Raw genomic sequence first — 141,962 nt, forward strand, 5'->3', positions numbered from 1 at the left:
TTGCATCCAAAGAACACCATACCTACTGTGAAGCATGGGGGTGGAAACATCATGCTTTGGGCTGTTTTTCTGCAAAGGGACCAGGACGACTGATCCGTGTAAAGGAAAGAATGAATGGGGCCATGTATCGTGAGATTTTGAGTGAAAACCTCCTTCCATCAGCAAGGGCATTGAAAATTAAACGTGGCTGGGTCTTTCAGCATGACAATTATCCCAAACACACTGCCCGGGCAACGAAGGAGTGGCTTCGTAAGAAGCATTTCAAGGTCCTGGAGTGGACTAGCCAGTCTCCAGACCCCATAGAAAATCTTTGGAGGGAGTTGAAAGTCCGTGTTGCCCAGCAACAGCCCCAAAACTTCACTGCTCTGGAGGAGATCTGCATGGAGGAATGGGCCAAAATACCAGCAACAGTGTGTGAAAACCTTGTGAAGACTTACAGAAAACGTTTGACCTCTGTCATTGCCAACAAAGGGTGTATAACAAAGTATTGAGATAAAATGTTGTTATTGACCAAATACTTATTTTCCACCATAATTTGCAAATAAATTCATTAAAAATCCTACAATGTGATTTTCTGGATTTTTTTTCTTCTCATTTGGTCTGTCATAGTTGAAGTGTACCTATGATGAAATTTACAGGCCTCATCTTTTTAAGTGGGAGAACTTGCACAATTGGTGGCTGACTAAATACTTTTTTGCCCCACTGTATGTATATGTATATATGTATACTCTGTATATATGTATACTGTACTATACAGGACAACACACACAAAATAAAACTCCCTACTTTGTCTCCTGTGATGATTTCAGAGTCACACACACCCGCCACCATTGTGCACTTATGCAGTGGATTTTCGACTGCCTCACAGCCACGCCTGTGTCAGTTCTGTTCCTCGTTGGGCGAGGCGTACAGGCTGGCAGACTGAGATGGACAGGCAGGTGGAAGGTCAGGGCTGAGGTGGGAGCCAGTGCCCACTGCGGAGGAACTGACCTCTGTAAGTGTAGTCATTCACAATGTGGTGCCCATGTTTTCAAATCAAATCTAATTTTATTTGTCACATACACATAGTTAGTAGATGTTAATGCGAGTGTAGCGAAATGCTTGTGCTTCTAGTTCCGACAATGCAGTAATAACCAACGAGTAATCTAACCTAACAATTCCACAACTACTACCTTATACACACAAGTGAAAAGGGATGAAGAATATGTACATAAAGATATATGAATGAGTGATGGTACAGAACGGCATAGGCAAGATGCAGTAGATGGTATCGAGTACAGTATATACATATGAGATGAGTACTGTAGGGTATGTAAACATTATATTAAGTGGCATTGTTTAAAGTGGCCAGTCATACATTTTTTTACATACATTTTTCCACTATTAAAGTGGCTGGAGTTGAGTCAGTATTTTGGCAGCAGCCACTCATTGTTAGTGGAGGCTGTTTAACAATCTGATGGCCTTGAGATAGAAGCTGTTTTTCAGTCTCTCAGTCCCTGCTTTGATGCAACTGTACTGACCTCGCCTTCTGGATGATAGCGGGGTGAACATGCAGTGGCTCGGGTGGTTGTTGTCCTTGATGATCTTTATGGCCTTCCTGTGACATCGAGTGGTGTAGGTGTCCTGGAGGGCAGGTAGTTTGCCCCCGGTGATGCGTTGTGCAGACCTCAGTACCCTCTGGAGAGCCTTACGGTTGTGGGTGGAGCAGTTGCTGTACCAGGCGGTGATACAGCCCGACAGGATGCTTTCGATTGTGCATCTGTAAAAGTTTGTGAGTGCTTTTGGTGACAAGCTGAATTTCTTCAGCCTCCTGAGGTTGAAGAGGCACTTCTGTGCCTTCTTCACCACGCTGTCTGTGTGAGTGGACCAATTCAGTTTGCCCGTGATGTGTACGCCGAGGAACTTAAAACTTACTACCCTCTCCATTACTCGATGTCCCGTCGATGTGGATAGGAGGGTGCTCCCTCTGCTGTTTCCTGAAGTCCACGATCATCTCCTTTGTTTTGTTGACGTTGAGTGTGAGGTTATTTTCCTGACACCACACTCCGAGGGCCCTCACCTCCACCCTGTAGGCAGTCTCGTCATTGTTGGTAATCAAGCCTACCACTGTAGTCTTGTCTGCAAACTTGATGATTGAGTTGGAGGCTTGCATGGCCACGCAGTCGTGGGTGAACAGGGAGTACAGGAGAGGGCTCAGAACGCACCCTTGTGGGGCCCCAGTGTTGAGGATCAGTGGGGTGGAGATGTTGTTACCTACCCTCACCACCTGGGGGCAGCCTGTCAGGAAATCCAGTACCCAGTTGCACAGGGCGGGGTCGAGACCCAGGGTCTCAAGCTTGATGACGAGTTTGGAGGGTACTATGCTGTTAAATGCTGAGCTGTAGTCGATGAACACCATTCTCACGTAGGTATTCCTCTTGTCCAGATGGGTTGGGGCAGAGTACAGTGTGGTTGCGATTGTGTCATCTGTGGACCTATTGGGGCAGTAAGCAAATTGGAGTGGGTCTAGGGTGTCAGGTAGGGTGGAGGTGATATGGTCCTTGACTTGTCTCTCAAAGCACTTCATGATGACGGAAGTCGTTTAGCTCGGTTACCTTCGCTTTCTTAGGAGCAGGAACAATGGTGGCCCTATTGAAGCATGTGGAAACAGCAGACTGGGATAAGGATTGATTGAATATGTCAGTAAACACACCAGCCAGCTGATCTGCGATTGCTCGGAGGACGCGGCTGGGGATGCCGTCTGGGCCTGCAGCCTTGCGAGGTTTACCACGTTTAAATGTTTTACTCACGTCGGCTGCAGTGAAGGAGAGGCCGCAGGATTTGGTAGCGGGCCATGTCAGTGGCACTATGTTGTCCTCAAAGCGAGCAATAAGTTGTTGAGTCTGTCTGGGAGCAAGACATCCTGGTCCACGACGGGGCTGGTTTTCTTTTTGTAATCCGTGATTGACTGTAGACCCTGCCACATACCTCTTGTGTCTGAGCCGTTGAATTGCGACTCTACTTTGTCTCTATACTGACGCTTAGCTTGTTTGATTGCCTTGCGGAGGGAATAGCTACACTGTTTGTATTCGGTCATGTTTCTGGTCACCTTGCCCTAGTTAAAAGCAGTGGTTCTTGCTTTCAGTTTCGCTCGAATGCTGCCATCAATCCACGGTTTCTGGTTTGGGAATGTTTTAATAGTTGCTGTGGGTACGACATCACCGATGCACTTTCTAATGAACTCGCTCACCGAATCAGCATATTCGTCAATGTTGTTGTTTGACGCAATGCGGAACGTATCCCAATCCACGTGATCGAAGCAATCTTTTCATAGGCTTAATGCTTTGTAGTAACTTTACACAATTTGTTGTGTGTGTGTGTGTGTGTGTGTGTGTGTGTGTGTGTGTGTGTGTGTGTGTGTGTGTGTGTGTGTGTGTGTGTGTGTGTGTGTGTGTGTGTGTGTGTGTGTGTGTGTGTGTGTGTGTGTGTGTGTGTGTGTGTGTGTGTGTGTGTGTGTGTGTGTGTGTGTGTGTGTGTGTGTGTGTGTGCGTGTGTGCGTGCGTGTGTGCGTGCGTGCGTGCGTGCGTATCACTCAGGAGTGCACATGGTTCCGGAGTATACACAGGAGGCATTGCTCGAGTGATGATGACCTCACTAGATGATTTCACTCACCTTTAAATATTTAAATAGTTATTTAGAAGTCAAGGGCATGCGCTGTATGTAGCCTAGTTTATGCCTCTTCATTATGACAATGGATGTTTCACATAGCAAGCTAAAAGTGGGCAATATTCTTTCTGCTTATATGGTACTATGAAAATTATTAACCATAGTGAGATATTATTTAACGCCAAAATAATTAAGACATTAATCAGAGAAAATCTGTAATCTGATCATTTGAAAAGAAAAATACACTGATGGCTAGTTGAGCATTTTAAATCCAATTAGGAACACAGTGTCCAATCCTCACATGGAATCATTTCAGTGGATCTTGTATATAGTGACCAATTAGGGAAAATTGGGTCGTAGTTGCAGAATAGTTAGTCCAGATTACAACAGGTCTATTTGCTGAAATTGTGGCATTTTGTTTCTGGATATCATCAGAACACCTTCAATTCGTTGGGACATGGACTCCACAAAGTGTCGAAAGCGTTCCACAGGGATGCTGGCCCATGTTGACTCCAATGCTTCCCACAGTTGTGTCAAGTTGGCTGGATGTCCTTTGAGTGGTGGACCATTCTTGATACACATGGGAAACTGTTGTGTGTGAAAAACCCAGCAGCCATATCCTGTTCAAAGGCACTTAAATATTTTGTATTGCCCATTCACCCTCTGGATGGCACACACACACACTCCATGTCTCAATTGTCTCAATGCTTCAAAATAATGATTTAACCTGTCTCCTCCCCTTCATCTACACTGACTGAAGTGGCTTTAACAAATTACATCAATAAGGGATCATAGCTGGTAGTGTTTATAAGGTTACCTCATCAGCATAACATACAGGTATTTATATGTATATGGTGGTGTCTAACAATACCTCTTAAGAATAGCAGGTATTTATTTGGTAGTGTTTATAATGCTACCTCATCAGCTTAACAGGTATGTGACCTCGTCACTGCATGGTAGTGTTATTAATGTGACCTCGTCAGTTTAGCGCCACATCTCTCCTCCTTCACTAATAGCAAGCGTGCAAAATGTCACTCACCTATTAACTTCAGCCTATAAGCATGGCACACTAAGGCAAGCTTCCTGAATAATCAAACCAATAATCACTTTCCGTTCTTTCAACCAATGGGCATAAATCTCGGGGAGTACGTATATGTCATCTCACCCCTTGTGTTTCTCATTTGCTGTTTTGCGGCAACAGTCTTCCGACGATGTCAGCTGCCCAGCATAGGGCAACCTGTCATCACATTCTGGCGCCGAGGAGTGGAGAGGAAGCCTACCTTTCAAATTATATATAATATAAACAACTTTGAAAGCACCAGCTACAAGTATTGTTTAAAAATAGCCCATATTGTGCCATTTTCATTAGGATGTTGGAAGCTTAGCCAAATAATTCCAAGTAGTGGGGCCAGCTATGTTTTGTGATTGTACGGTTGCTAATAGGGGCACCACATTTCACACATACAGCAACTTTAAGATACGCTATTGGAGCTGGAATTACCGCGGCTGCTGGCACCAGACTTGCCCTCCAATGGATCCTCGTTAAAGGATTTAAAGTGATAAGAGTGTTTAAAAATATTTTTTTTAGATAGATGGCCATTACATGATTTATGTCTAAACTCCACATACGCCTGTATCCAATATGGCCACCAAACAACTCAAGGCGTCTTATTGGAATAAATTCGCATGACCATACTTAAAAATATATATTTATATATTTCACCTTTATTTAACAAGGTAGGCCGGTTGAGAACAAGTTATCATGTACAACTACGAACTGGCCAAGATAAAGCAAAGCAGTTTGACAAATACAACTGTCATGCCCTGGCCATAGAGAGGCTTTTATTCTCTATTTTGGGTAGGCCAAGGTGTGACTAGGGTGGGCATTCTAGTTTCTTTATTTCTATGTTTTCTGTTTCTATGTTTTGGCCGGGTATGGTTCTCAATCAGGGACAGCTGTCTATCGTTGTCTCTGATTGAGAATCATACTTCGGCAACCTTTTTTCCCTTTGTATTTTGTGGGTAGTTGACTTTGTTAGTGGCACAATAGCCCTTGCAAGCTTCACGGTCGTTTCTTTGTTTCTTATTTTGTTGGCGACATTTATATTAAATAAAGGAAAATGTACGCTCACCACGCTGCACCTTGGTCCGGTCATTTCCAGGAAGACGCCCGTGACAACAACACAGAGACAAACATGGGATAAACAAACGTACAGTCGATAACACAATAGAAAAAGTCCATATACAGTGTATGCAAATGCCGTGAGGTAAGGCAATAAATAGGTCATAGTGGCGAAATAATTACAATTTATTATTGACATTGAAGTGATAGATGTGCAGATGATGATGTGCAAGTAGGGATACTGGGGTGCAAAAGAGCAAAAATAAATAACAATATGGGGATGAGGTAGTTGGGTGGGCTATTTACAGATGGGCTGTGTACAGGTGCAGTGATCGGTAAACTGCTCTGACAGCTGATGCTTAAAGTTAGTGAGGGAGATATGTCTCCATAACTGTACGATATATAATTATAGTATGCCCAATAATATCTGAAAATGTTCATAGTGATGTTCATAGTGATGTAGAATACACAACAAAATGAGCTAGGTGGGCCAGATATAAATATATTTAAAATTGTGTTAAGATTGTGCCCAAAAAGGTGTCTGAATCCTAATTTAATGGGTATACATGAACAATAACGTGTTGTTTACTGACATTATTTGTCATTGAGTAAAATCCCTATGGGAAAAACGAACGGGATGGAGGGATTAAATAAATAAAATTTTCTAGGGACATATTCCTTCAAGACAATCACTGTGAGACATCGTAAGCTCAAGTAGACGCGAGCGACGACCTGGCTCATGGACTATATAGGCCTATGTTGCTGTCATCTGCTTCATCAGGGGTGTGAAACAAAACACTTGTATTTAGCAAGAGGATTAGGTTACTCGAGATTTGTTGTTTAATTAATCATCAATATTTTCTGGAACTAGAATAAAGTAAGCCGACGCATTTACCTTATAGTATGCCCGCTCACATTTTCCTATTTATCTCCTCTGAAAAGTTGAACTTATCATTGTTATCTTATACTAAACCTATTGAAAAATAATAGCAAACCATTTTTTTATGGGACATTTTTTTAAAAGTAATTGAATCATATGATTTGTTGCCCACAAGAGTTGGTTAAAAACAAATGACTGATTTTATATAACGACCATATATATATATACATTTTATTGTTCGGCCTATCCACACCAAAATCAATAGTTAATGTCAAAGCGAATAATCTAATTACATTTTAGATGTCAGTATGCATGTATTATTATTATTATCCCATTAATATTATATAAGCTGTTTCTCTGCAAAACTTTCGACTTCCATTGTCTTATCTCTTTTACATTCATTTCAGTGAATCTAGCACTAATCGATGTGAAAATAAACGTGATATTTTTTACATTAAAGCTATCCACAGCAAAAGGGGTTGTATATTTCCGCTATGGAACGTGTCTCTTTCTCCCTTCCAGAAATGTCCAGACAATACCCCTGAAGTTCACTGTAAATAAATGAATAAAATGCTCGGGTTTGTTTGGGAACGCGCTCACAAGCCCTTCTTCAGCCTATAACGGCGGAGAATAATGAACAGATGCCACTGAATTAGGAAAGAAATACTCTCCCCTCCCAAAGTACCAGTTTGGCCGGTGATTTGGCTGGCACGTATTGCAGCTGGCAGCGCAGTGACGGGTTCCTCTTGTACTCAGGCCTACTCGTGCTGAGACATTTAGCGTTTTGCCAGCGGTCAAACAATGTACGTGATTTGATTGCTATGAAATTCGTCGATAGGATTTAAGCATTTCAAATAACATTATAACACTTTCCTCGTGTGTCCTTTATGGCATGTCCTTCACCCTCGACTGTGGAAAGATGTTTTTTTATTCGAGCTTAAAAATCACTGAATTCCAAATAAAGAAAATACGATAGCCTATGTTTGTTAGAGGCTAGCCCCAGGCCTATAGGTTATTTTATCTATCGAAATTCTATTTTAGTTCAGCATTAGCCCATAGACCTCAAGTTTAGACAAAAATGGGAATGGCCTCGATCCCAGTTGCGATGTTTTTTTGCGTCCAGGCTTCTGTAATTTTGTGCCTCAAGATTTTCATGCAAATATTCAAAAATCCGCATAAAAAGAATATGCGTTTTTTTTCCACCAGAGCTGTGTTTGCATCAAACAGGCTTGTTGCAGATAAAAGGCTGTGCGTGATGACGTAGGGTTTTTATTTGACATTTTATTCATTGCTTTTGGGAAACCGGGCTCAGCTGCAACGTTATTGTAGTTCATCACAGTTTTGTATTCTTTTTTTTACTTCATAGGCTACAAGTGCACGTTGGGGAATTTATAAAGATAACACCAAACTTTATTTTAGATATTGAAATCATACACACGCATTCGCGAATTGCGATGTAATCAGCTGTCTTGTGTAAACTTTCTCACTTGTTGACGTTCAATTAATTCTTTAATATAATAATAATTATAATTATTATTATAATAATTGTTATTATTATAGTAATAAGACTATTAATGTATTACATTTGTAAAGCGCTTTTCATTATACGGAATAATCTTAAAGTGCATAAAATGTAAATAAAAGCCAAATAGGCTAGAAATACACTTGACACTACTCCACAGGGCAACTGACATAAAGTACACAGCTGGCGCTACGAAGAACAAGGACACCAAGGAGCACAGATATTAACAGATCGCTTTCCTAAAGGGAAAGGTACAACATTGTGACAAGGTGTACAGCAAATCGACGACGACTAAGCCTGGAAATGCGGTTATTTGTCCCATGAAGTAAATATTAATTCATCTAATTGAATTCCTATTGATATCTGTTGGTGGGAGAGCAATATTTTAGTTTTGGTTGAGACACGTTTAGGCCTACATTTGAGGACCTGCCAAGTTGTAGCCTAGCAAGCTGTTATCTTAATGTGGTGGGCCTCTTGCCTCGCCAAAGTGCCCATGACCGCTTTGATGTTAAAACGCTTAAATATAAGTAAGGCCTATATGGCACGATAAAAAACACTAACATTTTATTTCAGGCAAATATCATTTTCAATCGGAACCACCAATAAAGGTAGACCGCGTACCGTTTCACACATAGGCTAGGAAGGCTGTTAAGTCTCACAAATAGGCTGTTATCGTTTATTGGCCACTGACTATTGTCTGAATAGGCCCACATATGCGTGTTATTTTAGGCCCATTATTTTAGCATAAATCACCACAGTTTTTATGCATATTCTGAGCCATCTGACCATTGTATTTGATACCATATGAAAACCATTAGGCGTTAACTTCTGAACAGAAAATAAATTGGTAAGAAATATATCTGTGCAGCACAATATACTAGGCTAATTATTCCCTTTTTGTTTGGGGACAGGCCTTGATTGGCCAGACCCTTCTTCGTGCACCCCAGTGCCCGCTGTTGCTCATACCATGGACAGACGGTGGGTCATATGGGTCCCGGGGCAGCGGTCCAAAGTGAGGAGTCCTTTCATTAAGCTACCATGTGACACTATTAAATCCATCATGCTTATAAAAGACTAACACTCTACAAACACGTATGGTTCGATGCTATAAAATGAGAATATTGGAAGCAACATTATATAATTCACATTGGCCACATTTCTGAAGATACACATGTGGTTATGAATGCCGCGTGCACTTGTTATTTGCTAACGCTATCTCGGGGAGAATGCAATGTTATTCGAATCTGTTACATGGGTCAATGCATGGTGGTTCATTTTGTTCAAATGAAATGATTCGTTGCATCTGGTTAACATACATAGTGGATAACAGGTGAGACAGTTTCAAATAAGTTTGTTTCATATATATTAAACATTTGATGTATGGGCTATGTAAAAAAAAAACCTTAAACAAAAATAGTAGCGGAAAGGCATATTCAAATGTGTCAAACTCTGGTGTACATTTTCTACATCTATATGCTTAAAGCAATTTGCGATCGGCCTATAAGCAGCTGATAAAGTATGCTAATAATATACCTTTTGACCAATAAATGAAGTGGAGCCAAAACCTCATTACCGAGTTAAGCATTAAGCATATTGTTGACATTGTTAGCCTACGAACAAATAGGCTATTATCGGTATGCCCCGTTTAAATGATTGACTCACCATTTACTGTATCAAGATTTAGAAATAGATATTGGGTTGAGTTTGTTTTGCAGTGTGCTACAATTTATCAGTGTAACAGCTATACCCGTTGTAACAATGTCCACGCTTCATTGTAACTACAGTATGACATTTAGCTTATAATTTGATTTCTGCATTATTCCCTTCTTTTAATGGCGCCAACATCTCCGATTGTCACCCCATCATAGCCTGGTCCCAGATCTGTTTGTGCTTGTCCTTACTCCATTGTCATTGTCACTCCATCATAGCCTGGTCCCAGATCTGTTTGTGCTAGTCCTTACTCCATTGTCATTGTCACCCCATCATAGCCTGGTCCCAGATCTGTTTGTGCTTGTCCTTACTCCATTGTCATTGTCACCCCATCATAGCCTGGTCCCAGATCTGTTTGTGCTTGTCCTTACTCCATTGTCATTGTCACTCCATCATAGCCTGGTCCCAGATCTGTTTGTGCTTGTCCTTACTCCATTGTAATTGTCACCCCATCAGATCCTGGTCCCAGATCTGTTTGTGCTTGTCCTTACTCCATTGTCATTGTCACCCCATCATAGCTTGGTCCCAGATCTGTTTGTGCTTGTCCTTACTCCATTGTCATTGTCACTCCATCATAGCCTGGTCCCAGATCTGTTTGTGCTTGTCCTTACTCCATTGTAATTGTCACCCCATCAGATCCTAGTCCCAGATCTGTTTGTGCTTGTCCTTACTCCATTGTCATTGTCACCCCATCATAGCTTGGTCCCAGATCTGTTTGTGCTTGTCCTTGCTCCATTGTCATTGTCACCCCATCATAGCCTGGTCCCAGATCTGTTTGTGCTTGTCCTTACTCCATTGTCATTGTCACCCCATCATAGCCTGGTCCCAGATCTGTTTGTGCTTGTCCTTACTCCATTGTCATTGTCACTCCATCATAGCCTGGTCCCAGATCTGTTTGTGCTTGTCCTTACTCCATTGTCATTGTCAAGCAAAACAGGACGGCATGACAATTCCATAAGGAGTTGGCAAGATGCATAAACAGAAAAAAAAATCTATCAATCGATAAATCAATCAAATATTCCAAATGGTGACATTTGTGCGATCTGTTTTCTATCGTTCGTATGCACGTAATGTCAATGATATCATGTCACCGTGTGACCTTGTCGGAGTGGGCGCCCTGATTCTAGTTTGTGAGCTAGGCAGGCTACTGCCTGGGAAGGTCTCCCACTCAGAAGTACGAGATGGGGAGTTGACCTCAGGTCTTCCCATCTATTAGAATCTATCTAATAGCGCACCTCTAACTTTGTACAGTACTAATGCAATTAGTAATGCAATTAGTTGTGAAATTGAGTTTGTGTTTCTTGTTTGAAGTGCAATAGTATAATAATCAGGTTATCTTCTTTATAAGTGTGTTATTCTATCTGTGTATTTGTGTGTTATAGGATTTGTGAAATGTATTTGTGTTTTTTAGCAATAGGGTAATAGTGTAGTAATTAAATTATATTTTTTATTAGTATTTATATCTACAAATCTACAATTTGTTTCTATTGGTCTTTTTTACTTATTTTTGACATGTTTGAGTCTTTATTTGTGTATATATATTTACATAGTTTTAAAGGTTATGACTATATATTTCCAAATGTCTGAATAAAAATGACAGTTAATGCAGAATGGTGTTTTTTGTTTTTGATGGGGAGGGGAGTGCTGAAGGGGGGCTTCGCCCAAGGAGCCATACAAGCTAGAACCGCCACTTTCTATAGGCCAATCAGACATTTTTCTTGCTCAACTCAATCGGTATTCGATTAACCTTCATCTTCATCAATGAGCAAAAAATGGTATTGTTGTATATATTCTTTCATCATAAATGTGTGTCGTTCGTTTTTTTTTATAGGCTATCATTTCTATCGCATATCACTGTGTAGCCCATATGAATTCTAAAATAATCACGGTGGCTGGCGCTCAAAGACTAAATTAGCATATATCACATTTACATCTGTCAACATATGAGTAGCCTGTATCGTTTCTCTAGAGCTGGTGTTTCCAAACTGGGGTATGCACAATGCCGTGGGGGGTATGCCAAATAAAAATGTGATTAAAACAACATCAAATTGATCAGAAATACAGTGTAGACATTGTTAGGAACCTCTAAAGGTGCCTCCAGAAATGTTTTGTTTTTAGAGCTATAGCCCTGTTTTCATCTTGTTTTGTTGTTTTTCATCTGCTTTTCCCCCCTCAAGTTTAATGAACGAGAGATTGACCCAACCCTTCAAATCAAATCAAATTGTATTTGTCACATGCTTCGTAAACAACAGAAGTAGACTATCCGTGAAATGCTGACTTACAGGCCCTTCCCAACAATGCAGAGAAAAAAGAGAACACAATTACACAATGAGTAATGATTACTTGACTATATACACGGGGTACCAGTACCGGGTCGATGTGCAGTGATACGAGGTAATTGAGGTAGATGTGTACATATACTGTAGGTAGGGATAAAGTGACTAGCCAATAGGATAGATAATAAACGATAACTTAAAGGGGTCAATGCAGATAGTCAGGGTAGCTATTGGGTAACTATTGAACTAACTACTTAGCAATCACATGGCTTGGGGTTGAAGCTGTTCAGGGTCCTGCCAGTTCCAGACTTGGTGCATCGGTTGCCATGTGGTAGAAGAGAGAACAGTCTATGACTTGGGTGGCTGGAGTGTATAGAGGTCCATCCAGGACCTATATACATTGCCTGGAATAGAGGTCTTGGATGACAGGGAGCTTGCCCCAATGATGTACTGGGCCATATACATTACCCTCTGTAGCACCTTTCAGGAACACAGAGGAACTTGAAGCTCTCGACCTGCTCCACTACAGCCCCGTCGATATGGGTGGGGGTGTGCTCGGCTCTCCGTTTGTTGTAGTCTAAGATCAGCTCCTTTGTCTTGCTGACGTTGAGGGAAAGGCTGAGAGGGATTAATCAGATGGCATTGAGGAGTTTATCATATCAGTCACCGGCTTCATGAATAAGTGCATTGACAACGTTGTCCCTACAGTGACCTATCACTGGTACTTCCTGTTTGAGTTTTTGCTTGTAAGAAGGAATCAGGAGGATAGAGTTATCGTCAGAGTTGCCAAATGGACGGTGAGGGAGAGCTTTATATGCATCTCTGTGTGTGGAGTAAAGGTGAGCTAGAGTTTTTTTCGCCTCTAGTTGCACCGATGACATGCTGGTAGAAATTAGGTAAAATGGATTTCAGTTTTCCTGCATTCAAGTCACCGGCCACTATTTAGTTAGATAAACAAAATGTAGTGTCTGTAACTTCATCTTTTGGACATTCATTTGATCACGTCCAAGTAATTAAGATTAAAATAACTTTATTTGTCAATTGTACACAAGGTCCGACCGAATTTTGACTTCCGCTTTGTCCTAACTCCCGAACGACACACAAACAGGTTGGATAGGGACAAGGTGCTCAGGCTGCCACACGGGGCGCCCATGGAGCAGTTGTTGTGGGGGATTAAGTGCCTTGCTCAAGGTCACAACGGCAGGCAGCGTCATCTAGGATTTTAAACTAGCAACCCTTCAAACATTCAACCTCCAGCTGCATACCCCCTCTTGGACCAGGGTCAGCGCGCTCTCAAATGTTTTTTTTTGCCATCATTGTAAGCCTGCCACACATACACTATACATTTATTAAACATAAGAATGAGTGTGAGTTTTTGTCACAACACAGCTCATGGGAAGTGACAAAGAGCTCTTATACGACCAAGGGCACAAATAATAATATAATAATAATCAATAATTTTGCTCTTTATTTAACCATCTTACAAATAAAACCGTATTTGTTCATTGAAACTGTTAAAATTATGTCTGTGAGTATAACAGAACTGATATTGCAGGCAAAACCCTGAGGACAATCCATCCCCCCAAAAAATAATTTCAGCCCACCACTGTTTTCAATGGTTGTCACTTCTATTATAAGGCGAAATCCTCCCAGAATGCAGATCCTAGGGCTTCCACTAGATGTCAACAGTCTTTAGAAAGAGTTTCATGCTGGTTTTTGGAAAAATGAGCCAGAAATTTTAGTTTTTCTAGGTGGCTCCCATTTTGGCTGTAATGTTTCCAAGCGCTTGGAGAGAGTGCGTTCTTTGGTAAAGACAACAATGATTCTCTGTCTTAAATTTGATCATTTATTTACGTATTTGGGTACCTAAGGTTTGATTATAAACGTTGTTTGACTTGTTTGGAAAACTTTATTATTAACGTTTGGGATTCATTTGGTATGCATTTTGATGGAGGGTAACTGGGTGGATTATTGACTGAAGCGCGCCAGCTAAACTGAGTTTCTATGGATATAAAGAAGGACATTATCGAACAAAAGGACCATTTGTGATGTATCTGGGACCTTTTGGAGTGCCAACAGAAGAAGATCATCAAAGGTAAGGCATTTATATATCGCTATTTCTGACTTTCGTGGCGCACCTGCCTGGTTGAAATATGTTATGTTATTTTGATATTTCAACATGTTATTTTGATGTATTACACTTGTGATTTCATGAAAGTTAAATATTTATAATTCTGTAGTTTGAATTTCGCATCCTGCAATTTCACCGGATGTTGACCAGGTGGGACGCTACTGTCCCACCTGCCCATAAGAAGTTAAGTTAAGCTCGTCTCTATATTTTTTTAAACGGCACTGCCCATATCATTGCATAGTGCAGAAAAAACAGGAGTGTTCAGGGGCCTTGATTTAACAAAGTTAACTGTTTTCACTGTAGTGTCTAAAATGTATTTCAAGTTGTTAGGCACTCCTTTGGAAGAAAGAGCCTCTCGGTGGATGCTGCAGTGTACCCAAGTGGCATTAGAAACAACTGCTTGCACGTGTGTTACCACTCCACTATGTCTCCCTGACATGGCTTTTGCGCCATCAGCTACCTTTGGCTACATACAGACCGTGGAATTCCCGCGAGAGAGTAACGGTTAATGTGATTGGATGTAAATTATTTGACTAGGCTACCTGTATTTGACATTGTGTTGTTATTTCACTGAACACTAGATGGTTGAATTTTATTTTTGTCAGTTAAATGAGGCTACTCAGGAGAGAAAAAAACCTCCCCCAAATGTATAGCCCCTTTGGAAAATATCAATGGTCTGTTTGAAAATGTAAAGTCTTTCCGATTTGGTCCTGCCGTACATACCTACACGTACGCTACAGTCACAAGACGCAGGCCTCCTAATTGCCCCTAGAATTTCTAAGCAAACAGCTGGAGGCAGGGCTTTCTCCTATAGAGCTCCATTTTTATGGAATGGTCTGCCTACCCATGTGAGAGACGCAGACTCGGTCTCAACCTTTAAATCTTTACTGAAGACTCATCTCTTCAGTAGGTCATATGATTGAGTGTAGCCTGGCCCAGGAGTGTGAAGGTGAACGGAAAGGCTCTGGAGCAACTAACTGCCCTTGCTGTCTCTGCCTGGCCAGTTCTCCTCTCTCCACTGGGATTCTCTGCCTCTAACTCTATTACAGGGGCTGAGTCACTGGCTTACTGGTGCTCTTCCATGCCGTCCCTAGGAGGGGTGCGTCACTTGAGTGGGTTGAGTCACTGATATGTTCTTCCTGTCCAGGTTAGCGCACCCCCTTGGGTTGTGCTGTGGCAGAAATCTTTGTGGGCTATACTCAGCCTTGTCTCAGGATGGTAAATTGGTGGTTAAAGATGTCCCTCTATTGGGTTGAGTGCTGTGCTTTGGCAAAGTGGGTGGGGTTATATCCTGCCTGTTTGGCCCTGTCCGGGGGTCTCATCGGATGGGTCCACAGTGTCTCCTGACCCCTCCTGTCTCAACCTCCAGTATTTATGCTGCAGTAGTTGATGTGCCGGGGGGCTAGGGTCAATCTGTTATATCTGGAGTACTTCTCCTGTCTTATGTCCTGTGTCCTGTGTGAATTTAGGTATGCTCTCTCTAATTATCTTTCTCTCTTTCTTTCCTTCTCTCTCTCGGAAGACCTGAGCCCTCGGACCATGCCTCAGGGCTACCTGGCATGATGACTCCTTGCTGTCCCCAGTCCACCTAGCCGTGTGCTGTTCCAGTTTCAACTGTTCTGCCTGCGGCTATGGAGCCGACCTGTTCACCGGACGTGCTACCTGTCCCAGACCTGCTGTTTTCAACTCTCTAGAGACAGCAGGAGCGGTAGAGATACTCTCAATGATCGGCTATGAAAAGCCAACTGTCATTTACTCCTGAGGTGCTGACTTGTTGCAAGGCCATCAGACTGTTAAACAGCCACCACTAACATTGAGTGGCTGCTGCCAACACACTGACACTGACTCAACTCCAGCCACTTTAATAATGGGAATTGATGGGAAATTATGTAAAATATATCACTAGCCACTTTAAACAATGCTACCTAATATAATGTTTACATAACCTACATTATTCATCTCATATGTATACGTATATACTGTACTCTATATCATCTACTGCATCTTTATGTAATACATGTATCACTAGCCACTTTAACTATGCCACTTTGTTTACATACTCATCTCATATTTTTATACTGTACTCGATACCATCTACTGTATCTTGCCTATGCCGCTCTGTACCATCAATCATTCATATATCTTTATGTACATATTCTTTATAGTTTTACCACATCGACTATTTTCAACACATTGCACACACTTTTTTTTGTTGTGATTTACATCTGACTCCAGCAGGGTAGGGTGCACTATTTTAAATGATTAATTTACATTTTTGAATTTCTCCGTAGTTCTTTGGTCATACTGACTTCAAACACGGTTCAGAATGTCCACTCACTGGGCCTACACATTGCACCACCTTCAGTTTGTCCATTTCCACCTCACAAGATTTTGCATTCATTTTTCAAACTTTAAAATGTCAATAGCACCTTTGTCATGTGACCTACTGACTTCAAAAAAGATTCAGAATGTCCACTGACTGCCCTTATAGTCAGTGGACTATAGTTATTCCATTGTACTGGATGTAATACATATTAGTATTTCACATACATTCATAAGTGCAATACTTTTTTATGACATACTGTGAAAAAGTCTCTTGGCTGCAGGCTCTGTCACATTCAGACATGCGCAGAGCAGACTGAAAGGGGAAGGGTAGCTCTTAACTTGAACTACAGGGGTTCTCTGTAAAGAGAGAGTAATCCTAAAGGCACAGCCACACCCCTTGCCTTTCAATTGGCACCCTGGTATTGGTATTCTCTCCTGATTGGCCTCCGTGGTGCTTAGTCAATGGGAACTGTGTTGCCAGCCCCATCATGAAGTTGTTACACAGTCTGGCAGTCTGACTAAAGTGCCAGAGGTATGAGGACAGACATCCTCCTCTGTATTTATGGGAATAAATATTTTCTAACACTTTGCATCCTATTCTAGTTAGAAGACACAATGCATCAATGCAAAAATAAAATAAAAATAAAAAAAGAATTACTGTCCGTGAGTAATCTCAACCTTGTGGGTCTGTGGGTGTTTGGGCCAATAAAGTGCCAACTCAATTCTACCACTGACTAGTCTCTCATGCCCCTATGAACGGGGACACAGGGCAAGTTTTTAATCTAAACCAGGCCTTCTTTACTGGAGTTCACTAACCCCTAATCGGGGCTCTTTTCTTGACACACAGTAGCAGTTTACCAGATAAGAAGTGAAGAAGATCAAAAAGTAGATTGTAAGGGTGTATTACATCCTGTGCTGGCCCCATTGTCATATCCATTCTGGACTCTGAGTAGTAAAATCATAGCTGAAAAATACCTCTATGTGTTTACTGTATGTGGGAATGTCTTATGTCCGTCCTACATGTAGTGTTGGTATATGGAATATTCCTCATCTATATATATCATAAATTGCTATTGCAAATAGAAGTATTATGTTCAACAACTGACATGTTCATATATTAGTTTGACAAACACACTTTAACACACTTTGGCGGTTACAATTAATTATCTTATGTCATAGACTGTCATCTGTGATAGCACTTTCTTTAAGCACGTACTGATGAAACTGTCACTTAATATTTTTTTCTTAAAGTCTAAACGCTCTACAGGGTTGGATACTATATGCTACTTTTATATTTTTTATACTAAACATGTCTGGTAATGACATTTAATTCAAAGTAAATGTAAATTCTTTATTTTGATGTAGTTGTGTGGGACAGCCATATGTTCAGTTCATGCCTATGATTTCAGAGGTCAACAAAGCCAACAACTGCTTAATTTTTGTCTCTGATAAAGAACCTGGATGTGGCCCAAAGACTGACTGGGTTAGTAACTTTATTTAACATGTTTATAATCTTTTGACAATTTATGATATAACACAATGTATGGCTAATTCGTCATACTGCGTTGATATTTTATATGATATATAACGTGTTACGCTTTGTTTTGCTAACAGTGGTTCCATGTGCTGTGCCTAGGAATGAAGACAAGAGTTCATGAAGACAACAGAGCACAAACTGGAAGGGCAGTCTTTGTTGTTGAAAATATATGCTGTACCCCATCCACACTGAAGAGGCTCTGACATGTACATCAACCAGGGATAAAGAGAAAGTTAACACAGTGAAATGTTGTGTCTGTTGACATGTTGGAAAAGATGAAAGGTCTACAATTTCTGTTTAATTTGTCCAATATTCCATTTTTATTCATTGATTTACTGGGCACCATTACTATGGTTACATGTTCAGTATATGTATTGACCAGCAAACCTACTGCAGCCCACCTTACGAGCTCACTCTCCATCCCTGCTTTGGACAATTAATAGCATGACTCTCGTACTCTGCCCTTTTCCTGTTTGGTTGATATTAACGACGAAAGGAGATATTATCTGTCTCTCTCCTATTCTGTACCGCTGTTAAATAACGTGGGAAAAAAACAAAAAAAATATGGAAAATAAGTACTTAGAACTACCAATTATTGTAGATAAATATTAATGAAAAGGGTAAACTGGACAAACTAAATGACAAACTTAAGGATGTGCAATGTGTAGGCCCACTGATTGGACATTCTGGACCTTGTTTGAAGTCAGTAGGTCACATGACTAGGGAGCTAATGAAAAGTTTAAGTTTGAAAAATTAATCTAAAAACATGTGAGATGAAAATGGACAAATTAAAGGGTGTGCCCCGTGTAGGCCCAGTGACTGTACCTTCGGAACCTTGTTTGAGTCCTCCTTTTCTGCAGCAACCAGTGATCCGGGTCAACAGCACCAATGTAACAGTTTTGCTTCTGTCCCTCTCCTTGTCCCTACCTGGGCTCGAACCAGGGACCCTCTGCACACGTCAACAACTGACACCCTCGAAGCATCGTTACCTATCGCTCAACAAAAGCCACAGCCCTTGCAGAGCAAGGGGAACAACTATAGTACTTCAAGGTCTCAGAGCGAGTGCCATCACCGATTGAAACGCTAACTAGCTGGCACACCGCTAACTCGCTGGCCATTTCACACTGGTTACACTAGCATGTCAGTCCAACAATGATCATTTGAATATATTTTTAAGTTGTTGATTGTTACTTAGAAATATTTGTTCAAATTTAGCAGCATATTACCTTGGATTTTCAACACACAAATTAAGTATTATATAAACAAAAAAGTGAAGTAAAACCAGAAACCTTTTATTTGAAGTCAAAATCATTGATTTTCTTTTGCAATATTTACTAAGCCCGTGGGTCATTTTTTACAGTGATGATGGTCTTGTTAAGCTGCTGAAAATGTGACGGAATAAACAATGTAAGAACAAAATATCCAAGCCAGCATCATGGTCTGCGTAGGCACAGTGGTGTAAAAAGTTTTAGTGTGTGAATTAATATGAGGAGTAAATTTGAAGAATTCTTATACATCCCTTCAATGTCTGGTCTCTCAACGAGGAGTACTTTTGAAAGAGTGTACACACACCCATGTTATGGCGGGTATTGGGATACCTAAAACATAAGAGAAACATACAAGATAACATGTAGACTAACAATTACTTTTGTAATAACAATGGCATTGATTATGGGTGTTGATTATCATCAATTAAAGTTGAGTATGTGCTATGCAATCAGCTGCAGTGATAATTACAAGACAGTATGGAGGACAAAAACAGGGTAACAGAACACACAATAATCCCACTGTAAATTCATTCACTATTCAGTTAGTATTGGAAAGACAAAGAAATGGCACAGAACGCTATAATCACACTGCAATTACATCCAGAGACTTTATAGAGGCGAACCTTTTTGTAGATCCATAGAGGGCCTTACACATCGTCTTGATTTCGTCTGAAATACAGAGGACAGAACAGGCTGCCCCAATATACCAGCCTTAAATACATAAATTAGACACAAACACAACATAAAAAACATGAGCATTCATGACACTCTCGCTGTTTGTGTGTGCCTTACCTGTTTGTGGAGGTTGCTACATTTCTCTATTACAGCACCTAAACTCTCCACCACTTAACTGTCCAGGGTAAGACAGGGACCAAAGGGAGAAAGATGGAAAGAGATGTTGAAAGAGTGTATCATGGGTTGAACTATTTTTGTCAGGTTTTTACAACCCAGTTTCCTGGGTTGCAAGCTAAACATAACTTAGATGAAGTATTCTGAGGTTGATTTTCTCTATCAAAGCAGTCCGCCACAACACATCAGCCTGAAATACATCAATTAGACACATTCAACATGGGTAGTTGATAGACGTAACATCTGAATGTTTTCATTTTTACACGTTTAACATAACCTCGATTGCGTCCTCTCTCTGTGTGTGTTTTACCTTGTTTGTGGAGGCTGAGTTTCTCACAGCACCCAAACTATCTACAACTTAACTGGACAGGGGCAGGATAAACATTCAACGTTACTATGCTAAACAAAAAAAGTGGCAGGTAGCTTGCTAGCAGAGATGCAATGATGAGAGACAAGAACTACAATAAATAATGATTGAATAAATATCCAATAGGCCTACATAGGCATGAACTATTATGGTTGGCGAGTCCGAGCTAACCAAGGTAGTTGGTGATGCCTAGTTATATAAAAGGATAAGTACTTAAAAAAAAATAGTGACGTTTCCGTTGATGGCACACGACTGGAAGAACTGTCCATGGTCCTGGCTCTGGTTGGCGACGGCTAGTGCTCGCGTCTTTTTTTGCTGGCATGAAAGAGATCACATTTGTAAAATGATACACGCACTAGCGCCATTTACTCAGGAGTGCACTGCTGGTTCCAAAACCCCTCTTTTGAACAGGGTTATTCAAGGCATCCCTTATGTCTACAACGTTTAAAAAACGAACTGATAGCAGATTATGGGTTCTTAAATTAAATGTAAGGTTCCCTTAACCTGGATCCTACAGGAATCTAAAGGTTGATTACTTTAAATTATCCCGAAGGATTTTCACGGAAACGTTTATTTTTTAGGGTGTACAGTATACTAGGCTATAGACCTATTCCTAAAACGCCCATTAAGCGTTTGGTCAGTTTAATGATGTCTTTCGTTTCAATATTGTCTTTCGTTTCAATATTGGATTTGGAAACGAACCTAATGCAGAAAGTGGTTCTTGTCACTTAGATAGTTATGTACTCAAATAATGTATTTGTGATTCCATGGTGGAGCTCTTGCCCTTCAGCATACAGTGAGATTGACTAAATTTCTCAAGTCAGAAATAATTTACTTGTTCAACCACCTCATGTCAGATAATTATAAAATATTGTTTTATTTTTTGTTTTATAAGATGTTTCGTTTATGTAACACATTTTATTTTGAGTGCACTCCGCATTATGCATACACGGCGACATTTGATTGGAAATATTGATTTCTGACATACCTTCAAATGTGCATAACGACAATTCAGGAACGACATCAATAAAACAGAGAACCAACATTGAGAATATTGGTATTTCTCTCTCAATTCCTGCCACCACACCTTCCGTTTTCTAAAAACCGCATCCAGTGTCAAAATGGATAGGCTATTATAGCCTAACGTTACGATTTTTAGTTGGGTATTTAGGGGTCCGGTGGGTTGTTAGGGTTTTGGTGAATTCAGTTGTGGTAAAGGACGTTAAGATCCTCGTACACGGGCGTCCTGTCATGGTGTAATAAGTGCATGTCATGAAATGGCGGCGGCACGTTTTCAGAGTGCGCGGAACCGCTGCGCGCTCCCGATGTGCCGAACGCTAGTCCGTGGACAGCAGTAGCGCGCGAAGCAGACAGTCCAGAGTAGTGCATAGCATAGTGATAGTTCATGTCTGTGTCCGGCGACCCACACTCCTGTTGACTCACGGAAAAGTTGCCGTTGACGCACACAGGCGAGCTGTGATGGCCCCCATAGTCTGGGCTGTCGTACTCTGGGGAGATTGTCCCTGGGTAGACCGCGTCGCCGTAGCCGTAGTTATGGGTCCTCATATGCCGACTGGAGCCGGGTTGGCACTGAGGGCTAGACAGACGGGGACACTGGTAGGAGTAAGGGTGCACGGAGAAAGAGGAGTTGGGGACATGGAACCGGGCCCCGTCAGGACACTGCTCTGTCAAGAAGTTCCGAGAGTTTAGCTGCAGACAACCAGCTACTAGATTTGTGGTGGGCTGGGACAGGCCCTTGCACAGTGTCTGCACGTAGGATACTACATCTGGCCTTTTCCCATTGCGCAAGATCTCCCCGAGCGCCCAAATGTAATTCTTGGCCAGTCTCAGCGTCTCTATCTTTGAGAGCTTTTGCGTTTTGGAATAACAGGGGACTACTTTGCGCAAATTGTCCAGCGCAGAGTTCAAATCGTGCATACGCGTTCTCTCTCGTGCGTTGGCTTTTTGACGTCGCATCTTGGAGCGCTCAATTCGTGCTGGCGTCATCTTGCGTTTCTTTGGCCCGGGCTTTTCGGCTGTGTCTTCCCCCTCGTTCTCATCACCACAGTCCTCATCGTCGACGTCATCCCCAGCCATCTCGGACTGATCCCGGCTGCTTCCCTCTCTGGCGTGGCCGTCATCCAAGTCGTCGTCTTGCACGGGACCCATGTCTGCCTCCTTGGTTTTGGAGTCCTCGCCCTCGCTGTTCTCCACCCAACCCGAGAGCTTCTGGACATCCGGCAGAACCTCGCTGAATAGCCTTGTCAACATGGTGGCACTGGAAAACACATCACAAGACAGATGAGAACTCGAAGCAGTTTCAGACAGTGCATGGTCTTGGTGATAGGCGATGTCTTATCCAAAATGAGATGTATACCTATGTGTGCACTTCAGCCACGTTCCATAGGCCTCTAATAGAATAGGCGAATGTTCCTATAAGAACTTTAGACATCGTGTTAATTCATGAGTCTAAAATGACTTTGATTAGGCTATTCGTCAAGATAACAGGCTATTATTAAATATATGTTTTATCTTAGTAGGTGGTTGCTACAGAGGGGCGACAGACGGGACCATCTAAGCGCTTCCCTCAATTCTCCGTGCACGTGCCTTGGCGTGCAGTCTCACAGCAGGTTTTTCGGTGCTGGCCCTATGGGCTGGCTGATCATAAGGTCCCATGGGGCACATTGTGCGGAGAGTAGACTCCCCCCACACACACACCATTTCTGGCCACATTCCAACACAGGCATAATAAATTGTGGACTAATTTTAGAATATACCCTACCCATAAATTAAAAGAAATGTCTGATAATATTCACAATTTACTTCGTTATTTGCATCGAATAATAACCGATTCTACGCATGTGTGAATGGCCTAAATGGTTATGCCAATTTGACATGACAGATTTGCTGTCTTTTCCTCCCTTTCCCCTTCAACAATTAGCAGGCAGCCACAGCAGAACTAAGTCTTCAGTCTATATTTTTGTAGGTTATCTGGATTTGGAAAAAGAGGATAAAATCATCCCTGGACAACTATGTTTACAGTAACATGCTGACCAGAACGCTCTCGCGCGTGCATCATCATCATCATCATCATCATCATCATCATGCGCATGTTGATTGTGTCCTTCTACACCAGACAGGATTAGGACACACAGGTTTAAATATCAAAACGAACTCTGAACAAACTATATTAATTTGGGGACAGGTCAAGAAGCAAACATTTATGGAAATTTAGCTCGCTATCTTGCTGTTGCTAGCTAATTTGTCCTGGGATATAAACATTAGGTTGTTATTTTACCTGAAATGCACAAGGTCCTCTACTCCGACAATTAATCCACAGATAAAAGGGTAAACCGAGTTTGTTTCTAGTAATCTCTCCTCCTTCAGGCTTCTTCATTGGACGTTATATGGCAGTGTTGTTTTCCTGGGGCCCAGAGTTTTTCCTGATCTGGTAGTTTACCTAACCAACTTTGGACCCTCATTGAGACATTTGATTTACTTCCATATAAACAGCTCCTCCCGGTGTTATAGCCTACCGACGTTTTCAGTCACAATTACCACATGTAATGATTTGCATGGTATTGTTCAAAATTAACCCTGGTTTGTTGTAATGTTGGCCTACTGTAGCTTACTTTAATATTGTATGACAGGGTTAATCTTTCATTTCGGATAGGCTAACGTTACTTAATGACATGCTGTTATAGCAAGTCTGTATTTGGTCTTGAAGCTCAAATGTAATGCGTGTAGCCTACAGACAAGAATATAAAACCAATAATTGTCTGCTTGTGAATTGTTGCATTATTCAAGAGTTGTATATGGTTCGGTTGTAATATACAAGAGTTTAATATGTTTATAAGAAACGTTTGTCATTGAATAGTTTGTGCTTTCTGGCTAGTGGTATTTACTGTCATATTCATGGTCAATTTGAGCTACTGACCAAGAATGTCGCGTTGCCAGCCACAACGAAGGTAAGGCAAGGATGTAATGTGAATTGAAAAGTAGAATTCTCTTCCGCTACCACTCATTCTCCTTCATATCTTGTAGGGCCATAATGCTCTGACACAAAGACACATTTACCGTATCCCATGTGCTGCTTAGTACGATTTCCTTTTGATTTGATTTTAGGTTCAGTCAAATGAAGTCTGTCCCTTAAATGGCTCCATTTCAAAAGGAGATACGATTTCAGGGTCTTTTAAAATAAAGTCCCAACCCTCTCTCAAAGGAAACGACTAAGCTCCATCGATAAGCCTCCGATATGAATAGAATAATGCATGTGGATTTTTTAGTGGACCTCTAATGCATGTCAAATTGATCGTTAAAGGCTTTCTTATTAAATGTAGTTGTCCGCGCTGTGCATGGAATCAATCCCTTCCCGTGTTCGCGACACATGATAGCGCGGATAAAGAGCGTGGAGCAGGATTCAATTATGTCTTTGACTCTGTCACTCTTGATATGCGATAAAACAACGAGGGTTGAACAATATCATTTCATTCATGCGCAATATACGCTGTAGCCTAGTTTCTCTAAAGAGCAATCTTGTGAAATAACACATGTTCCATTCAACCTTTGTATAAATTCTCTCGTTGGTGTTAGTTCCATAAATTCGTTGAGGGCCACCCAAAAAATGTAAACCTACCGCCGTCTTGGAGCTGGGTGAGAGGCGAAAGCGCATTTGTTTAGACCATCTCCGGGTGGCCAGTCCAAGTCCACACCGCTCCTGCATGGACACTTCAATTGGTGCGGCTGAAGTCAAGCTCGCTGCGCTATCCCTACCCCAACTACGCAGATACAGTAGTGCGGTATACTCTACCAGGGCTGGGTGGGTTACATACAAGCTATGATGCAAGGCCATATGGCTGACACATCATTGGCAAGAGTCATGACATGAGCGCGGGTGATTGACATGCGCCCGCATTCACAGAGAGTGCCTTCTGGAGGGAAGAGGGACTCGCCATCTGTTACAGCCAGCCAGTAAGAGAGAGAAAGAGAGTAACAAAAACGGAGAGAGAACGAAATGTTCTCGTTTGATGTCGTTTTTATGACAAATTTCACTCCTATCAGAGCATAGGCCTAACAATGGACACCCATTTATGAATCTTTTTAGGCCTAGCTAGGTCATTCCTATTGTCTGGTGCTTTTTGGACCTCTTAACTTTTGAAAAATAAAGTATGTTTTTTGTTTTTGTATTCTATCAGAAAAAGGACACGTTTGATTTTCCGAAAAACAGTCAAGCTCAGGTGCATTTTCCAACCTGTTAGTGTATACTTCTAACAGGGTGGACATTTGGAGCCTAAACTAGCCATAGCGCTTGTGAGTGAGCCAGATTGAGCTAGAATAATGGGGACCACTTGAACAGGATTTTAACTTCTCTATCAAATATATTTTACCATTTAGTAATTGGGTTCATTTTCTTCATAATTTAGCTTAACAGGGTGGAAATATGAGTGGAGCACACAGACTACCATGAAACATTGTAAAATAAATACAACTGAGTGTATATATTTATGTTGCTTTGTACCGTTGTTTTCCCACCAAAGAAATTGTGACACTTCCTGAATGTGGTGTCATTGCAGGACTGCGTTGTTTTCTTAACGGAGAATTACAACAAAAGACATTGGTGGAAAGTTATTTCAGGGGCACACAGAACATCTAAAATAAAATAATAATAATAATAAATACAATAATTGTGAAAAACATGTCAATGAGAGAATTTTAACTATAAAATAATGGAGACAGATTTTAAATATTGTATTATGTTATGGCTTATATTATATTTCTCATGGAAGTTGATGAATAACATCTGGGGGACATGGCAAAAACACCTACATTACATCACATTTAAGTCATTTAGCAGACGCTCTTATCCAGACCTACATCCAGTGAATTGTTTTTTTGAAAATGTATCGACTTCCCTTCCAATATCCATATTTTTGTGTTTTTTTTAAGGACACCTGACCTTATAATTAAAGCCTAATTTTCTATTTAACACTAAATAAGTGATATTTCCCGGGAACAGAAAAGTCACATCACTACAGGAATGACCCAGCTATATATTTAGGCTATATTAACATAGATGTTATAAACTACATTACCAAAAGAATGTGGACATCGAACATCTCATTCCAAAATCATTCAAATGAATATGGGTTGGTCCCCCCGTTGCTGCTATAACAGCCTCCACTCTTCTGGGAAGTCTATACACTAGATGTTGCAACAATGCTGCGGGGACTTGCTTCCATTTAGGCACAAGAGCATTAGTGAGGTCAGGCAATGATGCTGGGCGATTAGGCCTGGTTCACAGTCGGCGTTCCAATTCACCCCAAAGTTGTTTGATGAGGTTGGGGTCAGGGCTCTGTGCAGGCCAGTCAAGTTCTTCCACATCGATCTCAACAAACCAAACAAACAAATTTCTGTGTGGACTTGGCTTTGTTGCCACAAAGTTGGAAGCACAGAATCATCTAGAATGTCATTGTATGCTGTAGCATTAAGATTTCCCGTCACTGGAACTAAGGGGCTTAGCAAGAACCATAAAAACAGCCCCAGACCATTATTCCTCCTCCTCCAAACTGTACAGTTGGCACTATGCATTGGGGCAGGTAGCGTTCTCCTGGCATCCGCCAAACCCAGATTAGTTCTTCGGAATGCCAGAAGGTGAAGCATAACTCCAGATAGCCTTGGATAGCCATAGTCTCTGATCCACCTCTATGCAGACGACACCATTCTGTATACTTCTGGCCCTTCTTTGGACACTTAACAACAACCCTCCAGGCAAGCTTCAATGCCATACAACTCTCCTTCCGTGGCCTCCAATTGCTCTTAAATACAAGTAAAACTAAATGCATGGTCTTCAACCGATCGCTGCCTGCACCTGCCCGCCTGTCCAACATCACTACTCTGGACGGCTCTGACTTAGAATACGTGGACAACTACAAATACCTAGGTGTCTGGTTAGACTGTAAACTCTCCTTCCAGACCCACATCAAACATCTCTAATCCAAAGTTAAATCTAGAATTTGCTTCCTATTTCACAACAAAGCATCCTTCTCTCATGCTGCCAAATATACCCTCGTAAAACTGAACAACCTACCGATCCTCGACTTCATCGATGTCATTTACAAAATAGCCTCCAATACCCTACTCAACAAATTGGATGCAGTCTATCACAGTGCAATCCGTTTTGTCACCAAAGCCCCATATACTACCCACCATTGTGACCTGTACGCTCTTGTTGGCTGGCCCTCGCTTCATACTCGTCGCCAAACCCACTGGCTCCATGTCATCTACAAGACCCTGCTAGGTAAAGTCCCCCCTTATCTCAGCTCGCTGGTCACCATAGCATCACCCACCTGTAGCACACGCTCCAGCAGGTAAATCTCTGGTCACCCCCAAAACCGATTCTTTCTTTGGCCGCCTCTCCTTCCAGTTCTCTGCTGCCAATGACTGGAATGAACTACAAAAATCTCTGAAACTCGAAACACTTATCTCCCTCACTAGCTTTAAGCACCAACTGTCAAAGCAGCTCACAGATTACTGCACCTGTACATAGCCCACCTATAATTTAGCCCAAACAACTACCTCTTTCCCTACTGTATTTATTTTATTTATCTCCTTTTCACCCCATTATTTTTCTTTCTACTTTGCACATTCTTCCACTGCAAATCTACCATTCCAGTGTTTTACTTGCTATATTGTATTTACTTTGCCACCATGGCCTTTTTTTGCCTTTACCTCCCTTATCTCACCTCACTTGCTCACATCGTATATAGACTTATTTTTCTACTGTATTATTGACTGTATGTTTGTTTTACTCCATGTGTAACTGTGTCGTTTTATGTGTCAAACTGCTTTGCTTTATCTTGGCCAGGTCGCAATTGTAAATGAGAACTTGTTCTCAACTTGCCTACCTGGTTAAATAAAGGTTAAATAAATAAATTAAATTAAAAAACGCGTTTCCACTGCTCCAGAGTCCAATGGAGGCGAGCTTTACACCACGCCAGCCGAGACCATGGAAACCCATTTCACGAAGCTCCCGACGAACAGTTATTGTGCTGACATTGCTTCCAGAAGCAGTTTGGAACTCGGAGGTGAGTGTTGCATTCGAGGACAGATTATTTTTACTCACTACGAGCTTCAGCACACAGCAGTCCCGTTCTGTGTGATTGTGTGGCCTACCACTTCGTGGCTGAGCCGTTGTTGTTCCTAGACGTTTCCATTTCAAAATAACAGCACTTATAGTTGACCGAATTTGACGAACTGACTTGTTGGAAAGGTGGCATCCTATGATGGTGCCACGTTAAAAATCACTGAGCTCTTCAGTAAGGCTATTCGGCTACTGCTAATGTTTATCTATGGAGATTACATGGCTGATTTTATACAGTTGTCAGCAACGGGTGTGGCTGAAATAGCCAAATCCACTAATTTGAAGGGGTGTCCACATACTTTTGTATATATAGTGTATATCACTTTCTTAGAGAAAATATATAATCAATGTGAATTCCACACCAAACCACAAAGCTAAGCACAAAGACTGCCAAGGTAAATTTGGCTAAATGAGTCATTTGAACAGAGATAATCAGGGCTGTGCTCTGAGAGAGCCTCCTAGATTAGAGATGCCCACATGCCTGGCAGGGCTAGTGGGCAGGATACTGATGGGTGGCAGGACAATGTGGAATCAGAGGGGCAAAAGAAGAGATAGAGAGGCACATGTTAAGGAATATGTATTGCGAATAAGCTTCAATAGCCACATTCTTAATACTTGTCCAAACCCTGAATTTCGGCAGGAAATGGAAATGGGGAGACCCAGGTGCCCAATATGTGCCAGCATGAATATGGGTCGTGAGTTTCATGTCATTGAATATAAATGTCACAAGCTGAATCAAATTATATTTTGGTTGTTAATTTGATTGATATAAACTGTATTTGATTAGGCAAGTCAATTAAGAACAAATTCTTTTTTTCAATGACAGCCTACCTAGGAACAGTGGGTTAACTGCCTTGTTCAGGGGCAGAACAACAGATTTTTACCTTGTCAGCTCGGGGCGTTCGATCTAGCAACCTTACAGCCACTAGGCTACCCATCGCCCTCTATTTAGTTTAGCAAATAAGTATTTGGAAATTGACAAGTGATTAAAATATGCATTTGTTTAAGATATTAAGACCTATATTGGCGCATTCGTCCGTTGCCATGGATTTGCATAATGCATTGTTGCATCCAACCAATCTGTGACCGTCGAGGCGTCAGATCTCGCCAACTAGCTAGCTAAAAAGAGATCTGGGGCCTTGTATCTGCTGGAACACATTTCTGTAGCCTAATACAAGCTTGTGTTCATCATGGTAGAAACAATTTGCTTAAATCATTAGTAAACTATATTGAAAAGCAATATACTTTGTACATGTTCGACTTGGGAAAGCAGTTAGCGATTGCCCTTACTGATTAAGATTTTACGCACAGGAGGGGGGGCCCAGACTATGCTTCGCACCCATGGGGGTGAAAGCTAAGCTCTGCCCCTGGACTGAATGCAACAATAGCTGTATTTAAATGGTATAATATTAGCTGGACCATATGGTAATAGCCATGGCCTATATACCTTTGATGATAGTATGATACAGAGCATGAGACAGAAGAAGCGTCAGTGCAGGACACTCAGGTATGCTTATATTGATTGACATTAAACCTTTTCAAAGGAAATAATAAGAATGACAAAACTATCTGGCCTAAAGCAATTGACAGTCTCAGATACAGGGTTTCAGGTCCACAACACTGCTGGTTTTCAATCTTCTCCTCTATTCTGGGACTAATACAGGGCTAAATGGGGAAACCTGGGCTGCGTTCAGTACATTTTTACGTTCTGGAACCTTTAATTGAATGGAAACGGTGCTTTACTGAACGACCAGTTGAAAAACAGGGAGGGGGTTGGGGTTGTGGAACGCTGTCAGCCCACTGCCCTTTAAATATGTCACTCTTTGCTTCAAGAAACACCTCGCACACACCCACCAAACGGTGGCAAACGTACCTCAAAATCTGTTCAAGAACTTTTTGGGGAAACGTGTTGTTCAGTACAAACCGTTCTGCAACTTAGCAAACGTTCAAGCGAACGGAACGCACCTCAGGTGAGTGGGCTCTCCCAGCCAATCAATGACATTCAATCAATTAAGAAAACCAGCAATACTGCAGACCGCAAGGCTCGCAGGCAAAAAAAGGAAGAGAAAAACCTGTGCACAGCAGTGTGTCTAGATCCAGTTGCTGGTTTTGGCATTATTGTGAAATTATTTTTGCTATACATTACAGGCAAGATGGAAGCATTTTAGATAGCTTTTAATTTAAGGTACTAGCAATAACAAAGTTGTGGGTTCAACTCCCACCCATGCTATTTCTGCTGGTTGTTGTTGCGGGGGAAAAGTGGCTGCCCAAAAGCGGATTACTCTGCGGCTGCCGGCTATAGGATACTCTTTCTTGGAATAGATACTTTATTGTGCATTTGAGGAACAGAAATGTGTCTTCTGCCTAACTCATACACACATGGAATGGCAAAGGGTCAGCCATGGAGCACAGTGCCACGGGATGGAGAGCAGTTTTATAGGGCTTAAGTGTCTTGCTCCAGGCCACGACAGCAGGTACCTGGGATCAGAGACCAGCAGCCATCAGGTTCCCACAGTTCCGTTTTTATGCCCTGCCCGAGCTCGAAACAGCAACATTCCATCTACCAATCTGCACCTCTTGGCAAGTGGTTCTTAATATTTTCATTTTCCAAGGTCCTTCTAAAATGCTTTCAGAAAATCTACATCAGAGATAACATGTATATATGCAAATTGTGATTGATATTCATTGTCAACACTCAAAATATGAAAATTAACATTGTTTTAAATATTTTAATTCCAGATAAACAGTACTCTCTTATTAAATGTAAGATATTTTGTCCTTACTGCAGCTATTTTCTGTTTGTATGTTTTCTTCCTAAAAGCTCTGAGGCCCTCCTGGGTTCCTAGCCCCACTGGTTGAGAACCTCACCTGCTACCCCATTATCAACAACCCTAAATTAAGATATGTTGTCCTATGTGCCCTTACAGCGTGTGGCTCTGTTTCTGTTCCCTCATAAGGGGTTGAAGTTGGTTAAATACATTAAAGTGTGTTTTACAAGGTGGAATGTGCCAGTGAGTCTATCAATCAGCACCTTTGAGCACTACTCTGTATGATGCATGGCTGACATCTAGTGGTCGTGAATAGGTACTGTAGTAGTATGCCAACACCTAAATCATTTCGAGTCTCTTTTTTTCAACTGCAATAAGACTGTTTGATACGACCACCATTGGCAATTTTAGCTTATAAATCTTGGTGGGGCAAACTCCACCAATGTTTTTTTAGATGCATGCATCTAAACAATACATTAAATGCAATTTAACAGCAACAAACGGTGTCTACAAACTGTTATGGCCTCCATGACGCTGTCCCGACAGCAGAGCTTCCCTTTCAGCAGCATGGAGGGAAAACTTACCAGTTAAGTTGACTGAGAACACATTCTCATTTACAGCAACGACCTGGGGAATAGTTACAGGGGAGAGGAGGGGGATGAATGAGCCAATTGTAAACTGGGGATTATTAGGTGACCATGATGGCTTGAGGGCCAGATTGGGAATTTAGCCAGGACACTGGGGTTAACACCCCTACTCTTACAATAACTGCCATGGGATCTTTAATGACCTCAGAGAGTCAGGACTCCCATTTAACATCCCACCCCAAAGATGGCATCCTACACAGGGCAGTGTGACTTGGGTCAAAAGTTTCAGGTAGCCTTCCACAAGCTTCCCACAATAAGTTGGGTGAATTCTGGCCCATTCCTCCTGACAGAGCTGGTGTAACTGAAGCAGGTTTGCGGGCCTCCTTGCTCGCACACGCTTTTTAGTTCTGCCCTTAAATTTTCTATAGGAGGTCAGGGCTTTGTGATGGCCACTCCAATACCTTGACTTTGTTGTCCTTAAGCCATTTTGCCACAACTTTGGAAGTATTCTTGGGGTCATTGTCCATTTGGAAGACCCATTTGCAACCAAGCTTTAACTTCCTGACTGATATCTTGATATGTTGCTTCAATATCTCTACATAATTTTCCTAAATGATGCCATCTATTTTGTGAAGTCCCCCAGTGCACCAGTCCCTCCTGCAGCAAAGCACCCCCATAACATGATTCTGCCACCTCCGTGCTTCACGGTTGGGATGGTGTTCTTCGGCTTGCAAGCATTCCCCTTTTTCCTCCAAACATAACGATGGTCATTATGGCGAAACAGTTCTATTTTTGTTTCATCAGACCAGAGGACATTTCTCCAAAAAGTACGATCTTTGTCCCCATGTGTAGTTGCAAACCGTTGACAGGCTTTTTTATGGCGGTTTTGGAGCAGTGGCTTCTTCCTTGCTGAGAGGCCTTTCGGGTTATTATTGGGGCGGCAGGGTAGCTTAGTGGTTAGAGCGTTGGACTAGTAACCAGAAGGTTGCAAGTTCAAACCCCCTTTCTGCCCCTGAGCAGGCAGTTAACCCACTGTTCCTAGGCCGTCATTGAAAATAAGAATTTGTTCTGACTTGCCTGATTAAAAAAATATGTCGATATAGTACTCATCTTACTGTGGATAAAGATACTTTTGTACCCGTTTCCTCCAGCATCTCCACGAGGTCCTTTGCTGTTGTTCTAGGATTGATTTGTACTTTTCGCACCAACGTACATTCATCTCTAGGAGACAGAACGCATCTCCTTCCTGAGTGGTATGACGGCTACGTGGTCCCATGGTGTTTATACTTGCGTACTATTGTTTGTACAGATGAACATGGTACTTTCTGGCATTTGGAAATTGCTCCCAAGGATGAACCAGACTTGTGGAGGTCAACTATTTTTTGCCTGATTTCTTTTGATTTTCCCATGTCAAGCAAAGAGGCACTGAGTTTGAAGTACATTCACAGGTACACCTCCAATTGACTCATATGATGTCAATTCGCCTATCAGAAGCTTCTAAAACTATGACATAATTTTCTGGAATTTTCCAAGCTGTTTAAAGGCAGTCAATTTAGTGTATGTAAACTTCTTACTCACTGGAATTGTGATACAGTGAATTAGTGAAATAATCTGTCTGTAAACACTTGTTGGAAAAATTACATGTGTCATGCACAAAGTAGATGTCCTAACCGACTTGCCAAAACTATAGTTTGTTAACAAGAAATGTGTGGAGTGGTTGAAAAACAAGTTTTTATGACTCCAACCTAAGTGTATGAAAACGTCCGACTTCAACAGTAGCTAGAAATGGCAAACAAGTTAGCATATTTCATACTAAGATAATGGTTCTAAAACATGTTCTTGGGTTCAAAATAACCCTACTGAAAATGTCAGATGAAGTTTGTGAGTGAATTAAACATGAGCTTATTCTCTCACCGAGTTTAATACAAGAGTTTAGCCATCTTGGAATTAAGAACAAATCCAATAACATAATTTTCAAGAATCTAATTCCTTCCCAACTTTATGCTGAATGGGAAATATAATAAATTGCACAATAACATTTCCAATAACCTTTTTGAGTTAAAAAAAACTTCTTCCCAAGACAGTTAAGAAATGTCTTCTTAAGGTTTTGATGAATCTCGGCCCTTTCATTTAATCCATATGTTGGTCACATCACATTTGTATTGCCTCATTAACCTACAGTATAGGTAACATAAATCACTGACTTCCATGTGCACGAACATACATAGTCTTGTCTGACCGACATATTTTTCAGCATAACATCCTATTTGTCCCAAGTATGACAAACATATACAATGAGTGTAATAAACATTAAGGACACCTGCTCTTTCCATTATGTAAACTGACCAGGTGATTCCAGGTGAAAGATATGATCCCTCATTGACGTCACTTGTTAAATACATTTAAATCAGTGTAGATGAAGGGGAGGAGAATGGTTAAAGGATTTCTAAGCCTTGAGACAATTGCGACGTGGATTGTGTGCCCTTCAGAAGGGTGAATGGGCAAGACAAATTATTTAAATGACTTCGAACAGGGTTATGGAAGTAAGTGCCAGGCGCACCGTTGTGTCAAGAACTGCAACGCTGCTGGGTTTTTCACAAGTGTGTCAAGAATGGTCCACCACCCAAAGGACATCCAGCCAACTTGACACAACTGTGGGAAGCATTGGAGTCAACATGGGCCAGCATCCCTGTGGAACGCTTCGACACATTGTAGAGCCAAATCAAATTGCATTTGTCACATGCGCCGAATACAACAGGTGTAAACTTGACCATGAAATACTTACTTACAAGCCCTTATACAACAATGCAGTTAAGAAAATAGAGTTAAGAAAATGCATTTACTAAATAAAGTTTAAAAAAGTAACTATTAAATAACGATAACGAGGCTAAATACAGGGGGTACCGGTACCGGGTCAATGTGCGGGGGTACAGGTTCACTGACGATTTGAGTCTGTTCTGAGGGCAAAAGGGGGGCTGGGGGGGGGTGCAACTCAATATTAGGAAGTTGTTCCTAATGTTAGAAATACTCTGTATAGTTTGCCCTATAAAACTCTCTCTCTCTCACACACACACACACACACACACACACACACACACACACACACACACACACACACACACACACACACACACACACACCTCAACCACTTTCATCTTCTGATTCACTGTCCTCTTTTACATCTGTGCTGACCGTGCCATCATCAGCAAACATTTGAAAATGCTTGCTGGAGCTTAAATATGTTCTGCATTTGACATGTTATGCATCTTTAAAAAGCCCCAGCTCTTGCTGGCAATACAAAAGGCCATTGTGTAGGTCTGCCTGTATTGTGTGCCTCTCCTCTGCTGCTCTAAGGCACATGTTATGCATCTTTAAAAAGCCCCAGCTCTTGCTGGCAATACAAAAGGCCATTGTGTAGGTCTGCCTGTATTGTGTGCCTCTCCTCTGCTGCTCTAAGGCACATGTTATGCATCTTTAAAAAGCCCCAGCTCTTGCTGGCAATACAAAAGGCCATTGTGTAGGTCTGCCTGTATTGTGTGCCTCTCCTCTGCTGCTCTAAGGCACATGTTATGCATCTTTAAAAAGCCCCAGCTCTTGCTGGCAATACAAAAGGCCATTGTGTAGGTCTGCCTGTATTGTGTGCCTCTCCTCTGCTGCCCTAAGGCACATGTTATGCATCTTTAAAACGCCCCAGCTCTTGCTGGCAATACAAAAGGCCATTGGATAAGAGCGTCTGCTAAATGACTTAAATGTAAATGTAAATGTGTAGGTCTGCCTGTATTGTGTGCCTCTCCTCTGCTGCTCTAAGGCACATGTTATGCATCTTCAGGCGTTGATCTGCAGTTTTATTCTCTCCGATGTCCGCTTGATTTTTCTGGAGAGCCACACAGCAATGGTTTGTCCATCTGAAAAACAATTTTAAGAAATGGTCATGAAAATCGTGAAGTTTGATAGAAATCTTTCATATAGTTCAAAGCACCTGGGTAAATGAGACGTAGATAACAGCAGTGATATGCCAGCGTGTGATGCAGTGTTCAACAACACTGAATTGGCTGCAGTACCTGCATACTTTCTGACCAGGCCACAATAGGAAGAGTGCTACAGGACCAGTCTATGGATTGTAGCCAGCAGACAGAGAATCATCTTAGTCTGCATACTTTCTGACCAGGTGAGACTAGGACACAGGCTAAGCCAGACAGAAAGGGGTGTTTAGAGACGGTGAGACTAGGACACAGGCTAAGCCAGACAGAAAGGGGTGTTTAGAGACGGTGAGACTAGGACACAGGCTAAGCCAGACAGAAAGGGGTGTTTAGAGACGGGATAAAACCTTAGGTCAGAGATGTAGCAACTGCTTATGGTGACTTACTGTTGTTCTGCGAGAGTTTCCACGCATCTCTCCTGCCAGGTAAGGAACAACGTCCTCTTGTCTGTGAGGGTCTCCATCCGACGGGTCCAATCTTCCACGTCCGACTGGGTGCTGCCTACGACATAATCAAGGGCTTCATTAAATCCATTGCAGAACATAATGAACCACACTGGCAGTTGTGCTGAGTTCTACATGTGCAATGCTCACAGGTTAGAGAGAAATATCTTATGGACAATGTTAGGAATTTTACTCAAATATCAAATGGTCAGTGAAACCACAACAAGGATTTCATCATCAAATCAATCAAATGTATTTTATAAAGCCCTTTTTACACCAGCAGTTGTAAAACAGCATCACATAGTGCTTTACAGATACCCTGTCTAAAAACACCAAAGAGCAAGCAATACAGAGTCAGAAGCACAATACAAGCAGCTCTTGGTGTGCTTGTCAGACAGATGGATAATCAGAACCGCATAGGGCACACAAACACACGTTCAAACTGTAGATGACCAGCAGGGTCAGGCAAAGACTGCAATGGCTATAGAGGGTGCACAACACTCTAGGGTCAGATGGCTTTCATGGTTTAGGATGTCAAGGTTTATGGGTAGGGTGGGTTGTGGGGGTACCTTTCCGTTCACCTTCCCACCCATGGGCAAGACGATACTCAATCATAGGACTGACAGACGAGAGAAGTCTTCAGTCTAGACTTGAAGATGTGACTCTTTCACATCGGCAAACCATTCCATAAAGATGAGCTCTGTGGGAGAAAGCCTTGTCTTATGATACTGAAGCCCTGCTGCCAATTAATCTGATTGAATTTGCAGAAAAGAATCATTATATATAAATAAAAGTTATGAGCAAAACACATGGAATCTAACCTAGAATGCTGTTAAGCAACACCATCAACTCCTCCTTTGCCTCGGCTTCCTCTATCAGGACCTTCTGCCGACGGAGTTGTATTGCCGGTGCTATAACATCAGCGTTTTTTGGGGCAAAATGATATCAACACAATCCTGAACAATAGGTCGTCTCAATACTTAACTGATTTCCAGTTATACAGTTATACCTTGCTTCTCCCTGACCCTGGATGTGTAGTAGAGGGCATCTTTGAGGGCGTCAACACGATGAGTTGGTGTCATCTCTTTTGTGATCTTCACAAATGTTCTAACGTAGGACCACAACCTCTCCATCTGTTCTCCGTCAGCAAGCCCACTACCAGTCACACACCTGGTACCATTAGTGACCTGAAATGTAAAGTACAATCAGAAAAAAATAATGAGCATTACAAAGGGTGATGATGAATTAAAGGACAAATTACAGGACTGCTTTGCTAGCACAGACTGGAATATGTTCTGGGATTATTCCGATGGTATTGAGGAGTACATCACATCAATCACTGGCTTTATCAATAAGTGCATCGAGGACGTCGTCCCCACATTGACTGCACGTACATACCCCAACCATAAGCCATGGATTACAGGCAACATTCACACTGAGCTAAAGGGCAGAGGTGCCGCTTTCAAGGAGCGGGACTCTAACCCAGAAGCTTATAATAAATCTTGCTATGCCCTCCGACAAACCAGCAAACAGGCAAAGCGTCAATACAGGACTAAGACTGAATCGTACTAAACCGGCTCCGACGCACGTCAGATGTGGCAGGACTTGCTAACTATTACAGACTACAAAGGGAAGCAAAGCCGAGAGATGCACAGTAGCACGAGCCTACAAGATGAGCTAAATAAATATGCTCGCTTCGAGGCAAGTAACACTGAAACATGCATGAGAGCATCAGCTCTTACAGACGGCTGTGTGATCACGCTCTCCACAGCAGATGGGAACAAGACCTTCAAACAGGTCAACACTCACAAGGCCGCAGGGCCAGACGGATTATCAGGACGTGTACTGCGAGCATGCGCTGACCAACTAGCAAGTGTCTTCACTGACATTTTCAACCTCTCCCTGTCTGAGTCTGTAATACCAACATGTTTCAATTAGACCACCATGGTCCCTGTGCCCAAGAACACTAAGGTAACCTGACTAAATGACTACCGACACGGAGCACTCACGTCTGTAGCCATGAAGTGCTTTGAAAGGCTGGTCATGGCTCACATCAACACCATTTTCCCAGAAACCCTAGACCCACCATAGTTTGCATACCCCCCCAACAGATCTCTATTGCACTCCACATTGCCCTTTCCCACCTGGTCAAAAGGAACAACTATGTGAGAATGCTATTCACTGACGACAGCTCAGTGTTCAACACCATAGTGCCCTCAAAGCTAATCGCTAAGCTAAGGACCCTGGGACTAAACACCTCCCTCTGCAACTGGATCCTGGACTTCCTGATGGGCCGCTCCCAGGTGGTGAGGGTAGGTAACAACACATCCACCATGCTGATCCTCAACACAGGTGCCCCTCAGGGGTGCGTGGTCAGTCCCCTTCTGTAGTCCCTGTTCACTCATGACTGCACGGCCAGGCATGACTCCAACACCATCATTAAGTTTGCTGATGATACAACAGTGGAAGGTCTGATCACCAACAATGATGAGACTGCCCATAGGGAGGAGGTCAGAGACCTGGCCGTGTAGTGCAAAGCCAACAACCTCTCCCTCAACGTGATCAAGACCAAGGAGATGATTGTGGAATAAAGGAGAAGGAGGACCAAGCACGCCCCCATTCTCGACAATGAGGCTGTAGTGGAGCAGGTTGAGAGCTTCAAGTTCCTTGGCGTCCAGATCACCAACAAACTAACAAGGTCCAAGCACACCAAGACAGTCGTGAAGAGGGCACGACAAAACCTAATCCTCCTCAGGAGACAAACAATTTGGCATGGGTCCTCAGATCCTTAAAGGTTCTACTGCTGCACCATTGGGAGCATCACTGCCTGGTATGGCAACTGCTCGGCCATCCGACCATAAGGCACTACAGAGGGTAGTGCATACGGCCCAGTACATCACCGGGTCCAAGCTTCCTGCCATCCAGGACCTCTATACCAGGCGGTGTCAGAGGAAGGCCCTAAAATTTGTCAAAGACTCCAGCCACCCTAGTCATAGACTGTTCTCTCTGCAACCACACAGCAAGCGGTACCGGAGCGCCAAGTCTAGGTCCAAGAGGCTTCTAAACAGCTTCTACCCTCAAGCCATAAGACTCCTGAACATCTAGTCAAATGGCTACCCAGACTATTTGCATTTCCCTCCCCTCCGGGAACACCGCTGCTACTCTCGATTATTATCTATGCATAGTCACTAAGAACTCTACCTACATGTACATATTACCTCAATTACCTTGACACCGGTACCCGGGACACTGATATTGACTCTGTGCTGGTAACCCCTGTATATATCCCCGCTATTGTTATTTACTGCTGCTCTTTAATTATTTGTTATTCTTACCCTCTTACCTTTTTGGGGGGGTAGTTTCTTAAAACGGCATAGTTGGTTAAGGGCTTGTAAGTAAACACCAGTCTCCAAGTCAACAGTGAAGAGGCAACTCCGGGATGCTGGCCTTCTAGGCAGAGTTGCAAAGAAAAAGCCATATCGCAGACTGGCCAATAAAAAGAAAACATTAAGATGGGCAAAAGAACACAGACACTGGACAGAGGAACTCTGCCTAGAAGGCCAGCATCACGGAGTCGCCTCTTCACTGTTGACGTTGAGACTGGTGTTTTGAGGGTACTATTTAATGAAGCTGCCAGTTGAGGACTTATGAGTCGTCTGTTTTCCAAACTAGACACTAATGTACTTGTCCTCTTGCTCAGTTGTGCACTGGGGCCTCCCACTCTATTCTGGTTAGAGCCAGTTTACGCTGTTCTGTGAAGGGAGTAGTACACAGGGTTGTACGATATTTTCAGTTTCTTGGCAATTTTTCGAATGGAATAGCCTTAATTTCTCAGAACAAGAATAGACTGACGAGTTTCAGAAGAAAGTGCTTTGTTTCTGGCCATTTTGAGCCTGTAATCGAACCCACAAATGCTGATGCTCCAGATACTAAACTAGTCTAAAGGCCAGTTTTATTGCTTCTTTAACCAGCAAAACAGTTTTCATAATTGCAAAATGGTTTTCTAATGATCAATTCGCCTTTTAAAAAGATAAACTTGGATTAGCTGACAAAACATGCCATTGGAACACAGGAGTGATGGTTGCTGATAATGGGCCTCTGTACGCCTATTCCATAAAAAATCTGCCGTTTCTAGCTACAATAGTCATTTACAACATGAACAATGTCTACACTGTATTTCTAATCAATTTAATGTTATTTTAATGGACAAAAAGTGTTCTTTAAAAAAACAAGTACATTTATAAGTGACCCCAAACTTTTGAACGGTAGCGTATATAAGAAAGACAACCGAGGTTGGATATATTTCCCCTTATAAATGATGAACAACACTGAATGAATTATAATTTTGGGAAATAAATTATCTTAGGTCTGAGTATTTGTCACAGTGTAATAGGAAATGCAGCTCTGTCTCTACCTCTCCCCTGGAGCAGAGTGAGCACAGCCTGTCCTCTCTGGGCAGCCAGGTTTGTCTGTGACAACTGGTCTCTATAGCCAGACTGTGCTCACTGAGTCTGTACCTAGTTAATGTTTTCCTCAGTTTTCTATCAGTCACTGTGGTCAGATAGTCTGCCACCCGTACTGTCTGTTTAGAGCCAAATAGCATTGAAGTTTACTTTGATTTTTTGTGGTGTCTTTACAATAGGTGATGAAATATTTTTCTTTTTGTTTTGTGATGATTTGGTTGGGCCAGATTTTCTGAGTGCAGTCCTGAGGCTCTATGGGGTTGGTTTGGGTTGGTGAACTGAGCCTCAGAACCAGCTGGCTCAGTGGACTCCTCTTTTTTCATCACTTGACATTGTAGAGCTGTGTGATGTAATGTTTTGGGGTCACTTGATTTTAGGTGGTTGTAAAATTTGATGGCTCTTTTTTTCTATTCGAATGAGGGGGTATTGGCCCATTTCTGCTCTTCGTGCGTTATTTGGAGTTTTTCTTTGCACTTGCAATACAGTCTTGCAAAACTCTGCATGCGGTATTTCGATTGGATGTTTGTCCAATTTGGTAAATTCATTATTAGAGATCGGACCCCATACCTCACTGCCGTATAGAGCAATTGGTTCTATAACTGATTGAAAAAGTTTGAGCCAGATTCTAATTGGAATTTCAATTTTGATGTTCCTTTTAATGGCATAGAATGCTCTTCTTGCTTTGTCTCTCAGCTCACTCACCGCCATGTGAAATCTACCTGCGTTGCTGATATTTAGTCCTAGATATGTGTAGTTTTTGGTGTGTTCTAATAGAACTGAGTCCAAATAGAATTTATATTTGTCATCCTTATTTCCAGACCTTTTTAGGAATATCATTATATATATATATTTTTTTTAGGTTTAACAGTCAGAGTCCAGGTCTGACAGAACCTGTGAAGATGATCTAGGTGCTGCTGTAAACCCTCTAGTGGGAGACAGCAGCACCAGGTCGTCTGCGTATAGCAGACTGTCAGGATTTGGCCAGGATTGTTCTGATTTTGGCCACTAGATGCCCCCATTGTGCTTTTTTGACCTTTTTGTTTTCCCCTGTTTCCAGATTATTATTTGCACCTGTGCCTCGTTTCCCTCCCTTTCCCGAGTTCGTAACCGGGTCCTGACAGCAGACACTTGATTTTAGTGTTGTGTAGGGTGATACCAGGTGCTGACGATTTCTTCTAATGTTTTTGCCCCAATTCATTAATGTAGATGTTAAATAGTGTTGGACTTATTGGGCAGCCCTGTTTCACTCCCCGTCCCTGAGAGAAGAAGTCTGTTGGCTTGTTGCCAATTTTAACTGCACATTTGTTTTTAGTGTACATTGATTTAATAAAATCATGTTTTCCCTCCAATACCACTTTCTATTAGTTTATAAAAAAAGACCTTTGTGCCAAATTGAATCAAATGCTTTCTTGAAATCTACAAAACATGAGTAGATTTTGCCTTTGTTTTGGTTTACATGTGTGTGGAGGGTGTAAATGTGGTCTTTTGTACGATTTTTATTTTTTTAGAAATCCAATCTGGCTTCTGCTCAGGACGTTGTGTTCGTCAAGGAAACGATGTAGTCTGCTATTTATAATACTGCAGAGAATTTTCCCCAAGTTGCTGTTAATGCAAATTCCTCTGTAATTATTTGGGTCAAATTTGTCTCCATTTTTATAGATTGGTGTGATCAATCCCTGGTTCCAAATATCGGGGAAAATACCTGCAGTGAGGATAATGTTGAAGAGTTTGAGTATAGCCAATTTGAATTTGTGGTCTGTATATTTGATAATTTCATTTCAAATACCATCAGCACCACAGGCCTTTTTGGGTTGTAGAGTGCAGTTTTTCCAATAATTATTCTTCCGTAATTGGGGTATCCACAGGATTCTGATAGTCTTTGACTGCTGATTCAAGGATTTGTAATTTTTCTTGTATATCTTTTTGTTCTGGGCTCTTTGTTAGATTGCTGTAGAGGTTTGCAAAGTGATTTCTCCACATATCCTTATTTTGGATAGCCAATTCCTCATGAGGTTTGTTTAATTTATTCCAATTCTCCCAGAAGTGGTTTGATTCTATGGATTCCTCAATTCCATCCATCTGATTTATAATGTGCTGTTCCTCTGTTCTCAGGGTGTGTTTGTATTGCTTCAGTGTTTCCCCATATTGAAGGCGTATATTTTTGTTTTCTGGTTCTCTATGTTTTTGATTAGATATATTTCTCAATGACTTTCTTATATTTTTGAAATCATTATCAAACCATTTTTCATTATTTGTTATTTCTGGTTTGCTCTTATGCTTCTTTAAATTAGCCAAGGAGGCTTATTTGTCACCTTCATTGCTGTAGGAGAATGTTAAAGCTAAAAAGTTGTCCAGGAGAGATTGTATTTTTTGGTAGATGTCTGTACTGTAATTTATTGGGCCGTGATGCTTCATGGTTGGGTTCTGCTCTTCTCAGATACACTGTGATTTTACTGTGGTCTGAGAGAGGTGTTAGTGGGCTGACTGTGAAGGCTCTGAGAGACTCTGGGTTTAGGTCGGTGAGGAAGTAGTATGTTTGATTCCTTTTAATTTAGTGGATGGTATGATTATCTCCCTATAACATAGTGGACAGCCAGTGGAAACATCACCTCTGCACCATGTTTCCTGTAGTACTACAATATCAACATCATCAATTTATTTCAGGAAGTCTGGGTTTCTGCTCTTTAGTCCAAAAGCAGAGGACTTCAATACTTGTAAATTCCAACATGCAACGTAAAAAGATTTCATAACTTAATTTTTTTTTAAATTTACCTTCAAAATGAGACAAAACACTCACAATCCAACAAGAACTATTAAAATAAGATTTTTCAATTAAAGTAAACTCTTATTATGCAAATGTGATTTGTTTATTATTTAAATAGAATTTGTGTCATGCCACTTGGGTGGGTGTAGTGTGAGGATGGTGGAGTTCTTGTGCGTTCTTGTGCTTGTGCTCATCTTACCATGACCCTCGGCCTATCACATGTGAGCATAGTAGACTCAGCATGTTTAATGTCACTCATTTGGTTGGTGGGGGCTGGGCCAGATGCTCCTCTCACAGCCTGTGCCTGCTGGGCTGTGGCTCCTCCAAGTGTGGGTCTGCGGTGGGGGGGGGGGGGGGTGGGAGGCCTCGTCTGGGTGGCTCTGAAGCTGGGCTGTGGTCGTGGCTGGGAGTCCCAGGGTGCTGGTCCGGGGTATTGTCCCGGTGATCTTTTTCGGGGTGGAGATTGCTCTGCTGTTCCTGGGTGGAGAGGTCGGACTGCGGTTTAAAGCGACGTCCTTGAGAGTCTTGGCAAGGATGGGGAGTGTCTCCCTGTACAGGTGAACATGGTCATAGAGACAGTCCAGATCGATGGTGGGCCAGGTGTACATTGGGTCGCAGGGCACAGTCCCCATCTTTCTGTAGTCGCTCCAGATGGATCAACACCCTCCCTATCTTTCTGTAGTCTCTCCAGATGGATCAACACCCTCCCTATCTTTCTGTAGTCTCCCACTCCCTTCTGACCAGACTCATCCTCTTGATCATCCCCCATACTTTTCCCACAGGTGTCGCCCTTCCAATGGTGTTACAGAACCAACACCAACATGACCAATTCGCCTGACGGATAGTTCTCCTCAACAGGGCCTGCTGATACTGAATCAGACTGAGGGATAGTTCTCCTCACCAGGGCCTGCTGATACTGAATCAGACTGAGGGATAGTTCTCCTCACCAGGGCCTGCTGATACTGAATCAGACTGAGGGATAGTTCTCCTCACCAGGGCCTGCTGATACTGAATCAGACTGAGGGATAGTTCTCCTCACCAGGGCCTGCTGATACTGAATCAGACTGAGGGATAGTTCTCCTCACCAGGGCCTGCTGATACTGAATCAGGCTGAGGGATAGTTCTCCTCACCAGGGCCTGGGTCTGCTGATACTGAATCAGACTGAGGGATAGTTCTCACCAGGGCCTGCTGATACTGAATCAGACTGAGGGATAGTTCTCCTCACCAGGGCCTGGGTCTGCTGATACTGAATCAGACTGAGGGATAGTTCTCCTCACCAGGGCCTGCTGATACTGAATCAGACTGAGGGATAGTTCTCACCAGGGCCTGCTGATACTGAATCAGACTGAGGGATAGTTCTCACCAGGGCCTGGGTCTGCTGATACTGAATCAGACTGACGGATAGTTCTCCTCACCAGGGCCTGCTGATACTGAATCAGACTGAGGGATAGTTCTCCTCACCAGGGCCTGCTGATACCAAATCAGACTGACGGATAGTTCTCCTCAACAGGGCCTGCTGATACTGAATCAGACTGAGGGATAGTTCTCCTCACCAGGGCCTGCTGATACTGAATCAGACTGAGGGATAGTTCTCCTCACCAGGGCCTGCTGATACTGAATCAGACTGAGGGATAGTTCTCCTCACCAGGGCCTGCTGATACTGAATCAGACTGAGGGATAGTTCTCCTCACCAGGGCCTGCTGATACTGAATCAGACTGAGGGATAGTTCTCCTCACCAGGGCCTGCTGATACTGAATCAGACTGAGGGATAGTTCTCCTCACCAGGGCCTGGGTCTGCTGATACTGAATCAGACTGAGGGATAGTTCTCCTCACCAGGGCCTGCTGATACTGAATCAGACTGAGGGATAGTTCTCCTCACCAGGGCCTGCTGATACTGAATCAGACTGAGGGATAGTTCTCCTCACCAGGGCCTGGGTCTGCTGATACTGAATCAGACTGAGGGATAGTTCTCCTCACCAGGGCCTGCTGATACTGAATCAGACTGAGGGATAGTTCTCCTCACCAGGGCCTGCTGATACTGAATCAGACTGAGGGATAGTTCTCCTCACCAGGGCCTGGGTCTGCTGATACTGAATCAGACTGAGGGATAGTTCTCCTCACCAGGGCCTGCTGATACTGAATCAGGTGTTGGAAGTTATACGTCCTTTTCAGTACTCTAAATGTCTTGTTTCTATTCCTCACAACTGCCCCACACTCCTTCGTCCACCACGGGACTGCTTTCCTCCTCCTCCCTGAACTCTTAGGTATCGCCTCAGTAGCTGCCCCCACTAACGCTGTTCTCACCCAGTTATTCATACTGTCCACATCCCCTCTCATATCCACCCGAGCCATCACCTGCTCACTCAGCTCCTGAAACTGATCCCACTTTGCCCTTCCAAACACCCACCTGCCTACTCCATCCACTGGAACCTCTTCCCTCCGGCCTACTGTGCATAGTAGTGATCACTCCCTACTCCTCCCTTACCTCCCACTCACAGATTCCTGCCATCACACTAGATACCAGAGTGAGGTCCAAGGCAGACTCTTTCCCTGTGGCCCTCCACCCTCTCCAGCACTTCCAGGTCTAATATCTGACACGGGTTATAGTAGTTTACTACCACCCCTCATCTACTACATATTCCTGTTCAATACCTCTGCCTAGCATCCTATAAGAAAGTCCTTGCTTTATGAAAGTGGCACCCCCCACCCCTGTCCCTCGTCCCTACGAGCCATGTTTCCTGCACACAAATCACATCAGGCTAAGGAGCCTTATTGCTATTATAAACTGGTTACCAATGTAATCAGAGCAGTAAAACGAAATGTTTTGTCAGACCAGTGGTATACAGTCTGATATACTATGGCCTTCAGCCAATCAGAATTCAGGGCTCAAACCATCCAGTTTATAATAACTCATGTATCCTAGGGTTACTTTATTTGGCAGTACCCGGTCCTTGAAGTGTAACAGAATAAACGGGCCATCTACCCTAACTCCAACCCCTTGTTTCTTGCTATATTTGATCATTTACTAGAATAACTCATCTCAAGTTGTCCCTTACCTCTTTAGTGCCAACACTCACAGGCACTCCTGTTATCACCCCTTTAATCCACTGTTTTCCTGCATGATCAGTCCAGCTGCTCGACACCACCTTACACTTCCCTATTTGCTTCACTCAAGAGCTTTTCCCCCTCTGCGCATTGTCCTTACAGAACACCAACAAGCTCCCATCTAGTAACACTTTAGCGTTGACAATTTCCCCAATCAACTACTTTATCACAGCCGTCAACCTTATCGGACTCGTCGCCCCAAATTCCCCTTCCTCCCTTAAAGCTCATAATCACTTTATGCTCCTCCTCACCTCGCGATGCACCTTGCCCTTCCTCTGCACTCTCGACCCCAGAACTGCCGCTGGAAACTGTTGCTCTCTTCAAACGTCCTTTGCTGCCTCGCATACCTCTCTCTCCCCTTCAAACTCCTACTCACATTATCTCCCCATTTATTTGTACCACCATGCCCCACACTTTGTTCTCCATCGCCTAACATCCCCGACCCAGTCACAGCGCATCGCTAGCCACCGCTTTCAGCCTCTCCCTCAACTGTCACGACACCATGCCACGGGCTCCCCGGAAATGTACGCTGAAAAACATACATCTCATAAAGTTAATGCACATCTTTTTAAATTGATGATATATTCTAATCGAATTGTACTCAAGAAATGTTCTTCCCTACTTATATATTCAGATCGAATTGTTCTCAGGAAATGTCCTTCCCTACTATGGGTCATATTAGCGGGCTATCACGGGGTAAAAGCACTTTTTAAAATCCATTGCATTAGCTTTGTAAATCACAGTAAAAAAATAACGCGAATACGTACCTTTGGCGAAGGGAAAGGACGCCAGATCTTCTAGTTTTAGTTACAGCACAATAAAAACGGCCTTTACCGCCGCCAAAGTAAACAGGGTGTAATAACAGTTGTGGTTGACGCTGCTCGGAAATGATGACATAAAACGATGATTGGAACCTTCTGACCAACGAGTCGCACCGCCCCACTCACTGTCTGATTCACATCGCGTGATTTATGATGTCCATTATATCGACTGATTGGTTCTGTATGGAGTGTTATGTAAGAGCCCAAAGCATTATATATACATATGTAATATATGTTACAACACTAGAATTATACTATTACTGCAGATATATTATGACATTATAATGCAACAACTCGACATAATGCTTCTTTAACACAGGCTTAGGAGATCTTATATGTTGTGATAATAGCAGTCAGTTTACATTAACTTTATGAGATTTATTTGGTTTTTATTATTACCAAAAAACCTCCAACGTGAACTAAAAGTGACGTTAGATAATGAAGATGATCTCGTAGAACAAACAAGATATCCTATATCTGTGTTTTCCCACAGACCTTATTTTCGGCGTTTATCCAAAACCCTACAAATACGCCATTAATTTTCCTCATATGCTTTGTCCAACGAACATGGCGGAGTTAGGGCCTACAAAAAGACTCCATTAATATTTCTCTCTATAGCAACGGCAGAGATCTATTTATGATGGTCTGAAAAATACTGTAGTGCAATATCTGTCGGCCGAAAACCCGAGGAGGAGGGGGCAGAAAGGAAATGCTCCAATGGGGGAGAGGGAACTTAAAGAGGGTGACCAACGAATATAAATGATATCCCTTTAAGAGCAACTGGGACATAGCGGTGCAAGAAAAGGAGAGGAGGGGGAGAAGAAAGAGGATTTAAAAAGAAAAGGAAGAAAGATACATGGAGGGAGGAGGGAGAGCGAGCAATAAAAAAAGAAAGATGACATCCTCGCAATTGAACAGCCGAGGTAGAGCGATAGGCTGCGTCCCGGCGCGAGCGCTCTTGGTTTAGGGTCAGGGCTTGAATCCAACAACGAGGCTTCGACAAAACAAGCGATTGGCCTGTTGGGGGAAATCGGAAGAATAGATTCATAAATTAAAATAATGAACTGCTACTCTTTCGAATGCGTTTATTGTAACACTGATAGTAGTTGTCATTGTGCGTAATGCATTACTTTTAATTTTAAGATCGACCTATTTTATGACTACGGCTATATAAATAACATTGATTTTGTGCGCATAGATATTTGGTTTCACAGTCATCAATGCCAAGAGATATGCATTCCTTATGCTTTGATAAAATTTAAGTTTGAAACCAAAGTCAAAGATAAATAGGCCACTATTGGAGCTGGCAATTCCACTCAGGCAGTCAGCCTAGACGAAACGCCTGCGTGAATTTGAATAGCTTGAATACGCCTGTTAGATAAATATTTTTACAATGTACATTTTTGATAGTTGCATGTCCCTTTCGGATGATCAATAGCATACTTTTCTTGTTGCATTTGAATACTGTCAACATAGATCTTCTCGCCACAATCATCAACAGTGCGATTAAATATTATGTCAACGGTTTACTGTCGAATCGCAATCAGGATTACTTAGCTGATTTTATACTCTTCATCGCTTTGGTGCAAAATGGATGCTGCTTGGAGCAATTTTCTCTTCCAGGTAAGTTTTAATTTACCTTCTTTCTATTCGTGTGTGCGCTTTTTTGAAGAATGGCTGTTGAATGTTTTTTTGTCTGCAGCCCCCAGGGGCCTGGCCATTTAGGTAAACGAAGTAGCATTTACTCTAAACCAGTGGTTCCCAAACTTTTTATCGTCCCGTTACCCCTTCAAACATTCAACCTCCAGCTGCGTACCCCCTCTAGCACCAGGGTCTGCGCACTCTCAAATGTTGTATTTTGCTATCATTGTAAGCATGCCACACACACTACGTGTGAGCGTCTTTCTTTTCCCACACCGCAGTTAAGCCAAAACCACGCCCCGTTATTCAGAGAGGCGTTCCTCGACGCTTTGGACGCTCTCCATGTCCGGAAGTGAATACCACGGAGCGCCAAATTTCAGTCACTGATTAATAACGTTTGCCCATCTATTTCAAGATTGAAAAATATAACAACGTAATGTGGACAAAGCTATCAATTAACGTCCTTTAAAGCGCAAAGACAGATTCAATGGCTGTAGCATAGCGCAATTCGACTGAATGATTAGCTAAAATATTAGAAAAATTATGAATAATAAACATATGCTTTAACCTGATGATATATTATCATTAGTAGTGTACTTCAAATACCGACCTAGTAACGTTAAGTAGCCCATTTTAATTTAGCTGACCTTCAATTGAGGGAATTCAGCAGAGTTCTGAGCTATTGTTACAAGTCATTGAAACTAAAAAATAAATACATGGGCAAATGTTACCTATTGTGGTAGGCAGCTAATTGTTAAATGACACTTCCCATCCTTACCTTGGAAGGCCACTGTGTCTGCGCTCATCGCCTGTGAGAGAGACAACGTTAGCTAGCCAATGGGAGCGTAGTAGAACGCCCCTCTAAATAATGGGGGGAAGTTTTGGTTGAACTGCATTGGGAAAAAGACACATACCATACATTTATTAAACCATAAGAATTAGTGTGAGTTTTTGTCACAACCAGGCTCGTGGGAAGTGACAAAGAGCTCTTCTAGGACAAGGGCACAAATAATAATAATCAATAATTTTTCTCTTTATTTAACAATCTTACATATACAACTTTTTTTTCCTCGAAAATTGTGAATAACTCACCACAGGTTAATGAGAAGGGTGTGCTGGAAAGGATGCACATAACTGCAATGTTGGGTTGTATTGGAGAGAGTCTCCGTTTTAAATCATTTTCCACACACAGTCTGTGCCTGTATGTAGTTTTCATGCTAGTGCGGGCCGAGGTCCGTGGTTGGAAAGGGCGTCAGTGTCTTAACAGCGCGATTTGCCAAGACGGGATACTCCGAGCGCAGCCCAATACAGAAATCTGGCAGTGGCTTCTGATTAAATTACATTTTCACAGAACTGCTTGTTGCAATTTCAATGAGGCTCTCTTGTTCAGATATTGGCAAGTGGACTGGAGGCAGGGCATGAAAGGGATAAAGAATCCAGTTGTTTGTGCCATCCGTTTTGGGAAAGTACCTGCCTAATTTGCACCAAACTCACTCCGGTTCTTCACTATATCTCATATGACATTGTCCGTTAGCTTGAGTTCATTTGCACACAAAAAAATCATACAATGATGGAAAGACCTGTGTGTTGTCCTTGTTACTGCAGAGAGAGAGAGAGAGAGAAGAGCACCAACTGCTTAATCATAGCCTCAATTTTGTCCCTTGCATTGAATATAGTTGCGGAGAGTCCCCTGTAATCCTAGATTCAGATCATTCAGGTGAGAAAAACATCACCCAGGTAGGCCAGTCTTGTGAGGAACTTGTCATCATGAGAGTGGTCAGACAAGTGAAAATGATGGTCAGTGAAGAAAACTAAGCTCGTCTTTCAATTTTATATATATAAAAAAATGTGTCAATACTTTGCCCCTGGATAATCAGCGCACTCCTCCTGTATGTTGTATAAGCGTAACATGGTCGCTGCCCATATCATCGCATATCGCAGAAAATACACGAGAGTTCAGGGACTTTGCTTTAACAAAGTTAATCATTTTCACTGTTGTGTCCAAAATGTCTTTCAAGTTGTCAGGCATTCCTTTGGCAGTAAGAGCCTCTCGGTGGATGCTGCAGTGTACCCAAGTGGTGTCAGGAGCAACTGCTTGCACGCGCGTTACCACTCCACTGTGTCCCCTTGTCATGGCTTTTGTGCAACCAGTACAGATACCAACACATCTTGACCACCAAAGTCCATTTGATGTCACAAAGCTGTTCAGTACTTTAAAAATATCCTCTCCTTTTGCCCTGGTTTCCAGTGGTTTGCAGAAGAGGATGTCTTCCTTAATTGACCCCCCATAAATGTGACGGACATGTACCAGGAGCTGTGCACGTGGCGTGTGTTGATTCATCAAGCTGTAGCGCATAGAATTCACTGGCTTGTATACGAAGCAGTAATTGTTTCAGAACATCTCCTGTCATGTCACTGATGCGTTGTGAAACTGTGTTATTTGATGGAGACATTGTCTGTATAGTTATTTTGTGCCTTTTCCCCTAGCATTATCCCAGCTATATCCGCGACAGCAGGAAGAATGAAGTCCTCCACAATAGTATGGGGCTTGCCTATCCTAGCCACTTGGTAGCTCACCATATAAGACGCTTCTAGCTCCTTATTAATGGCATCTGTTGCTTTTATACATGTCTTACTACTCAAGTTGTTTTAATTCTCGCTCAAAAAACTCCCGTCGCTTATTTTTCAAATTGGTCTGTTTTGTTTCTAAATGTCTGCTTAAGAGTGAAGGTTTCATCGAGTTCTGAGATAGTACTTTTGGACATGTGGTTGAGGAAAGGCACTACTCCCAATACAAGTGAACCACAAATCAATGTAGTTCTCATCATATTTGCGTCTTCGATGGTCCAACGTCCCTGTCTGTTGTTCGGTGCTTTCCTGGGTAAGGGGGCAGTAGCTCTTCGGATGCATCAGATTTACAACTGTCAGTGTCCATGCTAGCTGGACTAACACCGAATGTAGAATTACTGATGCTAGCATTGGATGTGCTTGTGGATGCAGAGTAACTTGTGTTATCGACAGGTGCAGGTGTAGTACTGCTTGTAGTAGCAGTATTACCAGTAGAGCTGTTATGCGTCTCTATGGCCGTACTTTTTTTTTAACCATTTATCCATTTTTGAGCAAATGGAATGAGCAGCAGCTACGTACTGACCGTTAGTGGAATTCCCACAAGAGTAACGGTTAATGTGATTGGATGTGAATTATTTGACTAGGCTACCTGTATTTGACATTATGTTGTTGTTTCGCTGAACACTAGATGGTTGAATTTTATTTTTTGCAGTGAAACGAGGCTACTCAGGTGAGAAAGACCTCACCTAAATGTATTGCCCCGTTGGAAAATATAAATGTTTTGAAAATGTGAAAAATGTTTTTTTTTATATATATGTATATATTTTTTAAATTATAAAATAAAATGCAAATCACATTTTTATTTGGTGAACCCCAACGGCATTGCGCTACTCCTGGGGGTACCCCAGTTTGGGAATACCTGCCCTAGACAATGCAGTGACTTTCTGCTGATGGCTGTGTTTATTTCTCCAGACTACTCCCACCCAAAACCAAGTGGAGGGTACCCTCCAATCAGAACTCTTACCAGTCCATATGGCCTCTCCTCAGACCCCTCCCACAGAGCACATAGTCCATCCTCCTTCCACGGTGGACACTGCTGCCCTCAATGAAGAACCCTTACCTGGTGAGAGAATCATGGGTTGTGAAATACCATTGCTTCTTCAGCCGTTATCAGCAATTAAGTTGAAAAGGAAGTCATGTAGATTGCCAAACAAGTGGTCTGTTATCCTGTTATAAGCATAATGTGTTAGTCTTCATACTATTATATTTTGAATTGATAGGGATATTATTATTAATGTGCATTTTCTCTCCCTGTCTTCCTCTTTCATTCCCTCTCTTCTTCCGCTCTTCCGTCCTACAGTGAAGACGGTGTCCCGGCCTGCCCGTGTGCCCCACATCTGTGCCATATGCAGCAAGCAGTTCAAGAACAACTACAACCTGCGGCGGCACCAGTCGGTCCACACCGGGGTACGCATGAAGCGAGCAGGGGAGCAGGAGGAGGGGGCAAAGGAGGGTGGCAATGGTGCCGGCCCAGCGCAGGTGGTGTCGGGAGGTAGGACGGAGAGGTACACGGTCCCCCTCACCCTGCTCCACCTCTCCGTTCCTCCCCCTCTCCCCCCTCCCAGCGTGCTAGCGTCCCAGCAGCCAGCTGTGGGTAGTCAGGATGGTGAAGAGGTTGCCATGGCAAGCGTAGTGGCTAGCGTTAACCCCCATGCTCCTCCTGCAGCTGTTGACATGGGGGCGGGGGCGACCGCACAGGTGGGTCAGGGTGCTTCTGGAGGTTGTTGTTGTCGTCGTCCGTGAAAAGGAAAACTAGACTTTAGGTTTCTCTTGCATGGTCTTTATGGAGATTGTGGAAAAGCCTTATTTTCAATAGAGAGAATTCAGCACTTTATGCAAACGGTCCAAAGAAATGATCTAGGTGTAGCGAGCCATGTTTGTCTGCGTGGTTCGGAAAGACACAGAGACTCGACAATATGATATGTAAATAATCAACGAGGCATGTGTAATAGTCATGTCCGACAATGCATAAAAAACTGTTTGTATTCCTCACAAACAATGTTAGTTCTCCTCACCCCCTCCCTCCCAGCGGCCATCGAACCCAAACCCTGTGCGGAAGAATCACGCTTGTGAAACGTGCGGGAAGGCCTTCCGAGACGTGTACCACCTTAACCGACACCGTCTCTCCCACTCGGATGAGAAACCCTTCTCCTGCCCCATATGCCAGCAGAGGTTCAAGAGGAAGGACCGCATGAGCCACCACGTGCGCTCTCACCAAGGTGGTGTGGAGAAACCCTACGTGTGCCCCCACTGTGCCAAGGCTTTCTCCAGGTGAGAATGGCACGCTATAGGCCAGAGAAGAGTCAAGAAAAGTCCACATCCCATGCCATGAGTTGTGTAGATGCAGCTGTAAGGCTCAACCCAAAATGAATGGAAAATTTAAGCACCACAAATTTTGTATCTTTTTCATTCATATTGGGTTGTGGCATTTAGCTGTATCTACACAAAACACGCCCTGGGACTTTAACTTATCTTAAGACATCTGACAAAGTTTGAATTTGGAAGTTCACATTTTCAGCTGGAGAAAGTGTATAACAAGGTATTGTGGTCTCAACTCTTCCTGTCTCACTTCTTTCAGGCCCGACCATCTCAACAGTCACGTCAGACAAGTCCACTCTTCTGAACGACCCTTCAAGTGTCCGGTACTTGATGTTTGTGCTATTTTATTTCCTTTTACACCTCTCAAATCTCAATACAGTCATTGTTAATCATCAATTTGCTTCTCTGTACCTTAAATCCTTCCTACCATAACTATCCATTGTAATAGAATTGGGGTTGGGATCAATTCCATTTATATTCAGTCAATTCAGGAAGTGAACTGAAATTCAAATTTTCTTTGGAATTGGAATTTGAGTTTACTTCCTTAATTGACTGAATTGAAATGGAATTGACTCCAACCCTGAATTAAATAAAATGAAAGATCATTTTGCGATTAACCCTGAGACCACAATTTCCGCTTCCCTGCGAAATGGAATTGACTCCAACCCTGAATTAAATCAAATTAAAGCTTGTTTTGCTATTAACCCTGAGCCTACAATTTCCACTTCCCCGCGGAAATGTAATTAACACAATACAAAAATCCCAATCAAAACCCATCTGTTTATGCTATAAAACAAGTTTGCATGGGCTGTGCATCTGCTGATATTGCCCTTCCGCATCTGTGGTGGTGGCAGAGCTAGAGCAGTGTTTGTCAGACCATGAGACATCCCGAAAATTGCTGTTCTCATAAAACGTCTGTGGCGTCCGACCGGTTTGGCCTACAAAGTATTAAGACCAATTTGTTGAAAGATGACTCTCACGAACGTGGTGGTGTTCTCTGTCATTATGGGGTATAGGTTGATGCTGGGGGAAAAAAATATTGTATACATTTTAGAATAAGGCTGTAACATAACACAATGTGGAAAAAGTAGAGGGTTCTGAATACTTTCTGAATGCACTGTATATCTTGAGATAGTTTAGTGCCTAAAATAAGGGGTTAAATATATGTAAAAACGTTTCCTGATCTTCCTTATCTCTCAGATATAGCAGAGGCACTTCAGAACAAACTTCCTTTAGATTTTTTTTGTGGGGACTATCTGTTGATTCCAGTGACTCTGTTATTCAATGCTAATAGCGGAAATGCCAAATTCATCCAATAATGTTTTTTTATACATCTCTTGGATCGATTAAGCAGTCTTAAAATAAATCAAAACCTGCCCGTCTATAGGGTTAAACTACTGCTTCCTCTGTATCTTTATGGATAACCAGTCATTCCTCATATCTCTTGATGTGTTTAGACGTGCGAATCCAGCTTCGCCACGAGGGACCGGCTACGTGCCCATATGATCCGCCACGAGGAGAAGGTCCCGTGCCACATATGCGGCAAGCTCCTGTCTGCTGCCTACATCACCGATCACATGAGGGTCCACAACCAATCGCAGCACCACGCCTGCCATCTCTGTAACCGCAGTGAGTGTCTGTCAACACCCCAGATTGTTTGATGGGAGAAGATTTTAAGAAACGTTTCGAGTTTATAAGTGGTTTATCTGATCGTAATAAACATTCAAAGTTTATAAATGGTTTATTTAGAGGTAATAAACATTTGTCAAGACCTGGCATGGAAAAATTTGTCAAGTCCATGCACAAAAAGCTTTTTTTTTGTACACTAATTTGTTTACATTCCTGTTAGTGAGCATTTCTCATTTGACAAGATAATCCATTCACCTGACAGGTGTGTCATATCAAGAAGCTGATTAAACAAAATGATCATTACACAGATGGACCTTGGGCTGGAGACAATAAAAGGCCACTTTAAAGTGTGTGTGTGTGTGGAGGGGAGGGGGGGTGCTGAGGAGTAGTTACAGTGGGACAAAAACATATTTAGTCAGCCACCAATTGTGCAAGTTCTCCCACTTAAAAAGATGAGAGAGGCCTGTAATTTTCATCATAGGTACACTTAAACTATGACAGACAAAATGAGAAAAAAAATCCAGAAAATCACATTGTATTAATTTATTTGCAAATTATGGTGGAAAATAAGTATTTGGTCAATAACAAAAGTTTATCTCAATACTTTGTTATATACCCTTTGTTGGCAATGACAGAGGTCAAACGTTTTCTGTAAGTCTTCACAAGGTTTTCACACACTGTTGCTGGTATTTTGGCCCATTCCTCCATGCAGATCTCCTCCAGAGCAGTGATGTTTTGGGGTTGTTGCTGGGCAACACAGACTTTCAACTCCCTCCAAAGATTTTCTATGGGGTTGAGATCTGGAGACTGGCTAGGCCACTCCAGGACCTTGAAATGCTTCTTACGAAGCCACTCCTTCGTTGCCCGGGCGGTGTGTTTGGGATCATTGTCATGCTGAAAGACCCAGCCACGTTTCATCTTCAATGCCCTTGCTGATGGAAGGAAGTTTTCACTCACGATACATGGCCCCATTCATTCTTTCCTTTACACGGATCAGTAGATTTGGATAGAAAACACTCTAGTGTCTGTGAGTATAATAGAACTGATTTGGCAGGCAAAAACCTGAGAAAAATCCATCCAGAAAGTAGGATTTGTTTTTGTTTTGTAGTTTTCCATTCAATGCCATTACAGTATCCATTGACTTAGGACTCAAATTGTAGTTCCTATGCCTTCCACTAGATGTCAACAGTCTTTAGAAATTGTTTCAGGCTTGTATTCTCAGTGTCACAGAGCTTTTTCATGCACACGACCGAGAGAGTGCCTTTCTTGTTTACCTTTTATATTGACGACGTTATTGTTCGGTTGAAATATTATTGATTATTTGGGCTAAAAACAACCTGTCGATTTGAATACAAACATCGTTTGATATGTTTCTATGAACATTACGGATACAATTTGGATTTTTTTGTCTGCCTGTTGTGACTGCGTTTGAGCCTGTGGATTACTGGATAAAACGTGCGAACAAAACAGAGGTTTTTGGATATAAAGAGAGACTTTATCGAACAAAACAAACATTTATTGAGTCAATGAATGTCTTCTGAGTGCAACCATATGAAGGTCATGAAAGGTAAGTGATTAATTTTATCTCTATTTCTGACTTTTGTAACTCTTCTACTTGGCTGGTTACTGTTTGTAATGATTTGTCTGCTGGGCGATGTTCTTAAATAATCGTAAGGTATGCTTTCGCCGTAAAGCCTTTTTGAAATCTAACACTGGTTGGATTCACAAGAAGTTTATCTTTAAACCTATGTAAAAATACTTGTATGTTTTCTGAATTTTTATGATGTGTATTTCTGTATTTAAATTTGGCGCTCTGCAATTTCACTGGATGTTGGCCAGGTGGGACACTAGCCTCCCACATACCCTAGGGAGGTTAAGACACTAACAGCTTACAGATGGAAGGAAATTAAGGTCACAGTTATGAAAACTTAGGACACAAAAGAGACCTTTCTCCTGACTCTGAAAAACACCAAAAGAAAGATGCCCAGGGTCCTTGTTCATCTGAGTGAATGTGCCTTAGGCATGCTGCAAGGAGGCATGAGGACTGCAGATGTGGCCAGGGCAATAAATTGCAATGTCCGTCGTGTGAGACGCTTAAGACAGCGCTACAGGGAGACAGGACGGACAGCTGATCGTCCTCACAGTTGCAGACCATGTATAACAACACCTGCACAGGATCGGTACATCCAAAACAACCTGCAGGACAGGTACAGGATGGCAACAACAACTGCCCGAGTTGCAACAGGAATCCCACACCGATATAATGTTTGATTAAAACATAATTTCAAACCTTACTTGAGGTAACAACAAACGTAATACTCAAAGTACAAGTCTGTCAGAAGCTCTGAAGGGGTGCTCATGCACAAACTAGGCATCTCTGCTCTTCTAGGCGTTGGGCAAAAGTAACAATATTTCTGTTCTTCTGTTAGTCCTTTCCTTGTGAGTAAAGTCACAGAACATCCTAACACAATAACAAGAAACAATATGCTACATGCAGTCACACATTTGCAGAGACGCAGAGGACAAAAAAATGTCCACTATACCCCCTCCTTTTATCACCATATGTGATAACAAAAATGTATGTTACTTCTTAACATGCATTCCGTCTATTAACAGGAATGCATTTAGTAAATACTTATTATTACACACAAGAAGCATAACAATAGGCAAAAATCCATTATATTTTATCCTTTTTTTTATATTATAAGGTTCCTGTCATTTAACAACCCAACTTAAAACCTTCAGGTACTTAATCAAACATGGATACGAACTCATTCTTGCATATTATCATCCATTATAGGGGGAAAGAGAAGTTCCTGGTAAGACAGCAAGTTATTTGACCAGACAAAAGGTAGTCAAGTGCCTCTCTGTTTTGCAGGGTCACCTTGTGCCGTGCTTTCACTCCTCATTCAGAGTAACCAAGGCATCTCTAGTAGTTTTTCCCATTTTCTCAACTTTAATACCCAAATCTCTCATTTGATCAAAGGCACATGCAACTCCATATTGGGGCAGCAAAACACCAGCGAATCGGGAGAAGAATGTCTACACCTGAGTGACATCTGCAAGGGATCACTTATTAAAACAAGGGGTCGACTGATGATGGTCACTGAACAGAACATTTACATTACATTACATTTACATTTAAGTCATTTAGCAGACGCTCTTATCCAGAGCGACTTACAAATTGGTGCATTCACCTTATGACATCCAGTGGAACAGCCACTTTACAATAGTGCATCTAAATCTTTTAAGGGGGTGAGAAGGATTACTTTATCCTATCCTAGGTATTCCTTAAAGAGGTGGGGTTTCAGGTGTCTCCGGAAGGTGGTGATTGACTCCGCTGTCCTGGCGTCGTGAGGGAGTTTGTTCCACCATTGGGGGGCCAGAGCAGCGAACAGTTTTGACTGGGCTGAGCGGGAACCCTCCATTCTGTTTGTGTTTCCAAGGACTCTCATGGCCAGCACCACAAACACAACAGCACACGTCCCTCCCCAATTAGGTGGTAAACTATAATAAGCAAATAGGCCACACAACCAATAGGTACAATTTGTGGCTCCTTCAGCGCGATGTACTTGTTGTAGACAGAAATTGTATAACTCATATTACCTGGTGCTCCTGTAACAGAATCATTTACTACAAGAGAGCAGTTATTGCTACCATTAACCAACATAGTACAGTTACAAACATTTTCAACAAAATGGTTACTCCCATTTCCTCTAATACACCAGGGGGCTACCAGCAATCCTACTAGAGAGATGTCCTGACTGTTCTGCCTTGTTATTATTCGACCATGCTGGTCATTTATGAACATTTGAACATCTTGGCCATGTTCTGTTATAATCTCCACCCGGCACAGCCAGAAGAGGACTGGCCACCCCACAGCCTGGTTCCTCTCTAGGTTTCTTCCTAGGTTTTGGCCTTTCTAGGGAGTTTTTCCTAGCCACTGTGCTTCTACACCTGCATTGCTTGCTGTTTGGGGTTTTAGGCTGGGTTTCTGTACAGCACTTTGAGATATCAGCTGATGTACGAAGGGCTATATAAATAAATTTGATTTGATTTGGGTCACTGCAATTGTTTGGTCTAGGATATACTAGGCTGACCGTAACATTGTACATCGCAAAATAAGTAACGGGGTCGGGATTTCTGGGGGGGAAATTGGCCAATGACAGTATTGAGGACAGTTGAATAGTTAAGTTCACCCCCAAGGGAACCCCTACATATGGGAACCTCTTACCTACTCCCACAGGACCCAACCCACATACCCAACAAGCTGTCTTATATGAGGTGACATTTGTCACCATTCCAGCTGGAGAGAGGAACAGACTCTCTCCCTCATCTTGACCTTTTACTTCTCTTTTCCTTTCTCCTTCTGGACCACTACTCCGGGTCTGCAGTGGTTCCTTTGGCTCAGGACTTTCATCTTCACCTGAACAGACACCCACTGGAGGGCAACCTACTGTTCCAATCAATACAATGGTGTAGATCCAGACAGACAGGCCACACAGCCTAAGGGATGGGACTCCCGCCATCCTCCTCAGGGGCAGGAACTCGTCAGCAGCGCGACACTTGAATCCAGGTGTCCCTCTCAGCTACCTTTACTGCGGTCATCAAAACCTGATATGGTCCTCTCCAATGAGAATCCTTCCAGCTCTTCCTTCTGTAGTCTTTTACCAACATAAAGTTGCCAGAGCACAGATAATGCTCAGTTCCTCCTGATAGGTTGGGCAGAGAAGCCTTCACCTGGGGGAACAGAGTCTTAAGAATATTGTTAAGTGAGATGCAGTATGCTACCTTGTCTGCATTTCCCTGCAACGTCAACTTGTTTTGAGGAAAGGGTGGGTTAGTCATTCTCATGGATAGCCCTGTCAGCACCTCATGGGGGAGCTAGACCAGTCACTGTGTGGGATCTGCCTCTCATGCTCACGAGTGCAAATGGAAGCACCTTCACCCATGGCACCTTCGCCAATCAGTTTAATACATTTAGTTTTTAGGGTTTGGTTGTTCTACCACACCCCCAGACAGGATGATGGGCACAATGGGTTCTCAAATCAATATGTAAAGCCTCTGACAGGGACTGAACAATCTCATTCATGAAATTACGACCATTGTCGGAGAAGACGTTTGACGGCACACCCACCTTGGTATGATCTCTCACAGAAGAGCCTATGCCCCAGCTGCTGCTGTAGCTCTCCTGCAGGGAAAAGTTTCAATACATTTTGAAAATATGTAAACAATCACCAAACAATACTTGTTCCTTTCACAAGGGGTCAACTCAATGAAGTCCATCATTTAGTTCTCAGAGACCCTCTGGTCTAGAATGGGACACGGGGACACAGTAAATCCTACTGTGCTCCAATATTTATTTACAAGATCCACCATCCATCTTTTTGAAAAATGGCCTTGACAATTTAGCAAGGTATTGGGAAATACAACAGGGCATGGCAGGTCTATTAGAATCATCAAGCCATGTACCCGAGGTATCCTTACGACAGTGTTCAGCCTACCGCCTTTTCTCAGTCGCATCAGCTGCTGCCTGCAAAATAACATCATTAGGAGAGAAGGGGTTAGTGGGAACAGGAACTGCTGCCATCTGTAGAAGAAGGGAAACACTGTCCTTTGCAGAAGTGTGTGCTTGGCACTTTAACCACTCCAAAATATGAGGAAAGCTGAATGGCCGTCAGCAAAGAGGAGACAAGATCGCTGTGAGCAATAGTTTTTCCAGACTAAGTAAAAAATGGTCTATTCCACAACATGCCAAAATCGCGCACAACACCAAATGCAAATCGACTATCGGTGTAGATATTAAGAGAGCAATCCTTTGCCTAAATACATGCTCTGTTTAAACCAAATAACTGCTGCCTGAACAGACAAGTGAGAGGGAAGTCTAGCACTTTCCACAGTTTGAACAGAGGTGACAACAGCATAGCCTACTAAATGTTCACCCTTGTCGTCTCGCTGGGCTGAGCCATCCACAAAAAATAAAAGTCCAGCATCAACTGTAGGGAAGAGAGTGGAGAGGTTAAGTATAGTACATCCCTTCAGTGTAACATGAGACATTGTCAAAAGGATGTTCTAATAATCTAGCAATCTGGCAGGTGTAAAATGGGCAGTTTTAGTCTGTAATAATGGCATGAACCGTTATGGGGAACATGCACCGTCAGCTCAGTCATTGCTACAATATCGGAACATGTCAAATCCGAGTTGCAACAGAGCGGAGGCAGGATACCATGCCTCGGATAAGTGTCTAAACGCTTAGAGTAGTACCCCACAGGCCTACAGCCAACTCTGTGGTACTGTGTCAACACAACATTAGAGCCTGCTTTAACTTCACCACTTCAGACATTTCCATCTTTCTTCCATAATTTCAGAGGCTGTACTGTCTCCGCACAGTCTTTCAAGCATTGGCGACATTAGCCAGCCACTCCCAACAGCGACATTGTGCTGCTTAGGAACAGGTTTAGGCAGAGACTTTATCGCCTCAAGCTTATCTTTAGAGAGGGCCCTGCCCTCAGAAGTAATGTCATGACCCAAATATTTAACATAACTTCTACACAACTGCATCTTAGAGAGGGAAGCTTTATGACCATTTTCAGCTAAGAACATCAACAATGTATTTTTGTGATCGATTTCCTCAGATGTGGAACAGACCAACAGGTCATCAACATATTGAACCACAGTACTACCTCCAGGGGGAATAAAACCTTCCAGGGTTTCGCCATTTTCTGGTTATTACCATCACCAGGACAGCTCCAGTCTCTCTTTCCAGAGGTGCCTTGCTCTCCTCACCATCTGCCTCTACCCCTTCCTCTACCGAGGCCATCTGCCTCATCCTTGACCTCCACCTCCACAGTATCCTCTTCCTCCAGCAAATAACATCAACTGTGCAGCTTGTAGTTAAGCACCAGTCTTGGAGTTCTTAGACCTGATCTATCTTTCTGCATGGGGATGTGAGGTTTGACATCAGCAAGGGTCTTTGTCTCCCACCCAATGCATGTAGTGGTCACAGCTGTCTTCTGGTCTTGTCGTAGGCCAGTAACCACTGCATGACACAGCAGACTGCCGTATGGGTCAGACCAGAGTGCTGGAGGAAGATCTCCATTCGTTCCTGATAGTCCTAAAAGCCGGCCTTCATCATGGTGGAATGTATTTTCTGTTAGTCTGTGTGCTTTGGGTTTGTTGTCGTTACATTATTTAACACAGCAGTGAGTTGGTTAGCACAGTTGGCATCACTGGTCCAACCTTCTTTACACTAGTTCCACTTGAACTTCAAACACAGACGGAATATTTACTCAATTTCACAATTTCAAAGTTAAATGAACAGATTTTTATTATCATGGCCGGAGAGTTTTCTACTTTGGTTATACATGGCAAGGATTGCTCTCACCTCTTCTTCAAACTTCACAGCATCTTTCGCAGGATCATGTCCAATATTCTGCCTGGCACAGTACCCCCTTACCCAATTTCTTTGCCATCACTTTACTGGGTCCCTTTGGTACCAAATCTGGGTCTTCATATCTACTTTTACTGTTCCCTTTCCCTATTATTACTTTTAATGATACCTTATCAATTTCCTTTATTCCTAACATTTATCACACTCATACCTCAATCATTCTGGGAACTAATGTCCCTTTTCCAGTAAATTAGTCAATCATACAAAAAATCATTCCACTGCATCACTTACTATTCTCTAAATCCTAAAATGGAGTTTGCAGTACTTCCATGGTTCCCAGAACTACATATTCCCTGAATACCTACAGACAACATTGCCGACGGGGTCTCTCTACCCCTGCCTAGTGCCCTCTTAGGACTCTGGATCCCTTTTCTAAGCTTCTGAAAATAGTTATTGTTCATATATATATATATAATATAATAATATATAATAATATATGCCAATATATATAATAATAATATATGCCATTTAGCAGACGCTTTTATCCAAAGCAACTTACAGTCATGTGTGCATACATTCTACGTATGGGTGATTGAACCCACTACCCTGGCGTTACAAGCGCCATGCTCTACCAACTGAGCTACAGAAGGACCACTCAAAATTCATTTAAATTGACTTACTGAAATTCAGTTGTCAGTCCTTCCAGGGTTTGTAGATTGTGTGTTCTCCTGGGCAGCCCACAGTGAGTCCTCTTTGGTCAGACCGGGTATGACCCTTGCACGCCTTCACATGGAATGCGCCACCGGTGCTTCCTCACTGCCGAGCTACACAGGTAGACTCAATCATCCTGTTTCGTCATGCCACATTTTCATGGAAATTACCACCAAGGACTCAAAGTTAAATCAACAGATCTTTATTATCATGGCCGGAGAGGTTACAACAAACGTAATACTCAAAGTACAAGTCTGTCAGAATCTCTGAAGGGATGCTCTCTCTTCAGCACTCTTTACACTCAAGCACAAACTAGGTGTCCCTACTCTCAGGGTGCAATAGGCTGATCATGACCTTGCACACATTGTTACATTGGCCCAACACCTATAAACTATGTGTTCCCTTCTTTCCGTTCTTCTATCAGTCATTTCCCTGCGAGCGAAGTCACAGAACATCCTAACACAATAACAAGAAACAATACGCTACATGTAGTCACGCATTTGCAGAGACACAGAGGACACAACAATGTTCACTACAATACGATCGATCACATGCAGTACCAGTCAAATTTGGACACAGCTACTCTCTCAAGGGTTTTTATTTATTTTTTACTATTTTCAGACGTTAAAACTAGGAAGTAACACGTAGTAACCAATTAAAATGATAAACAAAATCAAAATATATTTTATATTTGAAATTCTTCAAAGTAGCCACAATTTGCCTTGATGACAGTTTTGCACACTCTTGGCATTCTCTCAACCAGCTTCATGAGGTAGTCACCTGGAATGCATTTAAATTAACAGGTGTTTATTGTTAAGTTAATTTATGGAATTTCTTTCCTTCATAATGCCTTTGAGCCAATCAGTTGTGTTGTGACAAGGTAGGGGTGGTATACAGAAGATGGCTCCATTTGGTAAAAGACCAAGGCCATATTATGGCAATTACAGGTCAAAAAAGCAAAGAGAAATTTAAGCCATGAAGGTCAGTCAATTTGGAAAATTTCAAGAACTTTGAAAGTTTCTTCGAGTGCAGTCACAATTAACATCAAGAACTATGAAACTATGAAACTGGCTCTCATAAGGACAGGAAAGGAAGACCCAGAGTTACCTCTGCTGCAGAGGATACGTTCATTAGAATTACCAGACTCAGAAATTGCAGCCCAAATATATGCTTCACAGAGTTCAAATAACAGACATCTCAACATCAACTGTTCAGAGGGGACTGCATGAATCAGGCCTTCATGGTCGAATTGCTGCAATGAAACCACTACTTAAGGACACCAATAAGAAGAAATGACATGCTTGGGCCAAGAAACTTGAGCAATGGACATTAGACCAGTGGAAATCTGTCCTTTGGTCTGATTAGTCCAAATTTGAGATTTTCCAACCGTTGTGTTTTTGTGAGACACAGAGTAGGTGAACGGATGATCTCTGCTTGTGTGTTTCCTACCGTGAAGCATGGAGGAAGAGGTGTAATTGTGTGGGGGTGCTTTGCTGGTGACACTGTCAGTGATGTATTTAGAATTCAAGGCACACTTAACCAGCATGGCTACCACAGCATTCTGCAGCAAAACACCTTCCCATCTGGTTTGCACTTAGTGGGACGATCATTTGTTTTTCAACAGAACAATAACCCACCACACTTCCAGGCTATGTAAGTGCTATTTGACCAAGAAGGAGAGTGATGCAGTGCTGCATCAGATGACCTGGTCTCCACAATCACCCGACCTCAACCCAATTGAGATGGTTTGGGATGTGTTGGACCGCAGAGTGCCAAAAGTGTGCAAAGCTGTCATTAAGGCAAAGGATGGCTACTTTGAAGAATCTAAAATACATTTAGATTTTTTAAACACTTTTTTTGTTACTACATGATTCCATATGTGTTATTTCATAGTTTTGATGTCTTCAATATTATTCTACAATGTAGAAAATAGTTTTAAAAAATGAAGAAAAACCCTTGAATGAGAAGGTGTGTCCAAACTTTTGACTGGTACCTTATATCTCTTTATCATGCGTGGGAATCATTTGGAACGGATTTCTAAAATCAAAATCACTTGCAGCAGATTTGTTTTTACAGTCTTAGTCCAACAATGTTAGTTTTTTTGCTCAGAAAACATGGGGGGGGCAAATAAAATCACCTGCCATTTGTGGAGCCACGCTATAAGGCAGTACTTGTACAGCCTTGAAATGATACTAACTGCTAACTCTCTGCATCTCCTCCAGGCTTCACCACTCTGACCTACCTGCGCGTCCACGCCCAGAAGCACCACGGCCAGGAGTGGAAGGAGAGCGCTGGCATCTTCGGCGGCACGGGCTCCGGCGGTGTCCTTGTGTGCCAACTGTGCGGGGTGCACTGCAAGACCCCCACCCAGCTGCAGGGCCACATGGGCACCCACAGCACAGGGGGCCAAGGGGGATCTCCCAGCCCTGTCACCTCTAGTGGGGCATCCAGCTCCTCCATGTCCCTTGGCAACATGGTGTCCGCCCCAAACTTCTACATCAGCGGCAACACGGTGGTGGACCTGCTAGTGTCGGATTGCTCCAGCATCCAGCCTCAGTCCCACAGTTAGCAGAGTGGAGCCTCATTTGAACCACAGCCCCTTGAGTCCCTAAGTCCTATAGTGAGAGGTTAGGAGGACAAAGGGGGCTTGCTTAGGGGAGAGCCACAGTAAAGAATGTGGCAACTCAAAGTCCCATAGCTAGTGGAAAAGGGGGAAAGGGACAGAGCGGGCTGGCTTAGGGGAGACAGAGGCAGAGAGAAAGTATGAGAGAACAGTTAGGAGAATGTGGCGAGAGGGGGGGACATATGTCCCGTACGCTGCTGATTCGATGACCCGAGACAACGACAAATACTAAAGTGAGTTTCCCCAACGTGGCTGAACTTTCTTGCACTTTCAGGACTCCTATGACTCCTATATGTGGTCTTGTGTGCGTCTACTCTATCCCTCTCCCTCCCACCTTCCACCCTTGGTCTCCCTCAGTCCCAGCAACTACTCCCCTCTGCTAGTAATGTGTATGTCAGAAACACTTTCCTTTTGTCTCCTTTTTGTCGCTCTCTTTTCCGAGCCTTCAAAAGAAAGGCTTGTCGTAAGAAGTTGGGGGATGATATAAAAGAGTAACAGGGAAATGATCTTACAAAAGGTTGCGTGTATTAGTAGGATATTCTGAAAGAGAATGAAAAGTTGAGGTGGAGAATAGCACATAAGTCAGGGGCTGCTACCTTCCAGAAATGGACAGGAGTAGACACTGTATAAATTGTGTTATCACAGAGTATGTCTGTTTTAAATAGGGCCAACAATGTATCTGGAGGTTAGCCCATACTGTAATGGTGATTATGAACAGTGTACTTCATCTATTTGTTTCAGGTACAGTAGAGAGAGAAAAAAAACTTTGGTAAAGTTGAGTTAAGGAGTATCAAGCAAATGTTGATGTTTAATTCCACCGACGGTTCAGACAGGTATTTGCTCTGCGTCTTCCTCTCTGGGCACGGCCACATTTTAATACACAATGAGGTGCTCATGACTGCTACTGTACAGCCAGGCTCATGACACAGTTCACTTGCACCTAAAACACAATTTGCATGAAAGTGAAACTAAGACAACTTTTTGCTTTTAGGAAAAGTAAAGTTATCATGCTTACAAGAACGTTAGCCGCAGTCCCCCTTACACTACAGATCAAGTGGCCATTGATCCAGTCAAATTAATTGTACCCATGTCTGCCATTTTCTTTGTTCGTAACTGTCATTGCCATAGTCTCCTTTGTTTTGTTCCTTGTACGAGTTCACATGATTTAAAACTCTAGACACCACCATGTACAGTGGGGCAAAAAAGTATTTAGTCAGCCACCAATTGTGCAAGTCCTCCAACTTAAAAAGATGAGAGAGGCCTGTAATTTTCATCATAGGTACACTTCAACTATGACAGACAAAATGAGAAAAAAAATCCAGAAAATCACATTGTAGAATTTTTTATGAATTTATTTGCATCTTTTTAAGTGGGAGAACTTGCACAATTGGTGGCTGACTAAATACATTTTTTTGCCCCACTGTATATGCACACAGCGTTCTGATCACAACTCATATTATGACTTACTGCTCCCCATGAATCTGAGAAAAATCACTTTTCCTCAGATCATTTTGGTTGTTAGACTTTTTCAGTGGTTAAGGTGTGATGTCATGGAAGGGTTTTAAAGGTCAAAGGTCAGGTTGAGATAAGTATATCCAGGTACTACTTGTGTTCTGTGCCCCACCCCCGGTATGCTTTCAACAAGTCCTGGTTTTGTACTGAAGTGCTTCATTTCATCTGTTTAGTGTTGGTATGTTAGCTTGAAAAAAAATCGAGACTTGTTCTTCCTGTTAAGAAAAGTAGTGATTTAATCAAAGTTATTTTAGGGTTCCCGCATTAAGCAAAACAAATTATATTTTTTAACTATATTCTATGAACCTGTACAGCTTGCGATACATCTTAATGCCTTATTGTACTCAACTGCGTTTTAATTATTTTATTCGGAACTATTTAAAATCTTAGTCATGGATTTATTAAGGACATTAATGGGATGTATTTATATTTTTATATTTCAACAGTATGCATGTTTATGAACAGTTGTTGGAGCCAAACCATTTTTGACGCTTACCACGATCATGAATATTAAGTTATTATTTTGTAGATGAAGTAGGGATCATGTTATTTTGTAATGTTTACTATTAAAAGTAAAACGACTAAACAGATGAGGTGAGGGGTGTCCATTATTTATTTGGTGTTTGTGTGTGTCACACACATGCTTGAGATAGAAAGTCTAAGGATTTTTTGTCAATGTCAGATCAGGTGTAATGAGAATGGTGGGCGGAGGCATGCAACTGGTAACAACATTTGTGGTATCTCTGACAAGTAAAATATATTAAGTGTAAGATGAGCATTTTGTTTATTTTTAGTAAACTGATGAAAGTACATAATGGGCTCACATTAATCTCGTAATTAGACAAGATATTGAGTTTCTTAAACAAAGGTTCAGATGGAGCCAGGTATTAGAGGAGGCTAGTCTTTGCAAATGACTTTTGTATAATGTGTCATTTGTGTAGGTAGGAGGCATACAGTATATACTGGCCCAGACAATATTACAGTGAATGAGATATGGGTAAATTCAGCTTTAGTATAGAGTTAGGAAGCAAGCTTGATGAAACAAACCACTAAACTGTCTGATGATACCAACAGATTTCATCACTATGCTGCAGGCAAATTAAGTATGATGTTTCCAGGATAACTTCTTCTTCTTTAATTAGAACTCAGAGGAATCTACTGGATGTTCCATTTCATTCCCACCAATTAAGATTATGGCTTTTTAAAAAAAAAAACATTTAACAATACTTATTTTTATTCATAATTAATACAATAAAGTTACATTTGTTAACATTTAAAGATTATTATTTATCTGGAAACATTCAGATAATGTGTCCATGCCTGAGTTGGCTTCATTAATTATTGAATACAAATTATTGTGTGATAAAATCAAATTGGTGTCATCAGCAAAGAGAATGGCAAGTATGGTAGAATACACAGCAGCAAGATCAATGACATAGATTAGGAATAAAAAAAAGGTTCAATTATCCAACCCTGTGGCAGGATATCTTGGCCCTGGTAGGTGCACAGATGTTTGTATAAACAAATGGTTCTCGATCATAAACATAAAGTTATAGCCAATTATGTGTATAATCATGAAAACCATAATAATGCAATTCAATAAATAATATTTCATGATGAACCGTGTCAAACACTTTGGATACATCTAAAAAAAAACGCCAAGTGCGTATTCGTTGTTGTTCAGGGCTGTAAAGATTTTATCCACAAGTTGCAAAAGAGACATATCTGTGGAGTCGTTTTTACAAAAACCCTATTGGTGCTCATATAGAATAAAGTGTTGATTTAAATGTTTCAACATCCTCTTATGCACCAATTTTTCTAGGATTTTAGTAAAACGTGTTAGTACAGATATTAGGTGATAATGTGTAAAAGATCTGGAATCCCCAGATTTGTGGAGGGGTATAACTTTGGCAATTTTCAAACCTTTAGGAACAATACCAGTTTGCATTGATTTGGTGAAGATTAACAGGACCAGTCAAAAGTTTGGACACACCTACTCATTCAAGGGTTTTCCTTAATTTTTTACTATTTTCTACATTGTAGGATAATAGTGAAGACATCAGAAATAACACATATGGAATCATGTAGTAACCAAAAAAGTGTTTAAAAAAATCAATTTTACATTTGAGATTCTTCAAAGTAGCCACCATTTGCCTTGAAGACAGCTTTGCACACTATTGGCAATCTCTTAACCAGCTTCATGAGGTAGTCACCTGGAATGCATTTCAATTAACAGGTGTGCCTTGTTAAAAGTTTATTTGTGGAATTTCTTTCCTTAATGCATTTGAGTCAATCAGAAGATAGCCCTATTTGGTAAAAGAACATGTGGCAAGAACAGCTCAAACAAGCAAAGAGAAACGACAGTCCATCATTAATTAAGAACATGATGGTCAGTCAATCCGAAAAATTTCAAGAAATTTGAAAGTTTCTTCAAAGTTACCTCTGCTGCAGAGGATAAGTTCATTAGAGTTACCAGCCTCAGAAACTGCAGCCCTAATAAATGCTTCACAGAGTTCAAGTAGCAGACACATCTCAACATCTACTGTTTAGAGGAGACTGCGTGAATTAGGCCTTCATGGTTGAATTGATGTAAAAAAAATTTTTTATTAAAAACACTACTAAAGGACACCAATAAGAATATGAAACTTGCTTGGACCAAGAAACACGAGCAATGGACATTAGACCGGTGGAAATCTGTCCTTTGGTCTGATGAGTCCAAATTTGAGATTTTTGCTTCCAACCTCCGTGTCTTTGTGAGACAGAGAGTAGGTGAACGGATGATCTCCAGATGTGCGGTTCCCACCATGAAGCATGGAGGAGGAAGTGTGATGGTGTGGGTGTACTTTGCTGGTGACACTCAGGGATTTATTTAGAATTCAAGGCACACTTAACAAGCATAGCTACCACAGCATTCTGCAGCGATACACCATCCCATCTGGTTTGCGCTTAGTGGGGTTATCATTTATTTTTCAACAGGACAATGACTCAAGGGCTATTTTACCAAGGAGAGTGATGGAGTGCTGCATCAGATGACCTGGCCTCCACAATCACCCGGCCTCAACCCAATTGAGATGGTTCGGGATGAGTTGGACCGCAGGGTAAAGGAAAAGCAGCCAACAAGTGCTCAGCAAATGTGGAAACTCCTTTAATGGTGTTGGAAAAACATTCCTCATGAAGCTGGTTGAGGGAAGCCAAGAGTGTGCAATCTCTATTGCACTCCACACTGCCCTAACCCACCTGGACAAACTAAGGACCCTGGGACTAAACACCTCCCTCTGCAACTGGATCCTGGACTTCCTGACGGGCCACCCCCAGGTGGTAAGGGTAGGTAACAAAACATCCGCCACTCTGCTCCTCACACGGGGGCCCCTCAGAGGTGTGTGCTCAGTCCCCTCCTGTACTCCCTGCTAATGCAATTTGGTTGTGCTTATGAAGGTGTTAGGTAACATTAGAATAACAAATGTAAATATTTGAAAGAACATAACATTTTCATTAATTTATGTTACTGTAGGCGTGGAGTGCCTTTGTTACAACCAAACTCAGCAATAAAAGAAATGTCCCATTTTCAGGACCCTGTCTTTCAAAGATAATTATTAAAAATCCAAATAACTTCACAGATCTTCTTCGTAAAGGGTTTAAACACGGTTTCCCATGCTTGTTCAATGAATCATAAACAATGAATGAACATGCGCCCGTGGAACGGTCGTTAAAACTTCTTAAGGATGTAGCAGAATACAGTTCCCTGGCAGGAACACCACTCAGCGGAGTTTCAGAGCGCCACCTATAGTTTTTGATAAAACTCAAACTGTCATTAAACTTTCATTAAAATACACATTCAAGGTAGTGAATTAAAGCTACACTCGTTGTGAATCTATCCACCAAGTCAGATTTGTAAAATGCTTTTCGGCGAAAGCATGAGAAGCTATTATCTGATAGCATGTACCCCAAAATACTGCAACGTCACCTAACGACAGATTTTGCGGTAGCCGGGCTACCCAAAACGCAGAAATAAAATATAAAACATTCATTACCTTTGACGAGCTTCTTTCTTGGCACTCCTAGATGTCCCATAAACATCATTTTGTGTCTTTTTTCGATTAAATCGGTCCATATATAGCCTAGATATCGATATATGAAGACTGTGTGAACAACGAAAAAAATAGCGTTTTCTAACGTAACGTCATTTTTTAAAATGAAAAAAGTTGACGATAAACTTTCACAAAACACTTTGAAATACTTTTGTAATGCAAATTTAGGTATTAGTAAACGTTAATAAGCGATCAAATTGATCACGAGGCGATGTTTATTCTATAGCTGTCCGTCTGGAAATAATGTCCGGGTAAATCTCAACCAAAATATCCGGTCGGATACCTGAAGATATGGGCTGTCTCTTCTTCGTTTGACCAAGAAACAAATCGTAGGCAAATGACAAGACTGTTGACATCGTGTGGAAGCTGTAGGTATTGCAAGCTCGGCCTCATTTAATCTGGGTCACCTTTAACAATTGGTTGAAGTGGCGCATGTATATATTTTTCCATTTTCAGTGATCAGATTTTCCTGCACTTTTCGATGAATCACACGTTCTGTTATAGTCACAGCCGTGATTTAACCAGTTTTAGAAACGTCTGAGTGTTTTCTATCCACACATACTAATCATATGCATATACTATATTCCTGGCATGAGTAGCAGGACGCTGAAATGTTGCGCAATTTTTAACAAAAAGCTGCGAAAATTCGCAAAAGCCTTAAGAGGTTTTAAGACACTAACAGCTTACAGATGGTAAGCAATTAAGGTCACAGTTATGAAAACTTAGGACACTAAAGAGGCCTTTCTACTGACTCTGAAAAACACCAAAAGAAAGATGCCACATGACTGTAAGTCCCTGCTCATCTATTTTTTTTTTTTTTTTTTTTTTTTAAAGCGACTCTGAAAAACACCAAAAGAAAGATGCCTGCTCATCTGCGTGAGGCATGCTGCAAGGAGGCATGAGGACTGCAGATGGGGCCAGGGCAATAAATTGCAATGTCCGTACTGTGAGACACCAAAGACAGCGCTACAGGGAGACAAGACAGACAGCTGATCGTCCTCGCAGTGACAGACCACGTGTAACAACACCTGCACAGGATCTGTACATCTGAACATCACACCTGCGGGACAGGTACAGGATGGCAACAACAACTGCCCGAGTTACACAAGGAAAACACAATCCCTCCATCAGTGCTCAGACTGTCCGCAATAGGCTGAGAGAGGCTGGACTGAGGGCTTGTAGGCCTGTTGTAAGGCAGGTCCTCACCAGACATCACCTGCAACAACGTCGCCTATGGGCACAAACCCACCATCGTTGGACCAGACAGGACTGGCAAAAGTGCTCTTCACTGACGACATTCGTGTTCATCGTCGAAGGACAGAGCATTACACCGAGGCCTGTACTCTGGAGCGTGATTGATTTGGAGGTGGAGGGTCCGTCATGGTCTGGGGCAGTGTGTCACAGCATCATCGGACTGAGCACGTCTGGGACCTGTTCGATCAGCGGGTGAGGGCTAGGGCCATTCCCCCAGGAATGTCCGGGAACTTGTAGGTGCCTTGGTGGAAGAGTGGGGTAACATCTGACAGCAAGTACTGGACAATCTGGTGCAGTCCATGAGGAGGAGATGCACTGCAGTACTTAATATAGCTAGTGGCCACACTAGATACTGACTGTTACTTTTGTAAGGGGTGCGAACCGGTGGCAGGGAAGTCAGTCGCAGGAGAGCAGAACTTGGTAATAGCCGGAGCAGTTTAATAGCAAAACCAACGGCATAAAAAAACAAGATATTGAGTACAAAAACCCGTCGCGCACCAATAAACACGTGCACAAGCACTTACAATAAACAATCTCACACAAAGACATGGGGGAACAGATGGTTAAATACACAACAAATGATTGAGGGAATTGAAACCAGATGTGAGGAAAAACAAGACAAAACACATGGAAAATGAAAAGTGTTTCGATGATGGCTAGAAGACCGTTATCAGTTATCCCTTGTCCTAACATTCACCACAGATCTTCGGCAATTACACTTGATTGCAACACCTCCCACAAACAAATCGCTTGCAGCAGAAACAGGTGTCCGGGTTCTGTTCCGAGTGCATCTGCCCACCTTGCAGCTTCCCCTCCCTGGGAGCAATTTGCCGGGCTCAATGGCTCGCATGGAATCTTTGCTGCTGCTTCGGCTCTCATATGTTTCTCTCGTAGCCCATGTGCCAGACTCACAATGAAGTCTCTTCTGCTCATGCAGAAGGGTGTTGTTCATGCACTGTTTAAACACAACACATGTATGTTGATAGCAGCCAAGTCAAGCATGTTGTAGAACACAGCAACAGGCCAACGGCGAGTTCCTCCTTTCACCTAGTACAGCCGTGCCATCTGATCCAAACCATTATCCGACACTCGCTTACCTGCAGCCCGATATGGATCCTTTCCCAGATATGAAAAACCATTAAGCATGAATCAGAATAATAATCATCAGAGATGTCATTCACATCTTGTAGCAACACTAATGCACCATGTGCATCCATTTGTCTTGGTCTTGCCTTTGTAAAATGCACACTCTCACTATGTAGCCTACTCCAAGTAGGCCTAGAGTAGGCTAATAAAACTGCTTGGATTCGGTGGACTGATATGGTGTACACCATTGTGAGATTATAATTAGAATAGATGAATACAATAGAATGGCCCTTCTTGTTCTTTATTCACAAATGGTGATTACCTAATTATCAAATCACATTTATTTATAAAGCCCTTTTACATCAGCTGATGTCTCAAAGTGCTGTACAAAAACCCAGCCTAAAACCCCGAACAGCAAGCAATGCAGGTGTAGAAGCAGAGTAGCTAGGAGAAACTCCCTAGAAAGGCCAGAACCTAGGGAGAAACCTAAAGAGGATCCAGGCTCTGAGGGGTGGCCAGTCCTCTCCTGCAGAGAAATTAAACATTTACATTTATTTAGGAAGGTCATAAAAAAACATGATACAAGGCAATTTATTTCAAAACAACAGAATATCTGTGCTTAGTAATCAAGGCTATGGATGCGCCATGCCAATGAAATGAACTTGTTCGTTTAGCAGACATCACAGGCCCTACCACAGTCAACAGACATATTTTACAGTAAGAATAGAATGGAATATCCCAAATGGCTATTGCTGATTGTCACCAGTAGCCTACTGACATGAGAAATTCTAGGAAAAAGTAATATTTTGAAACAGAGACCTTCCGCACAATTTGTACAGTTGTTTTGCAAAAATAGGTTCATTAGAAACGTTGGAATCTGCTATTTCTGATACGGTATAGCAATCAAAACAACTGGCCTGCATGGACCTCTAGCATGAAAATGGAAGAAATGCTATTCGTCAATGCAAGCTGTCAATGTACTCTGCACAGGTCATTAGTCTCTTCATTCTCTATTCGACAATTGATAATATCGTCACACATCAGACTATTCTCGATTTAATATTATCTTTAGGCCACATATATTATTATCATTATGATTATTATGATTGTGATATTAGTTTCAATATACTGTAGGGTGTGACAAACAGAGTAAAAAACTAATGGACAACTAGTCAAAGCTCAAACCAAGTTTATTCACCCACTGTGTCAAACAGCTGAAAGGACAAAGGCATGTTTACACAAGCACATATATGTAAACCCTCCTTGGCGGAGGCTCCTCCTTGCACATCTGGACAGCCAATACATCTCTGTTGCTAGGCAGGAACTCAGGTGGTGACTGTTCCTTCTCACTTCATCTGACATGACCTCGGCCCCCATTCCTCACTGCTCCCTAACTCACGGCTGTTCTACCTTATCAGTGACAGAAACCAGACTGTTGCCCTTCTCCTCTCCATCGGATACATGAGATGTAACAATAACATGTTCTGACAGAATGTAAACTTTCTCTACCCCCATTCTCACTCAGTAGATTTCCATACACTCAGTTATAATATGGTAACACGAATAAGGATATTTCAAGTTAGAAGATAGAATCCAACAGATCTCCCTTTTAACAGTAACTCCATGCTATTTAAAATCATATTAACTTGGAAATGACTTAGAAATTAACAAGAAATTAAACCTGATTAACATTCACAGTTGATTTGTATATTTACACCTCTGAGACTTATGGTCTCTGATCTATAATCACACTATGTACACTCTTATTCCTCTCTCTCGTCGTACAACGGATAATGACATTTCAGCTGGAGCTCTTGACTTCCTCCATTTCCTCCAGTGGATGTATTTCAAGGCCTACCTTCAAACTCAGTGCCTCTTTGCTTGACATCATATGAAAATCAAAAGAAATCAGCCAAGACCTCAGAAAAAAACATTGTAGACCTCCGCAAGTCTGATTCATCCTTGGGAGCAATTTCCAAACGCCTGAAGGTACCACGTTCATCTGTATAAACAATAGTACGCAAGTATAAACATGGGACCACGCAGCAGTCATACCGCTCAGGAAGGAGACGCGTTCTGTCTCCTAGAGATGAACGTACTTTGGTGCGAAAAGTGCAAATCAATCCCAGAACAACAGCAAAGGACCTTGTGAAGATGCTGGAGGAAACAGGTGCAAAAGTATCTATATCCACAGTAAAACTAGTCCTACATTGACATAACCTAAAATGCCGCTCAGCAAGGAAGAAGCCACTGCTCTAAAACCGCCATAAAAAAGCCAGACTATGGTTTGCAACTGCACATGGGGACAAAGATTGTACTTTTTGGAGAAATGTCCTCTGGTCTGATGAATCAAAAATAGAACTGTTTGGCCATAATGACCATCATTATGTTTGGAGAAAAAGGGGGAGGCTTGCAAGCCGAAGAACACCATCCCAACCCTGAAGCACGGGGTAGCAGCATCATGTTGTGGGGGTGATTTGCTGCAGGAGGGACTGGTGCACTTCACAAAATAGATGGCATCATGAAAAATGAAAATTATGTGGATATATTGTAGCAACATCTTAATACATCAGTCAGGAAGTGTCACACCCTGATCTTGGAGATCCTTTTTCTGTCTCTATTTTGGTTTGGTCAGGGCGTGAGTTGGGGTGGGCATTTCTATGTGTTGTGTTTCTATGATTTTCTATCTCTATGTTTTGGCCAGGTATGGTTCTCAATCAGGGACAGCTGTCTATCGTTGTCTCTGATTGGGAACCATACTTAGGTGCCTTTTTTCCCACCTGTCTTGGTGCGAAGTTGATTTTCTTTATGGCACTTTGCCTTTGAGCTTCACGGTTTGTTTTTGTATTGTTTATTGTTTTGTCAGCTGAAAAAGTGTGTGCGAGCAAGGAGGCCTACAAACCTGACTCAGTTACACTAGCTCTGTCAGAAAGAGTAGGCCAAAATTCACCCAACTTATTGTGGGAAGCTTGTGGAAGACCTGAAATGTTTGACCGAAGTTAAACAATTTAAAGGCAATGCTACCCAATACTAATTGAGTGTATGTAAACTTCTGACCCACTGGGAACGTGATGAAAGAAACAAAGCTGAAATAAATAACTATTTTATTCTGACATTTCACATTCTTAAAATGAAGTGGTGATCCTAACAGACCTAAGACAGGGAATTGTTACTAGGATTATATGTCAGGAATTGTGAAAAACTGAGTTGAAATATATTTGGCTAAGGTGTATGTAAACTTCTGACTTAAGCTGTAAATCATTCCTTCTAACCCATAACGCATTAGTGAGGTCAGGGCTTTGTGATGGCCGATCCAATACCTTGACTTTGTGGTCCTTAAGCCATTGTGCCACAACTTTGGAAGTATGCTTGGGGTCATTGTCCATTTGGAAGACCCATTTGCGACCAAGCTTTAACTTCCTGTAACGGGTGTCGTCTTCTGAAGAGGAATCGGACCAAAGCTCAGCGTAGTAAGTGTTCATGACTTTTTATTTACACTAAACAAAAATAACAAGAGAATAACCGAAACAGTCCTGTAAGGTACTAAACAGAAACTAACTACCCACAAAAACCATGTGGGGAAAAAGCTACCTAAGTATGGTTCCCAATCAGAGACAACGATGGACAGCTGTCCCTGATTGAGAACCATACCTGGCCAAAACAAAGAAATACAAAAACCTAGAAAAAAATAACATAGAATCCCCACCCAAATCACACCCTGACCAAACCAAAATAGAGACATAAAAAGCTCTAAGGTCAGGGCGTGACAGTACCCCTCCCCCCAAGGTGCGGACTCCGGCCGCAAAACCTGAACCTATAGGGGAGGGTCTGGGTGGGCATTTCTCTGCGGTGGCGGCTCTGGTGAGGGACGTAGACCCCGCTCCACCTCTGGCTTGGCCCACTTAGGTGGCGGCTCTAGAGCGGGGACACTCACATTTCTAAGTGACCCCAAACTTTTGAACGCTAGTGTATATTTTAATAAGTTAGCTGGTGGCCAAACTTGTTATACCAGCTATGTGAATGGTCGAGATCTTTGTTTGTGGATATAGCTACATCTGCAAAGTTTTCGATTTGAGGAAATTAATGAAAATCCTAAAGAATCAGAGTTAGGCTTTACCGTTAGGTGATTTCAACCATGTGCGTGTTGAGTTCACAAGGCCAACTAACATTAGTGGTGCAGCAGATGCATGGTATTAATTGGGGTGTGACCTAGTGTGATCAATTTGAGCCTTGTTTGGTGCAGCATGTAGCTAACCAGGAAGTGACGGTAACAACATGGCTAATATCTACAAATTTGTTCTTCAAAACGCATATATTTGTCTGGCCTAAAATTGTTAGATAGATAGCTACAACACTGAACTCAACATCTTGTAATTTAGCTCTAACATTAGCTAGCTAGGGCACGTAGCCAGACGTGATAGGGTTGTCCTCTGTCATTTAGATTAACATGTCTATGGTGTGTGCTTGTTGTTGATCACAGATCAGGCATTGTGTTCAAGCCAGTACGGCTTGAAATGTATTTCCCAATTTTCTTTCCTATAGATTTGAGTGGTTGTGGTAACTGTTTGTAGCTAGTCAGATAGCTAGGTTGGTTTATTCCAATGGAATATTGCCTTGCCAAGCTCCAGATCCGCAGGCAGGCGGACACCTTTTACATCATTAAAGTGGAATTTGGAACAAATGGTTGATCCACTGCAGGGAAGACAAAGGGGAGAGGGTATAAAGGGGAATCTTGTATGATGTACAGCTACACCATAACTTCAATATGACATTGTGTGTAATTGCATTTTGCAGGAGTGCAGTGTATCATGTTGGTGAAGGTCCAATACCAAAAATGCAAGAAGTTCATGAAGTTGCAACCTTCTCTTATGGAGATCAAGGTGAACATATGAACTGTCTGATGTATTTTCTTTATTGAACCCTTGGGCTTGATTTGTGTCAGACCCATTCTGTTTCCCCCTGTGTAGCTTATGTGTTCTGACTAGTCTCCCTTTTTTTGTAGCACAAATACACATTTTTGATGATTCCCAATTATGAATTGTGACCCTCTTTCCTTCGTTGAGTGATCCGTTTTCCCCCAAAGGCTATGTAAGTGCTGGTAGAGCTTGCTTGCTTTAATATTTTGACACTTGTTCTGTGGACTGAACGGGACACCAAACAGTCATAGAATCAAGTATAAAAATTCTAACCATTTGACTACCATGTTGGTAATCTTTTCCCACATCTAAGGAACCCTTCTATGATCCTGACACGGGCAAAGGATATCTGAATTATCGCCTGAAGACGGCATCAAGGAAGACTCATCAAGAAGAGTATTTCACCCCAGTCGGGAGGCCCAACCCATAGGAGGAAGACTGACCTGGACCACCAGCTTTTGGGTGATGCATGCAAGGAGGCCATTGCATTCCTTGTCTACTCGGCCAATGAAAAACACAATTATTTAGACGATGAAGGGGGTGTTCCAGGAGCCAGTTTATAGTCCAGACAGAAGCACAGATGTCCTCAGTCTTTCCCAGGTTTCTGGACATCAAATGATTGGTGAGTGATGTAGTATGTAGTATGTGGTATGTAGTATGTAGTATGTCTTGGAATTAGAACTACATGCTATTTGTCTGATTGAGAACATGATTTTGTGTTGGTCATGAAATTCAGTTGATCCACTTTGTTTTAGGTGAATCAGGACTTTTTGCCGACGATGAAACATCCTCTAAGCTCCTTGAAAAGTGGGACGTAAATATTGAAGCCTAAAGTCATCAAACTGGCAAAATCCCTGACTACGACCACCGATTTGCGTCGCCTCCTGAAGTCTGCAGAAAAACCACCAGAGAATGACTGAGAAACCAGTAAGTGGATTCTCTCGTGGATAGTGCAATGTTTCAAACTCAGCTATATTATTTTTTTGTGATTTGGGGTGTTTTGCCTTTTCTTGCCCTCAGACTGGGATAATGATATGTCCTCCCTGCTGCTGCTTCATCTCCTCCCACCACCAGCAGGAGGGAAGAGGACCAAGATCAGTGCCAGTGATGCTGTGGGTAGACTAGTGCACTTTCATAAGGTAAGATGATACAGTAATTGTTGTGTAATTTATTTTTGGGGTTGTTTCTTCATTGTCTTAACATGTGGAAAGGTACTTAGAAAGACCCTTTGTGTGTTGCAGTCATACCGCAGCATTGAAGAACATCATGATGGGAGCCATGGTCGACCGCCGTACCTCCTTGCCGTTGGTGGAAGACAGAGCCAGATTGACAACATCGTGTTGCCAGGCAACTAGTAGTCTACGTGTGTTTGATTTAACTACTGTTCAAAGCCCACTTTGTCTTTAACTTGACATATGATGATGCTCTTGTCAACTTCTACAGAAGAACCTCTGCAGACAACCATCTACAACATTGATATAGGCAAAACAAGAGGCATCGAGCATGATAGAGTTCAGGACAATACTTCTTAACTAGATAAATGCATCTTACGGTGCTTTTGTTGTCAAGTGTTGCACAGAAAGAGCCAGTCATTGATATTGAATTTGAGAATTGATCATAGTTTCTATTTCGCCACCAAGTTTAGATTGGTCTGTGCTCCAGATGGTTGAAGACCGCAGTTTTCAACATACTCAGAATTCAGAAACACATTTCAATAGTATTCATAGGGATATTGGTCAAGTCGTTGATGCATTAAGCTTAGATGGGCCCTCTCATGTTTCTGATTCTCCAGTCCAGTCAGAAGCTCCACAAATGTCCCACATGATAACACTCAAAGTGATTGTTTTGGGTAGAATGGACAGAGTCTTGCTAAATATATGTGTGCCTCCATTAGTGCCAAGTTGCAAGCCAGTGGTGTTGCAGATAGTGTTGTGTCAACAGTAGTGTGTGATTTAGAAGAGCTTACTAGTGGGCTACACTCCCAAATTAAACAGGATGTTAGGTCACTTATGCCTATGGATAACCCCTCGACAACTGCTGTAAAGGATAGTTTTTGAAAACCCATTTGCCAGTTTTAACACAGAAACCAAGAGAACAAAGTACTTCAACCAAATATGGGGTTTTGTGGAGCCAGTAGAAGTAGTGTTGGGAGTTAGATATGATAGCAGGTGGGAAAAAAGCAGGCATATATGATCAAGTCCTAGTGAAAGACACTTTTTGTATATATTCCTATACTGGAAACATTAAAATTCATGTGTCGCAATTCTGAAATCTGTAAATTATTGGAAAATGCACCTAGGGATACATCTGTGGAAGACACTTATTAAGACTTTTGTGATGGAAGTTACTTTAAGACTCATCTCTTGTTCCCAAAACATATAAATGCTTTACAGATCCAATTGTACTATGATGACTTTGAAACTGCCAACCCACTTGGATCCAAGTGTGGTGTTCACAAGATAGGTGCCATTTAGTTTGTACAAACATGCACCTCTCCTTTGTTTTTTATTAGTCAAAGTTATTTAACAGTATATTTAGTGAATTGGTAAGCTAAGGATGTTGATATAAGTCATGATATTAGGAAAAGTGTTTATTTCCAGTGAGTGTATTTAATGGGTTTTGTTTCTGTAGCTGTCTTGGCTGGCCAGCCACTTCGGTAGCTACTGGCTGGCTAGTTTAGACCGAAGAGATGAGAGAACGATTTTCAGACTGAAGCACATACTGTGTGTTCTGACAGTGACACAATGCCCACCTGTCGACTGAAGCTGAACTTTACTACAACATTACATCTGACCCTATTTAAAATGGTCAATGTTGAGATGGTAGAACTGACTAAATGACATAAATCATGGAGGTCTTATAAACTATTTAATTCTCCAGGTAAACATGCTTAGCTCATGTTTCTTATTTTCATATACAGTACCAGTCAAAAGTTTGGACACAGCTACTCATTCAAGGGTTTTTCTTTATTTTGTACTAATTTCTTAATTGCAGAATAATAGTGAAGACATAAACTATGAAATAACAGATATGGAACATGGTGGTAATCAAAAAATTGTTAAACAAATCTAAATATATTTTATATTTTATATTCTTCAAAGTAGAGACCATTTGCCTTGATAACAGCTTTGCACATCCTTGGCATTCTCTCAACCAGCTTCATGAGAAAAGCTTTTCCAACAGTCTTGAAAGAGTTCCCACATATGCTAAGCACGGTCCTCATCAGAGATAGTTTCATCATAGCGCTTGATGTGGGTTTTACGACTGCACTTTAAAAAAACTTTCAAAGTTCTTGAAATGTTGTCTTAAAGTAAGGATGGACTGTTGTTTCTCTTTTCTTATTTGAGCTGTTCTTTCCATAATATGGACTGATTGGCTTAAATGCATTAAGAAGGAAATTCCACAAATGAACTTTTAACAAGGCATGCCTGTTACTTGAAATGCATTCCAGGTGACTACCTCATGAAGCTGGTTGAGAGCATGCCAAGAGTGTGCAAAGCGGTCATCGAGGTAAAGGGTAGCTACTTCGAAGAATCTAAAATATATTTTGATTTGTTTAACACTTTTTGGTTGCTATATGATTCCATATGTGTTATTTCATAGTTTGATGTCTTCGCAGTTATTCTACAATGTAGAAAATAGTCAAAATAAAGAAAAACCCTTGAATGAGTAGGCGTGTCCAAACTTTTGACTGGTACTGTATATCTTTTTTTGTTTAGTTTATTCATTCAACCATTTAAAAAAACAAGCACACATAAAACTTGAAAAAGCCATACATGCACATGAGTACAATCATTGAGGACAAAACAGAGTAAACTCTGGGACTTATTTCCATTGTTGTCTTCTTGAAACAAGATGGCTAGACAAGATCAAACACAGTTGAACAAAGTATGACAGCGCGATAATAAAACATACAAACAAAGAAGAAAATGTATCTCATAATTTTGTTCATCATAGGGTACATTCATATGGGCACAGAAAGACATCAAACAGTTTTTTACTTTAGTTTTACTTTAGCTCTAGTATACAAGAAAGTACATTTCCCAGCATTACTCATGAACCCTGTATAAGCACATATTAGCAACATCTGATCTGGTGCTGTAATTGTTGCATCCCTAATATGTTGCATATCTAATCTGGGCACAGAACCATAAATACTCCTATAAACCCAACCCAGTCTAATCTTGGACACCCTTGCCTCAACAGGCAGCCAATTGAGTTCCTGAAAGCAGTTCCTGCTTATGTGAGTATGTGGACTCACCTTCAATACTACCCTGATCAGCGTATTCTGGGCTATCAAGAGCTTCCCCTTCATAAGCTTAGATAAGCCCCCAAACCAGGAAGTACTAGAGTAGTCAAAATGGCATTGATGAGGGCAGTGGCTCGCACTCTCATTGAGTCCTTATCAAGCAGCTTGGACGTTCTAGACAAAGACTTAGTCCTGGCATTAACCTCCCCTAGCACTTTAGTGGCCATGCTCACAACTCCCAAGCTTCCTTCAAGGATGCATCCCGGGTAGCTAACAGAAGTTTTAGTAGTCAGCACCTCACACTCCACTCTGATTTCAGAGGACCTACACAATTTAGGTCTGGACCCCAAAATAATTGCCTCAGTTTGACCTAAATACAGAGATAGCTTATTATCTCCTCGCCATTTGTAAGCTCTGTCCTAAGTATCTCACTTTTGTGAGACACTAGAAGTGTAGTCATCCACAAAAAGGGAAAGACGGCAAGAACAATCATCTTTCATATCGTTTATATTCAATAAAAACAGTAGAGGCCCAAGCACGCTCCCCGGCGGAACACCACAACTCATTGGTTTTGCCTGAGACAGTGAACCCTTAACCTCTACTACTTGCTACCTACCTGAGAAATAGGACTTTACCCAGCCTAGAGGGAGACTGCTTAACCTCTCCAGTTTGGAGATTAGGAGACAGTGGTTAACTGTATCAAAGGCCTTCTATAGGTCAAGCAGTACCATTCCACAGAAATGAACCTCATCAGTCTCTTCCCTGATGAAGTCAGTCAAGTAAAGTAGACATGAATCAATGGAGTATGTTTTTCTAAAACCCGACTGAAAATCATACATTAGACTTTGTTTGTTGACACATTCATAAATCTGCTCATGTAAAACTCTCTCCAGGAACTTTGATGCTATACTGAGGATAGATGCAGGCCTATAATTCCCAGGGTCAGACTTTATACCCTTCTTATACAGAGATATAACTTTAGCGTGTTTCATGTCCCTGGGAAAGGTGCATTGTTCAGGGGAGAGATTAACAATATGCATAATACAAGGGGCAATATTAGTAGTAGTATTTTGTTCTCAATGATTTTATCAGTAAATTTGATCATCATCTATTTTGCTCTGTGTTTCATTTCTGTGACGTTTACCGTGCATTTTAGTTTAGTTAGTTTTCCACATTTTAGTTACGTTACAGCCTTATTCTAAAATTGATTAAATTGTTTTTTTCTCATCAAACTACACGCAATATCCCATAATGATAAAGCAAAAACAGATTTTTAGAAATTGTTGCAAATGTATGAAAAAAACAAACATTACATTTACATAAGTATTCCGACCCTTTACTCAGTACTTTGGTGAAGCACTTTTGGCAGCAGTTACAGCCTTGAGTGTTCTTGGGTATGACATTACAAGCTTGGCACACCTGTTTTGGGGAGTTTCTACCATTCTTCTCTGCAGATCCTCTCAAGCTCTGTTAGGTTGGATGGGGAGCGTCGCTGTACAGCTATTTTCAGGTCTTTCCAGAGATGTTAAATCTTATTCAAGTCTGGGATCTGGCTGGTCCACTCAAGGACATTCAGAGACGCGTCTCAAAGCCACTCATGCGTTGTCTTGGCTGTGTGCTTAGGGTCGTTGTCCAGTTGGAAGGTGAACCTTCACCCCAGTCTGAGGTCCTGAGCGCTCTTGAGCAGGTTTTCATCAAGGATCTCTCTGTACTTTGCTCCGTTCATCCTTCCCTCGATCCTGATTAGACTCCCAGTCCCTGCCGCTGAAAAACATCCCCACAGCATGATGCTGCCAACACCATGCTTCACCGTACGGATGGTGCCAGGTTCCCTCTAGACGTGAAGTTTGGCATTCAAGCGAAAGAGTTTAATCTTGGTTTCATCAGACCAGAGAATCTGTCTGATGGTCTAAGAGTCTTTAGGTGCCTTTTGTCAAACTCCAAGTGGGCCTTCAGTTGCCTTTTACTGAGGAGTGGCTTCCGTTTGGCAACTTTACCATAAAGGCCTGATTGATGGAGTGCTGCAGGGATGCTTGTCCTTCTGGAAGGTGTTCCCATCTCCACATAAGAGCTCTGTCAGAGTGACCATCGGGTTCTTGGTCACCCCTTGACCAAGGTCCTTCTCCCCCATTTGCTCAGTTTGCCCGGGTGGCCAGCTCAAGGAAAAGTCTTGGTTGTTCCAAACTTCTTACATTTAAGAATGATGGAGGCCACTGTGTTCTTGGGGACCTTCAATGCTGCAGAAATGTTGTACCTCAACACAATCCTGTCTTTGAGCTCTATGGACAATTTCTTCGACCTCATGGCTTGGTTTTTGCATTGACATGCACTGTCAACTGTGGGACCTTATATAGACAGGTGTGTGCCTTCCTCAATAGTGTCCAATCAATTGAATTTACCACAGGTCGACTCCAATCAAGTTGTAGAAACATCTCAAGGATGATAAATGGAAACAGGATGCACCTGAGCTCAATTTCGAGTCTAATAGCAAAGGATCTGAATACTTACGTAAATATGATATTTCTGGGGTTTTTTCTTCAGAAATGCCTTAAAACCTGTTTCCTATTTGTCATTATGGGGTATTGTGTCTTGATTGATGAGGAAACCATTTTAGAATAAGGCTGTAACGTAACAAAATGTGGAAAAAGTAAAGGGGTCTGAATTCTTTCACTGTCGGACAAAATCAGACTGCTCTTGAGAGTTCTTACATTTCTTAATTATGGCTGGGGGGCAGTATTGAGTAGCTTAGATGAATAAGGTGCCCAAAGTAAACGGCCTGCTCCTCAGTCTCAGTTACTAATATATGCATAGTATTATTTGTATTGGATAGAAAACATTCTGAAGTTTCTAAAACTGTTTGAATGATGTCTGTGAGTATAACAGAACTCATATGACAGGCAAAAGCCTGAGGAGAAATCAAAACAGGAAGTGAGAAATCTGAAGCTGGTATGTATGCAACACAGTTCCCATTGAAATCCCCTTGAGATATTAATGATTTTGCACTTCCTAGGGCTTCCACTAGACTTCCACTAGATGTCAACCGTCTATAGACATTTGAATGAGGCTTCTACTGTGTTGTGGGACTGAATGACAGCAGAATGAATCGGGTGTCTGGAAGTCAGCCATTTTCTGGTCATGCACATTCCATATGATAGCGACCTGCGTTCCTTGAAGACACAGAGGAATACTTCAGTTGGAACTTTATTGAAGATTAATGTTAAAAACATCCTAATGATTGATTCTGTACTTAGTTTGAAATGTTTCTTCGACCTGTAATATAACTTTTTGTAGTTTTTGTCCGACATAACGCTGACCAGAACGAGCATTTGGATATGTATACCAAACGGGCTAACAAAAGTAGCTAATTGGACATAAATAATGGACATTATCGAACAAATCAAGCATTTATTGTGGACCTGGGATTCCTTGGATTCCGTGCATTCTGATGAAGATCATCAAAGGTAAGGGAATATTTAGCATGTAATTTATGGTTTATGTTGACTACAACATGGCAGCTATTTTGACTTGATTGTTCTGAGCGCCGTCTCAGATTATTGCATGGATTGCTTTTTCCGTAAAGTTTTTAAAAAATCTGACACAGCGGTTGCATTAAGGAGAGGATTATCTACAATTCCATGTGTATACCTTGCATTATCATCTACATTTATGATGAGTATTTCTGTTGAATCGATGTGGCTATGCAAAATCACTGGATGTTTTTGGAACTAGTGAATGTAACTCGCCAATGTAAACTCTGATTTTTTTATATAAATATGAACTTTATCAAACAAAACATACATGTATTGTGTAACATGAAGTTCTATGAGTGCCATCTGATGAAGATCATCAAAGGTTAGTGATTCATTTTATCTCTATTTGTGCTTTTTGTGACTCCTCTCTTTGGCTGGGAAAATGGCTGTGTTTTTCTGTGGCTTGGTGGTGACCTAACATAATCATTTGTGGTGCTTTCGCCATGAATCCTATTTGAAATCTGACACTGTGGTGGGTTTAACAACAATAATACATTTAAAATGGTATAAGATGTTTGAGGAATTTTAATTATGAGATTTCTGTTGTTTTGAATTTGGCGCCCTACACTTTCACTGGCTGTTGTCATATCATCCCGTCATCGGGATTGCAGCCCAAAGAGGTTTTAATACAGGGCAAAGTTAAAATTTTACTACACCGGCTCTGACGCTCGTCTTATGTGGCAGGGTTTGCAAACTATTACAGACTACAAAGGAAAGCACAGCCACGAGCTGCCCAGTAACACGAGCCTACCAGATGAGCTAAATCACTTCTATGTTCGCTTCGAGGCAAGCAACACTGAGGCATGCATGAGAGCATCAACTGTGTAATCAGACTGCTCTTGAGAGTTTTTACATTTCTTAAAGGCCTATTCCTTGCTTGGATATATTCTAGAATCTCTTGATTAAACCAAGGGCTAGATATCTGCTTTACTCTGACTTGTCTAATGGGAGCCATCACATTCACCACATCAAGGAATCTACATTTAAAGGCTTCCCAGGCACTGTCTATCCCTATACTAGCACAAATGATCAGTCAATTTTACCCACTTCCTCCCTAAACATTTCAACACAGTATTTTTTGAGTCCTCTGATTCTAACAGTTTTGTGTCACTTAAATATATTTATTTATATAGCCCTTCTTACATCAGCTCATATCTCAAAGTGCTGTACAGAAACCCAGCCTAAAACTCCAAACAGCAAGCAATGCAGGTGTAGAAGCACGGTGGCTAGGAAAAACTCCCTAGAAAGGCCAAAACCTGGGAAGAAACCTAGAGAGGAACCAGGCTATGAGGGGTGGCCAGTCCTCTTCTGGCTGTGCTGGGTGGAGATTATAACAGAACATGGCCAGCATGGTCAAATAATAATAATCACAGTAGTTGTCGAGGGTGCACTAAATCAGCACCACAGAAGTAAATGTCAGTTGGCTTTTCATAGCCGATCATTAAGAGTATCTCTACCACTCCAGCTGTCTCTAGAGAGTTGAAAACAGCAGATCTGGGACAGGTAATACGTCTGATGAACAGGTCAGGATTCCATAGCCACAGGCAGAACAGTTGAAACTGGAGCAGCAGCACGGCCAGGTGGACTGGGGACAGCAAGGAGTCATCATGCCAGGTAGTCCTGAGGCATGGTCCTAGGGCTCAGGTCCCCCGAGAGAAAGAAAGAAAAAGAGAATTAAAGAGAGCATACTTAAATTCATACAGGACACCGGATAAGACAGGAGAAGTACTCCAGATATAGCAAACTGACCCTAGCCCCCCGACATATGAACTACTGCAGCATAAATAATGGAGGCTGAGACAGGAGGGGTCAGGAGACATTGCGGAATGCACGGGGGATATGGTCAGTAGTGTAACCAGGAGGCGAGGCCTCATTTAACACAGTAAATTCATCAGGCTTAAGCCATGTTTCAGTCAGGCCAATCACATCACAATTATGATCAGTGATTAGTTCATTGACTATAACTGCCTTTGAAGTAAGGGATCTAACATTTGGATTTGGTTTTGGCCTTTCTAGGGAGTTTTTCATAGCCACCGTGCTTCTACACTTGCATTGCTTGCTGTTTGGCGTTTTAGGCTGGGTTTCTTTACAACACGTTGAGATATCAGCTGATGTACGAAGGGCTATATAAATAAATTTGATTTGATTTCAGTTTCTGCTTGTAAACAGAAAACAAGAGTACGGAGTCGTGAGCTGATTTTCCGAATCGCGGTGCCTTGTATGCTTGCTTGTGGGTAGAATAGCAGTGGTCTAGGACTTTATTGCCCCTAGTGGCATTGGAGACGTGTTGATGGAAGTCGGGCAATTAAAATTGTCGGGAATCAGAAAGGCAGCCTCTGGGTGTAGGGTTTCCTGCTCGTTCATGCCTTGTACAGTTCTTTAAGCGCCAGCTTATTATTGTTATTGTCCTGAGGTGGAATGTATACAGCAGTCACTATAACAGCTGACAACTCCCTCAGGAGGTAGAAGGGCCGACATTTGACCATAAAGTATTCCAAGACGTGAACACTGGGTTGGCACTTCCACCTCGCTGGAATTAGCACACCAGTTGGAGTTGATGAGGAGGCAAACCCCTCTCCCCCTCGATTTTCACAACTCAACTGTCCTGTCTGCCCGGCGATTGGAGAATCCATCGAGTTGGATAGCCATGAGGGGTTCTTGTCGAAGAGTCATGTTTCTGAAAGCAAATAATATTGCAATTCCGAGAGTCCCGTTGGTAGCGAATCCCCGATCGGAGGTCATCCATCTAATTACCAAGTGACTGTCCATTTGCCAGTAGAATGGAGGGAAGAGGTGGGCGGTTTTCCCTTCACCTTAATCTCACCAGGATGCCCCTTCTCTTGCCTCTGTAATACCAGCGTTTCCTCTTGGGTAGCCCGACAATTGGCTTGGAATTACAGGAGAGCTCTGGGCAGATGAGTCAAAGTAGAAGCCGACCTGATGTTCAAGAGTTCTTGTGGGTTGCAAGAAATAATAGCGGTACACTATGTGAAAATAGACAAAAAATAAACAACAAAATGGTCACAAAATAGCAAAGTTGGGTCGGAGCTTGCAAAACGGCGGCCATCCAGTACGGCGCTATCTTAAGTTTAATGGCTGTGATCAGAGGAAACTGATCACAAAATGACAGACTGAAAAGGAAGCCTGTACAGAATAAAAAATATTCCAAAACATGCATCCTGTTTGCAATGAAGCACTAAAGTAAAACTGCAAAAATTTTGGCAAAGAAATTTACTTTTTGTCCTGAATACAAAGTGTTATGTTTGGGGCAAATCCAACACAACACATCACTGTGTACCACTCTTCATATTTTCATGCATGGTGGTGGCTGCATCATGTTATGGGTATGCTTGTCATCGGCAAGGACTAGGATGTTTTTTAGGATACAAATAAATGGAATAGAGCTAAGCACTGTATCACTTAAAGCTACTATGGATTCTAATTACTGCACAGTTTGTGTGTGGTGTGTGTGTGTGTGAGAGAGAGAGGGGTGGTTGGGTACTGTGAGATTCTTTAATCAGCTTGGCTCATTGGACAGGTCTGTTTATGTACAGTACCAGTCAAAAATGTGGACACACCTACTCATTCAAGGGTTTTTCTTTATTTTACTATTTGCTACATTACAGAATAATAGTGAAGACATCAAAACTATGGAATAACACATATGAAGTCATGTAGTAACCAAAAACGTCTTAAACAAATCAAAATATATTTCATATTTGAGATTCTTTAAAGTAGCCACCCTTCGCCTTGATGAAAGCTTTGCCAACTCTTGGCATTCTCTCAACCAGAGAGGGGCGGTTGCGGCAGGTAGCCTAGTGGTGAGAGCATTGGGCCAGTGACTGGAAAGTTGCTGGATCGAATCCCCAAGCTGACAAGATAGAAATCTGTCTTTCTGCCCCTGAACAAGGCAGTTAACCCACTGTTGCCTGGTAGGTTGTCATTGTCAATAAGAATTGGTTCTTAACTGACTTGCCTATTTTTTTTTTATTTTAAAAAATGACGTTATGTTATAAAACGCTATGTTTTTCGTTGATCACACAGTCTTCCTAGATATCGATCTATGAAGACTGTGTGATCAACGAAAAACATAGCGTTTTATAACGTAACGTCATTTTTTAAAATTAAAAAAGTTGACGATAAACTTTCACAAAACACTTCGAAATACTTTTGTAATGCAACTTTAGGTATTAGTAAACGTTAATAAGCGATCAAATTGATCACGAGGCGATGTATATTCTATAGCTGTACATCTGGAAATAATGTCCGGTAAATCTCATATCCGGTCGGAGACCGGAAGAACTGCGCTGCCTTGTGTCTGTTTGACCAAGAAACAAATCGTAGGCAAATGACAAGACTGTTGACATCGTGTGGAAGCTGTAGGTATTGCAACCTCGGCCCCATTTAATGTGGATCACATTTAACAATGGGTTGAAGTGCATGGATATATTTTCCCATTTTCAGTGATCAGATTTTCCTGCACTTTTCGATGAAACGCACGTTCTGTTATAGTCACAGCCGTGATTTAACCAGTTTTATAAACGTCTGAGTGTTTTCTATCCACACATACTAATCATATGCATATACTATATTCCTGGCATGAGTAGCAGGGTGCTGAAATGTTGCGCGATTTTTAACAGAATGTTCGAAAAAGTAGGGGGTAGGAGTAACAGGTTAAAGAGATGGGTGGGGCTAAGGCTTTAGAGGGTGTGAACAATGTTGGATGGGTGTAGAGAAAGAGCTCTCCAGTAGGTGTACCAAAACATTTTAAGGGCTGTTTTCTGAAACGTGAGGTTACAGGTTTATCAACTTCGAAGCATAGTTACTTTCCCATTGTTTCCCAACTGTTTGACATACAATTTTCTAGCCCTGATTCTCCACTTTTATTGAATGTTTAAAAACACCATTTCATAAGATCGAGCCAGTCAGTCACAAATGGTGGTCACACCAGATACTGAATGGTTTTTCTCATACATGCCTTAAAAAGATACAAATAATTTTGTGTCCAACAGATGCATATCTGTATTCCCAGTCATGTGAAACCCAATATAGAAGCCTGGGCCAACTTCAATGGGCACTCCTTTATCATCGATAGACTGAGATAATTGATCCAGGGAGAGTGACAAGGTCTACTCTTGCCAAATCGGGTTGGGGCTCTCAAAAATCAGAGGGGAACACAAATGCCCCCGCCTGGATTCAGTGTTTTGTGTTGCTAGGGAGAAGTGAAATCTAATTAAGCTTCCCTCCATTCTGGGCTCTGAGTTCTGCCCCACTTCATCTGGCAGTGAGTCAAAACATCTATTGTCTTTAACCCACATTTAAAACTGTCTTTCTGAATTGGTCCAGGCATCACTTTGGACAAGGCACACACAGCTATGTTACTATACTTGAGGAATTTTTTGGGACCAACAATTGATTCCCATGAACTTATTTTCACTTACCCACTAAACCCTAATTCTAAACCTAACATCCCGAAGCCCAAAACAGCCTTTTTACAATTTGTAAGTCGCTCTGGATAAGAGCGTCTGCTAAATGACTTAAATGTAAATGTAAATGTTAAATAAAGGTGAAAATAATAAAAAAAACAGCTTTACCTGGAAATCTTTTCCAATAGTCTTGAAGGAGTTCCCACATATGCTGAGCACTTATTGGCTGCTTTTCCTCCAACTCATCCCAAACCATCTCAATTGGGATGAGGTAGGATGATTGTGGGTGCCAAGTCATCTGATGCAGCACTACATCACTCTCCTTCTTGGTCAAATAGCCCTTACACAGCCTGGAGGTGTGTTGGGTCATTGTCCTGTTGAAAAGCAAATGATAGTCCAACTAAGCACAAACCAGATGGGATGGGATAGCCTTGCTGGTTAAGTGTAGCTGGGGATTTTAATAAGGCTAATCTGAAAACAAGACTCCCTAAATTGTATCAGCATATCGATTGTGCAACCAGGGCTGGCAAAACCGTGGATCATTGCTATTCTAACTTCCGCGACGCATATAAGGCCCTGCCCCGCCCTCCTTTCGGAAAAGCTGACCACGACTCCATTTTGTTGGTCCCTGCCTACAGACAGAAACTAAAACAAGAAGCTCCCACGCTGAGGTCTGTCCAACGCTGGTCCGACCAATCTGATTCCACACTCCAAGACTGCTTCCATCACGTGGACTGGGATATGTTTCGTATTGCGTCAGACAACAACATTGACGAATACGCTGATTCGGTGTGCGAGTTCATTAGAACGTACGTTGAAGATGTCGTTCCCATAGCAACGATTAAAACATTCCCAAACCAGAAACCGTGGATTGATGGCAGCATTCGCGTGAAACTGAAAGCGCGAACCACTGCTTTTAATCAGGGCAAGTTGACCGGAAACATGACCGAATACAAACAGTGTAGCTATTCCCTCCGCAAGGCAATCAAACAAGCTAAGTGTCAGTATAGAGACAAAGTAGAATCTCAATTCAACGGCTCAGACACAAGAGGTATGTGGCAGGGTCTACAGTCAATCACGGATTACAAAAAGAAAACCAGCCCCGTCACGGACCAGGATGTCTTGCTCCCAGGCAGACTAAATAACTTTTTTGCCCGCTTTGAGGACAATACAGTGCCACTGACACGGCCTGCAACCAAAACATGCGGCCTCTCCTTCACTGCAGCAGAGGTGAGGAAAACATTTAAACGTGTTAACCCTCGCAAGGCTGCAGGCCCAGACGGCATCCCCAGCCGCGCCCTCAGAGCATGCGCAGACCAGCTGGCTGGTGTGTTTACGGACATATTCAATCAATCCCTATCCCAGTCTGCTGTTCCCACATGCTTCAAGAGGGCCACCATTGTTCCTGTTCCCAAGAAAGGTAAGGTAACTGAGCTAAACGACTACCGCCCCGTAGCACTCACTTCCGTCATCATGAAGTGCTTTGAGAGACTAGTCGAGGACCATATCACCTCCACCCTACCTGACACCCTAGACCCACTCCAATTTGCTTACCGCCCAAATAGGTCAAAAGACGATGCAATCTCAACCACACTGCACACTGCCCTAACCCATCTGGACAAGAGGAATACCTGAGTCAACCTTCCGGAGACACCTGAAACCCCACCTCTTTAAGGAATACCTAGGATAGGATAAGTAATCCTTCTCACCCCCCTTTCAAGATTTAGATGCACTATTGTAAAGTGACTGTTCCACTGGATGTCATAAGGTGAATGCACCAATTTGTAAGTCGCTCTGGATAAGAGCGTCTGCTAAATGACTTAAATGTAAATGTAAATGTATGTGAGAATGCTGTTCATCGACTACAGCTCAGCATTTAACACCATAGTACCCTCCAAGCTCGTCATCAAGCTCGAGACCCTGGGTCTCGACCCCGCCCTGTGCAACTGTGTACTGGACTTCCTGACGGGCCGCCCCCAGGTGGTGAGGGTAGGCAACAACATCTCCACCCCGCTGATCCTCAACACTGGGGCCCCACAAGGGTGCGTTCTGAGCCCTCTCCTGTACTCCCTGTTCACCCAGGACTGCGTGGCCACGCACGCCTCCAACTCAATCATCAAGTTTGAGGATGACACAACAGTGGTAGGCTTGATTACCAACAACGACGAGACGGCCTACAGGGAGGAGGTGAGGGCCCTCGGAGTGTGCCGTCAGGAAAATAACCTCACACTCAACGTCAACAAAACTAAGGAGATGATTGTGGACTTCAGGAAACATCAGAGGGAACACCCCCCTATCCACATCGATGGAACAGTAGTGGAGAGGGTAGTAAGTTTTAAGTTCCTCGGCATACACATCACAGACAAACTGAATTGGTCCACCCACACAGACAGCATCGTGAAGAAGGCGCAGCAGCGCCTCTTCAACCTCAGGAGGCTGAAGAAATTCACCAAAAGCACTCACAAACTTCTACAGATGTACAATCGAGAGCATCCTGGCGGGCCGTAAGGCTCTCCAGAGGGTAGTGAGGTCTGCACAACGCATCACCGGGGGCAAACTACCTGCCCTCCAGGACACCTACACCACCCGATGTTACAGGAAGGCCATAAAGATCATCAAGGACAACAACCACCCGAGCCACTGCCTGTTCACCCCGCTATCATCCAGAAGGCGAGGTCAGTACAGGTGCATCAAAGCTGGGACCAAGAGACTGAAAAACAGCTTCCATCTCAAGGCCATCAGACTGTTAAACAGCCACCACTAACATTGTGTGGCTGCTGCCAACACACTGACTCAACTCCAGCCACTTTAATAATGGGAATTGATGGGAAATTATGTAAAATATATCCCTAGCCACTTTAAACAATGCTACCTAATATAATGTTTACATACCCTACATTATTCATCTCATATGTATACGTATATACTGTACTCTATATCATCTACTGCATCTTTATGTAATACATGTATCACTAGCCACTTTAACTATGCCACTTTGTTTACATACTCATCTCACATGTATATACTGTACTCGATACCATCTACTGTATCTTGCCTATGCCGCTCTGTACCATCACTCATTCATATATCTTTATGTACATATTCTTTATCCCCCTACGCTTGTGTGTATAAGACAGTAGTTTTGGAAATGTTAGTTAGATTACTTGTTGGTTATTACTGCATTGTCGGACCTAGAAGCACAAGCATTTCGCTACACTCGCATTAACATCTGCTAACCATGTGTATGTGACAAATACAATTTGATTTGATTTGAATTCTAAATAAATCACTGACAGTGTCACCAGCAAAGCACCCCCGCACAATCACTCCTCCATGCTTCAAGGTGGGAACCACACATGCGGAGATCATCCGTTCACCTACTCTGCGTCTCACAAAGACTCATCAGACCAAAGGACAAATTTCCATTGGTCTGTCTATTGCTTGTGTTTCTTGGCCCAAGCAAGTCTCTTCTTCTGATTGGTATCCTTTAGTAGTGGTTCCTCTGCAGCAATTCAACCACAAAAGCCTGATTCACACAGACTGTTGATGTTGAGAGGTGTATGTTACTTGAACTCTGTGAAGCATTTATTTGGGCTGCAATCTGAGGTAAAGTTAAGTCTAATGAACGTATCCTCTAGAGCAGAGGTAATTCTGGGTCTTCCTTTCCTGTGGCAGTCCTCATGAGAGGCAGTTTCATCATAATGCTTGATGGGTTTTGCAACTGCACTTGAAGAAACTTTCAAATTTCTTGAAATGTTCCATATTGACTGACCTTCATGTCTGATTTCCCCCCCCCCCACCCCACACACTCACACACACAGGACGGTTGAGCTAACGTGTGCTAATGTGATTAGCATGAGGTTGTAAGTAACAAGAACATTTCCCAGGACATAGACGTATCTGACATGGGCAGAAATCATAAATTCTTGTAAATCTAACTGCACTGTCCAATTTACAGTAGCTATTGCAGTGCAAGAATACCATGCTATTGTTTGAGAATAGTGCACAGTTAATAAACCAATTAGGCACATTTGGGCAGACTTGATACAGCATTTTGAACAGAAATGCAATGGTTCATTGGATCAGTATAAAAATTGTGCACATACACTGCTGCCATCTAGTGGTCAACATGTAAATTGTGCTTAAACAGGAATAATACATTTTGGCCTTTCTCTTGAGTTTCAAAGATGATAAAAATAAAACAAAAATGTAAAAAATATTTTCTTTGTATTATCTTTCACCAGATCTAATGTGTTGTATTATTCTACTTTAATTTTACATTTCCACAAACTTCAGTGTTTCCTTTCAAATGGTATCAGGAATATGCATATCCTTGCTTCAGGTCCTAAGCTTCAGGCAGTTCGATTTGGGTATGTCATTTTAGGTGAAAATTTTAAAAAGGGCTCCGAAGTAATGATGGACTGTAATTTCTCTTTGCTTATTTGAGCTGTTCTTGCTATAATAAAGACTTGGTCTTTTACCAAATAGGGCTATCTTCTGTATACTACCCCTACCTTGTCACGACACAACCGATTGGCTCAAACACATTAAGAAGGAAAGAAATTCCACAAATTAACTTTTAACAGCAGGGCGGCAGGGTAGCCTAGTGGTTAGAGCATGGACTAGTAACCGAAAGGTTGCAAGTTCAAATCCCCGAGCTGACAAGTTACAAATCTGTCGTTCTGCCCCTGAACAGGCAGTTAACCCACTGTTCCTAGGCCGTCATTGAAAATAAGAATTTGTTCTTAAATGACTTGCCTGGTAAATTAAAAAACATAAAAAAATTAAAAACAAGGCACAGCTGTTAATTGAAATACATACCAGGTGACTACTGCATGAAGCTGGTTGAGAGAATACCAAGAGTGTACAAAGCTGTCAAGGCAAAGGTTGGCTACTTTGAAGAATCTCAAATGTAAAATATATTTTGCTTTGTTTAACATTTTTTGTGTTACTACATGATTCCACATGTGTTATTTCATAGTTTTGATGTCTTCACTATTATTCTGCAATGTACAAAGTAGTCAAAATAAAGAAAACCCTGGAATGAGTAGTTGTGTCCAAACCTTTGACTGGTACTGTATGTGTTCCAGAGTAGAGAGTAGAGTGCAGGTTGTTGGTGGCACCTTAATTGTGGAGGACAGACTCATAGTAATGGCTAGAACGGAATAAATGGAATGGTATCAAACTCAGGGTAGCCTAGTGGTTAGCGCGTTGGACTAGTCACCGAAAGGTTGCAAGTTCAAATCCACAAGGTACAAATCTGTCATTTTGCCCCTGAACAGGCAGTTAACCCACTGTTCCTAGGCCGTCATTGAAAATAAGAATTTGTTCTTAACTGACTTGCCTAGTTAAATAAAGGTAAATCAAACACAGATATCATTCCAATAACTCCTTTCCAGACATTATTATGAGCTGTCCTCCCCTCAGCAGCCTCCTGTGGAGCAGTGTTCCAGAGTAGAGAGACCCACAGTAGGAACTGTAATTGAGTACTAGCAGTGTCTGCTGTGGCATGTGGGAAGGTGCAAGTTACATGAAAAAGATCTAATCTCTCAATGTTTGAATCGCTCAATGTTCATTTCAAAGTGCACCAAATTCATATATTTATCTGTTGAAATCATTTTCTTCATTTTTTAGCCTTGGGTGAATGTACACGAGAGTGTACCCCCTACTGGCTTTGGGCTAAGCCCACAGTGTCTTCAATTCTTATAGACGCCCCTGATTGTTTTAGGTCGATTTTAAGATATTCGCATGAAAATCTGTTGCCAATTAGATGGAATCCTAGTTATTGAGAAAGAGGTCAAATTATGTAAAAAATTGCAATAAAATGTTTTCTATTGATTAGAATTGGAGGCAGCTGACAGCAGCAAGAACTAAACTAAATCTTGAAGAAACTCGCCATATTAAACAAATGTTGCTGGTTTACTACTCTCCTCAAATAACAGCCAAACTAAGTACACGTATGTCCTTGTGCACTGCTGGGACTTGGCTTGAACAAACGTTTGTTTCTCAGTCTGTAGCATGGTAGAAGATCAACAGTAATACATAATTGGAATAGACAAGCCAGTCTGTTTAACTGATAAGTCGAAAACCACATCCTCAATGCCAGTCTCTTTGAAATGCAATCAAAACTGTTAAATAATGTTTTATCTATATTATATATTGTACACGTATTACACACTATTGATATAGCTACAGTAATATGGTACATCAGGCCAACTCAAAGGACCATGCAAATGGATTTTACAATATTCAACATATCTGTTTCTGGCATAGCTTCTCCAAATAGATAATGTATTGCAAAAAGAACAGAAATGGAGCATACACTTACTTTTAACATTATTAGCAAAATTTCAGTTGCGTTTTACTGTACTATACCTCCAGTACAGCAGGTGTCAGTAATTATCCCATGTTTAATTGTAGAACATTTAATGAAGAAGACGTTCCTCTGTCGGAAGTACCCCTTCATCCAACGGAAGTTTAGAATTTCAAGATGGCGCTGGAAGGAATGGACCATAATGTAAGTGATTTCGTTGTCTTTATTATGACTATCACACTTTTGAGAAATTATTGTAGATAAGGCATTGATTAGACACTGAACAGTGTGTTCTGTAAAGTTGGTGCTCGTCAGAAGACGGTTGAACTGTTTTGAATGGACCAAAACGGTCTGTCAAAAATAGACAACCCTGCCAGTTTGCTGTCTCATTGTAAGCTACTTTTAGCTAGCTAGCTAACTGTTAGCTTTCTACCTAGTTAATCGAATTAATTATGTTTGTTTCAGTGACATTCCTTATTTTTGTGACTATACATAACTTGGTATAAGTTAAGTATAATGGACAACAAAAAATATAGCTAGTTAAGTAACGTTAGCTAGCTAATTTAGTTAGCCGCTAGTATGACATTTTTGTCAGTAAACTGGTAAAAATCTTATCTTAAGCTAGTCGTCTTTCTAGATAGCTAGTTAGGCCTATATATACACACGTTAGTCACCTTGATGTTAATTATCTAGCTAACGTTATATACATTGTGTACTTGACAACTGTCCAACAACAACGTTATTGAACATGTATCGGTGTATTTGCAGATGGAGATGGAGGACAGTAAAGGTGGTTCTGGTCTCAGGCAATACTACCAGTCCAAGATAGAAGAGTTACAGGTAAGCAAACACAGCTAGTACATTTGGATTAAAACCTAATGTTACATGTTGTCTGTTGACACCGTAGTGACACTACTAATACAACTGTCAAGCTAAGAAGTAACTGGTCTCTCTGCCTCCAGTTGACAGTGAATGACAAGAGTCAGAATCTCAGACGTCTACAGGCTCAGAGGAATGAACTCAATGCAAAAGGTAGGAATTATGGTTGTCTATCCAGAACAACAACAGCTAAACTTCTCTTCTAAATAGCAGTGTAGCTAACTAGATAGTAGTTAATTCATTGTGACAAAGCCTAAAGTTCAAGCCCCTGAGCTGACAAGGTACAAATCTGTCGTTCTGCCCCTGATCAGGCAGTTAACCCACTGTTCCTAGGCCATCATTGAAAATAAGAATTTGTTGTTTTAAATTAAAAATAAATATTGTAGCAATAATTGTGTGGATTATAAATTGTCAGTGCTGTGTCGGACTACTGTAATTTGATTGCACTCAGGAACATGCACATTATGAATTGTTCAAATCTATTTGCTTTGTCCCCAGTGCGTCTCCTTCGTGAGGAGCTGCAGTTGCTACAGGAGCAGGGTTCCTATGTTGGAGAGGTGGTGAGGGCCATGGACAAAAAGAAAGTGCTGGTCAAGGTGTGTATGAAGCTTTTTTTTTTTGCTGAAATGTAACACAAACTTTTTCGGTGGTAAACTGTAGTTGCTCTTAGATGTCATTGGCAGTCTACTGTACTATTGTGTCCAGGTCCATCCAGAGGGAAAATTTGTGGTGGATGTGGATAAGAATATTGACATCAATGATGTAAGTATGGAAACATTATTGTTGATATTTCACCACATTGTGGAGAGAACTTAATGTTTCTATGTACAAAGGTAGATCTATCTGTGTACAGTTCAGATTATCAACACACGGGAACAATATTTTAACCACATTCATTTGTTTTTGTCAAATTGGAATAAGTGTTAACAAAATTCAGTTGAAAAGCAAAAAATATCCAGATCCTATCCAGATGGCTGGACAGAAGATTATTATTCATGAATGTATGCACTGATTAACCCCGTTGCCCATTCCAACAGGTGACTCCAAATTGCCGCGTGGCACTGCGCAATGACAGCTACACCCTTCACAAGATCCTGCCCAACAAGGTGGACCCGCTGGTCTCCCTCATGATGGTGGAGAAAGTGCCTGACTCCACCTACGAGATGATTGGCGGCCTGGACAAGCAGATCAAGGAGATCAAGGAAGTGATTGAGCTGCCAGTCAAGCACCCAGAGCTCTTCGAGGCTCTCGGCATTGCGCAGCCCAAGGTGGGTAGCCCAAATGGAATAAATCCCTTATTGTGTTCTTTCTTAATTCAGATGTTGTATCATCTGTATATGTTAATCACTCTTACAATGTAAAGTCAAACAATTAACTTTTGCATTTGAGTTTACTTTATAAGCATATAGAGTAGGCAATGTCTGAAAGGGATGCAACACTCCAAAATCAACCTTTTGTCAGACCTTTTCATACGTTGTTGGCAGTGCCCTAAGGTCTTGTTCTGGTCATGTCTCATAGCATTCATCACATAAACCTCAACCGTCTTGATTGCCAGAAAGAACAGAAAGTGTCACCAGTTAATTCCAGCATAATCATCCTAAAATACATCATGAAATTTGAGATGCACTCTGTGTCATGTCTCTTAGGTTGTCTAACCCCCCTTGTTGTGTGTCTCTCCACCAGGGTGTGCTGCTGTACGGACCCCCAGGTACAGGGAAGACCCTGCTGGCCAGAGCTGTGGCCCACCACACTGACTGCACCTTTATCAGGGTGTCCGGCTCGGAGCTGGTGCAGAAGTTCATTGGAGAGGGTGAGTCATCAATGGTCAGCCATTTCGGTTACCATTCGACAGGGTTCCCAACCGTGAAGTAATTTCGGTAATAACAAGGAATTAAAGTAAGGGAATTCCAGAATCAAGGAGATATGTTTTGCTGCTTCCATTCTCCAAATAGCTGCTGTTTAGCTCAAGCATGTTTAAGTGCATTTCACTACTTTTTCATGGAGAACCGCAATGAGGGAAAGTAGTGGGCTAAATGTCTCTCACCATGCGTAAAACAGAAGCTGTTATAAGTATTTCACTCGCATCACGCTGCTGGCTGAAACCCTGCTCTCTTCCCCATCCCAGGTGCCCGCATGGTGCGCGAGCTGTTCGTCATGGCCCGCGAGCACGCACCCTCCATCATCTTCATGGACGAGATTGACTCGATCGGCTCGTCACGTCTGGAGGGTGGCAGTGGGGGCGACAGCGAGGTGCAGAGGACCATGCTGGAGCTGCTGAACCAGCTGGATGGCTTCGAGGCCACCAAGAACATCAAGGTGGGTGACTCGTACACCACTGTCGTCTTTATAATGCTTTATAAATTCTACTCTACAATAAAACTGGACACTTATATAACACCACACACACAGTCTACACCCTTACTTAATTTGTATGCTAATACTCTGCTACACCACTCTTGACACCACATTCTCTGCGGCTTTTCTCCACTGATTTCAATCTGCAGCTCTCCTTTCAGTAATGTCTGACAACACTTTCTTTCCACTGCTCACCAATCAATCACACGCTAGATATTCTATTCTCTATTCACTGTCCTCCCACCCAGTCTAGCAATCAACAACCTCTTAATCTGTATTTGCATGTTCTCTGTGATGGTACAAATAGACAAAACAACCAGTATTTTTTTAAAGACAATTCTATAGAAATTAGCAATAAATGCTGGATGGTGGGGGTGGACCGAAAGTCTGAGAACGGCAGCGTTTTTGACGAACCTGACCTCCAAGGGCTCCGCGAGCTCCTGCAGGCTCTCTTCCTGCTCCACCTCCCTCTTCCTCCTCTCCTGATGCTGGAGGGATGAATGGACAGAGAAAGAAAGAGTAGCTCAACACCACACAGTATGACAATCAGACCCTTCACACTATCAAAGGGGAAATTGTGTTCCTCTGTAGCAGTACAGCACTCCGTGTACAAAACATTCAGGACAGCCTCAATTCATCAGGACATAGACTCTACAAGGTGTCAAGTGTTCCATAGTGATGTTGGCCCATGTTGACTCTAATGCTTCCCACAGTTGTGTTAAGTTGGCTGGATGTTTTTGAGGGGTATTCTTTATACACCCGAGTAACTGTTAAACGTGAACAATCCAGCAGCTTTGCAGTTCTTGAAACACTCAAAATGGTGAGCATGGCACCAAACCCCTTTTAAAGCCTGTTGTCTTTCCCACTCTGAATGGCACACACAGACAATCCACGTCTCAATTGTCTCAAGGCTTAAGTAACTTTCTTTAACCTGTCTCCCCTTCATTTACACTGAAAGTGGATGACATCAATAAGGGGACATGGCTTTCACCTGGATTCACCCGGTCAGTCTATGGCATGAAAAGAGCTGGTGTTCCTACTGTTTTTGTACACTCAGTGTATGTATAATACAGTGACATGCCTCTACCTCTGCCATGAGAGAAAAGTCTTTCAGTGAAGAACGTGACTGAGCTGGGCCTGGGGACAATAGAATTAGGAATTAAAATGATCAATGATGAAATGATTGGTTGAAATTAGCATTCAATCCTCTGGAAACGGCTCTGGTGTACATTCCTGCTGTCAGCATGCCAATTGCACGCTCTCTCTAAACTTGAGATATCTGTGGCATTATGTTGTGACAAAACTGCCCATTTTTAAATTCAGAATGTAGTATGCTTATTGGTCATAGTATGGATATAGTTAGAATGCCAAAGGTTCCCAGATGTCGTACTAAATTCACCAAGATACGAAGTATATAAGCAGTGGACACTTTCTGTGCTTTTCGGGCCCATAATGCAGTTCTTCAGGAAATGGGTGTGGCTTCACAACGTTTTCAGATTTGAAGAAAACGGAGGACAATATGCAGTGGAAGTACAACGAGCGGATACAAATTCATTGCTTTAACCTATTATAAGAAATGTTAAGAATGTTGAGCAATCTAATAAATGAATGACTTTTCACAAGTTACATTACACGTTATGTTGGCTGACGACGTTAGTTGGCTACTAATACATCGAACTTGCCAGTATATTAACTATATGCTATCTAACTAACTACCCAACGTTTATTAACTTGATTATTCACGTCATTCTTAGCTAAGTTTCTATCGTCGTTGTGCGTTCTCAATGGACATTGTTTATTCTGGCTAACTTCTCCGATTTCAGAGCACTTTCATCTGAGTGTGCCAGAGCACAGAATAAATGTTGAATTTACGAACGCTCAACACCTGTAGAATATGGCCGGTGTCAGTAAATGTTGGCAATAAAAAGCGTAATTAAATTGTTGCCAGAAGCACAGTTAGTCACCAACGCTCTGGATAACATGAAAACAGTCTAACCAGCTCTGCCATGGCTAGTAAAATGGTCAGAGTGAGCTGTTCTCTCATTTGTATATGAAAGAAACTATCAAGCTAGCCAACGTTAGCCTGTTAGCTTGGGTTTAGGGAATTGCCATCGTTTGTTTTATTTTTTTTATTTAACCTTTATTTAACGATGCAAGTCAGTTAAGAACAAATTATGACGGACGACGCTGGGCCAATTATATGCCACCCTATGGTACTCCCAATACCAGCCGTTTGTGATACAGCCTGGATTCGAACCAGGGTGTTTGTAGTGACGCTTCTAGCGCTGAGATTCAGTGCCATAGATCGTTGCGCCACTCAGAACGCTCAACCTCGGCCAGAGCGTCCAGTGTGCGCTCTGAACACTCCGAGAGCGAAACGCTCTGGATTTACGAAGTCCCAGAGCTCTTTCTACTGCTTTGTATAATGCCCACATGTACCTGGATTTGAAATGTGTCCATTTCTTGAGCAAATCTCTAAACAAAATGCACAGAAATTGGCACAGTTGTAAAAGCAAGACCACTCAAGACTATAGTATAACGTTAGGATTCATCTTCCTATCATATTCCTATCATGTGAAATCGGAGGGTCTGCTGTCCGGACCTCTGGCAGTCTCTATGGGGGTGCCACAAGGTTCAATTCTTGGACCGACTCTCTTCTCTGTATACATCAATGAGGTCGCTCTTGCTGCTGGTGAGTCCCTGATCCACCTCTACGCAGACGACACCATTCTGTATACTTCCGGCCCTTCTTTGGACACTGTGTTAACAACCCTCCAGGCAAGCTTCAATGCCATACAACTCTCCTTCCGTGGCATCCAATTGCTCTTAAATACAAGTAAAACTAAATGCATGCTCTTCAACCGATCGCTACCTGCACCTACCCGCCTGTCCAACATCACTACTCTGGACGGCTCTGACTTAGAATACGTGGACAACTACAAATACTTAGGTGTCTGGTTAGACTGTAAACTCTCCTTCCAGACCCATATCAAACATCTCCAATCCAAAGTTAAATCTAGAATTGGCTTCCTATTTCGCAACAAAGCATCCTTCACTCATGCTGCCAAACATACCCTTGTAAAACTGACCATCCTACCAATCCTCGACTTTGGCGATGTCATTTACAAAATAGCCTCCAATACCCTACTCAACAAATTGGATGCAGTCTATCACAGTGCAATCCGTTTTGTCACCAAAGCCCCATATACTACCCACCATTGCGACCTGTACGCTCTCGTTGGCTGGCCCTCGCTTCATACTCGTCGCCAAACCCACTGGCTCCATGTCATCTACAAGACCCTGCTAGGTAAAGTCCCCCCTTATCTCAGCTCGCTGGTCACCATAACATCTCCCACCTGTAGCACACGCTCCAGCAGGTAAATCTCTCTAGTCACCCCCAAAACCAATTCTTTATTTGGCCGCCTCTCCTTCCAGTTCTCTGCTGCCAATGACTGGAACGAACTACAAAAATCTCTGAAACTGGAAACACTTATCTCCCTCACTAGCTTTAAGCACCAACTGTCAGAGCATCTTACAGATTACTGCACCTGTACATAGCCCACCTATAATTTAGCCCAAACAACTACCTCTTTCCCAACTGTATTTAATTTATTTATTTATTTTGCTCCTTTGCACCCCATTATTTTTATTTCTACTTTGCACATTCTTCCATTGCAAAACTACCATTCCAGTGTTTTACTTGCTATATTGTATTTACTTTGCCACCATGGCCTTTTTTGCCTTTACCTCCCTTCTCACCTAATTTGCTCACATCGTATATAGACTTATTTTTCTACTGTATTATTGACTGTATGTTTGTTTTACTCCATGTGTAACTCTGTCGTTGTATCTGTCGAACTGCTTTGCTTTATCTTGGCCAGGTCGCAATTGTAAATGAGAACTTGTTCTCAACTTGCCTACCTGGTTAAATAAAGGTGAAAAAAATAAATATATATATATATATATATATGTGTTTCTAATTCTGTTCAATTTACAGAACAAATGTTGTGTGGAGTAGCTGGGAGTAATTTGTGTTCAGATGTGTTAATTCCCTAAACCCTTTATGTCTTAATGTTCTTGCAATCTCCAACCTACTTTTCCCACACTGCAGTCTTTTGTCTTCAGAAAGTATTCATACCCCATGACATATTCCACATTTTGTTGTTACAGCCTGAATTCAACATGGATTAAATACATTTCTCACCCATCTACACACTACCCCATAATGACAAAGTGAGAACATGTTTTTAGAAATGTTTGCTAATTTATTCAAATTGGAGAAATATCTAAATTACATAAGTATTTCACACCTAAGTCAATACTTTGTAGGAGCACCTTTTGGCGGTGTTTACAGCTGTGCAATATTTGCCCATATATTATTTTAAAAATTCTTCAAACTCTGTCAAGTTGATCGTTGCTAGAAAGCCATTTCCATGTCTTGCTATAAGATTGAAGTCTAAACTGTAACTAGGCCACTCAAGAACATTCAATGCTGTCTTGGTAAGCAACTCCAGTGTAGATTTGGTCTTGTGTTTTACGTTATTGTCCTGCTGAAAGGGGAATTAATCTCCATGTCTGTTGGAAAGCAAACTGTACCAGGTTTTCCTCTAGGATTTTTCCTGTGCTTATAGCTGTATCCGTTTTTTTTTTCTCATCCTAAAATAAACTCCATGGTCCTTGCCGATGTCAAGCATACCCATGCAGCCGCCACCCTGCTTGAAAATATTAGGATTTGCACGCCGTTATGTGTTGTTGAATTTGCCCCAAACATGACACTTGGTATTCAGGACAAAAATGTTATAAGTGTCTTATTGCAAACAGGGTGCATGTTTTGGAATATTTTTATTATTATTCTCTACGGGCTTACTTTTCACTCTGTCATTTAGGTTAGTATTGTGGAGTAACTACAATGTTGTTGATCCATCCTCAGTTTTCTCCTATGACACTAATCCCTGAGCAGTTTCATTCCTCTCTGGCAACTGAGTTAGGAAGGACACCTGTATCTTTTGTCGTTACTGGGTGTATTGATACACAATCCAAAGTCTAATTATTAACTTCATCATGCTCAAAGGGATATTCAGTATCTGCTTTTTATTACTTTTACTCATCTACCAATCGGTGCCATTTGCGAGGCATTGAAAAACCTCCTTGGTCTTTGTGGTTTAATCTGTGATAGAAATTCACTGCTTGACTGAGGGACCATGCAGATAATTGTTGTGTGGGGTACGCAGAAGTCATAAAAAAATGTTAGCCACTATTACTGAACACGGAATGAGTCCATGCAACTTATGATATTTGTTAGGCACATGTTTACTCTTGAACTTTAGGCTTGCCATAACAAAGGGGTTGAATACTTATTGACTCGAGACATTTCAGTTTTTAGTTAATACAAATTTTAAAAAATACACAATTCCACTTTGATATTATGGCGTATTGTGTGTAGATCAGTGACACAATATTGATTTAATACATAAATTCAGACCATAACACAAATGTGGAAAAAATGGAAATATCACTTTTACATAAGTTTTCAGACCCTTTATTCGGTGCTTTGTTGTTGCAGCGATTACAGCCTTGAGTCTTCTTGGGTATGACGCTACAAGCTTGGCACACCTGTATTTTGGGAGTTTCTCTGCTTCTTCTCTGCAGATTCTCTCAAGCTCTGTCAGGTTGGATGGTGGAGCATCACTGCACAGCTAATTACAGGTCTCTCCAGGGATGCTCGATCAGGCTCTGCCTGGGCCACTCAAGGACATTCAGAGACTTGTCCTGAAGCCCTCCTGAGTTGTCTTGGCTGTTTACTTAGAGTTGTTGTCCTGTTGGGAGGTGAGCCTTCTCGCCAGTCTGAGCGCTCTGGAGCAGGTTTTCATCAAGGATATCTCTCTGTACTTTGCTCTGTTCATCTTTGCCTCAATCCTGACTAGTTCCCCAGTCCCTGCCGCTGAAAAACTTCCCCACCGCATGATGCTGCCACCATGCGTCACCGTAGGGATGGTGCCAGGTTTCGTCCAGACGTGACGCTTGGCATTCGGGCCATAGAGTTGATTTTTGCTTTCATCAGACCAGATAATCTTGTTGCTCATGGTCAGTCCTTCGGGTGCATTTTGGCAATTTCCAAGTGGGCTGTCGTGCCTTCTGAGTGGTTTCCGTCTGGCCACTCAACCATAAAGGCATAATTGGTGGAGTGCTGCAGAGATGGTCTCCCATCTCTACAGAGGAACTCAGGTTCTTGGCCACCTCCCTGACCAAGGCCCTTCTCCCCTGATTGCTTAGGTTGGCTGGACGGCCAGCTCTAGAAAAGTCTTGGTGGTTCCAAGCATCTTTAATTTAAGAATTACGTGGGACCTTTATAAAGACTGTTGTGCCTTTCCAAATCCTGTTCAATTGTAAAACCTGTTTTGCTTTGTCATTATAGGGTATTGTGTGTGGATTGAGGATTTTTATATTTAACATTTTGTATTTAATCAATTTTAGAATAAGGCTGTAATGTAACAAAATGTGGAAAAAGTCAAGTGGTCTGGATACTTTTCGAATGTACAGTATATAGATAAGAAGGGCATACCAAAGAAGCCAATAGGGAGAAGGTGAATAAATACACCTCTGCCATCTTCAACCAGGATCTCAACGATCACTGCCTCATTGCCTGCGTCCGTAATGGGTCCGCGGTCAAACGACCACCCCTCATTACTCTCAAACGCTCCCTAAAACACTTCAATGAGCAGGCCTTTCTAATCGACCTGGCCTGGGTATCCTGGAAGGATATTGACCTCATTCCGTCAGTACGGGATGCCTGGTTGCTCTTTTAAAAGTGCTTTCCTCACCATCTTAAAAAAACATGCCCTGTTCAAAAAATATAGAACTAAGATCAGATATAGCCCTTGGTTCACCCCAGACTTGACTGCCCTTGACCAGCACAAAAACATCCTGTGGCATACTGCATTAGCATCGAATAGCCCCCGCGATATGCAACTTTTCAGGGAAGTCAGGAACCAATATACTCGGCCAGTTAGGAAAGCAAAGGCTAGCTTTTTCAAACAGAAATTTACATCCTGTAGCACTAATTCCCAAAAGTTTTGGGACAATGTAAAGTCCATGGAGAATAAGAGCACCTCCCCCCAGCTGCCCACTGCACTGAGACTAGGAAACACTGTCACCACCAGTAAATCCACGATATTTGAGATTTTCAATAAGCATTTTCTACGGCTGGCCATGCTCCCCACTTGGCTACCCCTACCGGCCAACAGCTCTGCACCCCCTACAGCAAGGACCCCCCCCCCCCTTCTCCTTCACCCAAATTCAGAAAGAGCTTAAAAATCTGGATCCCTACAAATCAGATGGGCCAGACCATCTGAACCTTCTCTTTCTAAAATTATCAGCCGAAATCGTTGCAACCCCTATTACTAGCCTATTCAACCTTGCTTTCGTATCATATGAGATCCCCCAAAGATTGGAAAGCTGCCGCGGTCACCCCCCTTGCAGTCATCCCCCTCTAGACCAAACTGTTATAGACCTATATTCATCCTGCCCTGCCTTTTCTAAAATCTTTGAAAGCAAAGTTAACTTCTTACGGGCACATCCCACCTGGCCAACATCCGGTGAAATTGCAGAGTGCAAAATTCAAACTACAGAATTATAAATATTTAACTTTCATAAAATCACAAGTGTAATACATCAATAAATCCTAACTTCTTGTTAATCCAGCCGCTGTGTCAGATTTCAAAAAGGCTTTACGGCTCAAGCACACCATGCGATTATGTGAGGACAGCGCCCCGCATACAAAAGCATGAAAAACATATTTCAATCAGGCAGGTGCGCCACGAAAGTCAGAAATAGCGATATATAAATGTCTTACCTTTGATCTTCTTCTGTTGGCACTCAAAGGTCCCAGATACATCACAAATGGTCATTTTGTTCGATAATGTCCTCCTTTTATATCCATAACTCAGTTTACCTAGCGCGCTTCAGTCAATAATCCATCCAGTTTCCCCCCCTATTTCGCAACAAAGCCTTCTTCACTCATGCTGCCAAACATACCCTCGTAAAACTAACCATCCTACTGATCCTCGACTTCGGCGATGTCATTTACAAAATAGCTTCCAATACTCTACTCAGCTACTCTACTCACTATCACAGTGCCATCCGTTTTGTCACCAAAGCCCAATATTACTACCCACCACTGTGACCTGTATGCTCTCGTTGGCTGGCCCTCGCTACATATTCATTGCCAAACCCACTGGCTCCAGGTCATCTATAAGTCTTTGCTAGGTAAAGCACCGCCTTACCTCAGCTCACTGGTCACCATAGCAACACCCACCCGTAGCACGGGTATATTTCACTGGTCATCCCCAGAGCCAACACCTGCTTTGGCCGCATTTCCTTCTAGTTCTCTGCTGCCAATGACTGGAACCAATTGCAAAAATCACTGAAGCTGGAGTCTTATCTCCCTCTCTAACTTTAAGAATCAGCTGTCAGAGCAGCTTACCGATCACTGTGCACAGCCCATCTGTAAATAGCACACCCATCTACCTCATCCCCATATTGTTAATTATCTTCTTGCTCTTTTGCACATCAGTATCTCAACTTGCACATCATCATCTGCGCATCTATCACTCCAGTGTTAATGCTAAATTGTAATTATTTTGCCTCTATGGCCTATTTATTTCCTTACCACCCAAATCTTCTACATTTGCACACACTGTACATAGATTTTTCTGTTTTGTCATTGACAGTACTTTTGTTTGTGTAAGTCTGTTGTTTTTGTCACTTTGCTTTATCTTGGCCAGGTCGCAGATGTAAATGAGAACTTCTTCTCAACTGGCCTACCTGGTGAAATAAATAAAATAAAGCTGAATAAGACCCAAAGGAATAATATTGTATGTTAAATGTGTTTTTACTCCCTCAGGTCATCATGGCCACCAACCGTATTGACATCCTAGACTCTGCCTTGCTCCGACCCGGCCGCATCGACAGGAAGATCGAGTTCCCCCCTCCCAATGAAGAGGTCAGTACAGCCCCATATATATATATTTTTTTTTCCTAAAACATTCTGTGTTTGACACTAAAATAAACATATGATATATTGATAATCTCGTCATAAACACATTTGATTTATTTCAATTCAGCCCACAACTGGCATCAAAGTAATCATCAATTCTGAGCGCAGCACCACGAGACCTAGTCGTAATGCCCATGGTCAATTTGGTTTGACATTCGATATCCCTATGGGGCTAGCTAGGGGCCATCAATAAATCAATGATTTAAATGAAGGATTTATGCCAATGAGTCTAGTCCAACATCTTTACGGTCTCCTCACACAGATATTTTTGTATTTGCGTTGACACTTATTCAGCTTCATGTAAGCAGCTTGCTACTACAGTGTCTGCTCCTCCTTAGGCCCGTTTGGACATCCTGAAGATCCACTCGAGGAAGATGAACCTGACGCGTGGAATTAACCTGAGGAAGATTGCAGAACTGATGCCTGGAGCCTCTGGGGCTGAAGTTAAGGTAATAGACTGAGACGCACAGTTTGGAATGGGGCCCACCAAATGAAGGCTAGCACAGACAGTTCAGTGTATGAGGGGTTCAGTGTATGATGTGTAGTAGGGAAAACTTTGGTCCCGTCCAGAGATGACCCCTACCCCACAGTTGTGTAGATCTGTTTGTTTCACCATTGTACATTTTACATTTTGTAATGGTTCATTGTAGTGGATACATGTCCAAATGGGCTTGACATTTACGGTGTATGTAGAATATCAGGAGAGAATAACCCCAGACTTGATACTCCACAAGTTATGGAATGGGGCCCACCACATTAGGACTAGCACATGCACAAGGGAAGAACATGTACAACTAGGGCTGTGGCGGTGACCATATTATCAGTCATGACCGCAGTAAAGTTCATGATAATGTGTACCCAACTCGCTAAAGATCTTCAAGTTGCTAATGGATGGTACTGAGGGCTATATTGTCACTCTAACCACTCTGACAACAATGCAGATGCAGTCGAAAATCACAAACACTTATCATCAAACCAGTATGTGCTTTTAAAACTCACCTCACCGTGATTGATCAATATGAAGAAAAGTTCGACAACCGGTTGAAACTGAGTGAAAAACATAGTTGTTGAGGATGTTGTTTCAAAGCCTAACAATGAAATGGACAGCGCTTTCTAAGTTGATGATTAGTGAAACTCAACCATATACATATTAGAGCTTATGCAAACACATAGGCCTATATACTGTATGGGCTCAAGCCTGAAAAAAAACATGAATTAAAATAATGGTTGTGCTGTTATAGCCTACCACATATTAAACACAGCAAATCACCTACATGACCAAAAGTAGTGAACAACTCATTCTAAAATCATGGTCGTTAATATAGAGTTGGTTCCTCTTTGCTGCTATAACAGCCTCCACTCCTCTGGAAAGGCTTTCCACTAGATGTTGGAACATTGCTGTGTGGGCTTGCTTCCATTCAGCCATGAGCATTAGTGAGGTCGGGCACTAATAGTCAGTGTTCCAATTCATCAAAGGTGTTCAATACGGTTGATGTCAGGAGGCCTGGAGATTCAAAACGTGTTTATGTTAATTGACTGTAAATTACCATGAGACCGGCATTCTTCTGCATGACAAATAAACGTCTGACTATGTACAATGAGCCATCCTGAAACATCCCCTAGTCCAGGGATTGGTAATCATGTGCCTTAGTGTTTGACCACTGTCGGTCTTATTTACTTTTTCTTATTTCACCATGGATAAACCTTTGTTTCTGTTCCATCTTATTCCTCAGGGTGTGTGCACCGAGTCAGGGATGTACGCCCTCAGGGAGAGGAGAGTGCACGTCAACCAGGAGGACTTTGAGATGGCTGTCGCCAAGGTAAGTCTTCTATCAATGTTACTGTCTTAACACTCCAAGAGACAGTTTGTCTCTATTTTACCTCTAGTTCCCTTTTGTCCATATTATCCCGAATGTAATCAATACTACACTGAACAAAAATATAAATGCAACATGCAAAGTGTTGGTCCCATGTTTTGTGAACTAAAATAAAATATTTCAGAAAGCTCCCATATGCACAAAAGGCTTATTTCGCTCAAATGTTGTGCACAAATGTTTATATCCCTGTTAGTGACCATTTCTCCTTTGCCAGATTTTGGACCATCTTGTCAGTATGTCAATTGCATTAATATAATACAAAAATCCCCATAAAATCTGTGTTTAAGTTGGATTTATTTTAGTTTGAGTTTTTATTTTTTTTACTTGGACAGTGCACATTAATCAACGTTTCAGTAAAATTGCCGGTTTTAGCCAGCCGGCTAATTTTCAACCGCAGTCCCTGGGCAGTTTATTAAAAACAATTACACTGCGTCTCAATCCACTGCACCGATGTCAGCCTTCCACGTCTGCGATGGCAGGTGGCAGAGCTACAGCTCTGTTTGTCAGATCAGGAGACATCCCAGAAATCTGTCTTTAGTGTTTTGCTCTACGACCCCCACAGGACTCGTCTGAAGTCAGTACCAACTACTTCTGTCTGTAGCGACTGTTGTTGCGACACCAGATGTTTTAGTTGGATACCAGGTTTAGTATCATAATACTCAATATCTTAACGATACTCAATATCAAAACGATACCACCGCAACAAAATAAGAACTGTGGGGCTTTAAAAAAAAAGTTTTTACATTGAGCAATATGTTGGTAACTGGACGAACAAGTAGAATATCTACTCTGTATTACACTTCTTACAAAAATACAACACCATGTTAAATAACAGAAGAAGCAGACAAAATAATGGAACAATTACATTATATGGGTTAATTTGTTAATCTGTGGCCATAATATTTGGTCAAATGGCATTCATTACAGCTCATTCATTTAATGTATTCAATTAAGTTTAGTTCCAAAACGACAAACACTTTGAAGCTAATTTCTGAAGCTTCTATATTGCAATTGACATGTAGTCTAAATGCCATAGAAATACAATGCTATTTACACACAATACTACGATTCCCAGAATGCATTTCACTTCCGAGAGTGCAATGCGCCTTCCAGGGCTGGCTACTGCTAGCAAGCCCAGACAAACACAAAGTAGTTCAAATATATTGCTGTGAAGTTGAGTGCATTTCACATTACTGTTGGGTTGTGTAATCATAATGCTCACATGAATGTCATGCAGAATATATGTTCATGTCATTGTCACTCAAATGATTCACATTTAGTGGAATAACGACAACGTTACAATGAATGTAATGTGTAAAATCAAAATCAACCTCCCTTGCACTGCTTTGTTACACCTTTTTGTTGTTTCTGTGGTTTGGCCCTCATCTGCTCTGTAATCAACATATTCCCATAGTTTGCTTCTTTAGCCAGTTTTGTAAACAAGCTGCGGGCATGGTGGTAAGGTGTTTTCGTTAGAAGAGAGTGAAAGGAGGATACCTAGTCAATTGTACACTGCGTTCAACTGAAATGTGTCTCTTACTTTTAACCCAGTCATCCTGCCTGCATTTTCTCTCTGGCTTGCTTCTCACTGTGTCAGCTGCATGTGCAAGCGCATCCTTGTAGCTACTGCCCCCTTGAAGATTCAGAAAATGACTAGACTCGATCCTCTAAATCCGTATATGATGTGAGACACATGACATAAGTACCAAACGTTTTTTCATGTTTTGGTATCGGAAAAAGTATACAAGTTTCGGTATACATTGCAACACTATGGAAACGGGAGACTCACAAACACAATGGTGTTCTCTCCGTGTTGCCCCCTACAAGTGTCACAGGACTCGTCTGAAGGTAACCCGATACCAGTTTAAAAAAGATTGGAAGTATGGAAGTAGTTTTGTGCCAACAAAAAGGGGTTAAATGTGTCAAAATATATATTTCCTGAGCTTTCTTGTATCTCCTAGATATAGGACAGACATTTCAAAACCTTATTTTTTTGACTGTCTTTTACCATGTATCAATGTGTTATTCCATTCATTTCTATGGGCTATAGCCAGTGGTATAAAGTACGACCAATTTGGTCGCATATGCAACAAAATATTTTGCTGTGTGACCAGGAAAGAAATCTCCCAGATAATTGTTCTAATGATAATTCTCCGCTGTACCGTTGTTTCTGATTGTCCTAGAGGGAAAAGGTCTGTGCAAATTCGATGGCACGATTATAGAGCGGAAACAGCTTGCTTCTAGCACACGCCCGTGTAGTTTTAATCTGGGCTGTTAACGACTCGGGTGTCATTAACCCTTTTGTTTAAAAACGTTTCAGTCATTACATCATTGGCTTGCTAGCTAATTTGACCACATTGCTGAGGGATTATAAGGCTGTAACAATCTACACAAAATGCCCCATAAGCAAAAACAGGTTTAGACATTTTTGCAAATGTTTAAAAAAATAAAAAGTATTCAGTCCCTTTCCTATGGGATTTGAAATAAAGCTCAGGTGCATCCTGTTTCCATTGATCATCCTTGATGTTTCTACAACTTGATTGGAGTCCACCTGTGGTAAATTCAAATAATTGAACATGATTTGGAAAGGCGCACACCTGTCTATATAAGGTCCCACACTTGACAGTGCATGTCAGAGCAAACACCAAGTCATGAGGTCGAAGGAATTGTCCGTAGAGCTCCGGGACAGGATTGTGTCGAGGCACAGATCTGGGGAAGGCTACCAAAAGATGTCTATAGCATGGAAGGTCCCCAAGAACACAGTGGCCTCCATCATTCCTATATGGAAGAAGTTTGTAACCACCAAGACTCTTCCTAGAGCTGGCCGCCCGGCCAAATTAAGCAATCGGGGTAGAAGGGCCTTGGTCAGGGAGGTGACCAAGAACCCGATGGTCACTCTGACAGAGCTCTAGAGTTCCTCTGCGGAGATGGGCGAACCTTCCAGAAGGAAAACCATCTCTGCAGCGCACCACCAATCAGGCGGAAGCCACTCCTCAGTAAAAAGGCACATGACAGACTGCTTGGAGTTTGCTAAAAGGCACCTGAAGACACTCAGACCATGAGAAACCAGATTGAACACTTTGGCCTGAATGCCAAGTGCCACGTCTGGAGGAAACCTGGCACCATCCCCACGGTGAAGCAAGCATGCTGTGGGGATGTTTTTCAGCGGCAAGGACTGGGAGACTAGTCAGGATCAAGGCAAAGATAAACGGAGCAAAGTACAGAGAGATCCTTGATGAAAACCTGCTTGGGACCTCAGACTGGGGCGAAGGTTGACCATCCAACTGGACAACGACCCTAAGCACACAGCCTTAAGTGGCCCAACCAGAGCCCAGACTTGAACCCGATCGAACATATTTTCAGGAAAGACCTGAAAATAGCTGTGCCGCAATTCTCCATTCCATCCTGACAGAGCTTGAGAGGATCTGCAGAGATGAATGTGAGAAACTCTCCAAATACAGGTGTGCTCGTAGTTCCATACCCTTGAAGAATCAATGCTGTAATTGCTGCCAAGTGTGCTTCAAAAAAGTGCTGAGTAAAGGCCCTGAATACATATGTAAATGTAATATTTCAGTTGTATTTTTTATAAATTGGCACAACTTTCTAAAAAACGTTTTTTTGCTTTGTCATTATGGGGTATTGTGTAGATTGAAGGGGGGCAATTAAATATATTTTAGAATAAGGCTGTAACGTAAAACATAATGTGGAAATGTCAAGGGGTTTGAATACTTTCCGAAGGCACTAGGTCTACAGGATATCAATGATAATAGCAATGAGTGTACAATTTATGTAATTTATCTCAATATGAAAATAGTGCTTTTACACTAAAGAAACTCAATATTCCACAAATGACTTTGTAATTACAATGACTGGTATTTGTATCAGCATTTCAGCTTTTATAATAAACTAATGTCTTTACATTGTAATAAACTAAAGGTTTATACTTTTAGGGATTGAAATGGACAGACCCTTTTCCCCAGAGTTTGTTGTTTTGTTGATCACTGATTTTAATTTGGCTCCTTATGATGAGGTCCATTATCACTGGCTAACGACCCCTGCCCTGTGTCTTTCCAGGTGATGCAGAAGGACAGCGAGAAGAACATGTCCATCAAGAAACTCTGGAAGTAGACCTTTGGGATTTTTTGGGACCCGAACGCAGATATTTACCTGCAAAGTCAAACATGTATATTTTTACTCTTTTGTTTTAAGATTGGTTTATAATTGTTACCCAAAATTAGGTCTAAAATAAAATGGTGTCTCCCCACTGAGAAACACGTCCCCCATTTCCATTTTTTCCCCCACCCTCTTCTCCTGTAGCCTGATCCAAGGTCTGTTTGTGCTTGGTAGCCTACACAACTATTGGAGTTGGCTATACAGGCTCTTTTCCCCCCGCATTCAAGGTAAATACTGCGGATGTTGGCTCAATTGGAAATGACCTTTTAAATGTCACGCGCTATATATAGCCTGGTTTCTGATTGAATCCCGGCCTGAATAAGGAATACTCCTCTAAGCAGACTTCAAGGCGTTTTTATCTTTTCTTTCCTCGATTCCTTGTGTCCCATCTTCTCGCCACTCTCATCCAATAGATCTCATCCATTGGTTTGTGCAGGGCCTAGTAGAGCCCTATGCTGAAACAACAAGTCGTGAAACACTTTTTACACGCCCACAACCCAATCATCAGATTACGAAAACCACATCTTAATGCAAGGTATAACCGGGGCTAGAAGGTCAATAACAAGTGAGGCCAAATAAACAGGGTCACCTTTGGTCACCTTTGGTTAAATTTGAGATCTCACAATCAGTCAGTGTTATTTTTCTTACTATTAATAATTGATCATTTACTAATCAATATCTTCATCTTGTCGACATGTTTAGTTTAAATCAATACTGATACTTACTAGATTAATCTACATATTCTAGATTATTATAGAGGGTATAGCTCTGTTAAATAATATATATGAATAGTATTTACACTAGGTTTTCAAGACCATTGTCCAACATGCTTTTTCATGGTCGTCACATTGCCAATTAGGATTAGGCCTATTATGCACTACAAGCCCAGCCAGTATCCACAACTCTCAAATTGCACAGAGAGACAAAATAAATTCAGTAAACTGGACAAGCTCATGCAATGAGAGACAATGAGCAGTATACTTTTTTTTTTAAACGGTCCACAATGCAAAATAATTGATTGAGGTAACAACATCCAATACTTCTGATCCAACTTGAAATGGCAACGACAAGTCTCACAAACAGACATCCATTGTCAAGAGCTAAGCAAACCCACTCAGTTGAAATTGATTCCACTGTATTTACTTGAGTCACCACTGATAGCTGTTCACCTTGTGGAAAGGTCCCATTCCCAAGTTCCCTCTTTAATCTCCACTCATCTTAATGTCCGTTTGCCACCACCAACACCATCACTCTGGCAGTGGTGGTCTCGTGATTTAGCGTAAATGCATGTGATTTTGTTCTGGTTTCTGAGATTATGGCAGAGAAACACTTCAGTCCAAATCCATTCCTATTATCTCAGTCACCAGCTAGTTTCCATGGTGTACAGTAATGGAGCTTTATTGTATTATAATAGCCCCTCTGTAGCTCCAGGGAATGTATGCTAGGTGGTTTGGACCCAGTGGACCTCAATCTCAACCCTCTGCAGTATGTCCCGGAGTTCTAAACGTCCTCCCACTGTCAACTGCATTTGTTATCAGGGGGGTCAAAATCAAAAGTAACAGTCAGTATCTGGTGTGGCCACCAGCTGCATTAAGTACTGCAGTGTATCTCCTCATGGGCTGCACCAGATTTGGCAGTTCTTGCTGTGAGATGTTACCCCGCTCTTCCACCAAGGCACCTGCAAGTTCCTGGACATTTCTGGGGGGAATGGTCCTAGCCCTCACCCTCCGATCCAACAGGTCCCAGAAATGCTCAATGGGATTGAGATCCTGGCTCTTCGCTGGCCATGGCAGACACTGACATTCTGCCTTGCAGGAAATCACGCACAGAACGAGCAGTATGGCTGGTGACATTGTCATGCTGGAGGGTCATGTCAGGATGAGCCTGCAGGAAGGGTACCACATGAGGCAGGATGTCTTCCCTCTAACGCACAGTGTTGAGATTGCCTGTAATGACAACAAGCTTAGTCCGATGATGCTGTGACACACCGCCCCAGACCATGACAGACACTCCACCTCCAAATCAATCCCTCTCCAGAGTACAGGCCTCAATGTAACGCTCAGTCCTTCGACGATAAATGCAAATCCGACCATCACCTCTGGTGAGACAACCGCGACTCGTCAGTGAAGAGCACTTTTTGCCAGTCCTGTCTGGTCCAGCGATGGTGTGTTTGTGCCCATAGGCAACGCTGCCTTACAACAGGCCTACAAGCCCTAAGTCCAGCCTCAGCCTAGTATGGACATTCTGAGCACTGATGGAAGGATTGTGCGTTCCTGGTGTAACTCTGGCAGTTGTTGTTGCCATCCTGTACCTGTCCCGCAGGTGTGATGTTCGGATGTACCGATCCTGTGCAGGTGTTGTTACACGTGGTCTGCAACTGCAAGGACAATCAGCTGTCTGTCTTGTCTCCCTTGTCGCCTAAGGCATGTTCATGCAGATCTGCAGGGACCCTGGGAATCTTTATTTTGGTGTTTTTCAGAGTCAGTAGAAAGGCCTCTATTGTCCTAAGTTTTCATAACTGTGACCTTAATTGCCTACCGTCTGTAAGCTATTAGTGTCTTAACAACCATTCCACAAGTGCATGTTCGTTAATTGTTTTTGGTTCATGGGAAACAGCATGGGAAACAGTGTTTAAACCCTTTACAATTAAAATCTTAAGTTATTTGGGTTTTTACAAATTATCTTTGAAAGACAGGGTCCCTAAAAAGGAATGTTTCTTTTTTTGCTGAGTTTACATGGGTGCTGTCTAAGTCCTCCTTTACTAGAAGCCGGTCGATTAGGTGGCCATAACCCTCGACCGACTGCCTCATCTCCTGAAGGTCCTCCTAGCCATGGAACAGAGAGTGAGCGGAGAGTGCGAGATTCAGGAGTATCAGATGTTTTAAAAGTATTGTTTTTACTGTAGCTACTGGAAACACTTGAGTAACTGAGGATTACAAAGTGTATTGAAACTAGGGGCTTCCACACAGGTGTGGTTCCTGGGTTAGTTCATCAATTAACATCCCATCATGCTTAGGTTCATGGTTCAAGAATTCAAAAATAAACATAACATGTAAAATGTTGGTTTCATGAGTTGAAATAAAATATCCCATGAATGTTCCTTGTGTACAAAAAGCTTATTTCTCTGAACTGTTTTGCACAAATTTGTTTGGATCCCTCTTAATGAGAATGTCTCCTTTGCCATGATAATCCATCCACTTGACAGGTGTGGCATATCAAGAAGCTGATTAAACAGCATGATCATTGCACCTTATGCTGGGGACAATAAAATGCCAGTAAAATGTGCAGTTTTGTCACACAACACAATGCCACAGATGTCTTAAGTTTTGAGGGAGTGTGCAATTGGTATGCTGACCACCAGAGCTGTTGCCAGAGAACTGAATGTTAATTTCTCTACCATAAGCCACCTCCAACGTAGTTAGAGAATGTGGCAGTACATCCAACCAACCTCACAACCGCAGAACACGTGTAACCACGCCAGCCCAGGACCTCCACATGGTTTCATAAGAAAGAAAACTATATTGCATGGCTGTCACCAGATCTCAACCCATTTGAGATTTTGTGCCAGAGACACCAACAAGACACAAAATTATGGAATTCCTTGCGGAAGAATGGTGTCACATTCCCTCAATAGAGTTCTAGACACTTGTAGAATACATGCCAAGGTGCATTGAAGCTGTTCTTGCTCATGGTAGCTCAACACCCTATGTTGATGTTTATGTTGATGTTTCCTTTATTTTGGCAGCTACCTGTACGTAGGTATTATCATGTTCATTTGAATTAATTTAGCCTATTTTGTTCTCAAATTGTGAAACTGAGCTGCTTTTCCCTTTTTCAATGTATGTATGTCAATAGGATGCGATTGCTGTCCCTATGAGGGTGGGCGTGTCCCCATAGGTTGAGTTTGACTTAAAGGGAACTGCACCCGCAGACTTGGCCTCATTTTTGGGCTTGCTCCTCAAGAAATGCTGGCGGCCGTGACAGAAGCCAAATAAGAGTTGGCTTGGGGGTATGGGTTGATGTGAGTGTTCCTTGGGTGTGTCCTTGCCACCACCAAGACACACCAATCTGTCAGAACCTTGCCCACCGCTGTTAACCCCCACTCAATCACAACAAACAAACCTCCTGCAGGTTGAGTTCGATAACTACAGGCAGTAGGTATGGTGAGATGCCGGAAGAAGCTTTGCATAGGTCAGTACATGCACACCAATATTCCATTATTATTCAGAATCCTGAAGTATTCTATTTTTGAGTTGACGCATATGAACATCATATCCCGTTTACAATAACCCGAAAAGGCTTCTATTCCAATTATGAGAAACCCGGATAAGATGCCTGGGATAGGCTGATCAGTGGCATGTAAACAACCCGTTTACAATAACCTGAAAGGGCTTCTATTACAATTATGAGAAACCCGGATAAGATGCCTGGGATAGGCTGATCTTAGATGGGATACAGTGGCATGTAAACATCCCGTTTACGGTTGTTTTCCACAGTTGCACAGGCTCAAATTTACATTAAAATCATGGTTATTGTGTAAAGATGTTTTCATCTGATTGACAAACAAATCACTTCAAAAAGTAGGCTACCTGCGCAGTTCGATCCACTATAGCAATTCCATAATTAACTTTGCTCATACTCTATATTTAAGCAATAAGACCCACGGAGGTGTGGTATATGGCTAATATACCACGGATAAGGGCTGTTCTTAAGCACGACGCAAAGCGGAGTGCCTGGAACCCTTAGACGTTGTATATTGGCCATATATCACAAACCCCCAGAGGTGCCTTATTGCTATTATAAACTGGTTACCAATGTAATTAGAGCAGTACAAATGCACGTTTTGTCACACCCATGGTATACGGTCTGATATCACGGCTGTCAGCCAATCAGCATTCAGGGCTCAAACCACCGTTTGTAATGGACCGTATAGCCTACTGGCTACTTTTACCCCTAATATAGACAGGTTTCGGGCTTATAATTTCATTACTTGTTGCCCTAGTAGACTAAATAAAGTAGTAGACACCAGAATAATGTCTTACATTGAGAGAATGAATGCATTAGTAATCTAGTTAACACCCTTAAAGTTGTCTGTTTCGTTTAGGGAGAGAAAACAACTCCTCGGTTTTAAGGATATGAAAAGCTGAGAAATCAATTAAACATGTTTCTGTTAAGACTTCAGTTCGTCGTGGGTGCATGTTTTATGTGGTTGAAATACTGTCTGCTTCAAGCTGAAATGTTCTTGAGTCAATAAGTATTCCACCCCATTTATGGCAAGCCTAAATGAGTCCAAATATGCTTAAGTCACACGTTTCATGGACTAATAAGTTACGCATATGTAAATAAGATTTCAGTTTTAATTTTCAATACATTTGTCATTATGGGATATTGTGTCAATTTAATCCATTTTGAAATCAGGCTGTAACGCAAAATGTGGTGTAAGACAAGGGGTATGAATACTTTTAAGGCACTGCAACAGGAGTTCCCTCATCGTGTTGCAGAAAAAACAGGGTTGTTCTCAGTCACATCCCATATTGACTGATACCATTCAATTCAATAATAAAAAGGAAAAAGATTAGAAGTAAAAGTTGTGTCAAGTAAAATTGTAATGCCGAGTGCCGTTTAGAGACATCAGTATCAAGCCCATCTGTCAAGTCTGCAAGTCTCCATATGTTGGCTCCGTACATGTTTCTGTGAGTACATACACACATAGTCACTGGTCTATTACCAATGGCAATTACTGTAGGATAGGCAGACTGAACCAGTATTTTTGGGGGTGTGTCTCCATAAGCTTGGCACATCTAGCCACTGGGATTTTTGTCCGTTCTTCAAGGCAAAACTGCTCCAGCTCCTTCAAGTTGGATGGGTTCCGTTCATGTAAAGCAATCTTTAAGTCATACCACAGATTCTCAATTGGAATGAGGTCTGGGCTTTGACTTGGCCATTCCAAGACATTTAAATGTTTCACCTTAAAACAATCAAGTGTTGCTTTAGCAGTATGCTTGGGGTCATTGTCCTGCTGGAAGGTGAATCTCCATCCCAGTCTCATATCTCTGGCAGACTGAAACAGGTTTCCCTCGAGAATTTCCCTGTATTTAGCTCCATCCATCATTCCTTCAATTCTGACCAGTTTCCCAGTCCCTTCCGATGAAAAACATCCCCACAGGATGATGCTGTTCTCGTGTTGGGTTTGTGCCAGACATAGCATTTTCCTTGATGACCAAAAACCGCGATTTTAGTCTCATCTGACCAGAGTACCTTGTTCTATATGTTTTGGGAGTCAACAACATGCCTTTTGGCGAACACCAACCGTGGTTTGCTTATTTTTATCTTTGATCTCTTTGTTGCCGCTATGATTATTGCCCTCCTTGCCTGGTCTGTGAGTTTTGGTGGGCAGCCTTCTCTTGGCAGGTTTGTTGTGGTGCCATATTCTTTCAATGTTTTTAATAATGGATTTAATGGTGCTCCTTGGGATGTTCAAAGTTTTTAATATTTTTTTTATAACAAAACCCTGAGCTGTACTTCTCCACAACGTTGTCCCTGACCTGTTTGGAGAGCTCCTTCGTCTTCATGGTGCTGCTTGCTTGGTGGTGCCCCTTGCTTAGTGGTGTTGTAGACTCTAAGGCCTTTCAGAACAGCTGTATATATACTGAGATCATGTGACAGGCCATGTGACACTTAGATTGCACACAGGTGGACTTTATTTAACTAATTATGTGACTTCTGAAGGTAATTGGTTGCACCAGATCTTATTTAGGGGCTTCATAGCAAAGTGGGTGAATATATATGCACAAACCACTTTTCTTATTTTTATTTTATTTTTTCAAGCAAGCTATTTTTTTCACTTCACAAATTTGGAAGATATTGTCCGAAATAAAAATCCATTTAAATTACAGGATGTAATGCAACAAAATAGGAAAAACGCCAAGGGGGTGTCCTTGCCTAAACCTTCCTAATTCTGGTCTCCCCATCGACAACAATTGGTAAGCAAGCAAGAGATGAGACTGAAGCTGAGGTCTTTGCCAGCGCCCCATTGATGGGCATAGCCGGTAGTTCAGCTCCTGGTAGATCAGCTCCTGGCCACTCATCAAAGATACTGGTCTTACACACACACACACTGATTACATTATCGATGCAATTATGATATCTGATGTGAAATAGAAAAGTGAATGCAGCAATCAGGCTGATTCCACCAGGCTAATCATAACCACCATCGATAATGTAATCGACCATGCCCGAGTAGAATGGTAAACACAGCAATCAGGCTGATTCCACCAGGCTAATCATAACCACCATCGATAATGTAATCGACCCGGGTAGAATGGTACCACAGCAATCAGGCTGATTCCACCAGGCTAATCGATAATGTAATCGACCATGCCCGGGTAGAATGGTAAACACAGCAATCAGGCTGATTCCACCAGGCTAATCATAACCACCATCGATAATGTAATCGACCATGCCCGGGTAGAATGGTAAACACAGCAATCAGGCTGATTCCACCAGGCTAATCATAACCACCATCGATAATGTAATCGACCATGCCCGGGTAGAATGGTAAACACAGCAATCAGGCTGATTCCACCAGGCTAATCATAACCACCATCGATAATGTAATCGACCATGCCCGGGTAGAATGGTAAACACAGCAATCAGGCTGATTCCACCAGGCTAATCATAACCACCATCGATAATGTAATCGACCATGCCCGGGTAGAATGGTAAACACAGCAATCAGGCTGATTCCACCAGGCTAATCATAACCACCATCGATAATGTAATCGACCATGCCCGGGTAGAATGGTAAACACAGCAATCAGGCTGATTCCACCAGGCTAATCATAACCACCATCGATAATGTAATCGACCATGCCCGGGTAGAATGGTAAACACAGCAATCAGGCTGATTCCACCAGGCTAATCATAACCACCATCGATAATGTAATCGACCATGCCCGGGTAGAATGGTAAACACAGCAATCAGGCTGATTCCACCAGGCTAGGTTATGAAAGGGAATTGGGGCAAAACTGTCACCAACCTGATTCAAGTGTCTTCCTTGTTCCATTGACAGGAATGTTCACAGCGAGGGCATGTCTGCGTGATCCTGAGGGTCCCCTTGCTGGTTTTCTCTATGTTGCATGTTCGGCTGCAAACTCTCGAACAGCTGCAGCAGGCAATCCTCATAAACATTGTACTTCCTCGTCTTATGAGGTGGTGTTGACTGGGAGGGGCTGTGACAGGGTGATACAATAGACAGCCAAGTAGCAAATTGCATTTTGTTCTAAAGAAGGGACAAAGCTTTTTGATAATGCTCTTCACAACCAAAATGACTGCTACTTGTTTGTATCTGCTTGGCTGGGGAATTGAGCTATTAGTTCATCAAACCAGCTATTTTTAATACAACTTTTCTTCTAACAGTAAAAAATAGATAATAATAATTAAAGAGCAGCAGTAAAATAACAGTAGTGAGGCTATATACAGGGGGTACCGGTTGCGGGGGCACAGGTTAGTCAAGGTAATTGAGGTAATATGTACATGAAGGTAGAGTTAAAGTGACTATGCATAGATAATAAACAGAGAGTAGCAGCAGGGTAAGGGGGTGGGGGGGATAATGCAAATAGTCTGGGTAGCCATTTGATTAGCTGTTCAGGAGTCTTTTGGCTTGGGCGTAGAAGCTGTTAAACTCTACGGGATCGGTGTGTCCTCCTGTGAACGGTTGAGCTAACGTAGGCTAATGTGATCAGCATGAATTTGTAAGTAATAAAAACATTTCCCAGGACATAGACATATCTGATATGGGCAGACATCTTAAATTCTTGCTAATCTAACTGCACTGTCCAGTTTACAGTAGCTATTACAGTGAAAGAATAACATGCCATTGTTTGAGGAGAGTGAACTTGTGATTATGAACTTAAATGTATTAATAAACCAATTAAGTACATTTGGGCAGTCTTGATACAACATTTTGAACAGATATGCAATGGTTCATTGGATCGGTCTAAAACTTTCCAAATGCAGTGCTCCCATCTAGTGGCCAAAATGTAAATTGCGCCTAACCTGGAATAGAACATTATGGCATTTCTCGTGCATTTCAAAGATGATGGTACATTTTTTTCTTTGTATTATCTTTTACCAGATCTAATGTGTTATCTTCTCCTACATTAATTTCACATTTCCACAAACAGTCAAAGTGTTTCCTATCAAATGGTATCAAGAATATGCATTTCCTTGCTTCAGGTCCTGAAACACAGGCGGTTAGACTTGGGTATGTCATTGTAGGCTAAAATTGAAAAAAGGGTCTGATCCTTATTAAGAAGCTTTTTGGACCTAGACTTGGTGCTCCGGTACCGCTTGCCGCATGGTAGCAGAGAGAACAGTCTATGACTAGGGTCACTGGAGTCTTTGACAATTTTTAGGGCCTTCCTCTGACACTGCCTGGTATAGACGTCCTGGATTGGCCCCAGTGATGTACTGGGCCGTATGCACTACCCTCGGTAGTGCCTTGCGGTCAGAGGCCAAGCAGTTGCCATACCAGGCAGTGATGCAACCAGTCAAATCAAATGTTATTGGTCACATACACGTGTTTAGCAGATGTTATTGCAGGTGTAGCGAAATGCTTATGCTTCTAGTTCCAACAGTGCAGCAATATCTAACAAGTAAGATCTAAGAATTTCACAACATATACCCAATACACACAAATCTAAGTAAAGGAATGGAATTAAGAATATATAAATATATGGACGAGCAATGTCAGAGCGGCATAGACTAAGATACAGTAGAAAGTATAGAATACAGGATATACATATGAGATGAGATTGTAAGGTAGGTAAGTAAACATTGTTAAAGTGACATTATTAAACTGACTAGTGTTCCATTTATTAAAGTGGCCATTGATTTCAAGTCTGTATATATAGGCAGAAGCCTCTCTGTGCTAGTGAAGGCTATTTAACAGTCTGATGGCCTTGAGAAAGAAGCTGCTTTTCAGTTTCTCGGTCCCAGCTTTGATGCACCTGTACTGACCTCGCCTTCTGGATGATAGTGGGGTGAACAGGCAGTGGTTCGGGTGGTTGTTGTCCTTGATGATCTTTGTGGCCTTCCTGTGACATCTGGTGCTGTAGTTGTCCTGGAGGGCAGGTAGTTTTCCCCCGGTGATGCGTTGTGCGGACCGCACCACCCTCTGGAGGGCCCTGCGGTTGTGGGTGTTGCAGTTTCTACACCAGGCGGTGATACAGCCCGACAGAATGCTCTCAATTGTGCACCTGTAAAAGTTTGTGAGGATTTTAAGTGACAAGCCACATTTCCTCAGCCTCCTGAAGGCTATTGCGCCTTCTTCACCACATTGTCATTGTGGGTGGACCATTTCAGTTTGTCCGTGATATGTATGGCGTGGAACTTAAAACGTTCCACCTTCTCGACTGCTGTCCCGTCGATGTCGATAGGGGGGGTGCTCCCTCTGCTGTTTCCTGAAGTCCACGATCATCTCCTTTTGTTTTTTAAAAGTTAAGTGAGAGGTTCTTTTGCATTGTCTGTGGACCTATTGGGGCGTTAAGCAAATTGAAGTGGGTCTAGGGTGACAGGTAAGGTGGAGGTGATATGATCCTTGACTAGTCTCTCAATTGCACTTCATGATGACAGAAGTGAGTGCTACGGGGCGACAGTCATTTAGTTCGGTTACCTTTGCATTCTTGGGTACAGGAACAATGATAGCCCTCTTGAAGCATGTGGGGACAGCAGACTGGGATAGGGAGAGATTGAATATGTATATAAACACACCAGCCATCTGGTCTGCGCATGCTCTGAGGACGCGGCTAGGGATGCCATCTAGCCCGGCAGCCTTGCGAGGGTTAACACGTTTAAATGTCTTACTCATGTCAGCCATGGAGACGGAGAGCCCACAGTCCTTGGTAGTGGGCCACGTCAGTGGCACTGTGTTATCCTCAAAGTGGGCAAAGAACGTGTTTAGCTTGTCCGGAAGCAAGACATCAGTGTCTGTGACGTGGCTGGTTTTCCTTTTGTAGTGTGTGATTGTCTGTAGACCCTGCCACATACATCTTGTGTCTGAGCCGTTGAATTGCGACTCCACTTTGTCTCTATACTGACGTTTTCCCTGTTAGATCTCCTTGCGGAGGGAATGACTACCCTGTTTGTATTCTGCCATATTCCCAGTCACCTTGCCATGGTAAATGTGGTGGTTCAAGCTCCACAGTTTATGGTTTTAACAGTTACAGTGGCTTCTTTTTTCAGGTGTTATTGTTTTTGTTTGTGTTTCATGTCTATACGCTACTCCTCTTTGTTATATTGTTCGATGTTCCGCTTATAATTCAATTCACCACCTGCACTTTCAAAAATAAAAATATATATTAATACAAATAAAATAAATGACAAAATAAACATTTAAACTCAACAGCTGCACTTGCTTTCTGACTCCCAACATTTCAGAATACTGACTGTTCCTGTTTATATGTTTCATGTCTGTACGCTACTCGTGTTTCTTGTTTTGTTCCATGTTCGTTTATTTGTTAAATTCACTCCCTGCTTCCCGATTATTAGTGTACACGTTACAGAATAACACCTCACCAAAGGGAAGTAACAGCCGTTTATTTTTTACTGGTGACGTCGGGTACATGAGCCGCTGCCGAAGCAACCGGGGATGCCTCAGCTAGCTCGTCAGGCTTTCAAGCCTCAGCTAGCTCGTCAGGCTTTCAAGCAGCTAGCTCGTCAGGCTTTCAAGCAGCTAGCTCGTCAGGCTTTCAAGCAGCTAGCTCGTCAGGCTTTCAAGCAGCTAGCTCGTCAGGCTTTCAAGCCTCAGCTAGTTCGTCAGGCTTACAAGCCTCAGCTAGCTCGTCAGGCTCCCATGCCTCAGCCGGCTCATCAGGCTCCCATGACTCAGCCGGCTCATCAGGCTTCCATGCCTCAGCCGGCTCATCAGGCTCCCATGCCTCAGCTTTCTCGTCAGGTTCCCATACCTCAGCCCGCTCGTCAGTCTCCCATGCCTCAGCTGGATCGTCAGGTTCCCGCGCTTCAGCTGGATTTGCAGGTTCCCATGCCTCAGCAGAGGCGACCGGCCCACTCCAGGTCCCCGGGACCGTCCCTCTGGTTGGCGTCCTGTGGCAGGAGCCACGCGTCAGGGAGGGGGTACTGTCACCTCTACCCTCTCCCCTCTCTGGTGCTCGTTGTCACCAGTTTTCTCATTATTACACACACCTGTCACCATCATTACGCGCACCTGCGCCTCACGTGAGTCTGGATCCAAGATGTTTTGTCTTGTCCCGTGTAAATATAATTTTGTATATAATTCATATATATTTTAATCTCACTTTCCATCTACGGACTGAACATACTCAACCGGCAACCCGCCTCACCCAATGTGGTACGGATCTGTTATTTTTATACTTTATAACCGGAACCCCCTTCAGAAGCTAGCCAGCTAACAAGCTAGTAGCCAGTTAGCCACTGCTAGCGGTCTTCACCGTTAACTCGGACACCAGCCAGCCTCAGATCAGGCAATACCTGCCAGTCTGCACAGCTAGATATCAACCTATAGCATATTGGAATGCTTTTCTCGACCACATCTCCGGATTCCTACCGCAAGCTCTGAACCGTTACACCGGATCATCGCAGCTAGCTAGCTTTAATCCAAGTGGCTACTCCTGGCTAACGTCTCTGTCCCAAAGCAACCACCAGTTAGCCTTGAGCTAACCTCAAGCTAGGCCCATCTCCAAGCTAGCCGAAGAGATCTACCAGCCAATTCTTGGTCTACAGTACCTCTTTTGCCAATTGGCCTGGACCCTTTACTGCCGACCTGGAGCTTCGCCAATCCATCACGACTGGTCTGCCGACGTAATCACCCGAGGTGGTTTCAACAGGCTCTTCCGTTGCGATGTCGCCGGAAGGCCCATCTGCTAGCCCTGGCCCGCTAGCTGTCTGAATCGCCGTGTCTCCAGCTCGCCTAGCGTAGTAACAACTACTGAATCGGCTCCCTGACTCATCTATTGCTACTCATTGGACCCTATGATCACTCGGCTACACATGCCTCTCCCTAATGTCAATTTGCCTTGTCTATTGCTGTTTTGGTTAGTGATTATTGTCTTATTTCACTGTAGAGCCCCCAGCCCTGCCCAATATGCCTTAGGTAGCCCTTTTGTTCCAACCCCGACACATGCGGTGACCTTACCTGGCTTAACTGGTGCCTCTCGAGACAAAACCTCTCTCATTGTCACTCAATGACTAGGTTTACCTCCACTGTACTCACATCCTACCATACCCTTGTCTGCACATTATGCCCTGAATCTATTCTTCCACGCCTAGAAATCTGCTCCTTTTACTCTCTGTTCCTAACACACTAGACGACCAGTTCTTATAGCCTTTAGCTGTACCCTTATCCTACTTCTCCTCTGTTCCTCTGGTGATGTAGAGGTTAAACCAGCACCTGCAGCCCCCAACACCCCTTCCATATTTCAGGCGCTCTCATTTGTTGACTTCTGTAAATGTAAAAGCCTTGGTTTCATGCATGTTAACATTAGTAGCCTCCTCCCTAAGTTTGTTTCATTCACTGCTTTAGCACACTCCGCAACCCTGATGTCCTAGCCGTGTCTGAATCCTGTCTAAGGAAGGCCACCAAAAATCCAGAAATTTCCATCCCCAACTACAACATTCTCAGACAAGATAGATATAACTGCCAAATGGGAGATCTGTCATAATATCCAGGTCTGTGCCAAAACAATTCGAGCTTCTACTTTTAAAAATCCATCTCTCCAGAAACAAGTCTCTCACCATTGCCGCTTGTTATAGACCCCTCTCAGCCCCCAGCTGTGCCCTGGACACCATATGTGAATTGATTGCCCCCCATCTATCTTCAGAGTTTGTACTGTTAGGTGACCTAAACTGGGATATGCTTAACACCCCGGCCGTCCTAAAATCTAACCTAGATGCCTTCAATCTCACACAAATGATCATGAAAACCACAAGGTACAACCCTAAATCCGTAACCATGGGCACCCTCTTAGATATCATCTTGACCAGCTTGCCCTCTAAATACACCTCTGCAGTCTTCAACCAGGATCTCAGAGATCACTGCCTCATTGCCTGGGTCCGGTAATGGTTCTGCGTTCAAAAAACCACCCCTCATCACTGCCAAACACTTTCTAACACTTTCTAATCGACCTGGTCCGGGTATCCTGGAAGGATATTAACCTCATCCCGTCAGTAGAGGATGCCTGGTTGCTCTTTAAAAGTGCTTTCCTCACCATCTTAAATAAGCATGCACCATTCAAAAAATGTAGAACTAAGAACAGATATAGCCCTTGGTTCACCCTAGACTTGACTGCCCTTGACCAGCACAAAAACATCCTGTGCCGTTTCTGCGTTAGAATTGAATAGCCCCCGCAATGTGCAACTTTTCAGGGAAGTCAGGAACCAATATACAGTGGGGCAAAAAAGTATTTAGTCAGCCACCATAATTTGCAAATAAATTCATAAAAAATCCTACAATGTGATTTTCTGGATTTTTCCTCCTAATTTTGTCTGTCATTGTTGAAGTGTACCTCTGATGAAAATTACAGGTCTCTCTAACAATTGCACAATTGCACAATCTCTCAGAACATGCACAATTGGTGGCTGACTAAATACTCTTTCCCCCACTGTATATCTCCCCCTCTAACTTTAAGCATCAGCTGTCAGAGCAGTTTACCCATCACTGAACACAGCACACCCAACTACCTCACCCCCATGTTATTACTTACCCTCTTGCTCTTTTGCACCCCAGTATCTCTATTTAGACATTATCTGCACATCTATCACTCCAGTATTAATGCTAAATTGTAATTATTTTGCCTCTATGGCCTATTTATTGCCTACCTCCCTACTCTTTGTACACACTGTACATAGATTTTTCTATTTTTTTTCTATTATGTTATTGACTGTATGTTTGTTTATGAGTAACTCTGTTGTTTTTGTCGCACTGCTTTGATTTCTCTTGGCCAGGTCGCAGTTGTTAATGAGAACTTGTTCTCAACTTGCCTACCTGGTTAAATAAAAGTGAAATAATTTTTATTTTATTTTTTAAATTGATGGACATCTATGGGAACGCAGGAGTGAGAGGAGGTCTGGCCTAGGGCACACTCGTTCATCATCAATGGCTCGCTCACCTTCAAAAGAATCTGGAAGTCCCCGAAGGCTGTTTTTCTGAGAGGATCCAAAGACACCCGAGCTCCCTCGAGAATCATCGGCGACGGGTGAGTCAGATACTCCGGAACCTATGCAACTGGGTAGAGCTAGATTATTGTCTAGAGAACGTTCACATAGGCTAAATTCCAACAGTTGTCTACTGTGGGGCAGCGGGACATTATATAGCCACCTGCCCGGTTAAGAGACCTATTTCTGTAGTTGGTACAAGTACTTTGGTGAGCCAGACTGGGAATCCTCTAAATCCCATCAACTGCACTCCTTTTTTTGTGATACTGCTCTGGGGAGTCCAGTCTAAATCTCTCCGGGTGCTCATTGACTCTCTGGCGGATGAGAGTTTTATGGATGCTACCCTAGTTTCTGAATTTGATATCCCCACTCAACTCCTCTCTGTTCCCATGGACGCTAGAGCACTGGACGGGCGCTCCATTGGTAGTTGGTAGCACTGTTCCAGTTAATTTGCGGGTTTCAGGAAATCAGTGAGGCTATACAACTTCTCCTCAGTGAGTCTCCACATGTTCCTGATTTGGGATTTTCTTGGCTCAAGAAACACAACCCCATTATTGATTGGACCACATGTTCACACCTGGGTTGGAGTCCGTTCTGCCATTCCCATTGCCTCAAAGCATTGCCTTCCCCGAGATGGCCTCCTCAGGGCTTAAGTCAAGTCTCAGATTTCTATGCTGTCCCCACAGAGTACCACGATCTCCTGGAAGTCATCAGCAAGGCACAGGCTACTTCTCTTCCCCCGCACCGTCCTTATGATTGTGCCATTGATCTCCTCCCAGCCACCACGCCACCTCATAGTAGGATATATTCTCTATCTGGGCCGGAGCCCAAGGCCATGGAGGAGTGCATAGAGGAGTCTCTGGCTCCTGGGGCCATCCGTCCATCTGCATCTCCTGCAGGCGCAGGGTTTTTCTTTGTGGAGAAGAAGGACAAGACCCTGCGTCCGTGCGTTGACTACCGGCATCTGAATGACATTACGGTTAAGAATCGTTACCCCCTACTACTCCTCTCCTCGGGGGGCCACCCTTTTTTCCAAGCTGGACTTTCTGAATGCCTACCACCTGGTTCGAAAACACGAAGGAGATGATTGGAAGACAGCCTTCAACACAGCCAGTGGACATTTGGACTCACGCTGTCTTCCAGGCTCTAGTAACCGATGTGCTCCGGGACACGCTAAACCGGTTTGTGTTCGTTTACCTTGACGACATCCTGTTTTTTTTCCTGGTCTGCCCAAGAACATGTTCTTCATGTCAGACTTGTCCTTCAGCGCCTCCTGGAGAACCAATTGTTTGTGGAAGCCAAGAAGTGTGAGTTCCAATGCTCTATAGTCTCCTTTTCTGGGATAAGTCATCGCTGAGGGAAATGTCCAGATGGATCCTGGAAAGGTGAAAGCAGTGGTGGATTGGCCTCAACCCACGTCCAGGGTACAGTTGCAATATTTCCTGGGTTTTGCTAACTTCTACCGCCGTTTAATTTGGGGTTACAGCATCCTGGCGCCCCCCCCCCTCCCCCCTCTGCACTCAACTCTCCCAAAGTACCGTTTACATGGTCTCGAGCTGTCGACAGAGTCTTTGTGGACCTGACGCATCGGTTTACCACATCACCCATCCAGACCCGTCCTGTAAATTTGTGGTAGAGGTTGAGAATTCTGATGTTGGAGTGGGGGCCATCTAGTCCCAGCAATCTGCCCAGGACCAAATGCTTCATCCCTGTGCCTTCCTGTCCCATCGTCTCAATCCTGCTGAGAGGAACTACAATGTAGGCAACCGAGAACTCCTGGCGGTGAAGATGGCATTGGAACACTGGCTGGAAGGAGCAGAACAGCCATTCTTGGTCTGGACAGACCATAAAAACATTCAATATCTCCGTACAGCCAAGCACCTTAACTCCAGGCAGGCCCAGTGGGCTCTCTTATTTACAATATTTAACTTCACCCTTTCCTACCGACCAGGGTCCAAGAATGTGAAGCCTGACGCCCTCTCCTGCCTATACAGTTCCTCTGCCATACCCTCAGTCTCCAAATCCATTATCCCTACCTGCCTTGCAGCCTCAGTGGGTTGGGGTATTGAGACCCTGGTTCGCAAGGCACAACGTTCCCAGCCTGGACCTGAAGGGGGCCTCGGCTAACCTGCTGTTTGTCCCTAACTCAGTCCGGTCCTGGAATGGGCTCATTCCTCCTGATTGACCTGTCATCCCAGTTTCCTCCGTACCGTAGCATTGCTCCAACAACGTTCCTGGTGGCCTACAATGGTTCCTGACGTCTCTGCCTTTGTCGCCGCTTGCACGGTCTGTGCCCAGAACAAGACTCCACAGCTCCTTCTGGCCTTCTTCAGCCACTACCGATCCCTCATCGTCCCTGGTCTCATATCTCTCTGGACTTTGTCACTGGGCTTCCCCCATCTGATTGCAACACCGTCATTCTGACAGTGATGGATCGGTTCTCAAAGGCCGCTCATTTCATCCCTCTCCCCAAACCTCCAAGGAAACGAAGGAAACGGCCCAGCTCATGGTACAGCACATCTTCAGGATCCATGGACTCCCGGTGAATATGGTTTCTGTCTGGGGTCCTCAGTTCTGGAAGGCGTTCTGCACCCTTATTGGGGTGTCGGCCAGCCTATCCTCCAGATTCCTTCCTCAGTCGAACGGCCAGTCGGAGTGAGCTAACCAGGACCTGGAGACCACCATACGATGCCTGGTCTCAACTAACCCCACTACCTGGAGCCGACACCTGATCTGGGTGGAGTATTCCCGGAACACCCTTCCCTGTTCAGCCACAGGACTCTCCCCTTTTGAGGGCTCCATGGGGGAATCAACCTCCACTCTTCCCAGAACAAGAACCGGAAGTCAACGTACCCTTGGCCCAGATGTTTATTCACCACTGTCGACGTACCTTGAGAAGAGCTCAGGTAGCACTTCTCAAGACCAACTCAAGGTATCGTCAACAAGCGGACCGCCGCCAGACTCCAGCTCCCCGCTACCGCAGAGGGTGTGTTGGCTGTCCATACGGGATCTGCCACTTCGTGTAGAGTCCCGCAAACTGTCCCCCTGTTTCATTGGTCCTTTTCTCATCTCCAGAGTCCTTAGTTCCACTGATGTCCATCTCTTGTTATCCCGTACCCTCCATATTCACCCTATGTTCCATGTGTCTAGGATTAAGCCTGTGTCTCAGTCTTCTGTTTTCCTGTACTCCTGATTCTATTATCTTTTTGCTAGTACTCCCGGTTTTAACCCTTGCCTGTTTTCTGGACTCCGTACCCGCCTGCCCTCGGGCCTGCCTGCCACTCTGTACCTCCTGGAGTCTGAACTAGTTTTTACCTTTTGCCTGTCCACAATCATTCTCTTGCTTACCCCTTTTGGATTGATTAATACATATCAAAGACTCAAACCATCTGTCTCCCATGTCTGCATCTGGGTCTCAGCTCAAGTCGATCTGGGACCCTAAGTGAGATTTGAATTCGGTGCCTCTCCTATAGAAGTTGAGGGTCATGCTTTCCTGGGACACTCAAGTAATCTCATATCACTAACATTTGTCTTACCTCTCATTATTGAAGGTCTGCAATAAAGTCCTGAAGAGGTTCAAGAGGAGGAAGGGTTTCCAAATTGGGTCAAGTTCTATACGGAGATTGGTGGTGATAGATTAATAGAAGTTCTCGCACAAAAGAAATGTATAGCATTCTCTATTTTGGTGTAGTGACATTCATTATCTGGGCTTGGGAGCTGAGAGAGAATTTGTTGATATATTTCACTAATGGTAATCAGTTGGCTTTTTTAATGTACTCCTCAGTAGATACAGTATATGGATAAAAAATAGAGGGTTTCCCCATTTCATATATTGGAATTATTTTATAAATACATTTGTGTGCTCTTGGACACATCATCAGTGACGTTTCCTAGGAACAAGTTTTGGGTCTTTCAACATTTTAGAACTTCACCCATCAGACCTTTGCTTATTATAAGTGACATCATGCTAGTTCCCATGGATTTACTGATGCCCCGCCATTCCAAGGCAACTAACCACTGGCCAACTCCCTGTCACAAAATAACGATATTGTAACGGTTTTCTTCTGGCGAAAGAGAGGTGGACCAAATTGCAGCGTGGTTATTTTTGTACATCTTTATTAAAGATGAAAATACAACAATCTACAAAACAAGAAACGTGAAAAACCGAAACAGTCCTATCTGGTGCCACAAACACAAAGACAGGAACAATCACCCACAAAACCCAACACAAAACAGGCTACCTAAATATGGTTCCCAATCAGAGACAATGACTAACACCTGCCTCTGATTGAGAACCATATCAGGCCAAACATAGAAATAGACAAACCAGACACACAACATAGAATGCCCACCCAGCTCACGTCCTGACCAACACTAAAACAAGGAAAACACACAAGAACGATGGTCAGAACGTGACAGATATGCACTTGTTCCTATCTTTCAGTACAATCGTGGAAGGATTGGGCCAACATTGAGAAGGGTTGGGTGTTTGGGATGATGGAGGTCAAACCCAACAGACAGTGCCCAGTTCTTAAAATGGTGGGAAACCGTTCACAGGAAACCTTAATCCCTCTCATCAGACGACATGTGCAAAGAGGTTCATTCTGAGTGATTGCTGGAGAGTGTATGTCAAGTCTCTGAATAGGCTGGGTTACAATCACCAGACAGTCAACCACATAAAAAAAAACTTTGTAGATCCTCACACAGGATGTCACACGTAACACATTGAAAGAGCGTGGCAGACAATAAAGGGGTAGGTCTGGATGCTAAAGGGCAATCGGACCAAAAAAGGTTTATTGAGTGGATGTACTGGTTGGGTAAAGAAAATAAGGAATACTCTCTCAACTCTTCAAAGACATCCGATTAGTATATCAGCTGTAAGATTTTCACTCTTAGCATACACCCCCTAGAGGAAATGGAGCCGTGGGTACCCGACGCCCGTGTACTTTGCCACCTAAATTGAAATAGCGGTCAATACTGGCCCTTTAAATCCATACGACCCCTACAAGCTCTTATTTAGCCGAAAAACAGATTCTTATATCAACCATTACGATGTCTTTGGAACTACTATCTTATAGCACATTAATGTTTCATTCTTTTGACAGGGTTATAAGCATGTTTTGTTGCTATCAGTGTTTTTTTGGGGTCACTCCACTAAAATGTATTTGATATCATATGAAACGGGAGACTTCCAAACATATCACTGTCCGATCAACAGGCGATTGAGATGGATTCCTATCGATCACAAGTACTGTATTGGGTGTCTGCTATCATTGTAAAATAATAACTACATAGAAATTACATGAGGGATTTGAAGATTTGATTAGATGTATTTCACTTTACATTAAATTACTTTTTCCTGAGTAGAAACATTGTAATAACTGACATTTTGATATATCCTGTGAAATATGTAATTACCTTGAAAGTACATTGTAATTGCAGTTATAGGTGCTGTAACAACAGTTATTCTACATTGAAGTGTATTTTCCCAATGATTGTAATAAAAAGGTTTACCCTACTATATCTCACTTTACCTTAAGGCTAGGCGTCCCGCCAGCTGACAACTGCCGGTGGAACTGGAGGGCGCGCAATTCAAATAAATAATCATAAAAAGGATGGATATTAAACATTTAGGAACATACAAGTGTCTTATATCAGTTAAAAGCTTACATTCTTGTTAATCTAACTGCACTGGCCGATTTACAATAGGCTTTACAAAAAGCTTTTTTACGAAAGCATGCCATGTGATTGTTTGAGGACGGCAACCCACATCAAAATATTTTTCCACCGGCACAGGTTTCATAAGTTTCATAAATTCACAAATAGCGATTAAATATTCACATACTTTTTGAAAATCTTCCTCTGATTTGTCATCCAAAGGGTCCCAGCTATAATATGTAGTGTCGTTTCGTTAGATAAAATCCTTCTTTATATCCCAAAAAGTCTGTTTAGTTGGCGCCATCGATTTTGAGTAATCCACTCGTTCAACATGCCAAGATAGGAATCCAAAAATATAGTCAAAATATATTTCTATTTAATCCTCAGATACCCTAAAATGTAATTAAACTAATATTTCATACAGAAAGAAGTATGTTCAATAGGAAAACGATATTAGCAGGTGCAGACATCATCATAGCGCACATACACACATTTCCAACTCATATTTCTTATTCGTTTTGGAAGAAATAAGCCTGAAACCTTGAACAAAGACTACTGACATCCAGTGGAAGCCATAGGAATTGCAGACTGGTAGCTAGATTTAATTATTTCCATATACGTTCCATTGGAAGAGCATGGGCTCTCAAAAAAAAAATTGTCTACCAGACGAGCTAAATGCCTTTTATGCTCGCTTCGAGGCAAGCAACACTAAAGCATGCACGAGAGCACCAGCTGTTCTGGATGACTGTGTGATAATGCTCTCGGTAGCCGATGTGAACAAAACCTAAACTTCTTGACGCTACCCATCCCTTAAGTGGGATAATTGTTATTAGCAACCGCTTGAATAGCATAGCGCCTCAGTCAAATAATATTACTAAAAATATTCATATTCATGAAATCAGTGAAAAAAAGTGCAATATTGCAAAACACAGCTTAGCCTTTTGTTAATCCACCCTTCGTCTCAGATTTTGAAATTATGCTTTACAGCAAAAGCAATCCAAGCATTTGTGTAAGTTTATTGATAGCACGACAAAACATTAAGTACACTTAGCATCAGGTAGCTCGGTCACGAAAATCAGAAAATAAATCAAATTAATCGTTTACCTTTGATGATCAGCAGATATTTTCACTCACGAGACTCCCAGTTACACAACAAATGTTCCTTTTGTTCCTTAAAGATTATTTTTATATCCAAAATACCTCTGTTTGTTTGGTGCATTATGTTGAGAAATCCACAGGAAAGAGCGGTCATGACAACGCAGACAAAAATTCCAAATAGTTTCCATAATGTCCACAGAAACATGTCAAACGTTTTTTTTATAATCAATCCTCAGGTTGTTTTTAAAATACACTGCTCAAAAAAATAAAGGGAACACTAAAATAACACATCCTAGATCTGAATGAATTAAATATTCTTATTAAATACTTTTTTCTTTAAATAGTTAAATGTGCTGACAACAACATCACACTAAAATTATCAATGGAAATCAAATGTATCAACCCATGGAGGTCTGGATTTGGAGTCACACTCAAAATTAAAGTGGAAAACCACACTGCAGGCTGATCCAACTTTGATGTAATGTCCTTAAAACAAGTCAAAATTAGGCTCAGTAGTGTGTGTGGCCTCCATGTGCCTGTATGACCTCCCTACAATGCCTGGGCATGCTCCTGAGGAGGTGGCGGAAGGTCTCCTGAGGGATCTCCTCCGAGACCTGGACTAAAGCATCCGCCAACTCCTGGACAGTCTGTGGTGCAACGTGGCTTTGGTGGATGGAGCGATACATGATGTCCCAGATGTGCTCAATTGGATTCAGGTCTGGGGAACGGGCGGGACAGTCCATAGCATCAATGCCTTCCTTTTGCAGGAACTGCTGACACACTCCAGCCATATGAGGTCTAGCATTGTCTTGCATTAGGAGGAACCCAGGGCCAACCGCACCAACATATGATCTCACAAGGGGTCTGAGGATCTCATCTCGGTACCTAATGGCACTCAGGCTACCTCTGGCGAGCACATGGAGGGCTGTGCGTCCCCCCAAAGAAATGCCACCCCACACCATGACTGACCCACCGCCAAACCGGTCATGCTGGAGGATGTTGCAGGCAGCAGAACGTTCTCCACGGCGTTCCAGACTCTGTCACGTGTGCTCAGTGTGAACCTGCTTTCATCTGTGAAGAGCACAGGGCGCCAGTGGCGAATTTGCCAATCTTGGTGTTCTCTGGCAAATGCCAAACGTCCTGCACGGTGTTTTGCAGGGCTCTGGCAGTGCTCCTTCTGCTCCTCCTTGCACAAAGGCGGAGGTAGCGGTCCTGCTGCTGGGTTATTGCCCTCCTACGTCCTCCTCCACGTCTCCTGATGTACTGGCCTGTCTCCTGGTAGCGCCTCCATGCTTTGGACACTACACTGACAGACACAGCAAACCTTCTTGTCACAGCTCGCATTGATGTGCCATCCTGGATGAGCTGCACTACCTGAGCCACTTGTGTGGGTTGTAGACTCCGTCTCATGCTACCACTAGAGTGAAAGCACCACCAGCATTCAAAAGTGACGAAAACATCAGCCGGGAAGCATAGGAACTGAGAAGTGGTCTGTGGTCCCCACCTGCAGAACCACTCCTTTATTGGGGTTGTCTTGCTAATTGCCTATAATTTCCACGTGTTGTCTATTCCATTTGCACAACAGCATGTGAAATGTATTGTCAATCAGTGTTGCTTCCTAAGTGGACAGTTTGATTTCACAGAAGTGTGATTGACTTGGAGTTACATTGTGCTGTTTAAGTGTTCCCTTTATTTTTTTTAGCAGTGTCAACATTCGCAAAGCCGCTGGGCCAGTCGGATTACCAGGACATGTACTCAAAGCATGCGTGGACCAACTGTCAAGTGTCTTCACTGACATTTTCAACCTCTCCCTGACCGAGTCTGTAATATCAACATGTTTCAAGCAGACCACCATATTCCCTGTGCTCAAGGAAGCAAAGGTAACCTGCCTGAATGATTACCGCCCCGTGGCATTCACGTCGGTAGCCATGAAGGGCTTTGAAAGGCTGGCCCTGGCTCACATCAACATTCTCACATAGGTGTTGCATTACCTCCTGGTATGGCAATTGTTCGGCATCTGAGCGTAAGGCGCTACAGAGGGTAGTGCGAACAGCCCAGTACATCACTGTGGCCAAGCTTCCTACCATCCAGGACCTATATAATAGGGAAAGCTCATGAAATTGTCAGAGACTCCAGTCACCCAAGTTATAGACTGTTTTCTCTGCTACTCTGCTACTGCATAGAAATGGGCAAGTCTAGGACCAAAAGGCTCCTCAACATCTTCAACCCCCAAGCCATTAGACTGCTGAACAATTCATAAAAATCGCCACAGGACAATTTACATTGACACCCCCTGTACACTACTACAACTCGCTGTTTGTTTGTTACCTCTGCATAGTCACTTCGCCCCCACCTACATGTACAGATTACCTCAAATAACCTGTACCCCTACACACCGACTCTGTACTGGTGCCCCCTGTATATAGCCTCATTATTCTTATTGTGTTACTTTTTATTATTACTTTTTATTTTAGCCTACTTGGTAAATATTTTCTTCTTCTTGAACTGCACTGTTGGTTAAGGGCTTGTAAGTAAGCATTTCACGGTAAAGTCTACACTTGTGTTCGGCGCATGTGGAAAAGAAAGTTATTTGATTTGAAGTGTGGTTAGTCTGGTGTTCACTGTCATGATAGATGACATATTTAAGGAGGTG

At 42.4% G+C, this 141,962-nt stretch overlaps 4 protein-coding genes and 1 long non-coding RNA gene across 52 annotated transcripts; 3 read left to right on the forward strand and 2 right to left on the reverse strand.

The window, feature by feature from the left end:
* Positions 1-19,419: 19,419 nt before the first annotated feature.
* Positions 19,420-25,417, reverse strand: LOC118357587 (neurogenic differentiation factor 2-like). Of its 6 annotated transcripts, none has more exons than XM_052478373.1 (5): positions 25,269-25,417; positions 22,076-22,910; positions 20,209-20,266; positions 20,040-20,085; positions 19,420-19,746 (listed from the first exon to the last, which is right to left on the reverse strand). In XM_052478373.1, the coding sequence occupies exons 2-3, from the start codon at positions 22,901-22,903 to the stop codon at positions 20,225-20,227; spliced, it is 870 nt and encodes a 289-aa protein (XP_052334333.1). In that variant the 5' UTR covers positions 22,904-22,910; positions 25,269-25,417; the 3' UTR covers positions 19,420-19,746; positions 20,040-20,085; positions 20,209-20,224. The 6 variants fall into 6 exon arrangements, with proteins under 6 accessions (XP_052334333.1, XP_052334331.1, XP_052334332.1 ...); XM_052478371.1 differs by having other exon boundaries at positions 20,040-20,109; XM_052478372.1 differs by having other exon boundaries at positions 20,040-20,127.
* An 8,583-nt stretch (positions 25,418-34,000) lies between these two features.
* LOC127911461 (uncharacterized) lies at positions 34,001-47,954 on the reverse strand. 39 transcript variants are annotated; one of them, XR_008078642.1, is made up of 8 exons: positions 47,653-47,814; positions 45,804-47,414; positions 45,332-45,619; positions 44,958-45,061; positions 43,977-44,868; positions 37,536-37,737; positions 36,494-36,608; positions 34,001-36,032 (listed from the first exon to the last, which is right to left on the reverse strand). XR_008078642.1 is itself a non-coding variant. In XM_052478375.1 (4 exons), exons 1-4 carry the CDS (start codon positions 44,034-44,036, stop codon positions 35,873-35,875), a joined length of 513 nt encoding a protein of 170 aa, XP_052334335.1. In that variant the 5' UTR covers positions 44,037-44,375; the 3' UTR covers positions 34,001-35,872. The 39 variants fall into 39 exon arrangements, 2 of the variants coding, with proteins under 2 accessions (XP_052334335.1, XP_052334336.1); XR_008078638.1 differs by having other exon boundaries at positions 45,332-45,665; XR_008078639.1 differs by having other exon boundaries at positions 45,758-47,414.
* A 529-nt stretch (positions 47,955-48,483) lies between these two features.
* Positions 48,484-68,749, forward strand: LOC118357588 (myc-associated zinc finger protein-like). 4 transcript variants are annotated; one of them, XM_035734855.2, is made up of 7 exons: positions 48,484-49,329; positions 52,963-53,038; positions 53,276-53,673; positions 54,005-54,246; positions 54,554-54,626; positions 55,752-55,923; positions 66,247-68,749. In XM_035734855.2, exons 1-7 carry the CDS (start codon positions 49,297-49,299, stop codon positions 66,591-66,593), a joined length of 1,341 nt encoding a protein of 446 aa, XP_035590748.1. In that variant the 5' UTR covers positions 48,484-49,296; the 3' UTR covers positions 66,594-68,749. The 4 variants fall into 4 exon arrangements, with proteins under 4 accessions (XP_035590748.1, XP_035590746.1, XP_035590747.1 ...); XM_035734853.2 differs by having other exon boundaries at positions 48,485-49,329; positions 52,888-53,038; XM_035734854.2 differs by having other exon boundaries at positions 48,486-49,329; positions 52,888-53,038; positions 54,554-54,617.
* A 10,631-nt stretch (positions 68,750-79,380) lies between these two features.
* On the forward strand, positions 79,381-81,883 carry LOC118402671 (uncharacterized). Its single transcript, XR_004829533.2, has 5 exons — positions 79,381-79,467; positions 79,817-80,125; positions 80,259-80,430; positions 80,524-80,642; positions 80,745-81,883. It is a non-coding gene; the product is annotated as an uncharacterized LOC118402671 (long non-coding RNA).
* A 17,251-nt stretch (positions 81,884-99,134) lies between these two features.
* On the forward strand, positions 99,135-117,459 carry LOC118357590 (26S proteasome regulatory subunit 8). 2 transcript variants are annotated; one of them, XM_035734858.2, is made up of 12 exons: positions 99,135-99,225; positions 99,790-99,861; positions 99,984-100,053; positions 100,399-100,496; positions 100,606-100,662; positions 100,938-101,168; positions 101,584-101,710; positions 102,026-102,216; positions 111,158-111,256; positions 111,649-111,759; positions 113,044-113,130; positions 117,262-117,459. In XM_035734858.2, exons 1-12 carry the CDS (start codon positions 99,199-99,201, stop codon positions 117,313-117,315), a joined length of 1,224 nt encoding a protein of 407 aa, XP_035590751.1. In that variant the 5' UTR covers positions 99,135-99,198; the 3' UTR covers positions 117,316-117,459. The 2 variants fall into 2 exon arrangements, with proteins under 2 accessions (XP_035590751.1, XP_035590752.1); XM_035734859.2 differs by lacking the exon at positions 99,135-99,225 and adding an exon at positions 99,257-99,412.
* The last annotated feature ends 24,503 nt before the right edge of the window (positions 117,460-141,962 follow it).

This window comes from Oncorhynchus keta, chromosome 24, assembly GCF_023373465.1.
Source record: "Oncorhynchus keta strain PuntledgeMale-10-30-2019 chromosome 24, Oket_V2, whole genome shotgun sequence".
NCBI classification, from domain to species: Eukaryota; Metazoa; Chordata; class Actinopteri; order Salmoniformes; family Salmonidae; genus Oncorhynchus; species Oncorhynchus keta.

Excerpts from the sequence above, each read along its gene's own strand:
- LOC118357587 (XM_052478370.1), bottom strand. The coding sequence starts at position 22,903 with ATGTTGACAAGGCTATTCAGCGAGGTTCTGCCGGATGTCCAGAAGCTC.
- LOC127911461 (XM_052478376.1), bottom strand. The coding sequence starts at position 40,058 with ATGTTTTCTTTTTATTGGCCAGTCTGCGATATGGCTTTTTCTTTGCAA. Across the intron at positions 36,609-37,559 it reads CAGGGTCAGGGAGAAGCAAG|GCAGCACCCAGTCGGACGTG; the intron begins GTATAACTGTAT and ends ATTATGTCGTAG. Across the intron at positions 36,033-36,493 it reads GAAACTCTCGCAGAACAACA|ATGGACAAACCATTGCTGTG; the intron begins GTAAGTCACCAT and ends ATTGTTTTTCAG.
- LOC118357588 (XM_035734853.2), top strand. The coding sequence starts at position 49,297 with ATGGATGCTGCTTGGAGCAATTTTCTCTTCCAG. Across the intron at positions 54,247-54,553 it reads TGTGCCAAGGCTTTCTCCAG|GCCCGACCATCTCAACAGTC; the intron begins GTGAGAATGGCA and ends CACTTCTTTCAG. Across the intron at positions 54,627-55,751 it reads TCAAGTGTCCGGTACTTGAT|ACGTGCGAATCCAGCTTCGC; the intron begins GTTTGTGCTATT and ends TGATGTGTTTAG.
- LOC118357590 (XM_035734858.2), top strand. The coding sequence starts at position 99,199 with ATGGCGCTGGAAGGAATGGACCATAAT. Across the intron at positions 100,054-100,398 it reads GAATGAACTCAATGCAAAAG|TGCGTCTCCTTCGTGAGGAG; the intron begins GTAGGAATTATG and ends CTTTGTCCCCAG. Across the intron at positions 111,760-113,043 it reads CCTCTGGGGCTGAAGTTAAG|GGTGTGTGCACCGAGTCAGG; the intron begins GTAATAGACTGA and ends CTTATTCCTCAG.